This window comes from Eptesicus fuscus, chromosome 16 (genome assembly GCF_027574615.1).
Source record: "Eptesicus fuscus isolate TK198812 chromosome 16, DD_ASM_mEF_20220401, whole genome shotgun sequence".
Lineage (NCBI taxonomy): Eukaryota > Metazoa > Chordata > Mammalia > Chiroptera > Vespertilionidae > Eptesicus > Eptesicus fuscus.
The window spans coordinates 2,899,869-3,040,071 of NC_072488.1; the positions used below are offsets into that span (position 1 = coordinate 2,899,869).

The 140,203-nt window shown below is 57.2% G+C and overlaps 2 protein-coding genes and 1 non-coding gene across 4 annotated transcripts; all 3 read left to right on the forward strand.

The window, feature by feature from the left end:
* Positions 1-451: 451 nt before the first annotated feature.
* Positions 452-5,454, forward strand: LOC114230316 (WAP four-disulfide core domain protein 15A-like). Its single transcript, XM_054727919.1, has 2 exons — positions 452-487; positions 5,017-5,454. The coding sequence occupies exon 2, from the start codon at positions 5,045-5,047 to the stop codon at positions 5,297-5,299; it is 255 nt and encodes an 84-aa protein (XP_054583894.1). The 5' UTR covers positions 452-487; positions 5,017-5,044; the 3' UTR covers positions 5,300-5,454.
* Positions 5,455-8,898: 3,444 nt separating this feature from the next.
* On the forward strand, positions 8,899-62,759 carry LPIN1 (lipin 1). 2 transcript variants are annotated; one of them, XM_028140378.2, is made up of 21 exons: positions 8,899-9,102; positions 24,354-24,554; positions 25,288-25,383; positions 28,287-28,594; positions 28,780-28,905; positions 31,562-31,669; positions 36,158-36,287; positions 37,513-37,822; positions 38,386-38,479; positions 39,094-39,281; positions 43,232-43,325; positions 44,539-44,608; positions 47,847-47,939; positions 51,319-51,398; positions 53,036-53,162; positions 54,437-54,585; positions 55,079-55,165; positions 57,769-57,921; positions 59,087-59,201; positions 60,831-60,934; positions 62,530-62,759. In XM_028140378.2, exons 2-21 carry the CDS (start codon positions 24,363-24,365, stop codon positions 62,687-62,689), a joined length of 2,784 nt encoding a protein of 927 aa, XP_027996179.2. In that variant the 5' UTR covers positions 8,899-9,102; positions 24,354-24,362; the 3' UTR covers positions 62,690-62,759. The 2 variants fall into 2 exon arrangements, with proteins under 2 accessions (XP_027996179.2, XP_054583890.1); XM_054727915.1 differs by lacking the exon at positions 8,899-9,102 and adding an exon at positions 9,461-9,589.
* Positions 62,760-69,188: 6,429 nt separating this feature from the next.
* Positions 69,189-69,293, forward strand: LOC114230372 (U6 spliceosomal RNA). Its single transcript, XR_003616268.1, has one exon. It is a non-coding gene; the product is annotated as a U6 spliceosomal RNA (small nuclear RNA).
* Positions 69,294-140,203: the final 70,910 nt, after the last annotated feature.

Genomic DNA, 140,203 nt, shown 5'->3' on the forward strand with positions numbered 1-140,203 from the left:
GAGAGGTGTGAGGTCATACGTTTGGGGTGGAGAGTTTCCAGAAAGGACTTGGGGGATGGTCCGGGGACGCGGTGATAACGCCTGGACACTCGCTCGTCCCTCTGTGGCCCGTCCTACGCCGTGGGGGTGTAGAACAGAAGCAACAACACTTACTCTTTGTTCCTGAAGAGCTCACAGTCTGAGGGGGACCTGGAACCGGGTGAGGAGCGAGGTTTTTTGGGGGGCACTCGGGAGACCTCGTGCAGTGCCGGCCAGAGCGGGGTTCTGTCCACGATGGAACCAGAGGCCCCTGGTGAATGGATGAAACAGGCTGCGGAGGAAGGCCTGGCTGGGGACTCTGTGAGGAGCAGAAATTCCATATCCGGGGGATTGGCAGGGACGGGGCCCAATCAGAGGCCAGGAATGCTGGCCAGCGGGCAGTTAGTGGCTGTTGAGCCTGGAGTGGGGGAGCCATCTCCACGGAGGAGACAAGGGCCACCAAGTCCCGGTAATTTGGAAGCGGGAAGCCGTAAGTGTCTCCTCCAGGTAGGAGAGCAGGACAGCTGGGTGGGGGTCTGAGGCTGCTTCCCGTGGCCAAGCCCCCCTTCTCCAGACGAGGCGGTTTTGGGGTGGGGGATGCTGGAGCCCAGGGCCACCAGGTTCCCAGCCCCAGCCTTGGCCCGCGGCCATGGTATCCAGCGAGGCAGGCAGGGAAGGCCCTCGGTGGAGCCTCCACGCGGGCCCTGCACCAGGCCCCTCACGGAGCTCATCTGGTGACCAGACAGGAGGCCCCGGGGCGGCGGGGAGGCGGGCGGTTTCTGCTCGGGGGGCGACAGGACAAATCGTCACCATCTACGCAGGAGGACGGGGTAGGAGTCCAGGCTCTGCTCACGCTCTGCCACTTCGAGTGAGTGTGTCATGGCACATCGGCTGGCTTCTCTGAGCTCCGTCTAGTGCCCTGTGTACGTGAGCCCCGTTTAGCGCCTGCTGTGTACGTGAGCCCCGTTTAGCGCTTGCTGTGTACGTGAGCCCCGTTTAGCTCCCCCTGTGTACGTGAGCTCCGTTTAGCGCCTGCTGTGTACGTGAGCCCCGTTAAGCGCCTGCTGTGTACATGAGCTCCATTTAGCACCCCTGTGTACGTGAGCCCCGTTTAGCACCCCCTGTGTACGTGAGCCCCGTTAAGCGCCTGCTGTGTACATGAGCTCCATTTAGCACCCCTGTGTACGTGAGCCCTGTTTAGCACCTGCTGTGTACGTGAGCCCTGTTTAGCACCTGCTGTGTACGTGAGCTCTGCCTAGCGCCTCCTCTGTACGTGAGCCCCGTTTAGTGCCCCTGTGTACATGAGCTCCATTTAGCACCCCTGTGTACGTGAGCCCTGTTTAGCGCCTGCTGTGTACGTGAGCCCTGTTTAGCACCTGCTGTGTACGTGAGCTCTGCCTAGCGCCTCCTGTGTACGTGAGCCCCGTTTAGTGCCCGTGTACGTGAGCCCTGTTTAGCGCCTGCTGTGTACGTGAGCTCCGTTTAGCGCCTGCTGTGTACGTGAGCCCTGTTTAGTGCCCCTGTGTACGTGAGCTCCGTTTAGCACCCCTGTGTACGTGAGCCCTGTTTAGCGCCTGCTGTGTACGTGAGCCCTGTTTAGCGCCTGCTGTGTACGTGAGCTCTGTCTAGTGCCTCCTGTGTATATGAGCCCCGTTTAGTGCCCGTGTACATGAGCTCCATTTAGCGCCTGCTGTGTACGTGAGCCCCGTTTAGCGCCTGCTGTGTACATGAGCCCCGTTTAGCGCCTGCTGTGTACGTGAGCCCCGTTTAGCGCCTGCTGTGTACGTGAGCCCCGTTTAGCGCCTGCTGTGTACGTGAGCCCCGTTTAGCGCCTGCTGTGTACGTGAGCCCCGTTTAGCGCCTGCTGTGTACGTGAGCCCCGTTTAGCGCCTGCTGTGTACGTGAGCCCCGTTTAGCGCCTGCTGTGTACGTGAGCCCCGTTTAGCGCCTGCTGTGTACATGAGCCCCGTTTAGCGCCTGCTGTGTACATGAGCCCCGTTTAGCGCCTGCTGTGTACATGAGCCCCGTTTAGCGCCTGCTGTGTACGTGAGCCCCGTTTAGCGCCTCCTGTACCTGGGGAGCCCATCCAGCCGGCAGCGTGAAGGGCTTGCCGCCCGCCACTGGGCTTTGTGGGGTTTGTAACTCAGCTCGGTGGGGCGGGAGGGTTAGAAGCAACTTCAGAAACGTGCCCCCAGGAGAAGGGCAGAGTCATGCAGTCTTGAAAAGGCCTAAGGTAGGCCGGTGTGGAGGGCGGGGCACGTGGGAGACGGACATGGAGGAGAGGAGGGGGAGGAGGGAGAGGAGAGGGAGGGAGAGGAGGGGGAGGAGGGAGAGGGAGAGGGAGAGGAGGGGGGAGGAGAAAGGAGGAGGAGGAGGGGGAGGAGGAGGGAGAGTGAGAAAAAGAGGAGGAAGAGGAAGAGGAGAAGGAGGAGGAGGAAGGGAAGGAGAAGAGGCAGGAGCTGGTGACCAGGGGCCTTGTCCTCCTTCCTAAGGACCTAAGGGGAGGAGGTAGTAGAGGGGGCGGGAGGGCGTTAAGCAGGCGATGCCCCCTGAGATCACACCTGTGAGGGCACAGCTATGGGCGGCAGGAGGGGGGGGGGTGGAGACAGGAGCTCACCGTGGGCCCGGTTGAGCTGGAAGTGCCGTGGACCATCCGCGTGGAGGCGTCCAGGAGGCCGCTGGGTGTGTGGTCTGGAGCCGAGGGCCGAGGGCCGAGGTCTGGCCTGGAGGCTCTGAACTGGGTGCGGGTCGGCAGGGAGCCATGCCACTGAAGGGGCGGCGTCACATGGGGAGAGGGTATGGCTCAGAGGGGGGCCTCGAATCAGAACCTCTCCTATCAAAGCACCTGGTTGTTTTATTTATTTTTAAATAGGTTTTTATTGACTTTTAGAGAGAGAGGAAGGGAGAGAGAAACATTGATGAGAGAGGAAGGTCATCCATCGCCTGCCTCCTACATGGCCCCCACTGGGGATCCAGCCCACAACCCGGGCATGTGCCCTGACCGGGAATCGACCTGGTGACCACTTGGTCCTGGGTGGACGCTCAACTGCTGAGCTACACCGGCCTGGGCCGCAGTATGCTCTTGTCCGTACAAGGTAGGTTCCTAAATCCCCAAAGTGCTCGGCGATGAGAAAACCACACACGAGGGGAAGTAAAGCAGGACCCAAGCGAGACTCAGCATCTCCCTCTGCCTCCGTCTCGCTGTCCGTCTCTCTCCTCGTTACGTGGCGGGTGCGCTGGGCACCGGGGCTCGGCGGGGAGTGTGCCACGGCTGGTCTTTCCCCTCAGGGGCTCGCCCCCCAGGGGAGGAGGCAGAGCGTGAACCGTGACACGGGGGGTGGGGGACGCATGTGGGCTCGTTGGTCCAGAGGAGCGGGGGCTGATTCTTCGGGGACCCGAGGGATGCCTGGGGGCAGGCTGCTCTGAGGGCCTGGCTCTGGGATGGGAGAATCTGGCCGTGGAGTGCAGAGACCCAAAATACACGCTCACCCGCTCACCTGCCCCGCACCCCGCGCACCTGCCTGGATTGTTCAAGGCAAAGGGCTGGACTTCCGGAGGGACGGTCGAGCAGTCAGATGTTCACCAAATGCCTCAGCCAATCTTGCTTGCCAGGCCGTTGGTACAGGTTGTTCCACTGAGCCAGGCCTTCCTTCCTTCCTGCTGTGCCCGGAGCGGCGTGTGCCTGGACACGCCCCCTCTTGGCCCCCGGTGCGGGGATGGCGGCCTCGCTAACAAGAGCCACGGTTCCCAGAATTCCCGCCGATCCTGGCCCCTCAGTGGGAACCACACTTTGGTACAGAGGAGCCGGGACATGAGGTTGGCCAAGGCCCGGTGTCGCACGCGGCCCGCTGGGAGGGCGCCCGCTCGGTCGGGGAAGTGAACATGCGTCTCACTGTCCTGGACCCTTTGCTCAGCGTGACGCCTGGGTGTGGTTTGTAGAAATCAAGGAGGGAAGCGGGGCTCCCAGTTGCAGCCGGTTTCCTCGTCCTACCCCCGTCTGTGTGCGCACGGAACCTCCGAGAGGGGAGGACCTCGCTGATTCTCGCAGACCGTCCTGTGCAAACGCGCCCCCTTCTCGCCCTCGGCCGCGTGGGCATCGCATCGCCTCACCCCGTGTTCGTTTGCTCGGTATCAGACTCTGCCTTTCTCGGCGGGGAGTTTTCCGGGGGGCGGGGTGGCTGTTTTCCCTAGAAGTTGTGTTGGCCTTTCCTCTTCCTGGTTAGGAGACACAGTCCCGCACTCCTAGCCTCTGTCTTCCTCCCCCCCCCCGCCCCCCCCCCGATCTCTCTCTCTCTCTCTCTCTCTCTCTCTCTCACTCACACACACACACACACACACACACACACACACACACGGAAAGGGCTGCAGTCGTTGCAGGCCCAGGTTCCAGCTTGCTCGGTCCATTTCCTCAGTCAGTCCTTCCTTTGTGTTCACCTTCCACATGGCATCAAATTCCTTTTCCAGGGAAGATGCCCCTTCCGTTTCGAGTCTATGCTCTGAAGCTTCCTTGTAATGAATGACCCGCTGTCTGGAAGTTAAGGGAAGATAAATGCACGTTAGTCTGCTCTGGTCTGCCTGCCTCTGCCCCCTGCCCCTGCCCCTGCCTCTGCCCCCTGCCCCTGCCCCTGCCCCCTGCCCCCTCCACCTGCCCCCTGCCCCCTGCCCCCTCCCCCTCCCTCCTGCCCCTTGTCCCCTGCCCCCTGCCCCCTCCCCCTCCCCCTGCCCCTGCCCCCAGAGGTCCTTTCTGTCCGGGTTGGGTACTGGAGCTGCTGTGTGTGTCGGAGGACATTCGCTGTGTTCCTGGCAAGACGTGCATCCTTGCCAGGCGCTTGTCCCTAAAACACGGGCCCCCCGGCCCCGCTCTGCGCCGCGTGGGGTGGCGGCAGGCGCGGTCACACACTGTAGCGCAGTTCATGAGAGCGGGAGGGCGCCGGCCGGTTCCTGCCCGGGAACCCTAGGTCTCGCAGAGACACCCCAAGGCCCTTTCTCCTCCGACAGAAACACGGCGGGGACCCACTTCCGCGGCATGAAGCCGAGCAGCCTGTGCGAGCTCACCGGGGCCCTCCTCCTCCTCCTCCTCCTCCTCCTCGGCCCCCGCGGGGCTCGGCCCGGCCCCACGCGGGCGGCGGACAAGCCCGGCTACTGCCCGGAGTTCTCCCTGCACTGCCCGTTCACCATGCTGCCCACGTGCTGGCGCGACCGAGGCTGCAGGAAGGCCAAGAAGTGCTGCTTCTACAACTGCAGGCGCCAGTGCATGGAGCCCTGGTGGAGTCTGGACTGAGGCGCAGCCCCCTCCCGGCGGCCCGGCGGTCGGCGCCGGATCGGATCCCGGGTCTCCACTTCTTCCCGTTCTCCTCCCCCGCAAGGCTCCCTCTCGTCAGCCTTCAGGGCTTACTAGTTCGAAAACAACACAGAAATAAAGCGTTATATATTTAAGACGAGAAAGAGGAGCGTTGAAGGACTGTCTCACCCCCACTCCCCAGCCCCTCCTCCCACGGCCGTGGGCACCTGGTTGGGAATGGCCTGTCCTTGTTTTCTCTCGCTGGGGACACCGTCTGCCCGACCTTGACCTCTTTGGGGACAGAGACGTCTCTCACCCAGACACCTCCCACTGTGCCTTGCACTCAGACATGGCTGGTGGCATAAATGAGCTCATTCTTTGGGACATCCTTCTTGCTTCAGTCATGATAAGGGCATCGATATATATATTTTTAAATTTTTTTTATTGATTTTTTTTTTTTTTTTTAGAGAGAGGAAGGTCAGAGTTGATGCTCCTCTATTCTCCACTCCCCCACTTTCCACGGTGGAGCCCGAGGTCTTGGGGTGACAGGTCTCAGGAGTGACAGAGCACAGCCCCGAACCCAGTCTCCGGCCCCCCAGACCACGCCCCGTCTAGGACACCCCAGCTCCCAGGAAGACCTGCGCACCGTCTCCCTGGGCCCGTGTCCTCTGTTCTGGGAGGACAGGTCACATTCAGTGTGGAGATCGGGCCCGCTGCGCCCCCTCCCCTGGGGACTTGAGTTACCTGACGGGTAGGACCCGAGTCTGGTGCAGGGGCAGAGCGGAAACTCAGAAGTATCTTTTGGAACCCGCGTCTTCCCAGAACTCCCCTGTCCCTCTGTCCTCTCGGGGCAGAAGCCCCGGGTGCCGTCCGCGTCCAACATGGAGCTCGCCCAGGACCCGGTCAGCATGGACGGTGGGGGTGGCAGCTGAGCCCGTCCAGGGCCGGCCGAAGCAGGCGGCAGCCTTATGAACCCAACCTGACCCTCCCCCCCACAGACCCCCGCCCCCCTTGGGTGGTTCAGGCGGGGGCGGGTGGTGCAGTGGTTTTGCAATAGATTCAGCACGTCGCTCTGGAAGACACAAAGAAGGCGAGGTCGGACTCAGTGAGGAGCATTAGGCCAGTGAACTTATTGGCTGCCCCATGTTCAGAGCCCTCCGCAGCCTTTCCCAACCAGGGGTCCGGCCGGGAGCCCCCAGGCGCAGACACGGCCCCGAGGGTCCCCACCCCGGCCTCCCCTGTCTCCTTAGAGCCGTGGTGGGCAAACTGCGGCACACGAGCCACATGCGGCTCTCTGGCCCCTTGAGTGTGGCTCTTCCACAAAATACCACGGCCTGGGCGAGTCTATTTTGAAGAAGTGGCGTTAGAAGAAGTTTAAGTTTAAAAAATGTGGCTCTCAAAAGAAATGTCAGTCGTTGTGCTGTTGATATTTGGCTCTGGTGACTAAGGAGTTTGCTGACCACTGGCTTAGGGCCTTTGCAGAGTGAGCACAGACCCACCTCCTTCCTGCTCAGATCCCCGGGCGCCCACAGGCCTATAACCCCGCCCTCACGTGCCATCCCTCCACCTCCCCCTCGCCACGCTGGGTCTCCTCTGGCAGGGTGAACAGCTGGGCGATTAGGCTCAGAGCCAGCCTTTCCGCTGGGCCATCCCCTTCCACACACGTGTGCCGCCGTGAGGGTGTGGTGGTGAGTGGGCAGCGGCCGCCAGGCACCGATGCGTTGGTGCGTGTGGTCTGACGGGCGGAGACCGGGGAAAGGCCTCCCTCTCTCAGGCCGGCAGAGCTTCAGCAGAGCGGCCAGGCCACAGGGCCGGGGGGTGCAGAGGGCTGGCGTCCTAGTCCACGAGGCTGGCTGGGGGCACGCGGGCCGGGGCTCGCCGTCCATGGAGCACGCCGGCTCCGTCACACCCTCCCGGGCTCAGGAGAAGACTGCGCTTCTGAAGGTGAGGACCACGACTTGAGAAGCAAAGTGAATAGCTTAGGTTCCCCCGCCCGCCACCAGTTTTGGTGAGGAGGGGTGCCATGACCCGGAGAGACCCTAGTGTTGACCCTGGTGCTGAGAGGAATGACCTGCTGATGCTGCAGGTACTGCGGCTCCCGCTGCACCCGCTCAGGCAGGCGCGGGACGTGCTAGATTTGCACCCGGTGCCTGAGAGGTGCCGTGCTGCGTGATGCAAGTCAACGAGGCCGTGTCCCAACGCCAGGCAGTTCCTAGACCCGCCCAGCCTGGCACCCTGAGGCTCGGTAGTCGCCCATCTACCCAAAGTACCGTGAGCTGGGGAAGAAAGAAACATCGTCTTCCTCACAAGAGCTTCTTTCTTATGAGACTCTTTTCGTCAAGAGTCAAAAGACGTGGGTGAGGGACGCAGGTGGTGTCCGTCGGGGAGACCAGGAGAGCTGGCTCCCGCCCTGCCTTTTCCCAAGGAGCGAGCGCGCCCACGGTTCGTCAGCGGTGTCACCAGCGCTTACCTTCCCCAGTGCTGGGCGGCGGGTGGCGGCAGGCGTTCTGGTCTCGCCAAGGAAATGGCCCGTGAGAAGAGCGCCCCCTCGAACCGCAGCATCCGGGGAAGGACGGCTCCGACGGGCACAGGATGCTCCCCGATATCCAGCCAAGAGTTTGGGCTCCCAGGCTCCCACCCGAGCAAAGACTTCTGATGGTTGTCCAGCAGTGTTGTCATATTTTAAAAAATATATGTTTTATTGATTTCAAAGAGCGGACGGGAGGAGAGAAAGATAGAAACGTTGACGTGAGACAGAAACATGGACGGGCTGCCTCTTGCACGCAACACCCCCCCCCCCTCCCCGCCCCCCGCGGACGGAGCCCACAGCCCGGGCATGTGCCCTGATCCGGAATCAAACCGTGACCTCCTGGTGCATGGGACGAGGCTCAACCGCCGGAGCCAACTGGCCGGGCAGTATTGCCCTATTGTATAGGACTCCATCGGACGCTCTGACTTTTCGCCGTTATCACTGTCTAATGTTCGCTGGTCAAACAATAGTTCAGCAGTTGTGTCCTGTATTAGTGATCCTTTCCCCTGCGACGTGGGCATCGCAAGGGCTCCTGCACAGCTTCCCTTTCTTCAGTCTCTGCTTTCTCTGTAACGTCTGCGGGACCAGGGAAACCTCTTCACAGCAGGCGTCGTCGATGCCGCCAAACCCTCCTGCTCTGTGAGGAACAGACAGGGCGGCTTCCTCCCGCAGCAGGTCTGCCCGTGGCGGGAGCGCCGCGCTCTGCATCGGACGTTCCTTCCAGTCCGCCTGCTGCGCACCGAGGAAGCGGGAAGGCAAAACCCGCTGTCGTGGAAGCCTCGGGCCCGGCGCTGACCGCGCTCTTCTGAATCCCGGGCGGGCCTCCAGCCAGCTCCACGGCAGCCTGGCTCAGTGCTCCCTCGCTCCTCCTCTCTCCGTCCTCCCCTGCACACCGCCCAGAGCTGACATCACAATCTCCATGGAACCATCAGAACCCTGCCAGCCAACAATGAGCGCCTCCCGGCCCCTCAGCAGAGGGCGCGGGGGGAAAGGAAGCTGGAGGGGAGAACATGGCAGGGGAGGAGGGGGGTTGAGGGGCAAGATCCGGAGGCAGGACGGGGGTGATGGGAGCCAGCCATGCCCGTCCCAGCAACAGCCGATAAGCGGGGGACGAGGCTGCTGAGAACCAGAAAACCAGGAGGACGAGGAGCGTCCACCAGGAGGCCCACGGCCCCATGAGCTGGGGCCTCCGTATGCCGTCAACGGAAGCTCAGTGGGTCCCGCCAGTATGCCCTCCGAATGGGGGTGAACAAGACTTCTCCCAGCAGCAAAGGTGAAGGATGGGGAGGGGGGAGCGTGGCTCCGTTCCCGTGGCTCCTCCACGGGCAGGCTTGTCAGCTCACCGAAGGATGGCACCCGGGCCTGGGACTTGGGGACGCGACCGCCCTATGACACAGCTCTTGGGGTCTCCGTTCCACCTCCCGCTCACTGGTCTGCTCTCTCCGTCGATTAAGAGTAACCCATGGTCTTCTCGTGGAGCCCTTTTAGGTACAAGGCTCCGTGGTCTGTATTTGTAAAACTCTAATTTATACACACATCCCCCCCCAGTATTGGGTCTTATTAACATGCGAAATGCAGAGGCAGCGTGGCGTGGGCGTGGGCACAGCGTGTGACACCGGCTGTGTTTTCAGGCCGCGCTCCAAGCTGGCGCCGCGTCGGCATCTCCAGAGTCTGATTCGCGTTAGGAGGACGACAGGGAGGGACAGGCGCTTCGATTCCCCAGCCAGGACCCCGGGAGCCCCCAGCGCCTTGTGAAGTAGGTGAGGCTCGCCTTCGCCCCCCCCCCCCCCCACCGGGGCCCCCCTCTTTCCCTCTGTACGTTCCACGCAGCGGAGGCTTCTGTCGTGCGTCCTCATGGAACAGCAATCAGCCAACGAGGGTCTCCAGGAAGTGCCATTTCCTGGAGATTTAAGAGAGCGCCGTTTTCTTCTTGGTTTTGCTTCTCAGCCGGGAACAGGCAGTTGTCTGACTCCTCAGAAGAGGCAGCTCGTGTAGACAGACAGACAGACACCCCCACGGGGCCCCCGGCCGGGACCAGGCCCGCGGGCGCTGCCTGCGTCTCCCCGGCGCCTGTGTGGGGAGGGGAGGGGCGGGGTTACGGCCGGTGCTGTCCGTGTTCACCGACTCCAAACCGGGCTCCTTTGTGAATGGGCTGCCCTCCCTCCGTTCTCCTCGGCAGTGGACTCCTGGTCATCGCTTGACCCTGTAACTGGGTGTCAGACCATCGCAGGAGCCTGGCCGCCGTCCTGCGTGGGCTGCCCCCTGGCAGGTTGCAGACACAGAAAGATGCTCCCCTGCCCGCCCCCCCCAACCCCGCCCCCAGGCAGCAGGGCTGATATAGCCCACTCCACCCTGCTTTCTTTTTTTAAAATGTATTTTTATTGATTTCAGAGAGGAAGGGAGAAGGAGCGAGGGATGGAAACATCAATGATGAGAATCATTGATCGGCTGCCTCCTTCATGCCCCCTGCTGGGGATTGAGCCCGCAACCCCGGCATGTGCCCTCGGCCGGAATTGAACCTGGGACCCTTCAGTCCGCAGGCCGATGCTCTATCCAATGAGCCACACCCGCTAGGGCTGGGTTCAGGACATTGAATGGAGCGCTCCTCAGTAGAAAGGACCCCCTGCTTTCCTCCAGGAAATGGACGTTGACGCCCCTGAGTGGTAATTCCCTCCTGGGCTAACTTAACTGAGCCAATCGGGTCACCAGCCAATTCAGTGACGTCTGAGACCTCCCTGTGGCCCAGCCCACGTGCGGGCGGCGAAAGAAGCAGAGTATGGACTCACTTTTGCGTTCCACCCGGGAGTCAGCCCCACACGGGAACCCCACGGCACCCACGGCTCAGCCCGCCCCACCTGCCTTTATTGTGGCTTCCCGCGTGCTGGGCCCTCCGCGTGGAACACCTCCTCCCAGGCACCCTCCATCCGCCCCGGCTTCCCCACCCCGAGAGCGCAGGCCCGATCCTGTGTGCGCCACCGGGCTCCTCGGTGTTCACCGCGGATGGAAATAGCAGCAGTTCCCGTTGTTGTTCTTACGGGACTTCCCGGAGTGGACCGCGCATACTGTGCCACGGTCACTGCGCGGTTTGGTTTAATAATGTATTCCTTCAGGCAGCCCCGGGAAACAGATGTTTCACCTCGGTTTAGAAGGAAAGGAGACTGCGGGTCCGAGAGGTCCCACGTCCCTCCCCTTTGGTCCCATAACCAGCAAGAAGCGAAGCCGGTCGAAGGGGTCCTCCTTGGAGCCGCCGCCCTGGGCCTCCCAGCAGGTGGGGCTGCCTTCTGCTCTCACGGCACCCGCTGCTCTCCCTCTTCACAGCACGTCTGCGGGGGTGGGCAGACTTAGGGGGCCTGGAAGGGAGCTGCCGGGTCTGGCCCCTGGCTGCACCTCCCGCCGTTGAGCACTGTGGCCGGGGTTCACCAGGGGGAGCAGCAGGGGCTGTGAGCCGAACCGGCGGCACTGGACCAGGGATGGAAAGTGACCCGGCTGGAGCCATTCCTACGGTGTGTCGGCGAGCTGGGACGCACGGCGCAGGCTGAGAAGATGGCCCGGGCTGGTCAGTCTGGCTGCTCTCGGAATTTTGGAGTTAAGGGACTGAAGTGGAAGGTTGTGAAGGTCACGTGAAGGGGAGAGGTGCATGGTGAGCCAGGTGTGGCCAGAGTGACGGTGGAGGAGAGCCTGGGAGGAAGCGGCTGGGAGAGAAGGGGCAGAGCTTCCCAAGTGGAGAGAGAGTGAGTGAGAGAGAGCCTCCATAGTCCCAGGCTCCTTCCAATATATCAGGCTCCATTCACACACTCACACACATGCACACTCACACACATGCACACTCACACACATGCACACTCACCCACACACACACTCACACACTCATATGCACACTCACATACACACACACACTCACACACATACTCACATACACACACATGCACACTCACATACACACAAAAACACACACATGCACATACTCTATTTGTGCTGGCTCCTATGGGTTCCATTACCTGGACATTTAGAAATATAAATGATCTGTGGCCCTGGGCATGGGGGCTGGGAGAGGAGAGGGCGGGCTTTGGGGGAGAGAATGGCAGCCGCCCGGATCCAGAATGCAGGACCCTTCAACCTGCCTGCACCCTGGGTCCCACCCTCGCACTGCGGGTGATTGATGCAGACATAGTCTGGGCCTTGAGAGAGTTTCCCAGATGGATTTCCCAGATAATTCTAATACGTGACAAGCTTTCGTGGGAAACGGCTTTAGAAAGTGAGGGGTAGGTGGAATGTCCAACTCTGGAATGATTTAATTTATTCCAAGAACGAAAGATGACGAGGTCTTGACTCGAAGTCTCCGAGTGTAGAGTTACCGTCTGAAAGGTTTGCGACGAAGGAAACAAGACACAGAGTCCAGGCGATGGAAAAGGGGGGGAGGTTTTAATCTTGCACTCCCGGGCGAAACTCACCGGACCGAGAGTGGGCCAGGAGAGTTCGCGCCAAAACGGGGGCTTAGGTAATTCCTTTATACAGCCGTTTGGTGAGGGGAGGGTGGAGAGCATGAGAGGTGTGGAATTCCTGCCTCAGGCAGGGGTCTGGGCAGGCGCCAGTTATCTTCGTCACCAACTACCTTGCGGGTGCTTGCATGGCTGTGGTCTTTCCCCCATGCCTCGACCTAACACCGTCCTCCACCAACCCCAGGTTCTAGGTCAGCGAGGAAAGAGGTGGTATTTGGGCTCCAGGCAGCACGCAGATGTCAGTGCGGATGGCCACTGGCCAGCAACATTTATTTTTCTTTAAAAAAATATTTTTATTGATTTCAGGGAGGAAGGGAGAGGGAGAGAGAGAGAGAAACATCAGTGACGAGAGAGAATCACTGATCGGCTGCCTCCTGCACACCCCACACTGGGGACTGAATCTGTAACCCGGGCACGGGCCCCGACTGGGAACTGAACCATGCGTGACCTCCCGGTTCATAGGTCGACTCTCAACCACTGAGCCACGCCTGTCAGGCTGGGCAGCAACATGTAAATTCTGTGGTGAACAGTGGCTCCCCTTTGGGGAGCATACCGGCGCCCTCCCTTCCCCCTTCCCCTCCCCCTCCTCTTCCCTTCGTGCCGCCTCACCTTGACCTTCCTCTCACCCTAAGCCTCGCCCGCCCTCGATGAGACTGTTAGAAAGTTTCCTTCCTGCCCCGCCGCTCTCCGCTGCCCTTTCTCTGTAACTTGTTTCCTGAGCCCCTTTCTTCGGCCGCTCACTTCTGCCTCTGTGACTTTCTGCAGAAACTGTCTCCTAGTTTGGAAAAAAGCTCTGCAGTTTACATAGGATGTATTGGCAAATCCAGCCCCTCTCTGCTCTCCTGTTTGCTCTGAGCTGACAAAGGGTTATATAAGGTAGCATCTCAGGTTTTATCTTAACTGGGGATAAAGGTCTATGAGCTGAAAAGTCTGGTAGCTGAGCAATTCCCCAGGGGCTGCCTGAGCGCACAGGCTGTGATGGACGGGGGCGTGCTGATGTCTCCGTGGGAACCTGGTTTTCTTCGGCCGCCAGCTTCTGGCACCGAGGCAGAGACCGCCGCTCTGCTTAGCTCTGCGGTCCAGGTTCCGGGGGTGGGGGGGGGGGCGGGGGGGGGGCTCCCTCTACCCTCACGTCCTCATCTGCTTTGAATCACCTCCCCATCTCCACACGCCATCCCATCGGGACTCAGGGCTTCCACATGGCATGGCGGCGGGGTTCATGGCCATCCAGTCCATAGCAGATGAATTCCTCAGTTAAATACAAATATTTTTTCTTCTGGGGCACATCCATCCAGTGCAATGGTCGGCAAACTGCGGCTCGCGAGCCACAGGCGGCTCTTTGGCCCCTTGAGTGTGGCTCTTCCACAAAACACCACGGCCTGGGCGAGTCTATGTTGAAGAAGTGGCGTTAGAAGAAGTTGAAGTTTAAAAATGTGGCTCTCAGAAGAAATGTCGATCGTTGTCCTGTTGATACCTGGCTCTGTGGACCAATGAGTTTGCCGGCCACTGATCTAGTATAAGCTCCTATGGCCTTGCGAACGGTGAAAGGATTAGAAAGTTCCATTCCCGCCCCTTCATCTCTCCTCTCTCCCTCCCCCTCCCACCCTGCGCTGTGGCGCCCGGCATCTGTTCCCATCGGGCCATGCTCATGCCTCACCCGAGAGGGTGCCTGCCAACCCTGGGACTGGCACAGCCGAGACAAGCGTTGGCTCTAAGGCGGGGCGCTCGGGGGACTGCGGGGGAGGATGATGAGGGCCGCGGAGCTGCCCTCGGACACACTGACCTCCAGTGCACACCAAGGGCCAGAGCCCCCCCGCACGTGGGCTGGCTTACAGGGACCGGGCTGCTCGGGCCTGGAAGCGGGCCAGGAGGAGGGGACAGGTAATGAGGTAGCAGACACACCTGTCTTGTCCTCGCCTGGCCCCTTAGGCATCTTCCCCGTGTGGCCCGAGGCGGGAGGGTGTCCCAGCCCCGCTTGATGACAGGGAGCACGGCTGGGAGCCACTGGCCCGGGGGGCGGGGCTTGCTGTGCACCCCATCGCCCCATCGGAGGCCAGCCAGGGCCTTGCTGCAGACGGCACACGCCAGCCGCTCTGCACGTGCTGTTCCCTGCTCAGGCCCCCCGTTCAGGGGGGCTCCTGCAGCGGCCGTTCCCCCCCTGGGTTCACAGCGGGGCGGAGCAGGATGGCGGATTTTCTGGGATTGGCCGTGATTAACCCCTGATTTACTGTCCTGACCGTACGCTCCCCGAGGGCAGACGCCGCGTCTGGTCTGCTCCCCCGAGGGCTCCGCACAGGCCTGGCACAGGGCGGACACCCAGCAAACGGGGATGAATGCAGGAGGGCGAGCGACTGAGCGAGGGATGGCGGGGGGCCGCTCTCTGAGCGAGCGAGACAGTGCGACTCTGACTGCTCAGCGCCTGGCCGAGGGCTGGTACGCGATGCCATCTAGTTAATGTCTGTTGGGGTGAACTGGGGTGGGGTGGCGTCCAGGAGCCAGGGCGGCCAGCTGCCAGCCTCTCCCCTTTATCTCCCTGCGACTGCTTCCCCTCTCGGATGCTTCAGCCCTAATCTAGGCTCCTCACCCTAATGTGGGGGTGGGCCTCTGGGCTTGGGCTCCAGACATTTGCTCTCCCTGGTTTACCCGCCCCCCCTCTTCTCCCCGTGGAACCCGGGCCACGTCTTCTCCCAGGAGGCTTGCTTTGGTCAGCCAAGCCGGCCCCCAGGCCTCCAGGGGACCCCCCCCCCCCCCCCCGCCTCTGGTGGGTTTCCAGGCTGCTCTGTCCCCTGGTTTCCATCGGATTCTTGGGGCCCCAGCAAGGGAGTGTCCCTGCTGAAGCCACCTCATCAGGGGCCCCAGCCAAGCAAGGACGGGCCTTGGATCCGAGCAGATCCCCTCCCTTCCCGGGAGCCCAGGCCACCCTGGGCCTCTGGGGGAATGATTTACTCTTTTTTTCTCTTTATTGATTAAGGTATTACATATGTGTCCTTATCGCCCCATTGCCCCCCGCCCCCCCCCCCAAACTCATGCCCTCACCCCCTGCTCCTTACTCTTCTTTCTGGGGCACCCTTTCCGCCCGCGGCATTTTCAGAGCTGACCACTGGTGCCCCGCAGAGCTGCCAGGAGACCCGTTCACCGCACAGCTACCTACACTGTTTCATGGCGTGTCCCCCCCACCTCCCCCCGGTTCAGAGCCCTGTCTACTGTGTAGGCAGTTCATCTGGAAAACGTCAGAACGCCCAGGTGGTGAGGTTACTGTCACTGGCTAAAAGGGGGGCGGTTCCCCGTTAGCACGGGACGGCTGCCGTCACTCCGGTGGCCCTTCAAGCAGAGGGGTTGTCATTGCCTAGCCCTCCGCATCCTCAGCCATGGGTGCTCTCCCGGCTGGAGCGGGCTGAGCGGGGCCAACACTCCACAAATCTTTCTGGGAGTCCCAATGTGTGGGGTTCTAGAATTTGAAAATCTTTCGGGAGGCCAGCAATCGGCCGCGTAACCTACACAATGGCCTTTTCAGTCCTCAAGGTGGACCTGTGCGTTGAACGTCTGCCCCCCACTTTCCAGATTGTGAAACTGAGCCTGCAGAACCCAGGGTGCTCGCGGTGCTTTGCCCAGGCCCCTCCTCCTCCAGCCGGCAGGGGCAGGCTCCCCTCCTCCCTGCTTCTCCTCCTCTGCCCGGTTAGGCTGAAAGCAGCAGGTCCTGGAAGCGGCCATAGGCCACAGGGATGATGCCTCCGCTGCCCTGGCTGAGTCACAGCTCAGACCACCTCTGGCCACCTGGTGGCTGACAGCACCGCAGGGCCCGGCCAGGGGGGGTCCAGACAGGGCGGGGTCAGAGGACAGAGAGAAGCAACGATCTGTTGTTCCACTTATCCATGCACTCATTCATTATTTATGTCCTGGCCCGGGGTTGAACCTGCAACCTTGGTGTACTGGGACAATGCTCCCATCCACTGAACCGCCCGGGCCAGGGCACTGCCCAGGCCTCTTAAAACGGCCCACGAGACCCTAAAGGTTTGGTCCCTGTCACCCCTCCAGCTGCCCCCCAGGAAAGCGAAGGTAGGCGGTGAGGGAGGGCTGGCGGACCCGGCCTTCCTCCTAGCGGGGGCTCTACCGCCTCGGGGCGGGGCGGGCGGGCTCTGAAAGCGACACCCGGCCGGCCCGTGCGTCCGTCGCGAGGCCCCTGGCGTCCACCCGCGCGCAGGCCCCGCCCCCGCCGCCCCGGCCCCGCCCCCCGCCCCGGCCCCGCCCCTCCGCCCCGGCAGCCTAGCTGTCAGCGAGCGCGCCGGGCGGTGTTTGCATACAAAGGCGGCCACGCGCGCGGCGCCCCGCGGTGAGTAGCAGCCCTCGCGCCGCCGTGGGGCCCGGGCGAGCCCCGCGGAGCCCCGCGGGCGGTGGTGGAGGGAGGGGCCGCCGGCTTGGCGGGGCCGCGGGGCGGAGCGGGGGGGGGGGGGCGCGCGGCGCCGGGCCCACCTGACCGACGCCCGCGGCCCGCGCTCCGCTCCGTCCCCGCGGCCCCGTCGCCGCGGGAAATGGTTCCGGGAGGGAGGGAGGCGGAGACAGCGGCCCGGGTTAGATTGACAGGCTCCCCGGCATCCTGGCTGCCCCCTCTCGGCGCCTGCGGGGCTGACCTTGAGCGGCTGGTTGGACCGGCGGGGTGGGGTGGGGGCGGGGCGCGCCGGGACCCGGGGAGCCTGGCCGGGGAGGGACCCTCGATCGCGGGAGGAGAGGCGGTTCTTTCTGTGCAGCGGGCAGCCCCTGCCCTTTGCCGGGGACTGCCGTGAGAAGGTGCCCCGGAGGGGTCAGGTGCCTGCTGTGCAGCTGAGGAAACTGAGGCCGCCGCGCCCAAGGTCACGCAGCTGCTGGGCAGCCGCCAGCCGGGCTGGAATCTGGGTCCTCGGGTGGCCGTGGTCCCCGGATTGCCAGGCCTCTGTGCACCCTTCCCGCAGCCTCGGGGCCCTGGGCCTAGTGAGCCCCGTCAGGTGCCCCCGCACATGGTTTTATTTGGGGGAAAGCCGGACAATGGAAGGATGAAAAGCAGTGTTTTGCAAATCGAAGTGCCATAGCGCTGGCGTGTAGGTGGCTGGCGAAAGCAGACGTCAGCCCTGTTGTGGACCGCGACACAGGAAGCGTGGACGTGGGCAGCGTTCAATGGGAGAGTTTTTAGCACCAGTAGGCTCCCCAGGACGTTTTGGCAAAGATGAGCTTGGAAAGGGCTTTTATTTTATTTTATTGGGGGTATGTATGGCAGCGAAATTTACTGTCCACCTGTGCTCCGTAATTCGGGTCCTAGGCATTAAAGTAAGCCGTTGAGGAAAGTGGATAGTAATCAAGGAACAAACACACTCTTCCCCCCCCCCCCCCCCCCAGACATGTTGGGAGATCTAGGGGTTTATGTGCTGGTTCCTTATTTTGCTAACGCTTCGTGTTTGCCAACATTTGTTTGGTTAGCAGGCGTTTTTGTGTGTGGCTGTTTGTCTTGGAGCTTTTATTCCTGTTTACATAGGGCCCCGTGGCGCAGGCCTGGACCGAGCCCCGGACGGGGCCTGAGCGAGCGGGTCTGAGGCCTGGGCTCCGGTCTGAGTTTGGCCTTAGCTGGCTGTGGGACCCTGGTCTCAGTTACCCAAAAACCCCCTCATCTATTCTAGAAAAGACCGGACTGCAGGCAGGGGCCAACCTGCCGGAGCTCAGCGCACACGGGGAGAACTTAGGGGTTCAGGTGAGGGGCCGACGGATCTGTTGGTTCTTCAGACGGGACAGGCCGGGAAGTTGGGTGGGGGCGAACGGACGGGGCGCAGGCTGGCGAGGCGCAGGCAGCTGTTCCGCAGCGGGCGGTCACCGCCACGCCGCTCAGCCCGCTGACGGGGTGTTCTGATTCCTGCAGCAGCTTAGAATGCGTGTGCCGGTGCAGCACGCTGGGCCTTTCCAGAAACAAGCTCCAGGCTGTCAGCCGGGACGCAGGGCGCCGTGTACCCCTGCCCCCGCGCGCCAGCGGACCGCAGGCCTGTGATCCGCTCACACCTGTTTGCCAGCTGCTTCGGGGACAGGACAGTCGATACACGCCGTGTACCTCGTTTCCAGGAAGCCTCTCGCTTTTTGACGAAAACTTCCTCTGTATGCACGGGCCCCCCTAGGCAAGCAGCATGGGTTTACACAGGAGACAAGCCACAGAGGTCATGGGGTCATGGGGCCCCATCGCCCAACAAGGTGCGCTCCCGGGCAAGGGAATTTCCTGCCGCTGAGCTCGGCTTTTTGGACAAACGGAAATGGGTCACCTGTGGGAATAAAAGCGTACCCCCTAATATTCATGTATTCATTGGGGACAGTAGTCTTCTTTGCCCTGTCTTTTTGGGGAAGGTGCACGTAAAATAGTTGGAGGGGGTTGATGGGGGAGGAAAAAGGGACATATGTAATACTTTCCACAATAAAGACGAAGAGAAAAAGTGGATGTGTGCCAAGTTCCGTCAGGCAGGAACCGAATTCAAAGCCCAGCCTTGGCCCGGAGCCAGTTGTGACCACAGGATTAGCACCTGGCTGTCCTGTGTGCAGGCCGAGGTCAAGTTCTTTATTTACTTACACAGGCCCGGGAGGCTGGGCCCCGGGAATGCCACCCCATTCTACAGATTGGAAACTGAGGCGCCGAGAGGTTAGTGACTTGCTTGTGGTCACGGGTTAGTCTGCGGGGGGGGGGGGGGGGGGGCAGCTGGGATCTGAACCCCAGCTGTCTGCGTTCTTACCCCCGAGCTGTGTAGGCCGGACTCTGGACCGGCCGGCTGGCACTCAGCCCTCCAAGCATGCCCGGGGTGGAGTGGGCGAGCGGGTGTCATACCAAAGTCACAAGAGCAGGCCATTCTTTTTGACCGAGACACAGACTTGGACAGAGGGCTCTTGCCTGTGCGTGAAGAGAGGAAGCCGAGCCCTGAGCTCAATTAGAGTCAAATAATGAGCAGCCAGAGGGTCGGGACCTCGGTCCGGCCACCCTGCAGTTTAGGCGCCTCCGTCCCCCACCGGCCAGGCCTTTTGCGCTCCTTGGCAGGGACCTGCGGACACGCGTCACGTGGGGCTGTCAGATCGGAGCATTGCAGAACGCTGGAGGAGCTGAGCGGTCGCCCATCGGACCTTCCCGACCCTCTTCGCCCTCTGGGGTCTTGGTGGGTTCAGTGACGGGGAGACCTTGCCACGGAGCGGGTCGGCGGGTTCTGTTCTCTGAGGTCCTTACCACTTCACGTTAAAGTAACACAGGCCCACGTAGAAAGTGACAGCAGCCAGCTCGGCGGACATGCAGGCGCTGAGCGAGGCTCCCCCTTCCCCAGGCCTGGTCCCCGGTGGGCCTGTGAACGAACCTTGTTTGGCGTCAGTCCAGGAGTTTTGTGTGCACGTCAGGATATGAGCACATGTAATTCTTAACAAGGGGGTTCATGCTGTAAGTACTTGCGTCCTTCCCGCCCCCCCCCCCCCCAACTCAACGAGAACCTTTACATGTTAGTTCCTGAGCTGCCTCTCCATTTTTAAAGAACAGCCTCCTAGTATCCCCTCCTCCGGTGTGGCTGGTCCGAGACTCCCTTCACCGAGTCCTGGAGGTGTTGGCCTTGTCCCCGTTTCCCTGCCGTGGTCGGTGCCCTGATGCTGTCTGTCTGTCTGTGGCTCTTGCGGAATGCCTGGGGTGCGCTAGTAGGTGCCGAGTGACAGCTGTTGCCCTGCCGCATCCCCCCCCCTCGCACCCCCAACCCTGGGGGTTTCTGAAATGTGTTGAATTGGGGCCACCCGGAAGGCCCCCTTCGCTTTGCACGTGTTCAGTTGTGAGAAGGGTTGAGTATCTTCCCATGTACCATCGACCAGGTGGGCTCCTCCCCTCTTTCCTTCCTTCCTCTCGGAACTCCTCCTGTATTTTGCCCATTTTTCTGTAGGGTGGGGCTGAGGCCACCCTAAACTGACCCTGCTGTTGCCGGGGGGCTGGTGTGGGCCGAAGCCGCCGGTTATGAAAGCTGTGGCCGGAGCTTGAATGTTGGCACGCGTCCAGGAAGCCAGGGCTCCTTGGCACGCTGTGAGCCCTGGAGGAGGGTTCTGCCCATTTGGGGCCGAAAGGCTGATATTTTTCTGATGTAGCAACTAGGTGAGAAGTGGCGAGACCTCCGTCACCCAACACCCAACCCTGACCCAATCCTGACCGCGTCAGCCGCCCCGCCCTCCTGGGACCTCGGGGATTGGGGGGGCTCCTGCGTTGGCGCATCGGAGAGGTGCCGGCAGTTGTACTGATTGGCTCCAGCGTGGGGCGCTCCCGCCCTGGCGGGGACCCCGGCCCGCCCTGTCTGCTCCCTGCAAGTCGATGGTTCTGGCGCCCACTTCTGCGGGGTGACAGGGCCCTCCGTCCTGACACACCCACTCAGCACACCTGCCGCTCCCTCCTTCCTGCCGGATCGCCCGCCCGTGGGGAGCAGCCGTCCCCTCCTGGTCCCCAAGCGGAGCTGGGATGAGACGGAGCGCCGGCTTTGTCTGACCTGCTTCATTCGGACAGGACTTAGGTGGGGGGACTCCAGGGCCCGGACAGGACTTAGGTGGGGGGACTCCAGGGCCCGGACAGGACTTAGGTGGGGGGACTCCATCCAGGCCCCGGACAGGACTTAGGTGGGGGGACTCCAGGCCCCGGACAGGACTTAGGTGGGGGGACTCCAGGCCCCGGACAGGACTTAGGTGGGGGGACTCCAGGCCCCGGACAGGACTTAGGTGGGGGGACTCCATCCAGGCCCCGGACAGGACTTAGGTGGGGGGACTCCATCCAGGCCCCGGACAGGACTTAGGTGGGGGGACTCCATCCAGGCCCTGGACAGGACTTAGGTGGGGGGACTCCATCCAGGCCCTGGACAGGACTTAGGTGGGGGGACTCCATCCAGGCCCCGGACAGGACTTAGGTGGGGGGACTCCATCCAGGGCCCGGACAGGACTTAGGTGGGGGGACTCCATCCAGGCCCCGGACAGGACTTAGGTGGGGGGACTCCATCCAGGCCCCGGACAGGACTCAGGTGGGGGGACTCCATCCAGGCCCCGGACAGGACTTAGGTGGGGGGACTCCATCCAGGGCCCGGACAGGACTTAGGTGGGGGGACTCCATCCAGGCCCCGGACAGGACTTAGGTGGGGGGACTCCATCCAGGCCCCGGACAGGACTTAGGTGGGGGGACTCCAGGCCCCGGACAGGACTTAGGTGGGGGGACTCCATCCAGGCCCCGGACAGGACTTAGGTGGGGGGACTCCATCCAGGCCCCGGACAGGACTTAGGTGGGGGGACTCCATCCAGGCCCCGGACAGGACTTAGGTGGGGGGACTCCAGGGCCCGGACAGGACTTAGGTGGGGGGACTCCAGGCCCGGACAGGACTTAGGTGGGGGGACTCCAGGCCCCGGACAGGACTTAGGTGGGGGGACTCCATCCAGGCCCCGGACAGGACTTAGGTGGGGGGACTCCAGGCCCCGGACAGGACTTAGGTGGGGGGACTCCAGGGCCCGGACAGGACTTAGGTGGGGGGACTCCAGCGCCCGCCGGTTTTGCTGCTGCGTCACTTTTGTCAGGAGGTCTTAGTCTGACCTGCGGGCTTCTCCAAAGCACCTCAAGCTTTTGTGGCGAATTTTCTTATTTTGGACGAGTGTTGCCGGAAGAGCCCTGGCGAGCCAAGAAAGGGCCCGCGTCCCGAAAGGTATGGCCGGCTTCACTTTCTTGTTTAAGATGCCCTCTGTGCGGGACGGCGAACTCAGTGGGCAGAGTGGCGGGTGGACGGGAGGGAGTGGCTGCGCTGCCCGGCGTGGGTTGAGAGCAGGAACCTAGACTCTCAGCCTGGTGTTGGTCCCCTGCATCGCTGCCTCTCAGTCCTTCTTGCCTGGGTTGGGATGTACACGTCACCTGTCGTCCTCACCGGCTGATAGACATCCAGGGGGCCGGAACACGGACTTCCTCGTGGCCATTGACATAAGCCGCGAGAGGAAGACACGCTGTGTGTCCGCCACTTTCATTTTCGTGCAGGTCTTATTAGATCACTTGTGGCATTTCTCAGAACATGTTTTTAATGCTTTGGGTGAAAACCAGCGCGGACGTCAGAGCCGCACAGGTGAAGGAGATCGGGGCCAGCCCGGTAGCAGTGCGGGGTGCGCTTTTACTCATGGTTGGTCAGACTCACATTTGGACCCCAGACCTAGAGGCAGACTGGAAGGTGCTCGGAGAGCAGCCAGGGGTGGTGGCGTAGCCCGCACCCATCCTCATGGGGCTGGGCTGGGGGCTGGCCTCGCCCCCGTAGGGTGTTAGGGCCCGGGGACAGCCACATCCTCCGAGGCTCAGGACAAGCCGGAGGGCCGACTGGGGGAGCCCAGGGGAGCAGACTCATGCCCTTGAGGAGGAACCGTCCACTGAAAGCCAAAGGGTGTAAGTACCCCTGACGACGAGCTGCTCACTCCCAGAACTAATGACTCAGTTTTCTAGGGAGGTTACAGAGGGACCTCGATACTCAGTTCAGTAGCTGAGCCGGTTTAGGGGTAAGACTTTCAGCTTCCGGAGGGCAGGCAGCAGCCTTACCTGGGGCCCAGCCCAGAGCCTGTAACCTCTGCTGCGTGAGGGGAGGGGTGCACGCGTGAGGGGAGGGGTGCACGCGTGAGGGGAGGGGTGCACGCGTGAGGGGAGGGGTGCACGCGTGAGGGGAGGGGTGGGGATTGGCCAGCTGCTCACCGGTCTCCAGAGGCGATTTCAGACACAGAGGTAGATGGGGATGAAACGAGAGGGCGGAGATTCCAGCCGTGAGTGTTCAGACGTTCCTAGCAACACCCTTCTGCCCTTTTCTCCGTTAACACAAAGGTAACCAGCCCCCCTCGGCGCCGCACGGGGCCCGGCTTCGCCCTGGCTCCGAGAGCCGGTGGCCGGAGGCTCGGCCTTGGCAGGTGCCCCACCCGCACGCCTGCCTCGCCTGCCTGTGCGGGGCGGAGGGCGGGCTGTCTGCTGCCCGGCCCCGCTGGCGGGCTCCGGTCCCTCTGAGCACGCAGACCCGTTTCCGAACCAGACACCCGAGGGAAAGGACGTGCGGCCGTGACAATGTGCGCAGTGGGTCGCTGTGGCCTTGTCATGGGAAGTCAGTATGTTCTCCCGCACTGTATGACTGAGTGTGTGTGTGCGTGTGCAGCCACATGTGTGGTGCGGACGGTGCAGTCACACGGGCGGTTTGCCGGGTCCCCGCAGGACGGGGCAGGCTCCCCCGCATTGGGACGCGCTGGCACCTCTCACCTGCTCTGGGGCCCTGCGCGGGTTCCATAACCCACAGCGCGGGTCCCCGCTCTGCCCACGGGGGCGCTGCCCGTGTGTCCCTGCGCCACTGGGACACGCAGTGGACACTTGGACCCCGTTGTCCTCGTCACCCGGACGGCGTGTGATCCTCACGGCTGTGACAGGGGACCGTGGGTTTCTCGGTGTCTCGCTGGTTCCCAGATGTAGTTTTAACAGTTGACTCTTTTTGGTAAGATTCCTTTAAAAAAAAAAAAATACAGTGGGCTGTCTCTGAGTTGAGCACACTACTTCCTATTACAGCGGTAGGGAGACTCCCATGTGGAAATACGCTTTGGGTTTTCATTCCTGCTCGTTCCTCCACGTCCTCACCAGTGCTTGCTTTCCCTGCTTTTCAGGTAGTAGCCATCCCAGTAGGGGGGATAGTGGTATCTCCCTTTAAAACGTTCTCAGTGCTCAGCTAAGGCCGCCCAGGGGTAGAGGCTGAGGGTGGGGGTGGGAGTGGGTGGGGGGGTAATTGCCGGTGGGGCCATGAACGTGCCGTTGGTTAAGAATTATGGAACAGGTTCTCTGCTTCTCCAGGGGGTATTCCAGAGGCCTCCTGGGGTCTCCGGGGTGGAGGCGGGCGGGCGACGGGGCAGGCGTGGAGCCCATTCCAGGGAACAGAAAACAAGATGATGCCGGCAGGGCGCCGGGTCGGACGCGGAGTCCGTGGTGTGCGGGCTGTAGGCAGCTGGCCCCCCTGAATTAACTGTGTGTGTGTCTGTTTTCTAGGCTCAGACCATGAATTACGTGGGGCAGCTGGCGGGCCAGGTGTTTGTCACCGTGAAGGAGCTGTACAAGGGCCTGAACCCCGCCACCCTGTCCGGATGCATCGACATCATCGTCGTCCGCCAGCCCAACGGGAGCCTGCAGTGCTCCCCGTTCCACGTCCGCTTCGGCAAGATGGGGGTGCTGCGCTCCCGAGAGAAAGTGGTGAGAGCCGGGGCCCCGGGACCCGTTGTGTGGCTTCCCATATCCGGAGCTTGTCGTGGGCCCAGATTTCGATCTCCCCGTTGGGTAGGGCTGTTCACTGAGCAGGCGGTGAACTCGGACTGTTCGGTGCCTGTGGCTGCGTGAACGGCTCCGGAACTCAGTGGCGTAAACCCGCTGTGACTCAGCGCCTGGGCTCTGTGTCGGGAGCTCGGACAGCAGGGCTGCCTGCGTCTGCCGTCGCCATCCGGCCTCAGCTGGGAGGCTCCAGGCCGGGGCTGGGACCCTCCGGAGACGTGTCACTCACATGACGGGTGGCTCTTGGCTGCCTCTCAGGGCCTGTTGGCCCCTCCATGTGGTCTGGGCGTCCTCACCACAAGGTGGCTGGGGAGCATGGGGAGAGAGAGAGAGAGAGAGAGAGAGAGAGAGAGAGAGCGCCAGCCCAGTGGACGCTGCCTTTTTCCCTGGCCCAGCCTCTGAAGTCACGCAGCGCCACTTCTGTCGTGTGCTGCTCGCGGAGGCACTCGCAGGCCCGTCCGGGCCCCGGGGAGGGTGGGGCGGGGCGGGTGCAGAGTGCGGTTCCCGATGGGGAAGGGCAGGCGGGGCCAGGCTGACCGACGGGGAGCTGGCGTTGTGAGCTCCCTGTGGCGCGTGTGCGGTTCAAGGGCATGCGTGTGGAGGCGTGGCCAGGGGAGGCTTGTTTCCTGACGTGGAGACGCGTGCGCTTTCCTTCCAGGTTGACATAGAAATCAACGGGGAATCCGTGGACTTACACATGAAACTGGGAGATAACGGAGAAGCCTTTTTTGTTCAAGAGACGGATAACGATCAGGTGAGGAAGGCCGGGGGTCAGGGTCACTCCCCAGCTCCGAGCAGGAGGCCGCGGAGTGCGGGCGGAGCACGCTGCCGGCTCCCGACGGCGCGGACGCTGGCGGCAGGCGCTCGTCTGTCCTGGGCGTTTGAGCCGGACGGGCTGGTGTGTGCTGACTCAGCAGTGCGGCTCACCGTTTCCGGGGGACAGAGGAACCAAATCGCCTGCCCTGAACCCCGGTCCAAAGCCTACAGATTGTACTGCTGTCCAACGCAGATGGCCGAGCGGTCGAATTTTTGTCTAGTGAGTGACCAGATTGCTTTTATTTTCATTATTTTATTTTATTATTATTTTTTAAAAAATTCTCACCTGAGGCTATTCTTCCATTGATTTTTAGAGAGAGTGGAAGAGAGAGGGAAAGAGACAGAAATATCGATGTGAGAGAAACACATCGACGGGTTGCCTCCTGCACGCGCCCTGACCAGGGCCCAGTCCGTGGAAGAGCCTGCAACCGAGTTACGTGCCCTTGACCGGAATTGAACCCGGGACCCTTCGGTTCGAAGGCCGACGTCCTATCCGCTGAGCCGAACCGGCTAGGGCTATTTTTATTATTTATAATGTCCAACAGCGTTGTTGAGATAATTCTCGTACCATACAGTTTAGCCATTTCGAGCGCACAATTCAGTGATTTTTAGTATTTTCACAGATGTGTGCAGCTGTTGCCACAGTCAATTCTAGATCACGGCCGTCACCTCCAAAGAAGCTCTGTGCCCCTCCGTTATCACCTCCCCCTCCACCACCCGCTCCCCACCCCCGAGCCCTCCGCCACCACCCATCCGCTTTCTGTCTCCCTCGATTTCTCTTCTCTGAGCCTTCATGTGAAAGGGACCCTGTAGTATGTGCTCCTCCATGCCTGTCTTCTTTCACTTACCATAACGTGTCCCAGGTCATCCGCGTTCTAGCAGGTGTCGGTACCTCGTTCCCTTGCGCGTCGAATGGCGTCCCTTTGTATCCACGCACCACCTTTTGTTTATCCTTTCGTGCCAACGTTGATGGACACTTGGGCTGTTTTCCCCCTTGGGCTGCTGTACACTCGTGTACAGGTTTTCACGTGGACATAGGTTTTCATTTCTCGGGTGCAGACCTGGGAGCGGAATTGCTGGGCCCCTGGTAACTGTTTGACCTTCGAGGACCTGCCAGACTGCTGTCCCAGGCCGCTGCCCGCTTACGTTCCCGTCAGCAGCACGTGCGCGCCCCGCGTGTCCGCATCGCCCCCTGTCCGTGCGGTCTGCCTGTGTGGCCGCAGCCGGCCTCGTGGCCGCGAAGTGCTGTCTCCTGCGGGGTCTGACGTGCTGCGGACCACGGAGGGCCTTGCTGGCTGGCCTCCCGGTGCTCTGGGTGGCACGGGGCCTGGAGGCCGGAGGGTGTTCTGTTCCCGGCGGTGCTCCTGTCTGTCCCCAGAGGCGGCTACAAGCCGGGAGCCGTGGCCTTCCTCCCCAGATCGCCGTGGGCGCCGCCTCCCCTCCGCACAGGTGCCCCCTTCCTGTCAGCCCGGGGAGCCTCCTGTGCCGCTCTCGGCCAGCGTCTGTGTTTCTTCTTGGCTCGGTCCCGGGAGCCGCTGGGTGAGTGGCCCGCCCATCCCTTCCAGCCTCGGGCTGCGGCTCTCCGAGCGCGTTTCAAACACTGAGAACCAGTACCAGCCAGCCACCAGGTCCACAGGCTGTGAGCGCCTTCCTTCTGGGTGGAGAGGGCCATGTCTCCCTCCCTGCACCCACCGCCGGGGGTGCTCGGGCCTCGGCGGGCACCGGCCAGCGGTTCCTAACAATTATCATTGACAACTTAACTCAGTGCATATTGAAAACTACACACACACACACACACACACGCTCTCTTACACACACACACACACACACACACACACACACGCTCTCTTACACACACACACACACTCTTACACACACGCGCACACGCTCTTATACACGCTCTCTTACACACACATGCTCTTACACACACACGCTCTCATACACACAGCCTCTCTTACACACACACTCTTTTACACACACACACACGCTCTCTTACACACATATGCTCTCTTACACACACATGCTCTCTTACACACACACGCTATCTTATACACACACGCTCTCTCACACACGCTCTTACACACACACGCCCTCTTACACACATGCTCTCTTACACACATGCTCTCACACACACACGCTCTCTTATACACACACTCACACACACATGCTCTTACACACACACACTCTTACACAAAGCTCTTACACACGCTCTCTTACACACACACACGCTCTTACACACACACGCTCTCTTACACACACACGCTCTCTTAGACACACACATACTCTCTTACACACATGCTCTTACACACACACGCTCTCTTACACACACGCTCTCTTACACACGCTCTCTTACACACACGCGCGCTCTTACACACACACACTCTTACACACACGCTCTCTCACACACACGCTCTCTTACACACGCTCTCACACACACACGCTCTCTTACACATACGCTCTTACACACACATGCTCTCTTACACACACACACACACACACACACACACACCCTGACCCACACTGAAATGCAGAATTGAGTCTAGTTCCCAGGGCAATGTGGTGACTCGAAGCCTATTTGTCCGTCTTTCCTCTGGAGAGTTCCACAGAGCTGAGTCCTGGCGGCCTGCAGTCGCCGAGCAGACCACACTTGGTTACAGTGATGAAGAGGCGGATGCAGTGCCAAACGGCACTTAACGAGTTCCATGCTGACTTCGTGCCCTCCTGTGACACCGGCAGCCACCCCCCCAGGTCACGGGCGTTTTAACACCGGAGCTCGATCCTGCCCGTAAGTCCAAGTGAACGAGCCTCAGCCTCGTTGTAAACAGGCCTTTCCGTCCTCAGGAAGTGATCCCCACGCACCTGGCCACCTCCCCCATCCTGTCGGACGGAGCCGCCCGCATGGAGTGCCAGCTGAAGAGGAACCCCCCGGACCGGGCGCGGAGCCTGGACCCCGGCGCGGCGGCCCCGGGCCTGCCTCCCGGCGAGACCCCCTCGAGCGGCTCCCTGGTGAAGAAGAGGAGGAAGAGGAGGAGGAAGTCCCAGCTGGACAGCCTGAAGAGGGACGACACCTCCAACACGTCGGAGGACGAAGACATGTTCCCCATAGAGATGAGCTCCGACGAGGAGCGGGACCCGATGGACGGCAGCAGGTGAATGTGGGTCCGAGGAGAACGGCCCTGCAGGCCCGGGTGACGTGATTGTTAAATGTGGTTCTTACAACCCCCCTCCCCGCCCCGCCCCGTGGATGCATTTAAAAATGGGCACTTGCCTTTGTTATGGTTCTGTCGCTTTTAACATTTGACTTGAATCTCTCTCTCTCTCTCTCTTTAACCAGAACTCTTAATAACGACATACCTCCATTCCAAGAAGATGTTCCCAAGGAGAACCTGCCCCCAGTCACGCCTTATTCTCAGTCGTCATCGTACCCTAGTTCTGATAGAGAGTGGTCACCCAACGCCAGGTGAGCTGCGTGTGCGTGTGTGCGTGTGTGCCCATGTGCGCTCACTTGTCCTGGTCCAGAGGATTTGAAGCCAGTTAGGAGGCGTGTTCTGTAGAATAGAAACATAAATGAAAGTGGACTTAGTTAGGACGGAAGAAGAGGCAGGTTGGAGTAGGAGGTTCAGAGGGGGATGAGTCACATCATGTGCAGGCCCTGGATCAGGGCGGAGATGCAGATGTAGCACTTCGCTCCCCGGGGGTGGCGTGGGAAGGGGGAGCACTCGTTAAGGGACACAACGCTGATGGTCACGGGCGGACACACGGACAGCCTTCCTGTCTCCCAAGTGAGATTCACGCCGCGAGGCTGCTTCAGCGGCCACTGAGGCCGTCTGGACGACCGCTTCTCCCTTCTCCCCGAGCTCAGTCACTCGGCTGAGTTCAGGGTGTTTATTTCCTGGAAGTGAGCGCTCACGTCGGCTAGTCTGCCAGCCTGGGCAGTTTTCAGAGAACGGGAGGGGCAGATCTACATCATGCCACCACAGCAGGGGCCATAGCGGCCATCGGGACAAAAATTGTTTCTTGGAGAGCCACAGCACACACACAGCTACCCAGGGTTCCTCCCGGCCCCCCTCCCCGGCATTAAAATATCACGGCCCAGGGAGCGCTGTTGGGGGAAAATGTCCCAGATGCTCCGGGGGTGGCGATAGTGAGGAAGAGGCGGGGAAATAGCCATCTAAGTGATAGTGAATGGCAACTTGGGTTATTATTATTATTTATTTATTTTTTTTAGAGAGAGAGGGAGAGAAACATCGATGTGAGAGCAAAACATCAATCAGCTGCCTCCTGCACCCCCTGACCGGAATCGAACTGGCTACCTTTTAGGTTCACAGGATGACACCCAACCATCCCCCCGACCCCTGCCTGCCCCCTGGGCCGGGCTGTTCTTGCTCTTCCTGTGAGATTTACCTCCTGTTTACAGCGGTTGTGTGGGCCTAGGAGCTGCAAAGCTTCCTGCCTACACCTGTTTCCTGCACTCACCAGCCCTGGTTTCACTTTCACCCGTGTGATGCGTGTGTGACGCAGCACGGTGAGCGGGGTGCTGAGCCTGAGCTTCAGGTCAGGGGAAACAGGCCGCATCCTGGTGTCCAGCCGGGATGGGGACGATGAATGTCAGTCAACCGGCAGCCAGGGTGGGGCTGGGGGCCCGGGAAGGCCCCTCCCTGAGGTCGGTCTGTCTGTCCCGTCCGACAGCAACATCGTGCTAGCCACAGACGTAAATTAAAACGTTGTAGCAGCCACCCTGGAAAAGTAAAAGGACACTGAGCAGGTGAACTTCCATGATGTATTTCATCCGACCCAGTGTACCCAGAACAGCATTTCAGGTAGTCAGTTCTAAAAACATTATTAACGGGCTGGCCCACATGGCTCAGTGGTTCAGCTTCGACCTGTGAACCAGGAGGTCATGGTTTGATTCCCGGTCAGGGCACACACCCGGGTTGTGGGCTCGATCTCCCCAGTGTGGGGCGTGCAGGAGGTCGCTGTCATCATTGATGTTTCTCTCTCTCTCTCCCTCTCCCTTCCTCTCTGAAATCAGTAAAATATACACTGAGTGGCCAGATTATTATGATCTCTGAACGCATAATAATCTGGCCACTCAGTGTATATCCTATATAATAAAAGGCTAATATGCAAATTGTCACCTCGACCAGGAGGTCGACCAGCAGGCAGGCTGGCCAACCGCCCATGTCCCCTCCCCCTGGCCAGGCTGGCCGGATCCCACCCATGCACGAATTCATGCACCGGTATACACACACACACACACACACACACACACACACACACACACATTGAGTGGCCAGATTATTATGCGTTCAGAGATCATAATAATCTGGCCACTCAGTGTATTTAAGAACAGTCTTCATGAGATCTGTCACATCCTGTGTGTGTGGTAGGTCTTTGAAGTCGTGTGTCTCTCTCACGGACAGCACCTTTCACGTGCCCAGCTGTCACAGCAGCCAGTGGCTCTCCTGTCGGACAGTGATGCGGGTCCCGTCCTGGCACCTCAGACATTCTCTCCTGGGGTCCCTGGAGATAACCCTCTAGAGTTAGGACTTCAGGAAGAAAATATGGGGGGGTGTTTGGACACCAGTGGGCGGAAATATGTTCACTCTTTGTTCACATTGAGAATTTAGGTGTTTCAGACACAACCCCGGAGAGGTCTCCTCTCTCCCGTTTTCCTCTGCGAGTCCGGGGTGATGACTGTGCCAGCTCAGGAGGGCCCGCCCACTGTCCGATGCAATGGCCAACGCGGCCGAGGGGACACACTTCCATTCATGGCACCGTGTGTGTTCCTTAAGGAGGCAGCCGCAGCACACAGTCAGACCGCGCGCCCCAGAGCCGGGAGGAAGCGTGCGCTGAGCCCGGAGAGCAGTCCCTCCCGGGCACGTGGATGAGGCAGAAAGGGCGCCGGGCCTGGGCGGCTTCCTGCTTTGCGGTTCAGAGAGCTCCTGTTGGTTTCTCAGCGACGTCAACAGAGCTGCTCGGCTGCGGTCCGGGGCCTGGGAGGGTCATCTCTGACAGTGTCACCCCTGACGGTGGTCCTGGGACGGGTAGGAGATGTGGTTTCACTTCACTGACCTGTGACCTCTTCTCTCTCCATGTGTACCCCCGGCATCCAGCGGCCTGCTAGATTGCAAAAGGACGCCCCCTCACGTGGCGGTGGCGGCCGAGGGCCTGCTCTCGAGCTCTTGCCCTCCGCAGTCGTCCGTCCTGCACGCTCCGGAAAGGTAGCGGCCCTGCCCCACGCGGTGCCTCCCACAACCAGCTCTCCGCTAACTCCTCCCCGCCTTTAACCGCTAACCGCAATCTCTCACGCAGAAAAGCGTGTCGATCCTCTGCAGGGAACATGTTGCTCTAACTCTCACAGATCTGTTCTACCGACTAACCAGATGCCTGATGGTGAACACACTCCGTTTCTTATTCTCCTTTCCCTGTCGGCGGATTAGACTCCTTCTAACTTAGTACTAACTCTGGAACTCTCTGGGAATGTGGTTCCATCATAGGATTCCTCCTAATGCCGTGGCGTGCCTTCAGAGTGGAAGAATGAAGCCCGGTTTGGGAGGATGACCTGTTGTGTTGTGTGGGGGGTTGCTCAGCCGGTAGGCTAACACGCTGCTTGCGAAGGACGTTATTTGAAAGGAACGGAGCTTTTTGCCCACGTTTAAAGAAGCTGGTTAGGCTCTCTGAGTCGCGGCATCGGCTGTGTGCACGGCGTTCCTGGAACATTCTGGAGACGAGGACGGGACGGAGCCTACGGTCTGGGTATGGGCTCGTCTTCTCGTGGGAAGCCATGGTCTCAGGTTTCTGCCCTTTGCCCTCGGGGCTGCCCACAGCCCGGCCGGCTGGCAGCCTTGCTTTGTGGAACTGAGGGGTTCGCTTTAAAACTTCAGCGAGGGAAGCTGCGATTACTTTTTCGATGGGAAACGGCTTTTCCTTTTGAGTAAAGACCCAGAACTCAGAATGTGCGTCTTTCAGAGGTCGCACGTACAGGAGAAAGGCCGTTTGTAAATGAGGCCAACTGAGCTGTGAGCAGCGGTAGCTGAAACGCTTAGTTGGAACCAGCAGAAATACTGGGAACGGTTGTCTGGCTCCTAAATACATGCGTTACTTAGGAAGGTCATCAGCGACCCCACAAGCTTACCTTTTGGAGCAGCCCTTGGCCTCAAAAGGCTAATCTCTGACAGCGGGAACTTCCCCCCGTCCCTCTCAGTGGGTCTGAGTCCCCCGTGCCGTCGAGCGTGTGGTTGAGCACAGACGCCTTTGGGGAGGGCTGGTGAGGGGCCAGCACCCTCTGTTGTTACCGACTGAGCAGCGGACCTGCAGCTGGTTTCCGCCGCTCACACGGGCGAGGTTCTCTGCGGGTCTGCGTGGGCGCACCGGACGCCTCGGGGAGCCCGAGGCCTTTGTGCAGGGACCAGGGTGTCCGGGTGCTGGAGTGGGGGGCTCTGGAACTGTGGGTGCTTGCATGCTTCTGGAGCAGAGGCCGGCAGGCGGCACCCCGCCGGCCACATCGGGGGCGGGGGGCCCCATTTCTCTCAGGCTGCCTTCGTGCTCCGATGGCAGGACTGAATAGCCGCGGCGGATGGCGTAGCCCACAGGCCTGGAATGGCCGCTCTCCGGCCTGGCCCAGAAGTGTGGGAGCCCCTGCTGGGCAGGCGCCGCCGAAAGGGCTGCACTGAACTCGGTGGCTGAGACAGTTCAGTCCCCAGACGTGTAACAAGTTACGGTAACACAATAGAACACAAGCTGCGTGTGGTGTGAGAGACACAATGGCAGGGCCTCAGAACAAGGGGTGCAGGTGTGGGTGAGCTCTGGCGAGGGTGGGGCGTCCTCTCCCGGGACGCCCCGACGCGGCGTGGACGCGGGCTGCAGGGCAGTTGCAGAGGCCCCGCCGGAGGCCACGACCTGTTCGCTGAGGCTGACGTAACGGTGGACACGCCGTGTCGGAGGGCACTGGCCCGAGGAGGAAAGTGTGAAGACAGGGTTGGAGCAAGCAGCGAGGTGGCAGGTGATGACTCTTGACCTCTCCGACGTGGGGCGGCCCAGCATTCCCGCTCCCGGCTCCTCCCTGACGGCGTGTGCTGTGTCCCATTTCATGTGCTCCCACCAGGTGCCACCTCGGGCCCTCACCCCACAGTGACGCGCGTGCAGCGGACCGAGGGCGGGGGCCCGGGAGAAGGCAGCCGGCTCTGTAGGCAGAGTGGAGCGGGCAGGAGGCTCCCTCGTCTGAAGGGCTTGCCTGAAGCCATGCAGGATCGATCCGTGCGGCCAGGGAGGGCCGCGATTGGACACAGCCACGTGTCATCCGTGAGCTCTCCGTGTCCCGGCAGGGAAGCGCGTTCAGACGGGAGGACTGTGCCTCAGCCAGGGACCGAGCCCGGCAGTGAGAGGCGCCAGGAGACCAGGGTGGGAGGGACGATGGGAAAGGAATCCCGCGGCAGGTTCCTGTCCCGCTTCATTGGGAAACTGCCGTCTCCCTCGAGAGGGGGTGCAGGTCATAGACAGGAAACTGCCGTCTCCCTCGAGAGGGGGTGCAGGTCATAGACAGGAAACTGCCGAGAGAGGGTGCAGGTCATAGACAGGAAACTGCTGAGAGGGGGTATAGGTAATAGACAGGAAACTGCCGAGAGAGGGTGCAGGTCATAGACAGGAAACTGCCGAGAGAGGGTGCAGGTCATAGACAGGAAACTGCCGTCTCCCTCGAGAGGGGGTGCAGGTCATAGACAGGAAACTGCTGAGAGGGTGCAGGTCATAGACAGGAAACTGCCGTCTCCCTCGAGAGGGGGTGCAGGTCATAGACAGGAAACTGCTGAGAGGGGGGTGCAGGTCATAGACAGGAAACTGCTGAGAGAGGGTGCAGGTCATAGACAGGAAACTGCGGAGAGAGGGTGCAGGTAATAGACAGGAAACTGCTGAGAGGGGGTGCAGGTCATAGACAGGAAACTGCCGTCTCCCTCGAGAGGGGGTGCAGGTCATAGACAGGAAACTGCCGTCTCCCTCGAGAGCGGGTGCAGGTCATAGACAGGAAACTGCGGAGAGAGGGTGCAGGTCATAGACAGGAAACTGCCGAGAGAGGGTGCAGGTCATAGACAGGAAACTGCTGAGAGAGGGTGCAGGTCATAGACAGGAAACTGCTGAGAGGGGGGTGCAGGTAATAGACAGGAAACTGCTGAGAGGGGGTGCAGGTCATAGGAAACTGCTGAGAGAGGGTGCAGGTAATAGACAGGAAACTGCGGAGAGGGGGTGCAGGTCATAGACAGGAAACTGCTGAGAGAGGGTGCAGGTAATAGACAGGAAACTGCGGAGAGGGGGTGCAGGTCATAGGAAACTGCTGAGAGAGGGTGCAGGTAATAGACAGGAAACTGCTGAGAAGAGGTGCAGGTAATAGACAGGAAACTGCCGTCTCCCTCGAGAGCGGGTGCAGGTCATAGACAGGAAACTGCTGAGAGAGGGTGCAGGTCATAGACAGGAAACTGCCGTCTCCCTCGAGAGGGGGTGCAGGTCATAGACAGGAAACTGCCGTCTCCCTCGAGAGCGGGTGCAGGTCATAGACAGGAAACTGCGGAGAGAGGGTGCAGGTAATAGACAGGAAACTGCTGAGAGAGGGTGCAGGTCATAGACAGGAAACTGCCGAGAGGGGGTGCAGGTAATAGACAGGAAACTGCTGAGAGAGGGTGCAGGTAATAGACAGGAAACTGCTGAGAGAGGGTGCAGGTAATAGACAGGAAACTGCGGAGAGGGGGTGCAGGTCATAGACAGGAAACTGCCGAGAGGGGGTGCAGGTCATAGACAGGAAATGCTCGAGGGGCACTGCACCGCCTGAGCGCAATGCCGTGCGGATTCGGGGGAGCAGCCGCTCCCTCCGGCCGGGGACTTGGGCTGGACAGAGGACTTGGTTCAGGTCTCAAGATGAAATAGAGAAAACAGACGAGAACAGGCCACAGCCACTGAGACGCTGGCCCGAGGACGAGGTCGCGGGGGGCCAGCGCGGAGGAACCCTCCGGTGTCCCTGGCCGGCGTCCTGTCTCCTAAACCGTCACGGGCGGCTCCTGCCGTGGAGCGGTCTGTGGCACGGCGTGTGCAGTCGGTTGGCACGTCATGCGGTTCCTCGGCCCTGTGCCGACTCCGCCCTGTTCTGAGTGGAGCCTAGAGCGGGCGCACGTCGGAGGGCCAGGGCTGGGCGGCCGTGGAGCCTGGGCTGCGAGGGGAGCGCGGGAGAGTGCGCCAGTGCACGGGAGGGCGGCCGGCGGTGGAAGTCAGGCTCCCTCTTTCCTGTCTCTCTTCGTCTCCTCTTTCAATCTTCCCCGTTTAACGCTACTTCTCACCTCCTCTGCCCGGCACTGGGCGCACCCCCCGCCTGGACCCCTGGTGGCCACCGACGGGACACGCCCCGAAGCCATGCTCCCAGGGCAGCGATGTCCCCCCCGGGTGCAATGTCCCTGAAATTGTCAACTAAAAAATGACAACAGCCAGCGCAGCAATAGCCCTCTGGTATAAAGGAAGCAAAGTTCTATTTTTGGGGTCAGATCAGCAAAAAAGAGAATATATTTTTGGCTGCGCTGCAGAATCTTAGCAGTTTACGTGCCATGAGATGAACGAGGTTGAAATCGCTGTCCTGAGGGCCTGGCGGCGTGGGTGCCTTCTCGGGGCTGATGGAACCACAGGTGCTAAGAAAGGCTCTTCCTGCTTTGATCGTGGGCTTGTGTTTTGTTAAGTCCTTCAGGTTCCCGACCCTCGACACCTAAAAGCGACTCCGAGTTGGTCAGCAAGTCGGCGGACAGGACGGCGCAGAAGAGCAACCTGGAGATGCTGTGGCTCTGGGGGGAGCTGCCCCAGGCCGCCAAAGTGAGTGCCCCCCCCCGCTCCCGCCCCTAAAACTGCAAAACGGACGGTTTTCCTCCCAAGAAACGTTTGTTCACAGGCCAGTGTGTGTTAAGAATCTGGAAGCATTACGTTTCAGGCTGTGCGTGTTTTGCACAAAGTATGTTAAGGCCCTGGGACGATGCCACGGCCTCTCGTATCCCCCGTGCATGTCTGTGACCCGAACGGATGGGTGGCGCGGAGCGCAGGCGGGGCTTCCTGCTGAGACTCAGGATGGCAGCTGTGTGGCCAGCAGGCCGCTGGGCTGACGCTCGTCCATGCCCTCGGTGGGTTATATTTAGCTCTCGTCACGGGAAGTGCTGATTTCGCTGCCTGCAAACTGCTGACCCATGCACCCCCCCTCCCCGCCCGCCGCCTGCCCCCCGACTGCCGGCCCCATGCAAGCCCGCGTCACTGGTTGCTGGGGAGACGGCGTGGAAGTGCAGACCCATCGCTTCTGGAAAGCGGGTCCAAGCACAGGCCCCGCAGCACGTCCCTCTGTGCCGGGACCCGAGCTCAGACACTGGGCCGAACGCCTGGTCCTCCCCCTTCTAGTGCACGAATCGCCTTGGGGGGTTTGATTGGATGAATCTTTCTGTGACTGGAAACTCCTTGCAGCCAGCCGCCAAACTGTCACTCATGCACTCACGTTTGGGGGTGAAATATACACACACACACGGAAATGCCCGGATGGTAAGTGCTGGGGTCCATGCCTCTCCCACGGTGAGCGAGGCCATGTGACTTGCACCCAGACCAGGAGCGGGACCCCCGGGAAACTCCCCACTTGGCAGTGGCTGCTCAGGCTGACCCCCCGCAGGGACAGAGCAGATCCTGCCTCCAGCAGCAGAGGTTGGCCTCGCACGCTCCTCACTCAGGTCGTCCGTAACCAGCTCAGTCCCGCAGCATCCCCCGTGGCCACTCTGCCCGTTCTCCTGGGCGTCTGGGCTGCTGCCACCTGCTGGCCGTCACTAGCCTCCCTCTCTCCTGCCGGGCAGTTGGTGTTTAAATAACAGTCCCTCTGCGTTGGAACGACTGTTCCTGATGTCTGGGCCCTCTGGCAGGCTCGGAAACCGCCAGGTGACCCCGAGCTGGAGCCCGCTGGGCGTGGACGGGGGGACCCTCACCTGGCTGCCTGTGGTTCTTGGTTGACTTGCTTTTTCTGCTTGTGCCCTGACCCCTCCCGCTCCCTCTCGCCTGCCCTTCCATCCAGTCGCCCACACACAAGATGAAAGACTCCAGCCCGCGGAGCAGCAGGAAGTTCTCGGAGAAGATGCACTTCCAGGCCATCCACAGCGAGCCTCCCGAAGCGTTCAGCGAGCCCGCGCCGACGCCGGCCCAGGCGCCTCCTGAACAGCCGCCTCCGGAGCAGCCGCCTCCGGCCGAGATGCAGCTCGTGAATGAGGAGGACGTGGAGGCCTTGGGAGCCGCAGCCCCGCCCCTGCCTGCCCCCGAGGAGCCCCAAGCCCTCTCCGCCATGGCAGCGGCGGCCAGCAAGACGGACTCGCCGTCTAGGAAGAAAGGTGCGGGCGAGGCCGGCTTCCCGCCCCTTCTGTGCACGTGCGCGCTGCCAGCTCCGCGCCTGCCTTCGAGCTCAGGACTCGGACCCTGACGTCCGTCCTGTCCGCTCCCTGCCCTTTTGCCGAATATGTTAGGCCCGTGGTCGGCAAACCGCGGCTCGCGAGCCACATGCGGCTCTTTGGCCCCTTGAGTGTGACTCTTCCACAAAATACCACGGCCTGGGCGAGTCTATTTTTAAGAAGTGGCATTAGAAGAAGTTTAAGTTTAAAAAATGTGGCTCTCAGAAGAAATTTCAATCGTCGTCCTGTTGGTATTTGGCTCTGCTGACTAATGAGTTTGCCGACCACTGTGTTAGGAGAATTTAGTCATGGGCAGTGAGGCGCGAAGGGGGTCTTGGGGGGCCGTGTGGTGAACCCTCATTTCACCGTCCGGGCCCTTCTGAGCTCCTCTACACACCGGGCTTCAGTGCGTTCCCCAGAGGCGCTTGGAGGTCAGAGGTTGGAGGTCAGAGGTCGGGGGTCCCCGGGCGCGGCTCTGACCTGCTCCTCTGCTCCTTGGTTTGCAGACAAACGAAGCCGGCACCTCGGGGCCGACGGTGTCTACCTGGACGACCTCACAGACATGGATCCCGAAGTGGCCGCCCTGTACTTCCCCAAAAAGTAAGCCTCCTTTTTATTCCTCGTGCCGCGTCCCGCCATCAGAATAGGAATCGGCGCGGGTTCACGTCTTCCTCCTGTTGGATCAGAGGGAGAAGAGGTGTCAGCACCGCGGGCTTTCTCCGTAGACGTGGCGGGCGGGTACCTCCAGGCCGGCGGAGCGGGAAGGAGGCAGGAGGCTGTCGCCCCCGGTGACGCGGAGGGTGCGTGGTGGTCAGTGACCCACGGCCCGATTCAGGGGCAAAGGCAGCAGCTGCGTGGCCGTCTCTCCCCGGGAGGGTCCGTGGCCCGTCCTTAGTTCTCCTGGGATTTGCAGGGAGGGCCAGGTGCACGGAGGGCGAAGCCCAGAGCTGGGCCTTTGAGGAGTGAGCTCGATCCCCCGTCTCTCCAGTGGGTGTGGGGGGGCCGCGGGAGGTGTGGGAGGCAGAAGCGGATGGTGCTCTCTGCTCGGAACGCCTTCAGCTGGTCTTCGTGGGGCGTGGTGCTTTAACGGGAAGTCCGTCCCGGGATGGAGCCATGTGCGCCGTGGGGGTCACAGATTGCGAGTCCTTGCACGTGAGTGTGAGACCCCAGACCGGGAAAATCCTCAGAACACCTTCCCCTCTTCCTCCTCCCAGCGGGGACCCTGCTGGGCTCCCCAAACATGCCGACAGCGGAGCCCGGTCAGCCAACCAGTCCCCGCAGTCCGTGGGCAGCTCTGGCGCCGACAGTGGTGTGGAGAGCACCTCCGACGGCCTGAGGGACCTGCCGTCCATCGCCATCTCCCTCTGCGGCGGCCTCAGCGACAACAGGGAGATCACCAAAGGTACGGCGGGCGCCTCGCAGCTGGTCTCCAGGCCAACAGCACCCCCTGGTGGCAGCTGCTCAGAGCGCCCGGAGCCTGGCTCCCACCCTTCCTTCCAGTCCCGCTGCCTCCTCTGCATTTGGTGAAGGACAGCACACGTGACCCATGGTTGCTCATGACCCACGTGCTGCTGGCTTGCCCTTGGCGACCTTGGTTTGCCCTTGGCGACCTTGGGTTGCACTTGGCGACCTTGGGTTCTGGTGTTCACACGTGGCTTCAGGCAGCAGCCAGGCCACCGGGGTCGCTCGTTGTCAGGCGCGCCTGCTGAGCCTGCCGTGTGTGTCCTTGCCCCAGGCCAGTCCTGGGAGGCTGAGGGCTGCAGCCCCGTGGGGGTGGCAGTGTTAGGGGACACCGTGCACTGGAGGGGTGGGGGCAGAAACGCTGTGGGTGAGGAGGGGCCCAGCTGGAGCTGAAGGGTGCTCTCAGGGTGGCGTAGGGGGTGAGTGGATTCATAGCGTCCGTCAGATTCATAAAGCCATGTCCCAGTCCCCGCAGTGACGTGGTGAGGTGGCCCAGGATCCCAGCCAGTGCAGCCGCCATCACCCCTGACATTCCCCGAGGAGACCTGGGAACTTACTTCCACCCCTGCCCCACCTCCCCTGTCTTCCCCACCCTCTCCCCACCTGCACTGTCTCCCCCATCCCCGCCACCTCCCCTGTCTCCCCCCATCCCCGCCCCACCTCCCCTGTCTCCCCGCCCCCCCACCGTGGTCTGAATTTCTCGCAGGGAACCGGGTGGGTCCTGCACTTCCCCCCCTGCCACTCACAAGCCGCCTTCCTGCCTGGAGACGCCATCCCAGACCCTGTCCCCCTCCTGAGGTCCCTTCACGCTGTGTGGATCGCTTCTCCCCAGAGACTGGGGCCCCTTATTCTGGCGCCTGACCCCGCTGATCCATCACCCCAGTGATGAACTGAGGGTCGCCTCCTGACCCGGGGCTCCCCGCCAGCTCTGAGCGTGTGGGGCTGGGCCAGCTGCCGGGCCTCACGCGGTCCCCTGCCCTTCCTGGGGTGACCTGGTCAGCACCCGCCCGCTGGCATGGAGCGAGCCCTCCTGTGAGGCAGGACCCGGGCCTGCCGCTCGCGCCCTCACCCTCCTCACGGCCCCCACGGCCACGAGGGAACGGAGGCTCGGGGAGGTTCCGCGCTTGCCCAGGGTCACAGCAGCGCTTGTGACTGTGCCTTAGACCTGCTCCCTCCGGTGCAGGCTCCATTCCCACCCCACCCCCCTGCCCCCTGCCCCCTGCCCTGTGAGCGCAGGAGCCCCCAGAGGGCACGTTTCCCCACATCCCCATGCTGCCCCCAGACAGGTGAAGGTCCTGCCCTTTGCAGGCGCACGCGAGGCCTTCCCACAGGGGCACCAGGGGCGCACACACGGGCACACGCGAGGCCTTCCCACACAGGGCGCACACACGGGCACACGCGAGGCCTTCCCACAGGGGCACCAGGGGCGCACACGGGCACACGCGAGGCCTTCCCACAGGGGCACACGGGGGCACACACACGGGCACACGCGAGGCCTTCCCACAGGGGCACACAGGGGCGCACACACGGGCACACGCGAGGCCTTCCCACAGGGGCACACAGCGGCGCGCACACGGGCACACGCGAGGCCTTCCCACAGGGGCACACGGGCACACACACGGGCACACGCGAGGCCTTCCCACAGGGGCACACGGGGGCGCACACATGGGCACACGCGAGGCCTTCCCACACAGGGGCACACAGCGGCGCACACACGGGCACACGCGAGGCCTTCCCACAGGGGCACACAGGGGCGCACACACGGGCACACGCGAGGCCTTCCCACAGGGGCACACAGCGGCGCGCACACGGGCACACGCGAGGCCTTCCCACAGGGGCACACAGCGGCGCACACACGGGCACACGCGAGGCCTTCCCACAGGGGCACACGGGCGCACACACGGGCACACGCGAGGCCTTCCCACAGGGGCACACGGGCGCACACACGGGCACACGCGAGGCCTTCCCACAGGGGCACACAGGGGCGCACACACGGGCACACGCGAGGCCTTCCCACAGGGGCACACGGGCGCACACACGGGCACACGCGAGGCCTTCCCACAGGGGCACACAGGGGCGCACACACGGGCACACAGGGGCGCACACACGGGCACACGCGAGGCCTTCCCACAGGGGCACACACGGGCGCACGCGAGGCCTTCCCACAGGGGCACACGGGCGCACACACGGGCACACGCGAGGCCTTCCCACAGGGGCACACGGGGGCGCACACACGGGCACACGTGAGGCCTTCCCACAGGGGCACACAGCGGCGCGCACACACGGGCACACGCGAGGCCTTCCCGTGCAGGGGCACACAGGGGCGCACACAGGGGCGCACGCGAGGCCTTCCCACAGGGGCACACGGGCGCACACACGGGCACACGCGAGGCCTTCCCACATGGGCACACGGGCGCACAAACGGGCACACGCGAGGCCTTCCCACAGGGGCACACACGGGCACACGCGAGGCCTTCCCACAGGGGCACACGGGCGCACACACGGGCACACGCGAGGCCTTCCCACAGGGGCACACGGGCGCACACACGGGCACACGCGAGGCCTTCCCACAGGGGCACACAGCGGCGCGCACGCGGGCACACGCGAGGCCTTCCCACAGGGGCACACAGCGGCGCACACACGGGCACGCGAGGCCTTCCCACAGGGGCACCAGGGGCGCACACACGGGCACACGCGAGGCCTTCCCACACAGGGCGCACACACGGGCACACGCGAGGCCTTCCCACACAGGGGCACACAGGGGCGCACACAGGGGCGCACACAGGGGCACACAGGGGCGCACACACGGGCACACGCGAGGCCTTCCCACACAGGGGCGCACACACGGGCACACGCGAGGCCTTCCCACAGGGGCACACACAGGGGCGCACACACGGGCACACGCGAGGCCTTCCCACACAGGGGCACACAGGGGCGCACACAGGGGCGCACACAGGCGCACACACGGGCACACGCGAGGCCTTCCCACAGGGGCACCAGGGGCGCACACACGGGCACACGCGAGGCCTTCCCACACAGGGGCACACAGGGGCGCACACACGGGCACACGCGAGGCCTTCCCACAGGGGCACACAGGGGCGCACACACGGGCACACGCGAGGCCTTCCCACACAGGGGCACACAGCGGCGCACACACGGGCACACGCGAGGCCTTCCCACACAGGGGCACACAGGGGCGCACACACGGGCACACGCGAGGCCTTCCCACAGGGGCACACAGCGGCGCACACAGGGGCGCACGCGAGGCCTTCCCACAGGGGCATACAGCGGCGCACACACGGGCACACGCGAGGCCTTCCCACACAGGGGCACACAGCGGCGCACACACGGGCACACGCGAGGCCTTCCCACAGGGGCACACAGCGGCGCACACACGGGCGCACGCGAGGCCTTCCCACAGGGGCACACAGGGGCGCACACACGGGCACACGCGAGGCCTTCCCATACGGGCACACAGGGGCGCACACACGGGCACACGCGAGGCCTTCCCACACAGGGGCACACAGGGGCGCACACACGGGCACACGCGAGGCCTTCCCACAGGGGCACACAGCGGCGCACACACGGGCACACGCGAGGCCTTCCCACAGGGGCACACAGCGGCGCGCACACGGGCACACGCGAGGCCTTCCCACAGGGGCACACAGGGGCGCACACACGGGCACACGCAAGGCCTTCCCACAGGGGCACACAGCGGCGCACACACGGGCGCACGCGAGGCCTTCCCACAGGGGCACACAGGGGTGCACACACGGGCACACGCGAGGCCTTCCCACAGGGGCACACGGGCACACACACGGGCACACGCAGGGCGCGGGAAACTCTCAGGTTTTCCTTCTCTTCCCCCCTCTCCCCACGGTCGCTTCCCAGACGCGTTTTTGGAACAAGCCGTGTCGTATCAACAGTTTGTGGACAACCCCGCCCTCATCGACGACCCCAACCTCGTGGTGAAGATCGGGAACAAGTACGTGTCTCCCGCGTCATCTCGGAAGCCGGTTCGGCGTCGGCCTTCCAGAAGGAGACCTGGTCCGGGAGCCGTAGACGTTGTTCTCTGCGTCCCTTGTCCTCCATGAGCCTCGGCTCAGCTGTGTGATTGCCAGCCCGCGGTGGACAGTGACTGGCGCTCTGGGCTGGCGGGCTGCTGGAGTCGGGGGGCCGGTGGAGCCTGATGGTCACCTGCCCTGGATGTTATGTGGAACGTGTACAGTCCCGGGCCTGGGGGACTTGGGCCGAGTGGCCCACGGGGGTGACGGAACGGGCAGCGTGTCGCCCCTCGAGAGCCGGGTCTGAGTGGGGCGGGCACGTGTTTTGTAGATGCTGGCGGACTCCCCAGAGCAGTGGTTCTCAACCTTCCTGATGCCGCGACCCTTTAATACAGTTCCTCATGCTGTGGTGACCCCCAACCATAACATTATTTTCGTTGCTACTTCATAACTGTAATTTTGCTGCTGTTATGAATCGTAATGTAGATATCTGTGTTTTCCGATGGTCTTAGGCTCTACAGCAGCGGTTCTCAGCCTGTGGGTCACGAATCACAGGTTGAGAACCACTAGCCGGGTCGCCTAAGACCGTCGGAAAACACAGGGGCGCACAGGGGCCCACACGTGAGGAGCTGTATTAAAGGGCCGCGGCATTGGGAAGGCTGAGAACCGCTGCTCTAGAGGAAGGCGTGGACTCCCAGGGTGTTGGCGTGTTAAGCTAGGGGCCCTGGTTGCCTTTTCCTGGAAGCCGGGCAGGCGATGCCACCGGCCCTGCTGCCTGGAGAGCTGCTCGCCCCGCGGTGCGGCCACTGCCAGGGGGACATGCGGGGAGGCCGGGGTGCGGGCAGCAGCTTGGGCTCTTCACGGACCCAGCTGGAGTTCCAGAACTTTCCCCGGCCACGCCTCGTGACATTGGCTTTTCAGTCTGGCCTTGGGTCTTTTAAAAGTTTTCTTTAAAAAAAATATATATTTATTGATTTCAGAGTGGAAGGGAGAGGGAGAGAGAGAGAGAAACATGAGTGATGAGAGAGAATCAGTGACCGGCTGCCTCGGGCAGGTCCCTGACCGGGAATGTATCTGTGAGCTCCTGGGTCAGAGGTGGGTGCTCCGCCCCTGAGGGTGTGTGTGTGTGTGTGTGTGTGTGTGTGTGTGAGATTGTGTTTTGGTCCTTGGACGCGATTTCGTTGTTTCCTGCAGGTATTATAACTGGACCACGGCAGCCCCTCTGCTCCTGGCGATGCAGGCTTTCCAGAAACCGCTGCCAAAGGTGAGCTTGAGCCGGAGGAAGATGGACACCAGAACCGACGGGCGGCTGGAATTCAGATTTTATTTTAAAAGCCACAAAGTTAATTCCGTTGGGCTCTTTCGAAGTTCGCGAGCGTCAGGGCCAGGGGTTCGGATCTGCTTCTCTTGCCCCTCAGAGGCCACGGCTTCCCTTGCACCCCCTGTGCCCTTAGCAGGTGTCTGTCTGCTTCGGGGTCAGAGAATCCTGCTGCCTGGGCTCCCCCCGGTCTCCTCTGACCTTGGAGAGAGCGTGCTCGCTCCTTCCTGTGTGTGTGTGTGTGTGTGAGTGTGTGTGTGTGTGTGCATGTGAGTGTGTGTATGAGAGTGTGTGTGAGTGTATGTGTGTGTGCAAGAGTGTGTGTGAGAGGGTGAGTGTGAGAGTGTGTGAGAGTGTGTGAGTGCATGTGAGTGTGCAAGAGTGTGTGTGAGAGTGTGTGAGAGTGTGACAGTGTGTGTGAGTGTGCACGCAAGTGTGTGTGAGTGTGAGAGTGTGAGTGTGTATGTATGTGTTTTTTGAGTCTACGCTCGCTCCTTGTGTGTGTATGTGTGTGTGAGTGTGTGAGAGTGTGCATGTGTGTGTTTCTGATAAGTCTATGCTCACTCCTTCCTTGTGTGTGTGAGTGTGTGTGTGTGTGTGTGAGTGTGTGAGAGTGTGCATGTGTGTGTTTCTGATAAGTCTATGCTCACTCCTTCCTTGTGTGTGTGAGTGTGTGTGTGTGTGAGTGTGTGTGTGTGAGAGAGAGAGAGATTGTGTTGGGATTAGGGATTTGGGGATTGTGACCTCACCTTTGGGGACTGTATCTGTGAGCATTCTCCGTGCCCTGGCGGAGGCTTGCTTTCTCGGTGGTTTCGTTTGTCTTACCTGGTTCCTCTCAGTGACCGTGGCCCTGGCCATGTGTTTGTGTGACGTATGTACTCCAGCCCTTACAATTCAATAAGGGAAAGGTGAATGCCGTGGAAATGCTGTTACAGGACTTCGTTTACAGACGAGGAAAAGCACATGGTTGCTGACGGCTAACCTCAGAGAAATGCGCCTTGTGATGCGAATCCTGTCTCCTTACGAGCGTGCCAGCAGCGTTGAGCGTCTTTGTGGCGTCTGTCTAGCGTAGACTTGTTTCTGCGTGCAGGGCCTGTCAGTCTCTGCAGCTCTCGGGTTCGGTGTCCTGTTCGGAATGGCCCTGCTTGCCCGTCTCTTCTAGTACTTTCTTCAGCCTTCGCTCCATGAGATTTTATTGGGAGAGGGATGGGTGAGGCAGCGGGGCCACGCCACTTCCCCAGCTGGTTACTGAGCTGGGATGCGTTGGCTGCAGGGAGCAGGCACGACGAGTGGCTTAAGTAACGGGTTTGCATCGCACATCGTGAGACTCTCAGGGGCTGGTGGCCCCGGGCCGGACGGATCCGGGTGAGCTTCTCGGGGGTTCTCTTGGCTTCCCTTCAGGACCACAAGGTGACGGTTCTGCGCGTCACCTTAGGCAGCCGCATCCAAAGCAGGAGGGATGGAGGCAGACTTCTCCCTTTTCATTGGCCGTAACTTGGTCACATGATCACGTTCCAGGCGGCCGCTGGCAAGACAGCGATGGCTGTGAATGGGGCAGACCCATCGGGGTTCATTGTCCGGATCGGAGGCTGCCTTCCCGGAGCGGATCGCGGCCTGATGCTCGAACAGAGTTTAGGGTGTGTCGGCCGGAAAGTAAGAAAGGGGGTGACGCCCCCACGGAGGCAACTGGCAGGGTTGGCACAGCTGCCCGGTGACCCCACGACCTTTCATTCGATGCCTCTTGCCCCCCTGACAGGCAGTTACAACTTTACCGCCCATTGAACTTCTCTGTGAGTTTATATTTATTTCTGAACGTTATCTTTTGTCCTTTAATATGTTTATTCATGTACCAACTGCATTTAAAAAAGTCACTGTAGTTTTATTTTATTTATTTATTTTATTTTTTTAATATATATTTTATTGATTTTTTACAGAGAGGAAGGGAGAGGAACAGAGTTAGAAACATCGATGAGAGAGAAACATCTGATCAGCTGCCTCTTGCACACCCCCTACTGGGGATGCGCCCGCAACCAAGGTACATGCCCTTGACCGGAATCGAACTTGGGACCTTTCAGTCCGAAGGCCGACGCTCTATCCACTGAGCCAAACTGGCCAGGGCGTCACTGTAGTTTTAAATACACTTTACTATTGAGTAAGGCTTGGGTCTTCTTACTACTCTTCCGAGAACGGTCTTGGCTATTTCTGTGTGTTTTCCCAGTGGACTTGGGAATCGGCTTGCCTGGGTCTGACAGTAGTCCTGTTCGGTGTTTCTCACTGGGGGCTGACCTGGACGGGTGAATTCGGAGGGGTGAGTCCTCCACCTCTTCACGGGCGGGCCTGTTGGTGAGGAGAGTACGTGCCGTTTGCAGGTCGTGGGTTTTCGTGTGTTCAGGGTTGCCTTTGTGTCAGCTGGGGGCGTTTTAAATGATGAAAAGAAGCACACTTCCGGCTAACCAATCTTCCCACTTCCCTGCAACCTGTTTGGTTGAAAGACCAAATCTTCCTTTCATTACTCGCTGATGTCAGCTACCGGGAGCCGTTCTGTAGACCAAGGAAGGGAAATCGGGTAGCATTGACCTTGGGGCTGGAGTTAGCCTCAGGGAGACATTTTGTCCTTTGGAAAGGCTTAGGAAACTACTAGTTATTATTGAATCTCCTCCCCCATCAGACTTCCATGCCTTTAGGGTAAGCGTATGTTTTTTTTTTAGTTAACACTTGAGATTTTAAGTGCTAATGTTCAGTTTGTCAGAATTTACACTTCCTAAAGCCATCCTGTGCATTTTACCCCGTGTGATTAATATGCCCCCCGTAACCATTTCACTTTTTTGTTTTATGACGATCACATTGAGAGTAACTGCCCCTTTAGTTTGAAGCCTTGCGGTCTGACTAATCACTAATGACTCCAATGCTTTCTTTTCTTCTTGTTGTTGTGTCGCATCTTTCTGTTGTTTGCTCTTTCCTTTGGCCCCTTCTTAAGTCTTCGTGCTTAAGTTACCTTCATGCGCTTTTGGACGCCATTAAGTTTTGCTTCTCGAAAATGTTTAGTTCCCACGTGGTACGTTGCGTTTCCTCTCGTCTCTCCGTCTGACCCTTCCTTTGCTTGGCGTGCGTCCTTTGGTTTGACGGTGCTGAGTTGACCTTTTTTTTTGGTTCCGTTATTTATGTTGCCATCCATTTGAAACAGGCCACGGTGGAGGCCATCATGAGGGATAAGATGCCCAGGAAGGGAGGAAGATGGTGGTTCTCGTGGAGGGGAAGGAACACCACGATCAAGGAGGTAAGCACGGAGCGCCGGGGAGCGTCTGGGCGGAGCTCAGTACGTTCCGGAGTTTCTCCAGGTCTTCCTCCACAGGCCCAGTTTTCAGGAGCCCGCTCCGCCCGCCCCGGGGTGGGAGCGCATCACGGAGCTGGGGAAGCTGGAGGAGCAGGGCCTGGGGGCGGGGAGGGGCGAGCAGAGAGCTGGGCTCACCTCCTCGCTCCGTCACCTCTTAGCTCGGAGACCCTGGTCCAGTCACACTTTAAAAAAAAAATGTTTTACTGATTTCAGAGAAGGAGGGAGAGGGAGAGAGAGATAGAAACATCAGTGATGAGACAGAATCATGGATGGGCTGTCTCCTGCACGCCCCCCACCCCCGGGGGATCGAGCCCACAACTGGGGCATGTGCCCTGACCGGGATTTGAACCGCGACCTCCTGGTTCCTAGGTCGACGCTCAACCACTGAGCCACGCCAGCGGGGCTGATCCAGTCCCTCTTCATCTGTAAAAAGAAGGGCTTCAACCTGATATGAACCTTTTTCAGGTTAAACGTTTCCCTCTGCGTGTGAGGGTCACGTCAGTGCGCGTTGACGGCTGTGGACTAATGATCCTCAGCCTGTACCTCAGGGGCGTGTCTGGGTACACGTGGCCTGGCTTTCCAGCGCTGTAAATGCCTGTCGTTGTTTTCAGACCTTTGTCTGCCTCCCACCCTGTTCTCCCATCATTCTCTCTGCTCCCATGCCACGTGTCCCCCTGGCTTTCCCCTCAGGCTCAGCCACCCCCCCCCCCCATGAGGGTTCTCGAGGGTTGTCTTGGGGTCCCCCCTCCCGCTTTGATTGCCTGCTTTTCCCTGGGCAGCCTCACCCACACCCCCGTGAGGACCCCGTTTCATTTCCAGACCAGACATTCTTTTATATCCGATGCCCATTTATCAAGGAGCCAACTAGGTAGACATCTCCGTGCGACTGCTCCCAGACACTCGAGCCTGTCGTTTTTAATACCGAACTCACCGTCTTCCTGCCGGTTCCTTCGTGGGGCCGCATGCAGAAAGTGGCCGCTGCCCACCCCCAGGCTCGACACTTCCTTTTCCTCACGCTCACATTCGGTCCCTCGCCAGGTCCACCCACTCGCCAACCTAAGTGCCTCTCAGACGTTCCAGTTCTCTCCACCTTCACTCCCACACCGCTAGGCTGCGTGGCCTCTCCCAGGATCGCTTCCAGATGAGCTACTTGCATCCGTTCTTGTCCTCTCTTCCTTCTTCGTACTGTCATCACATTGCTCTATTGAGGAGGCTGGTCCAGCTGATGCTACTCCCTCCTTAGAGCCTTGTGGTGGGTTCCCAGGGTTCTTCCAACTAAGACCCCCGCCCTTAACACGGTCACAGGACTTGGGTACCCCAGTCCCTGCTCCCTCTTTAGCCTCATCTTTTGCATTCTCTCCCCCGTCCTCTGTGCTTCAGCGTCGCTGGCTGGAAGCACAATCTACCCCAGGACCTTTGCACGTGGTGTTTCCTCTGCCTAGTGCTCTTAGGACCCTTCTCATTCCCCTTCACCGAATTAACTGGCAGATGAGTCTGCGCTGCCGTTCCCTGCTCCCAGAGCCCGGCCTGTGAGCTTTTCCTTCATTCATGACTTTTGTCAGAGTTTGTCATTATACACGTATTAGTGTGAGTACTGGATGAAAACCTTTTCCCCCTCTAGACCCCTAGCCCCAGGGAGGCCGAGACCATGTGCCTTTGATTCCTTCCTGGGTGCCCCCGGTGTCCACATCGGACCCGGAGCAGGGGCGGGGCAGGCACTCGTTGAGGGAGCGCTGATTGCTGTTGGGGTGCAGTATGAAGAAACCCCAAGGACAGCGGTCAGGCTGGAGGCGAGAACCTCAGTGAGCTCCCGTTCTGTGTCCATTAGTTCAAAGGGAAAACGTGGTGGAAGGAGCTCATGAAGATCACGCTGCTCTTCGACACTTTCTGTCAGCGCACCCGAGTGTACTGACGGTCCCGCTGTGTCCAGGGACCTGAGCAGATAAGAACAAACCCGGACTTTACTTCAGGAGGCAGAGCCTGAGGGCCTTGCTGGTCCCTGACGGGAGGGCAGCCTGTTGGAGGATTGAGGCAGAAGCGTGTCCAGTTCCTCACCAGTTTGGGTTGAGGGGAATGCCAGCGCGAAATAAGGAATAGTTACGACATTAAATATTTCTAAAATAAACGTACCTATTTCAGATCGATAGCTACTTATGAACCAGTCTAACAAAGGATTGTTAAACCTAAGTTACCTGCCTCAGCCAATAGGTTAAAAATTACCGGGCATGTTATCACACTAATTATCTGTGTGCTTAGCAAAAGCTAAAGAATGTTTCAAAATACTTAGAACTCATCCTATGTTGAGATGCTCACCCTGCTGTTATATTTTTTATACCAGTTATTTTTTAAATATTAAAAGTTAACCTCCCCCCTGAGCAAATGGCCACAGATGAGACCGAATTGAACATCCTGTGTCCTCTGACACTCCTGCCCGCCCTCTGACCTCCCGCGGTCCGTGGGGCGCGGCGTCCCCCTCCTCCCTCGCGGCTGTGGGCCAGCGCTGTGTTCACCGCAGCATCGCAGCCCTCGTAGCAGCAGCGTTAGGGGGGGCGGTCTCCTCCCGGTTCACAGGCGGGAGGCCAGGCTCTGGGGCTCCCTGACTTCCCCCGGATCCTACGCAGGAGAAGGGGACTGGCCCAGATCCCTCAGAATTCCGGAGCGCTCCGGCCCATCAGGGGAGCATTTTCTTTTCTTTTTTAAAAAAATATATTTTAATGATTTTAGAGAGGAAGGGAGAGGGAGAGAGAGAGAGAAACATCAATGACGAGAGAGAATCATTGATTGGCTGCCTCCTGCACGCCCCCTACTGGGGATCGAGCCCGCAACCCAGGTATGTGCCCTTGACCCGAATCGAACCTGGGACCCCTCAATCCGCAGGCTGACGCTCTATCCACTGAGCCACACCAGCTAGGGCCAGAGGAGCATTTGCTGTAAAAGTAGGCAGTATTGAGAAAGAGCAGCTGTGTCCGCTTTTTCCCAAGAAAATCCGGTGTGAGAATATTTCCGGCGCTCTGTCAGCAGTTAGGACATTCGGAGAGCCCTCGGTCTGCAGGCAGCCCCCGAGGCCGCCTCTGCACAGAGCTCAGCGAGTATGGAGTGTGGCCTGGTGCGCACACTTGTGGAAGACACTCACCTCTGTTCTCACTTCACTGCGCTCCTCCACGCAGAGGGCTCCCGGGGCCCCGCCTGCCTGCCCGGGGCAGCGTGGGGGGGAGGAGGGAAGGCTTTGGGCCCTGGCCTGGGCTTAGGAGGTGCCACCTGGGGCCCCCAGCTCTGTCTGGTGCTTCTCTTTGGTTGCACCCTGATCTCCTCTCTTCTCCAGGAAAGTAAGCCGGAGCAGGGCCTGGCTGGCGAGAGCCACAGCACCGGGGAGCAGCCGCCGCCGCTCAGCATGGCCACCAGGTACCGTGCCCGGCGGCTTGGGGTGGCAGCGCCTTTCCGGTCCAGGGTCAGGGCACAGGCCTGGCGGGTGCTGCCGGCACAGCGCTCACGGCGCACCACGGCGTTGGGCCCGGTGGACCGGGTGGCGGGCCTGGGGCCCAGCGGCCCTGTCCTTGGTGGCGGGACGCGGAGCAATGTGTCAGGTTTCCCAGCGATCAGATGGCGACGGCCGCTCCCTTAGGTCTGATCTCCAGACTCCGCGTCAGGCTGACGTGGCGGGATGGGACCAGCCCTTCGGGGTCCGGCCGGGAGAGAGCAGCGGTGACACTGCTGGCGGCGGCGACGGGCGACCGAGGGGAAGCCGTTTCCTCCCGGGGAGGCGTGCCTCCCTCTGTGGTCTCCACGCCGGGACGTAGGTTGCTGCTTTCCGCTTGGCGATGTGGGCTCCTGTGAGCCTGGCATCGGAGGCGGCAGATTGAGGTGACGCTGCGCAGCGTTAGCCGAGTTCCGTCTTCGAGGTCACCTGTCTGCGGGGTCGGGGGAGCTCTGCTCCGCGGGCAGAGCCGTGGCCGCTCACGCTGCGGCTGCTGCGTGTGGACACGGAGAGCGAGCACCGCACCTCCTGCCGCCGCCCGGCCTGGCCGTGTTCCCGCGGAGGCAGCGGGAGGGCGCGTCTTACTAGGCCGGCAGGAAACAGGCAGGAAGCGCTAGCAGTTAATTGAAGGCAAAAGATGCGCATCCTAATCACTTCGTGCCTGGGAGGCCCAGGCCCGGGGACACATGCAGGCGGTTCAGAGCTGTGGCCGAGCGGTCGCCGAGCCGGTGTGATGCCCCAGGAGGCTGTTGGTTCGTGGGAGAGGTGGGCTTAGCGTTCAGGTCCTCAGACTCCTCCCGGCCAACGCCGTCCTTTCACCTGTTGCGTTTCTAAGTTCCCGGCTGGAAATAGGAACCCGGGTCGGCGGCAAGCAGGCCTGATGTCGCCGCTGCTCTCTGTGGGCCCCGATGACGCGTTTGAAGGCGACACGCTTTCCGTGAGCCCTTTAAAGAGGAGGCACCTGCGCCCACCCGCACCTCCCAGCCCCGCACGGGGCGTCTGGAGGAGCAGGAGCCTTGTTTGGGTGGGTTCTGTGCAGGCCCCAGCCCGGCGCCTGGCTCCCGGGACGGCCGCTCGGGGACTCCGGGAGGGGGCGAGTCCTCCGTCTGCACTGGCGCCACGGGGGTCCCAGAGCCCCTAATTCCTTGAAATTGCGGGTGTGGAGAGGTAGACCCAGGGAGCTCGTCAGTTGACGCGTAGAAGTTCGGTCTCCAGGCGCCTGTCCCGCCCACGGCCTCGGGGGCGGGGGTGGGGTGGAGTGGGGGGCAGCGGAGAACGTGAGCGACCTTCCAGGCGAGGGGTCCGACCCTGCTTCTCGGGGAGAGGGCCTCTTGGCTGCTCGTAGAGCGATGGTAGCTGTGACAGGACGTGGCTGGGGGAGCAGCCCGGTGAGTGTGAGAGCGTGCGGAGGGGTCAGGGGCTCGTGGGTGCACGCAGAGCCTCTGGTAAGTGGCCACGCAAGGCGGCGCTCAGGGGAGCCCCGGGCCGCCATGGGTTCCGGCCGAAAGCGGTTTTCACGGCCACCCAGATGCATGTCCTCATTGGTGACATCGCTGTGTTCCAGAATGAAGCAGGAGTCGTCCTCCAGCGACGAGGAGCACGCAGCCGCCAGGCCGTCCAGCGCCCCCCTGATCCCCCTCCTGTCCAACGTCGGCTACAAGAAGACCCTGCGGCTCACGTCGGAGCAGCTGGTGAGCGGCTCGGGCCTCCCTGGCCTGTGCGTGGGCGTGGCCTGTGCGTGGGCCTGGCCTGTGTATGGCCCTGGCCTGTGCGTGAGCCTGGCCTGTGTATGGCCCTGGCCTCCTTGGCCTGTGCGTGGGCCTGGCCTGTGCGTGAGCCTGGCCTGTGTATGGCCCTGGCCTGTGCGTGAGCCTGGCCTGTGTATGGCCCTGGCCTGTGCGTGAGCCTGGCCTGTGCATGGCCCTGGCCTGTGCGTGGGCCTGGCCTGTGTATGGCCCTGGCCTGTGCGTGAGCCTGGCCTGTGCGTGGGCCTGGCCTGTGCGTGGGCCTGGCCTGTGCGTGGGCCTGGCCTGGTGGCGGGCCCAGCCGAGGCACGGCCTCCCAGACTCGTGCGCGATGGTCTGGGCGTCCCGGCACCTTGGCACCCCAGAGCGCCTGCTGCCTTTTGGGGTCCTGTGTCTCTACCCCGACGCGCACGGTCCAGGCCCGCTCCTCGGTGTCGCCTCCCTCGTCTGCTCTGACGCAGCCCCGGAGGCTCCTGTTTCACGTGTGGGAGGAGGTGCAGCTAATTCACCCTGAGGTGTGAGTGACGGACCGGCCAGACCAGGGGGCGTGTCCACTGTGAGAGACGCGCCTTCATCCCCCAGGCCCTGGAAGGAGCTCCCCCACCCCCCGTCTTAGCGGAATGGGAGCGAGAACTGCTCAGTGCGAGGGCAGAGAGTCCGAAGGTCCTATGTGTACACGTGCCACCGCTTTCTTATCCCCCCGTCTGCTGACTGGTGCGTGCACACCACGGAACACCACGCAGCAGTGAGCAGAAGGCTCGCTTACCCTGAGAGACCGCGTGGAGGGGCCTGGAGAGCATCATGCTGAGCGGAATCAGCCCGTCAGAGAGAGACAAGGATCGCACGACCTCACTCATATGTGGACTCGAATGAACAGAGTAAACTGAGGAACAAAGTAGATCAGAGACATGGACGCCTGGGACAGACTGACCCATCTCAGAGGGAAGGGGGCGGGGAATTAACCAGAGATCTTACTTGCACGTGTGCATAACCCATGGAAGACGATAGCGCGGGGAGGCCTGGGGAGGGGGCCGGAGCGGGGAGGAGGCGGTCAATGGGGGAAAAAAAGGGGGACATCTGTAACACTTTCAGCAACAAAGGCAATAAAAAAATTCACCTCTTTTCCAAAAAACCCCCCAAAACTCCTAACCCTGCTTCTCGTGGAACAAGCCAGCAGCCCTCGCCCGGGCTGCCCTCAGAGGACGCGCGGTGTCTTTCAGAAAAGCCTGAAGCTGAAGAACGGCCCCAACGACGTGGTGTTCAGCGTGACCACGCAGTACCAGGGCACCTGCCGCTGCGAGGGCACCATCTACCTGTGGAACTGGGACGACAAGGTCGTCATCTCCGACATCGACGGGACCATCACCAGGTGGGTCCGGCCGGCCTTCCCCGCGACCCTGGGCCCGGCGCCAGCCCCTCCGTCCTCTTCCTGGGGCGTTGGGGGTTCCGTTCCGCCCGTGTCCGTGCAGGGGCTGCTCGGGGGGGTGCCCGCCGCCTGCCTGGACCCAGCAGCTCCCGTAGGGCTCGCCGGCCGTGCCCGCCGGGGTGGGGGCGCCTCACCGTGTTCCCGTGGACGCGGCCGGAGAGCCCTTCTCGTGGCCTCTTCACGCTGATTACGGTCCAGGACCCGATCCTTGATCCTCGCTCCGACGGGAGGGGCCCTTCGCGTATTAGCACGGCCCCGGCCCGGGGGCGTCCCCTGGGATTGGTGTGGGTCTGTGCCTCCTGGGCCCCCGGCCGGAAAGTGTGGGTCCTGCTGGCATTTTCACGGGGCGTTTCCGGTGCCGTGAGCGGGAACGGGAGTGTCCTCCCTTTTGCGACGCCCTCTCTCTGTTGTTTCTCCCATTTCTCTCCTTGCGCAGGTCAGACACTCTGGGCCACATTTTGCCCACCTTGGGGAAGGACTGGACCCACCAGGGCATCGCGAAGCTGTACCACAAAGTGAGCCAGTAAGTACAGGGCGGGCCCCCCGCCCCCCCACTCCCGCACGTGGAGCCCGGGGTGCTGACTGCGGGCGACTGGCCGAGGGGCGTGCCTCAGCCTGGGCGTCCGCGGGGGTGGCCGAGGGACTCCCGAGGCCGGCCCCAGAGACAAGCAAGGAAGTGATGCGTGAGCCTAGCCCAGTGGTCGGCAAACTGCGGCTCGCGAGCCACATGCGGCTCTTTGGCTCCCTGAGTGTGGCTCTTCCACAAAATACCACGGCCTGGGCGAGTCTATTTGGAAGAAGCGGCGTTAGAAGAAGTTTAAGTTTAAAAAATTTGGCTCTCCAAAGAAATTTCAATCGTTGTACTGTTGCTATTTGGCTCTGTTGACTAATGAGTTTGCCGACCACTGGCCTAGACAGCCCTCGCTCCTTCACCGCCCAGCGGTCACTGCGTGCGTGGCGTGCGGGCCCTGGGACGGGCTGGGGGCGATGAGGGAGGCGCGGCTCTGCCTCCGGGTCCCCGTGCGGCTCGCCCGTGGGTGACCGAGTCCAGGCCATTTCTCTGGAGGTCACATTCGCGATCGCCCAGAGACGCTTAGCGGAAGGGTTCGCAGCCAGAGACCCGGAGGAGCTGCCGCTGAGTTAGGGTTTGACGGTTCCTCCTCCCTGGCTGGCTCTGCCGGCCTTGAACGGGGGCCCCTCTTAACTGTGAGGCGCGGCCGGCTTGTCTGCGGGAACCCGGTCTGGCAGGTCGCCGCTGGCCTGGAGACGCAGAACCCGGGCAGTTCTTGCTGGTTTTTGCTCACTGTAATGACTTGTCTGCCGTCAGCCGTGAGGAGTCGCTGGGGCTGGATACACCGGCTCACGGGGGGTTGTGATGGTAAAAGCTTGCTTGGTTATGGACTGAAAAGAACGGCGGCAGGCACAAAGGGAAGGCAGGTGGAACTCTCTCACACTCAGATATGCCCGATAGAAGGATGGTTCCTAAAATATCCAGGCCGCTGAGCGAGGGGTGCTTTGGGGCCACATGGGACGAGAATTGTCTGAGTTCCCGCCTTCCTCGGTGTAAGTTTTTGTTCCTGTAACCAGAGGTCCGCGCCTCTGAGAGTTCGCCGGGGTCAGTGTCCCTGTGTCCTCAGGGGGACCAGCCCGCCGGGGGCCTCAGCGGGAGCCCCCTGTCGCCGGGACACGGAGAAGGGGAGCTGACCGTTCCCATGTCGTTCAGCTCCCCTCGGGCCTCGTGGTTCCTGCGGTCACCACTCCGCCAGTGAGGCGGGGGCCTGTGAATGGCGGGGGGAGTCAGGGACCCTGGATCCCGGGGTGACAGCTCGCCGTGGACACTCGGACCTCGCCCCCACGCCCAGCTTGCCATCTCATCTCTGACACGGGGACATAGGCTGGACGACCCTGAGGTCCCTGCGAGCCCAGGCTGACCTGCTGCCGGGCGTGCGGCTGCGGCGGTGCATGTGTGGGCAGCTGGGCCCGGCTTTCCCAGCCGCACGTGGGTCAGCACCCGGGCATCCAGCTGAGGTCACAGCCAGCACCAGCCCCGTGCCCCGGAGCTGTCCCAGGTGCTGAGCGCCTCGCCCCTCGCCCCTCGCCCCTCGCCCCTCGCCCCTCAGGGGGCTGTGACCTCGTCAGGACGGGAGCAGGGCCCCGGCCCAGGTCACGGGAGGTGTGGTGAGCAGTGCGGAGTTCACAGACATCCCCGGGCGGAGACGCTAACTCTGTCCGAGGACGAGGGGTCTAAGGAGGTTCCGGTGGTGCCCTGGCTGAGGCTGATGGGGTGAGTGGGTTTGAGAGGACCGCCCATGGCTCATGGCAGGCGGCGGCAGCAGTGAGAGGAGGCGGAGGCGTGAGCAGGCGGCAGTGGGTCAGGGAGGCAGGCTGCAGCGGGGGCAGCGGGGGCAGCGGGGGCGGGTGTCAGGGAGGCAGGCTGCAGCGGGGGCGGGTGTCGGAACCGGGAGAGTCGGCGGGCACCAGGTCGCAGAGGCCTTGACGCAGCTTTCAGTTTCACGGGGAGAGTGCCCCTGCGCCCACAGGGAGGTTTGGAGCGTGATCGGGTTCACTGTCCGGGCCGGTCCCGCTGAGTGAGTGATGGCCCCGGAAGCAGAGCACTGGTGAGGCGGGATAAACCGGGAAATGCATCTGAAAAGCACGTTTTGAACAAAATCGGCATCTCAGACCCCTGCAGGTGGCAGCTTTTAGGACGTTGATGTGAAGCGCTGTATACAGAAAGTGATTTTTTTTTTTTAAAAAGACACTTCATTCATTAGACAGCTAAAATACAAAGACGTTTCATTGTAAAGATGGCTTGATGGGCCAGACAAGCTGATGTTCCTAGATTCCCTCTGCCTCACGGCGTCCCGCGTCCTGTTTTAAAGGACTCAGTTGTCAAACCATCTGAGACCAGCTCCCAGCGTGGGGGTGAGGCAGGGGAAATACACCCACCCACCGACGGACGTTCCCCGCGGCTCACAGGAAGTGGGGGCCGTGGTCGGACTGGACACCGTGGCCGCCCGCCTGCGGAGCCTGCCTGCTCGGTCGCGCATGGAGCGTGCAGACGGGGGTGGAGTGCGGCCCGGTCCCCTGCGATGGCGCTCAGCGCGCACGCCCTGTCTCTTTCAGGAACGGGTACAAGTTCCTGTACTGCTCTGCGCGGGCCATCGGCATGGCGGACATGACGCGGGGCTACCTGCACTGGGTCAACGAGAGGGGCACGGTGCTGCCCCAGGGGCCCCTGCTGCTGAGCCCCAGCAGCCTCTTCTCCGCGCTGCACAGGTAGGCCCGCTCCCCGCCGCCGCGCCTGCCGGCGGGCCTCGCCCCCTCCCTGGAGGGTGGGCAGGAACAGCCTCCTAACGCTCTTCCCAGCCATCTGCCCGCTCCATTGAGGGCACCGGAAAAGTCACCCCAAAATGCAGGCGGGCCTGCCCGCTCCCTTCACGGTCACCGGGGCTCTCCGGACAGCGGACGGGCCGATTCCTGGGCTTGGCGTCGCGTGACGGTCCGTGACCTGCCGCCGCCTCTCCCATGTCTCCACTTGGCAGAGGGATGCTCTCCCCTTTTGTGGGGGGCCGCCCCTCCCGCCCCCTCCCCCCTTTCCCTCCCCACACTGTCCCGCCGAGACTTAGCGAATCAACCTGCGGTCCATCTCATCGGGGACCTAGGCCGGGTTCCATGGCCCTTGTCCCAGACGCCACCGCTCACCTGGCCCCGTCTCCCATTTTCACCCTCTGGGGGAGTTCCGGTCACTTCATCTTAGTGGACCTGCCGCTGACCACTAGCCAGTCTTTGGGTACCTCCCCCCGTCCCTCCCCCCCCCCACCCCGCCCCCGCCCTCGACTGTATTCGAGGCAGCCAAGCCGGGCTCTGGCCTCCCGGGAGGCAACACCTGCTGGGGGTTTGATTGAAGGTACAGCGGACCTGCAGGTAGATCAGTTCAGGGAGACGCCTGCCTCCTTCCGACCCGCCTTCCAGTTCAGTCCTGCGGTGCACTTCCTCGTTCATTCAGGGCCTCCCTTACAGGTCGGCGTGTAAGGTCCTTCGGAACCGGGCGCTGGCTCTCCCCAGTGAGCCTGGCTCCCGCTCTGCTGACGCCTCTCCCCTTTGGGTGTGTTTGGAGGGGGTGCGGGCCTCACCAGGGGCGTCGGGAGGCGTTTCCTCCCTCCCGCTCTGGCGTTAGCTCTTGGCTGCCTGGGTGACGGGTCGAGGTCTCGGGCGAAGTCACGTGTCCCGAGCCTTTTCTCTGGGGGAGTCTTGAAAGGAGGGGTTCCCTCCCTGCCCAGTGCTTTCCTGGGAGAGCTGGGCTGACCCGCACACGTTTAACCTCCGACGACCAGTGTCCTCGGGCCCCGGCGTCTTTGAGGGTTAAAGGGAGCCGACGCCGCCGGAGCGAATCCGCTCACGCTGACCCACCGTGTGCTTGTGTGTTTGTGTGTTTGGACAGAGAGGTGATCGAAAAGAAGCCAGAGAAGTTCAAAGTCCAGTGTTTGACCGACATCAGAAACCTGTTTTTCCCCAACACAGAGCCGTTCTACGCTGCCTTTGGAAATCGGCCGGCGGTGAGTAGTGGGGGGGCGGGGGGGTGGGCTCTGGGAGTCCTGCCCTCTGACAGCAGGCGCGGGGGAGGCTGCCGGACTGTGGGAGGCCACCCCCATCCGCCTCCGCCCGAGGCGGGGACACTCCCCAGATCCCACGGCCTCCGGCTTTCCGCGCAGGCGGGCCGGCGAGAGTCCGTTCGAGGCGTGAGACGTGGGACTAGACACATTAAGTTCGGAACCGCTTGCTGAGTTAGTCAAACAGGAACAGGGGCTAGGAGTACCGCTTCCTCCCACACGGGGACCACGAGGCCAGCCCTCAGCCCGTGGGGCGCGCCGTTTCCCCGCGGCTTCGCTCTCCTCGCCGCGGCTGCAGTTACCGTGATCGGCCGCAGCCCGAAAGCGCTCAGTGGGAAAGTCCAGAAGTAGCTCACGAGTTTTAACTCGCTCACCTCTCTGAGCCGCGAGATGAAATCTCCTGCATCCCGCCCCGCCCCTCCCCACCCCACCCAAGGCATCGGCGCTTTGCCCGGTGTATTCGCGCTGTGGATGCGCCTCGCCCGTGAGGCCAGGCACTCAGCCGTCGGGTGATCAGACCGACTGGCGGTATCGCAGTGCTGGGGCCCAGGTCACCCTGTTTTACCGAGTAACGCCCCCTTCACACCACTTTCACGGTTGCCATGCCCTGCTGTCCTTGCTCCGTTACCCTGGGTGGTGGTTGTTCCTGTGCCGCATTTATAACGGACACGTAATCACAGGAACGCATGCACAGGAGCAGGTGGTCTCTGTAGGCTGGGTACCCTCCGAGGTTTCAGGCACCCACTGGGGGCCTGGGAGCGGGTCCTCTGTGGACCGGGGGCCCCGTGCTGTTCCACACGGGGAAGGAAGCGCTGTGGGGTTGGGTGTCGCTGCCTCCGTTGGCTGGAAAGTTCAGCGTTCTAGAGCAGTGGTTCTCAACCTTTCTCATGCCGCGACCCTTTAATACGGTTCCGCATGCTGTGGTGACCCCCAACCATAACATTACTTTCGTTGCTACTTCATAACTGTCATTTTGCTACTGTTATGAATCGTCATGTAAACATCTGTGTTTTCCGATGGTCTTAGGCGACCCTGCTAGCGGTTCTCAACCTGTGGGTCGTGACCATATTGGTTAGTTTCATCGCAACCCACAGGTTGAGAACCGCTGCTGTAGAGCCTAAGACCATCGGAAAACACAGATATTCACATTACGATTCATAACAGTAGCAAAATGACAGTTATGAAGTAGCAACGAAAATAATGTTATGGTTGGGGGTCACCACAACATGAGGAGCTGTATTCAAGGGTCGCGGCATGAGGAAGGTTGAGAACCACTGCTCTAGAGAATTGAGTCGGGTAGTAACTTCACAGTAAGAAAATTCTCCTACTTGTGAAGAAAACGGGTCAGAATGTTAGGGTGCAGGGGGCTCGCGGGGCGGTCCGCTCTAACTCCCTTCCGGCGTAGACCCGCCCGGCGCCCGGAGGGGAGAGCTGGCGGCATAGTCACGCCCACTCCTCCCGCACGGGCGGGGCGGGTGGTGCTGGTCCATGAGGCCGTCGCAGTCCTGCCTCAGATCGGAGAGGTCCTGTGTCTGTACTCACAGCACACCCTCTTCCCGACCCTTTCCCCCGTAGGACGTGTATTCGTACAAGCAAGTAGGAGTGTCTTTGAACCGCATATTCACCGTCAACCCCAAAGGCGAGCTGGTGCAGGAGCACGCCAAGACCAACATCTCCTCGTGAGTCCCCGCGCCGCCGGGGTCGCCGCGGCCGCCGCCGCTGTGGCCGCCGCCGCTGTGGCCGGGGTGATTTAGGAGCGGCCTCTTAACCGTTCACGGTATCCCTTTGGGTCCTTTGGTTGCCTATATTTTAATCTTTAATCCCTACAAGGAAAATATGTTTTCACTCCTCGTATTTTTGCCCAAAACGAAGTGTTTGGACAATCTGGATTAAATCAGGTCCCCTCGGGGTGGAACATTGGAACCGGCGGTCACATCTGCTCCGGAGTGGAATTGAATGAATTTGAAAACGAGTGGTTTTGATTTGCCAAGTTGGGTCGAAAAGCCTAGAAGGCGAATTAGAAGGGTAACCAAACGGGCCATCACGTGACAGTGTATTGAAGGATGAGGCGCATTCCGGCCTGAGCGCCGCCTCCCAGAATCGCTGCTGTGTGACGTCCGGGTCCCTCCCGGGGTTGTGGTCGCGCCGGTTCCCGAGGCAGAGGGCCGGGCGGGGGCCCGGAACGAGGCGGCCTGGGGGGCTGCAGGCTCCCTCTGGACCTTGACAGCGCCTTCCGCGGCGGGCCCACCCTGCTGGTGCGCGGTGACCTGCGCCCCGGGGGCACGGCCGCCTCCCCCGGCCACAGAACTCACACGCGTCGGTCTCGGGGCCAGGAGGAGTTTTCAGCATCGGCTTCGGTCCCCGGGAAGGACAGCCTCCCGCTGTGAAGGGAGACGCGCTGTGTCATGCGAGCTCCATGCTCCTCAGGAGCCCTGGGAGGGCCTTTCCTGGACACACACGCTCGTCCTCGTTTAAGAAGGCTCCTCCTGCCTCGGAGCAGGCCGCTTCCTCCAGGGGGGTGTTGGGAAAGCCCCTTTCGGTTCTCGGCGCTGGAGAGGGCCCGGGTGGCCGCGAGGGGCTCCGGTGTGCAGAGAGGCCGGGCTGGCCACGGTGTCTGGCGGGAGGCGCCGGAGCCTGAAAGTGCGTCAGCGCAGCGGCTGGCTTCTCGTGGCGCGGGCCACAAGCACGCATGTGCCCCGACCTCTCGGGAATGCACAGAGCGAGGGAGGGGCTGCAGGGAACACGGAGAAGCAGGGCCTCGTTCAAGTCCATGCTCGGAAAGACGGGCCAGAGCCAGGGAGGGCGAGAGCCGGGCCCCAGGCTCCAAGCAGGAAGGCGGGGGTCGGCAGGGGGTGGGGGGGAGATCCGTTTCCCCAAGACCACGCAGCTGGCACATGGCAGAGCTGACGGTCCAATCCGTGTCCTTAGCCCAGGGCCCAGCGCTTCCCATGTACAGTGGCCCGATTCTCTCCCGTGACGCACACGCGTGAGCCCCGCAGGGGAGGGGCGCTGTGCTCCGCTGCTGACTCCTTGTCCTGCCGCTCTGCCTCCGGGGTCCTTCGTGGGGCGCAGGCCCATCGCCTCGCCCGGGGCCTGCTCTCGGTCCCGCTGGGCGCTCCTGCGCCCTCCTGGTGACCAGCGAGGGTTATTCCTGAGCGCCCTCCGCAGCGTTAGCCCCGGGGTCCGGGCCGCAGGCCCAGGGGTCTCTCCTGGTTTCCGAGCGCGGCGCGGGGGGCGTCCCTCGCGGGCGGTGACCTTGTCCGTGTCCTCCCAGGTACGTGAGGCTCTGTGAGGTGGTTGACCACGTCTTCCCGCTGCTGAAGAGGAGCCATTCCTCGGACTTCCCCTGCTCGGACACGTTCAGCAACTTCACCTTCTGGAGAGAGCCGCTGCCCCCGTTCGAGAACCAGGACGTCCACTCTGCCTCGGCCTGAGGCCCGCAGCCGCCCGCGTCCGCCAAGCCCGGCGCCCATTAAAGGCCGGGTTGTGGGAGCCCAGGAGGGAGCTCGGGAGCCGCGTGCGTCATTGCCTGAGCGCAGAGAGTGGGGTGCACCCTCCTCCCCGCTCCCCGGGGCTGGCGTCTCTAAGTCAAGTACCGGGGTGCATGTTCCGCGTGAGGAGTCGGGTACAATCCCTGGGCGGGGGCTCGGGGGGGCTTTCCTCGCTGGGGCTGAAAGCCAGAGAGCACGCTGCCCTGCCCACCTGCGGGCGGCCTCGTCACTGGGCAGCGTGTCCCTGTGAAGCCCAGCAGAGCTGGTGCCCGGTCCCGGCTGGGGACAGTGTCCACAAGTCGCCAGGTGCGTGCCACGTGGAGAGGGGCACACGTCCCCGTGGTGGCCGCCACCCATGTGCACCCGGTGGTGGGCGGGGGGGGCGGGGGGGCACATGCCGGGTCGTGTGACCGGATCTGGGGTCTCTGAAGGGCTTGGCCCTGCGGGTGTTCCTTTGCAGTATTCGCCGACGGTCTGATTCTAGGGGATAAGCTCGTCTTTAATGCTTCGGTTAAAGAGAACCCATGTCACTGGCACCCCCGCCCCCCCCCCCCGTCCCCTTTTTGTGGCTCAGGGCTGGACTGTGTATGCCTTAATGCACCTGGCAGGCGTGTCCTCCGGAACGTGCTGTGTCCAGCTCCCGGTCACTGCGATGCCTTAAGCTCGGACCCGAGGGCGGGTCTCGGGGGCAGCATTTCCCGTGAGGCCGGCCCTCGGCCGCGGCCTCGCCTCCCGCAGGCGGAGCTGGGCGTGCGGCCGGCTGGCCCGGGGGCTGATGCCACGCGGCTGCGGTGCCGGTTTGCACGGGAAGCTCTCCAAGGAAGCTGCTTGGTTTTAAGAAAATAGTTTCAAGAAGTTAAATTATATTCTCTGTAGATATTATTTATTACTTTCCTCGGATTGGGTTATCGTTACAAGCGTCTGGCCATAGACTTTCTGTGATAACGGTCACTGAGCTATTAAGAAGATACACGGCAGACTACCCAGAGCCTTAGTCTTACCTCACCGCACCGACCTCGTCTTCCTTCGCTCTCCCCACTCGCGTTCAGGGCACGGCACGTGGATGAGGAACGACCGGGGGCCGTTCTTGAAGGCCCTGGGAGACGGGCTCTCTTGTTGAGGTAAACAAATTACAGAGAGAACAATGTGCAAAGTTAAAGAGTTATTTTGGTAAAGATTTTGCTTTATTTTTTGAAGTATTATTTTTCTAAAGAGCGTGTGCCCCCAGCGGTTGAAGTGCTTTCCTACGTAGATGCTGTTGTTAGCGTCCCAGGAGGCCACCGGGGAGCAGGCGATGGACTTGGCTCTTTCTGTGAAAGAGACGCAGGGGTCGCCCCGGCAGGCGGCAGGCGGTGGCTCCGGGACGAGGCCCCCGGGGAACGGCTGTGGCCCCACAGCAAGGCCCCCCCCCCCCTTTGCACAGAAGCACACGCGCTCGGGGCGGCACAGGATGTGCTGAAGCACGGTCCGGCCCGACTCCTCTGGGCTTGGGCACTCGCGACCTTTCGAAGCTGCGCTCATTCTTCTTCAGCGGGTGTTTGGGGTGAACCTGAGCTGCTGTGACCTGAGTCTCGTTCCTCCTCCACCGGGGAGCGAGGCTGGGAGAGAGGGAGCACCCCCCCTCAGGCACGGGACCCCGAGCACGCCTTCCAGAAAGTCGCCCTCGGATCTGGGTCCGGTCAGAGTGGGACCCCCGCCCCAGGCGCTGTCACGGTCACACCTGCCGCGGCTTGGGAACACGGGACCTGCACGTGGGGGCCGCGCACGCGCGTGCGTGTGGGCTCGTCTGTGCTCACAGCCGCAGCCCAGCACCCCGCGGGCGGGCACGTGCTGAAGGCCGCCTGAGCCGCGCATCCGGGGCGCCCGCGGAGGGGAGCCCCTCAGGGCCGTCGCCCGGGGCTCCCCCCTGCGGTGCAGAAGGCAGGCCTGGTGCACGGAGAAACGGGGGCCTGCAAAGACTCCCCCCTGCAAGGTGGGGTGTGGCTCACGCGGCCCCCGGTGCTGTTACAGCGCCTCGTCTGTGCGTGTATGTGCTGGGAAATGATACTTCCTTGTGTTGTGCTGGATGCAGAGCTAGAGACTTGTAATAAAAGAGACCGTGAAAGGCTTCTGAACGTCCGTGTGAGTTTCGTTCTATTTGTACTTTGTTATTGATCTCACAGAGGAGCGGGGAGGGAGAGAGAGAGAGAGAGAAACATCAGTGATGAGAGAGAACCATGCATCGGCTGCCTCCTGCTCGCCCCCTACTGGGGATCGAGCCCGCACCCCGGGCCTGTGCCCTGACCGGGAATGGCACTGTGACCTGGGTCATAGGTCGATGGTCAACCCCTGAGCCATGCGGGGCCGGGCGTGCTTTTCATGTTGGACCAATCCAAGCCCCTGCCTCGTTCACCCACATCACTGAAAACCATCCTAATTCCTATGGATGGGTGCCTGGTCCCTGTGCCTGAGACACCCACCCCGTGACCGCCCTGTGTCAGCCCGGGTGCTTTTGGGACAAATGGAAGAGCCGTGGTCGCTGTGTGCGTGAGAGCCGGCCGCCAGGGCACCGGGCTGGGCTGCTCGTGCGGCCGGATCCAGCGTCCCCCTCCAGCGTCTGGAATGAGCGCTGTGCGCACGGAGACACAGCAGACCCGCTCCTTCGGCTGCAACCGCAGACTCCCTCCCACACGGTCCCGAGGGCAAGCTCTGCCTGCTGTAAAAGCCTGAACTGTCTGTCGTCTTGGGCCCCGAGATGCCCCCCCCCGCCCCCCCGGGGCACCGCTGGGCGACGCTGTCTCCTTGCACGTGCAGGCAGCTCTCACACGCAGGGCAACGTCCGCGGGTGGAATTTCTCCAGGTCTCGGCTGCAGACGCCTGAATCTGTAAAAGACTCCTTATCCCGGCTTTCAAAGTCGACACCCACCACCCACAGCCTCGCCATCCTTTTCTTTTTTAATATATTTTATTGATTTTTTACAGAGAGGAAGGGAGAGGGATAGAGAGCTAGAAACATCGATGAGAGAGAAACATCGATCAGCCGTCTCCTGCACACCCCCTACTGGGGACGTGCCCGCAACCAAGGTACATGCCCTTGACCGGAATCGAACCTGGGACCCTTCAGTCCGCAGGCCGACGCTCTATCCACTGAGCCAAACCGGTTAGGGCCTCGCCATCCCTTTCATCCGAAGCCAAGGAACCCTGGCCCGTGACCACCGGCTTCGGTCCCTGCGGAAGGTTGTGCGTGAGCCGTGGCGCCCCCCGGGGGCGGGCGGAGAGGCAGCAGGAAGGTTAGGCGGGCACCTTTTACCAGCGAGGAAACCCTGACTTCGGGAACCTGCATGTGCTCCTCTAACAGGAGTGCTGTCCCAGCGGCTGCTCCAGGACAGCCGCCAGTCCGTCACCTCGCCCTGGCCGCCCTCTGCACAGTCTCCAGACCAGAGGGGCGACGTGAGAGCAGGACTGCCGTTCCCGGGGGCCCGGGCCGGCGGGAGGACGTCCCTCTCAATGCCACCGGGGCCTCCTCCCCGCCTCTGGCCCCTCCTCCCGCTCCTGCTGCAGGCGAAGGAGGCAGTGTCACCCCCTTGCACGAGGGCTCGGTGGCCGGAAGGGAACCAGACAGAAGTTGGCCCTGGCCCCAGCCAGTGTGGCTCAGTGGATAGAGCGTCAGCCTGCGGACCAAAGGGGGTCCCGGGTTCGATTCCGGTCAAGGGAGTGGATCTCGGTTGCAGGCTCCTCCCCGGCCTAGGCCCCGGTCAGGGGTCGTGCAGGAGGCAGTCCATCGATGTGTTTCTCTCTGCCTTTCCCTCTCTCTCCCACTCTCCCTAAAAAATCAATGGAAAAATACCCTCGGGTGAGGATGAACAACAAAAAGCTGGCCCTGAAAGTCAGTGGCTCCACACGGCCACCGGGGGGCGCACAGCATTTGGTTTGGAGGCAGAGCCTTTGAACACATGACCCAGGCTGGATAGAGGTTCCCATCCCAGGTGAGTGGTGGGCTCCTGCCCGGGGAGGGGAGGAGCGCCTTCCCCCAACGGCCTGGGTACCAAAGGGCCTCCGGCTGGCACCGCTCAAGGTCAGCATCACGAACTGGCCAGGAGGGGGGGGTGCTGGCGGCTGTCGGACATTCAGGCCCAAGGTGGCTGGTTCTCAAAGCGTCGTCTCGGGGCCTGCAGGGCCTGCATCCGGCGGCTCGTTAGCAAAGCAAGTTCCCGGGCCCCAGCCTGGACCTTCCGCATCCACCGGGGTGTGGGGCCCTCCGGTGTGAGTACATCCTCCCAGGTCCCCGGGCTCAGGTTCCAGAAGGCACACGGAGGCCCGGGTCCTGGTCCCAGGAGCTGCGCGTCCCGGGGCAGCTGGCGTCGGACTCCGGCCTGGCCAGGGCGACAGAAAGGATCTGCCGAAGGAGGGGAAGGAGGGAGGCCCCTGGAAACCCACGCAGGGGCTCCCCCGAGTCCCCAGTGCCCAGCGGCTGGCCCGAGCCACCTTCCTGGGCATCTCGGCGGCTGCAGGTCCTGCCTGGGAGGGAACCTGCCTGCGACAGGCCGGGCCGGGCCGGGCCGCCGAGTGCTCGGGAGCCGGGAGCACCGGGCTGGGCCCGCGTTCCGATGGCTCTCCCTCCCCCTCGTGGTCCGGGCTGCAGGGGCTGTGCTGTTGCCGGGGATGCCTGCGCTGGGGCAGGAAGTCCATTCGGCCTGCATTGCTGTTAATGAGTTCTGCACGCCAGTGGCCTCTTCCGGTGACTCACTCTGCCTTTTGTGCACCGGAGGCTGCGGCTTTAGGTTTCACTTTGGAGAGTAACCACACCGCGCTGGCCGCTTTCTCCGCTGCTGGAATCCGGGCAAGTTACAGTCATTGCGCAACAAAGAAATGTGCACGCAGGCGGCCAGGCCTGCCTCTGCCCTGATTGTAAAAACATCCTTTTCCGAGGCGGACGACAGAGCCAAGCGCAGGAGGCACGGTCTGCAGTTGGAAGGAGCACGTTCCTTTGGGGACTTCACGTGTTTTCCTCGCAGAGTGGCTGGGCGGTTGCGGTTTTGTCCTTTGTCGTCTTGGTCCATATTTCAGGACGATCCCAAAAATACACAGCGCGCACGCGCTGGGCGAGCGAGGCGGCTCACCTCCGATTCGTTGGGAGAGACTTTAGCTCCGGACGAAAGTGTGTGTTCTCGCTTCAGGTAGCACCTTGCAAAGGTAATGATGGCGGAGGCAGGTTTTATGCAGTGAAATCGTCTTCATCCGGATTTTCCACGCAATCAGAGTGTGGTCCCCGAGAGGGTGAGCTTCTTAGGATCAGACAGACGTGGACAAACACAAGGGGGCGTTTTCCTCCATAGTTTGAATGATGCAGTCATCCTCACACATCTTCCTGTGGGACTGAATTATGCTTACACAATTTCACTTAAATACATTCGAACATAAAACAGTGGCCCTTATACAGTTATAGAACCGAAGCAGCCCTCGCTGGTGTGGCTCAGTGGATAGAGCGTCGGCCTGCGGACGGAAGGGTCCCAGGCTTGATTCCGGTCAAGGGCACACGCCTGGGTTGCGGGCTCGATCCTCAGTAGGGGGCGTGCAGGAGGCAGCTGATCCATGATCCTCTCTCATCATTGATGCTTCTACCGCTCTCTCCCTCTCCCTTCCTCTCTGAAATCAATAAAAGTATATTTTTTAAAAAAGTTGTGTGTGGAAGGTGGGCAGGTGCAGACACAGAAATGCCAGTGTCCCGGGAGAGCACCGGGAAGGAGGGGTGGGTGCATCTGGGGGACGGAGCAGTGGGTGTTATCAGGGTAGAGGGGGGCCTCCTGGGCGGGGGGGCGGGGGGACTGCTGGGCTCAGTCTGGAGCCATGGCTGAGCCTCGTCCAGCCGGAAACAGGGAGAGGCCCAGGGTGTGAGGATGGTGGCCTGATCCCAGGTGGGGGGCTTGGATGGGGAGACTGTAGGGCAGCTCCAATGGGGGAGGCTGAGGCCCAAAGCTAGGCCATACTGTGGGGGTGGGGAGAGCCCAGGAATCCAGGGTAACTCCCACGTGCCTGGCATGGACACCAGTGCCCAGGGGCGCCCCAGCAGAATGACAGCTGTGGCTGATGCTCTGAGAAGTATTAGGAACAGAGAACTGCTATAGCCGGTGTGGCTCAGTGGATAGAGCGTCGGCCTGCGGACCAAAGGGTGCCGGGTTCGATTCCGGTCAAGGGCACCTACCTCGATTGCAGGCTCCTCCCCGGCACAGGCCCTGGTGGGGGCTCATGCAGGAGGCAACCCATCGATGTGTTTCTCTCACATCGATGTTTCTGTCTTTCCCTCTCGCACTCTCTCTAAAAAGCAATGGGAAAATATCCTCGGGTGAGGGTTAACGACGAGAGGATCGGAGAACCTGCCAGGCCTCAGTGACGGGCATCCTCCGCCGTGGCTGGACGGTAGACCTGACGGGAGGGAGGGATGTTTAAAAATCGCGGATGTCCTGCTCGCTTCGGCGGCACAGACACTGAAATTGGAACGATACAGAGAAGATTCGCGTGGCCCCTGCGCAAGGATGCGACGCAAATTCGTGAGGCGTTCCATGTTAAAAAAAAAAATCAAAAAAGATCACGGATGTCTAAGTCCCACCTCAGACCAGCGGGGCCCGCGTCTCCGAGTCTCCAGCTGCCCCTGGGCTCAGCGCGGCTCGGAAGTGCCCACGTCATAACCTCTGGTGGTGGTTGCAGATGTGAAGGACCCGGACTGTGGGTCCGGCCACAGCTGTGGCCGCTGGGTTTCATCTATCCTATATAATAAAACCCTGATATGCAAATCAATCGAACGGTGGAATGACCAGTGGAACGACCAGTCGCTGTGATGCACACTGACCACCAGGGGGCAGACGCTCAATGTAGATGCTTCCCCCTGGTGGTCAGTGCTGGCAAATGCGGCAGCGGTTGCGAAGGGGGGGGTGGCGGGGGGGGGAAGGGGAGTGTGGGGGGGGCCTCTCCCGCCTCCGCCGAAGGTGAGCAGTAAGGAATGATGGGTCTTGGACTGCGAGAGGGATGTCTGACTACCAGCTTAGGCCCAATCCCCCTGGCAGGCGGACATCCCCCGAGGGGTCCCAGACTGCAAGAGGGTACAGGCCAGGCTGAGGGACCCCCCACCCCCCGAGTGCACAGATTTTGTGCACCGGGCCTCTAGTAAAAAAATAAAGACCCTTTGCATGGGGGTGGGGGGGAAGGAGCTGTTGGATGAGGGGTATTCCATCTTCTTAACGCAGAGAAGAAACCAACATGAAGTGTCAGGATACAAAAAGCTAAAACTAACTGCGGTGACAGGAGGGAGAGGGGCCAGATCGGGCCGGGCTCCGCCTTGGGTGCTGGGCCCTCTGGGGGGCGGGACCGAGGAGGTGAGAGACAGAAGGAGCCTCTAATAGGACGCAGAGGCTTCAGCGCTGACAGGTTTGAAGGCCACCTGTCACCAAACCTCCGCGGTGGAGTCCTCCTGATGAGTGTTCACACAGCAGCCCGCCCAGCGACTGGCAGACTCGCGGCTTTCTGGGGAGGCTGAAACCAAGGACACTTAACTTTTTCAAATACTTTCCCTTTATTCTCCCCCCAGAAATCCCGAAGCCTCAGCCGCGGGGTTGGCTGAGCTCGGAACTGCCGTGCGATCGGGCCCAGTCGCCGTGCGTCCCTAAGGCCTGGAGGTTGCTTGGGGTTTCTAACTTCTGGGGGGTTGGGTGGTAGTTTGATGATGCTGTGTTTTTGTTTTTGTTTGTATAACAATGAAAAGGATTTTTAGATCTTCTATAATGAAACGTGTCAACCTTTAGGAGATCAGTATAGCTCAGTGAATCAATGTTTTCTTTTTTAAATAACTTTTTTTTTTTTTGAGAGAGAGAAAGGGAAAGGGAGAGAAACATGGATGTGAGAGGGAACCATGGATCAGCTGCCTCCTGCACGCCCCCTACAGGGGATTGAGCTCACAACCCAGGCATGTGCCCTGCCTGGGAATTGAACCAGGGAACTCTTGGTGCCCATAGCGATACCCCATCCACTGAGCCACACTGGCCAGGGCAATCTGGAAAAATGGGACATGCAAGAGACTTGGCAGTGGGGTTCCGCTCCTTTGCGGGTACTAACAGGGTTGCATCCTCCCACTGGAAGAAATCCCATCCTAAACCCATCCTGAAGCCACCAGAGAGCAGAACCCCTCTCACTAACTGAGCAACATGAGAAACTGGAAAGAAGAATTCCGTTAGATGTCCGTTTCTCTGGCCTTCAATTCCCATGTGGAAATTTAAAGACGGGAAGGAATTGACGGTGTCCATGCGGGGACATTCTTCAATGTGTACTTGGGGTCCCTGTAGAGTCCCTCCAGGACTTCCTTAGACAACATGGCTGGGCTGGTCTGCGATGTGAACTAGAACGGGGTGGGAGGGTGGGGATTCCAGAGTCGGGGAACATGTGACCTTGGAGACCCTTTCGTCAACATTCTATTATTTCCATTTCAGAGCCTTCGGTGACACACGCCGACTAGCCGTAAGACAAGAGTCGAGGCTGCGGGGTCACAGCGCAGGGAGGGGCGTCCCCCTTAGTCCAGCACAGTCCACCCCCGGACTTAGGAGGACAGCTGCACCCCTAGACTCACATGCACAATTGAATCAAGCCCGTGGCTACGTCCCAGGGCCTGGTGACAGCAGCCGCCCTCCTGGTTGTGGGGTGCATTTGATCGGATGGAATAACGTGGGTACCTGTGGGCGCCATGAAACACCCCAGTGCGGTTCCAACAACCACTCACTCGCTGGCCTTCCTGGGGCTGGCAAAGGCGTCCTCCAAAGCTCTCCTATGTCATAAACGATCTTTCGTCGCGTCACATTTCCGGCGGGTGATGGACTGACACCCCCTCCCCCCGTGGCGATATCTACTCTATGGTCGGAGGGTTTTCTCTTTAGTCACCCTCCGGGAGTGAGGGAGGCGCCCCCGGAGCAGAGAGCAGAAGATCCACTGAACGGCGGGCGGCACAGCTCCCTTCCTGGCGTGTACCTGCGCACGCCCGTCAGGCAGGGAGGCTCTCGCTGGGCCTACCACGTACATTTCTGGTTGTTTCACAACATCCCGGAAAGCCTCGTTCTGCACAGTCCACCCTGGACTGTCCTTTTTAAAAAATATATATATATTTGATTGATTTTTTACAGAGAGGAAGGGAGAGGGAATAGAGAGCTAGAAACATCGATGAGAGAGAAACATCGATCAGCTGCCTCCTGCACACCCTCCTACTGGGGATGTGCCCGCAACCAAGGCACATGCCCTTGACCAGAATCGAACATGGGACCTTTCAGTCCGCAGGCCGACGCTCTATCCACTGAGCCAAACCGGTTTCGGCCCCGACTGTCCTTTAATGCCCTTCTATCTGGGAGGGGGTCAGAGAGAGAGAGAGAGAGGAGGGAGGAAGGAGTGACCTGCCACACACACAAGGCAAACGTTACTAACTCAGTCCCTAACAGACAACACTGAGAAATGCAATGTGTAAAGGACCTGCGTCAATGTATGTAGTTTTTACATAGCAACCAAGTTTAGCTTGCCTGTGACAGGGAAACCACTGATAAAGGGCTTCTGATCAGGAGTAATGTGTGTGTGTGATTAATTGGACAGAACCTACAAGCTTGGATTTGGACCCTGATTGGAGCCACCGTTGAAATGAAGGTAACGTCGTGGCTTGTCATCCTGGAGGGTGATCCGGAGGCGGAAATGCCCCGGGCCTCTCCTGAGCGCCACCTGCACACAGGCCGCCAGCCTCACGCCGGCACGGACCGCTTCCTTCTTAGATGGGCCGCGGCGGACAGGTGACAGGGGCGGCGCTCCGGCCTCCTCCCGCCATCCGCTCAGCCAGCATCTGGGCTCCAGGGACTCGTCCGGCCCCCGGAGTTCAGAAAGAGACGATTCCGCCCTAACCGGTGTGGCTCAGTGCATAGAGCGTCGGCCTGTGGACTGAAGGGCCCCGGGTTCGATTTCGGTCAAGGGCATGTACCCTGGTTGCGGGCACATCCCCAGAAGGGGGTGGGCAGGAGGCAGCTGATCGATATTTCTCTCTCATCGATCTTTCTGGCTCTCTATCCCTCTCTCTTCCTCTCTGTAAAAAATCAATAAAATATATTAAAAAAAGAAAAAGAAAAAGAAAGGGACGATGCCACAAGGACCACAAAGACTCCAATTCTTGCCTCGGGGAACTGAATCGCCTCCCTGAACCCCCGCTTCTTCCTTCCGTGACCCCACCGCGGGGTTTCTCACCTGAAAGGAATGCAGCCCTCACAGGGGAGGGGAGGTGCGCGGAGCATCTGGCTGATGAGCTGCAAATGTTTTGTGGTTTTTTTTTTAAATCCTCACCTGAGGATATTTTGCCACTAATTTGTAGAGAGAGTGGACGGGAGAGAGAGACACACACAGAGAGACACATCGATGTGAGAGAGACACATAGATGGGTTGCCTCCCCACACGCCCCGACCAGGGCCAGGGAACGAGCCTGCCACGGAGGTACGTGCCCTTCACTGGAATCGAACCCGGGACCCTTCAGTCCACAGGCCGACGCTCTTTCCACGGAGCCCAGGGCAGGGGCGGGAATGTTTTTGTTCCTCTCTTTGCACACAGACCTTCTCTCAGAAACACTGTTTTCCTTTGGTTAGGAGGTGGGTGCGGTTCCCCGCGCCACCAGCAGATGGAGCCCAAGAGCCCTGTGCCAGGACCCAGCTCCCCGTCCCCCCCCCCCCCCCCCCATACCCCGGGCTTCCTCTCTCTGCCACACACCAGCCCCTCCCGGCCCTCCCCCTTCACAGTCATCCCAGGTCCCAGGCAGAGAGGCGCACAGAACACTGTGTCTGTCAGCAGATTCCTGGAAGGTCACGCCGGAGGGTGCGCGCTCCGGGGAGGACTGGAGGGCTCTGTGTTTTTGTCGCCCGTGAATTGCATCACCGGGCAGCCTCTTGGCGTTATTCCTCAGACGCCTGTGGTTTCCAGCCCTTCCCCAGTTCCTCTGCCTCTGCGTCCTTGCCAGGCCCCTCCTGGCCAAGGCAGGATGTCCAGGGGGGGCTGTGGCCAGGGTGCGGGTCCCGGCCCAGCTCTTTCCATGGCCCCTCCCTTTGCCCATCCTGTTCCCCCTCCCAGAGCTGGAACAGACTGTGGTCCTGGGGACGGGAGACCGGACACTGCTGGGACCCCAGGCGCCTGTCTCTCAGCAAGTGAAATGTTTGGTGAATGTTTGCCGGGCCGGCTTTGCCAATGGGGCACAGAGAGGTCTTTGACCCAAGGGCCTTGCCAGGTCTCTATCCACTCGTCCACAGCTCCTGTGGCATTGCCCTTCTGGGAGCAGGCCCTCCGTTTACTTCTTTTAGGCAGTTAGGGGGTAACGCCGGGGGTCTTGATCCAGCATTTAGAAGGGTTCTGGAATCCTGGAGAAGGGGCTGTGTGTAAATTAAGTAAGAGTCCAGAGACGAAATAGAATTTTTGAAAGGCATATTGGGCGGGGGCGGGGGGTGGGGGGAGGGAGAGGAGCCTGACTGAGGAAACCAAGTTCTCCTCGTCTCAGGACCCCTTGATTTTTATTAACACAAATTGTCCTAAGGCGAGGTGGAGATATACACTTCAAAGGGTATGGTTTCGTACAGAATCCACTGTCAGATTGGGGGATTACCTTGGCTGTTCAGGTGTTTGGCCAGGAGGAGGCAATCACATGTAGATTAAGAAGCCCTGAGCTGTCTCGCAGCAAACAATCATCCTTTTCAGGTTTGGGGAAATGCCTTTCAGCCATCCCAGATGATTCAGCCCTTGCTGACATGCTGGAATTGGCTTCTGGCAAGGGGGAAGGTCGAAGATTCTTCCTGAATCCCCTTTTTTCTTAAAATAAAAAGCAGCTTAAAATAATCAATATACCACAGAGGCATGTTTTGGGGCAGCAAACTCCGCCCCCTTCCCAGGGGAGGGTAGGAGAGTGCGTCGGTGACAAGATGTTCCTGGTGACGGGTGAGATCCTGGCACTGGGCACCCCATCGTGACGATTCTCCCAGGCACACGGGGCTCACTGCCCTTCTCAGGAGGCATGCCGGCGCATAAGCAGCTCTTTGCTAATGTGCCATGAAACGGGCTGGTCACAAGATCAAGTCTCCCACTCACGACTGGCTACGTCGGAACAGAGACATCAAGGCCGCTGCTCCTAACAGATTCCCCAGCGGCTGCCATAGTTTGGCTTCCTGAACATGACCGAGTGACGTGGTGGTTTTCCTCGAACAGAATGGAACCCATCGGCCCGCGGCTCTGTCATGCGTGTTCCGGAGACACGCCCAGGAGCCGCACTCATTCTGGGGAGAGAGTGGGAGCAGGTCTTTCACCCTCACCTGCTCAGCACACCTGGGCGGGCTCTCTCTCCAGCTGAAGAGACGAATCTGCTCCTGGTCTAAATGAGATTGTGGGCTGCAACACGACACCCCCTGCTCGCCCGCACCCCACGCCATGAAATCCCAGCTTCATTGGATCCATTCCTCAGGACATTGTGAAATAACGAAAAGCATGTTGTGTGACCAAGATATGGTACATTTCAGTGCACACCGGTCCAATGGCCGCCTGGGTTTTGCAGCTAAGTGCCAATTACTTCGGCACAATGGAGTTAACTGAGCTGCTAGTCACTCCAAACAACATGGCTATTATTCACTGAATGCCGAGCCCGCAGGAGAGGGCTCTCATATATAAAATACATTATGGGAAGTTAGGCTCAACTTCTCCAAAGCATTTGTTTAAAAATTCAGGAAGCGGGAGCACCAGAAAATCTCGATTTTAATGGACCTTGACGGAGATCCCAGGGTAATTCTTGGTAAATTAAGAGGTGGTGGTGGTATGTGTGTGTGTGGGGTGGGGGGGGGGGAAGAGGCTGATTACTATTTTAAAAAATATATATTTTATTGATTTTCTACAGAGAGGAAGGGAGAGAGATAGTTAGAAACATCGACCAGCTGCCTCCTGCACACCTCCTACTGGGGATGTGCCTGCAACCAAGGTACATGCTCTTGACTGGAATTGAACCTGGGACCCTTGAGTCCACAGGCCGATGCTCTATCCACTGAGCCAAACCGGTTAGGGCTGGTTACTATTATTATTTGGTAAACAAGAGGGAAAAAACGTAAAGGTTAATAAAGTTTGCAAAGTACCTGGGAGTTACTCCCTTATTTGTAATTTGCTACCCCCCATTGTAGACAGGTGGTGGGAGCTATGGACGGAAACTTAGTGAGCTAACGTGGCACGTCTGGAGATGGCAGAGAAGTGCTCTTCTGATGTTTCATAGACGAGGAAGTAGAGACGAGAGAGGGGAAGCGACGTCCAAGTTTCCGGAGCAAATTCGGGATGCGGTCAGAACCCCAACCAGGCCTCCGGCGCCCAGCCCGAGCTGCTCCCAGGACCCCGCACCGCCTCTCCCGCTCACCCGGGGCAGAGGCGAGGCCCCTTCTTGGCTCACGCCTGCAGGGGCACCGGCTTGGAGCCTGGCACGGTCTCTCCTGGCACGAATGCTGCTGGTTTGAGGCCAGAGAGGAGAGGGGAACGGAAGAGCGATTGTTTCAGGTTGAATGGCAGCCGAGGGCTCACTCACCTTCTACCTCCGTCCTCACCCCGATGATCCCCTCAGACTATTTAAAAGGAAACATGGAAGGGCCCGCAGTGACGATCGCCTTCCCCTTGCGTTTAGGGGGACGTTTCTGAGGTGCCTGCCTGGGACTGAGTTCTGCTGCACGAGGCTTTGGACGCCGTCGGAACGGAAAGGCTGGGAGGACGGCAAAGTAGAAACGCAGTGGCTCGTAAGTGACTTCCTTGGCTTATGGCAGGGAGAAAAGTTAGCTGACAGGAGTGAATCTCCAAAGAATTAATTTACGAACGTACACGTCCCACACTGCAGCCTCAGCGGAAAGAGCGGAGAACCGGAGAAAGTGCTGAGCGTGGGGGAAGTTCCTGATGGCCTCTGCCTCGCAGGGACGGCCAGCCGCGTCAGCATCCCCGGAGCGGGACTGTGGCCCTGGGGGCCGGTCACTGTGGCCCTGGGGGACGGTCAGCATCCTCGGAGTGGGACTGTGGCCCTGGGGGACGGTCAGCATCCCCGGAGCGGGACTGTGGCCCTGGGGGACGGTCAGCATCCCCGGGGCGGGACTGTGGCCCTGGGGGACGGTCAGCATCCCCGGAGCGGGACTGTGGCCCTGGGGGACGGTCAGCATCCCCAGAGTGGGACTGTGGCCCTGGGGGACGGTCAGCATCCCCGGAGCGGGACTGTGGCCCTGGGGGCCGGTCAGCATCCCCGGAGCGGGACTGTGGCCCTGGGGGCCGGTCACTGTGGCCCTGGGGGATGGTCACTGTGGCCCTGGGGGCCGGTCACTGTGGCCCTGGGGGACGGTCACTGTGGCCCTGGGGGCCGGTCAGCATCCTCGGAGTGGGACTGTGGCCCTGGGGGATGGTTACTGTGGCGCCGGGGTATGGTCACTCTGGCCCTGGGGGACGAGTCTTTGAAAGGAGCCACACTCTGCGAGAGAGCAGCTTGCCTGTCCCGGGTTCGGTGGGCAGGGCTCTAAGATGGCACGGCCAGTGCCCCGGAGCCGCCTCCCAGAGCCACAGCGGGCCGCGGAGCCAGGCTGGTGCTGCACCGCCCCGTCCTGGTGCCGCTCACGGAGTGCAGCGAGCGTCGACGTCAGCCCATGGTGGCGGCTGCAGGCAGGAGAGCACGTTTTTAAAAACACTTTTCGGAGCCCCGACACCCGCTCCTCTCCTTCCGAACGCGGTGCACGCTATGCGCAGGCGCACCTCGGCCGGGCAGCGCGCAGGAAGGATTAGGGGCGACGCTGCAGAGAGCACCAGCTTCGGAATCAGACGTAGCTGGGTTTGGGCTCGAGCTCCCCCGCTCGCTTGCTCGCTGACCTTTTATGAATAATCTGGTTCTCCGGACAGGAGGCGCAGATCCGATACCGTAAGACACCTCCCCATCATTCCTGCTCTGTTCTTACTTTGCTAGTTTTTTTGGATCATGTTTTGAAGCTGTCCTACTTTCATTCCCTAATTAACCCATTCTGAAAGGTAAGGAAATTAAAACTCTGAATGTTTCCTTATAAGTTGAAATTTTAGTAGAAGTTGCGAGACTCAGTTTTCTCATCTGTGACGTGGTGACGAAGATACTTACCTTGATAGCCATTATATTTAATACAGTATTTCTCATTACAGTTTATGCTAGTACCCAGCATGCAATAGATGCTGGTACTGCTAATGCTGTTGCTGGTGATGGTGGTGGTTGTCATGGTGATAGTCATCCTGGTGGGATGGTCATGGTCGTCATGGTGGTGAACTTTATCAGAAAGATTTTAAAAAATATATTTTTCTTGATGTCAGAGAGGAAGGGAGAGGGAGGGATAGATAGAAACATCAATGATGAAAGAATCATTGATCAGCTGCCTCCTGCACACCCCCCCCACTGGGGATTGAGTCCATAACCTGGGCATGTGCCCTTGATTGGAATCAAATTTGGGACCGTTTAGTCCATAGGCCGATGCTCTATCCATGGAGCCAAACCATCTAGGGCTATGAGAAAGATTTAATGAAATCTGACAAACATCTTGACATGTCCCTGGTGGAACCGTTGAATTCCATGGATAACAAAAGAACCTTAGAGAATGTCAGACAGAAGAAATCCAAAACAGCCCAACAAGCGCCGTGGAAAGAATTCAAGGAGACTTCTGATTTCCCGTGCAACATTGGATAAAGGCAGCCAATGGAACACCGTTTATAAAATCTGAGAGAAAGACTTGTGATTCAAACATTCTATACCCAGCCAAATTGTCATCTCTAATTTTAACAGCGTACGTTTTCCTATTAGAAAAACGTATTCATTGTAGAAAACAAAAATGTTCTATTAAAAATGCAAACATCCTAAAAACTCAAAACCCCATGGAATCTAGATTTTTTAAAATCTGATTTCTCCACCTTTTCCTTTGTTCTGCGGATACACAGCGAGACGTCAGGCCTGTGTAAATATGACTTATTTATGCTCATTCTGCTCCCCCAGCCCTCACCACGATGACTGGAGTTTGGCTCTATATCGGTACCACCCGCCAGGCAGAAACATTTGGGTTTGGTTTTGGTTAAAGCGGAATTGAGGAAGCAGTTCGGAATGAGCACAAACAGACTTGTGTGCCTGCAGGTTTGAGATTCAGGTGTATCCCTGAGCTTCGAATGAAAAACAGGCAAAGCCAAAGGCTTCACAAGTGGAACAAATTCTCAGTCCTTCGGAGTTCGGTAAACCAGCATTGCCAAGGGGTTCGTTTGAAAGAAGGGCTATTCCGTGGGCAGCATTGTGTGTTTGCTGCTTCACCTGATCTGTGGGACCTGGGCTTCTCAGACCGATGTGTACCAATCGCCTAGCACAGCCAGGCACCGGATGCTGACCAATTAAAGAGTGGTGGCCGATAGGTAAGATAACCACTTAGTAAACACACAGTCACGTTGTCTTCATGTCAATGCGGCGTTAAAAAAAGTGGATGCGTCAAACCAAGAAGCATTCCTTCAACATCTGGGCCAAGTAATTAATTCTCATATTCATAGGCGTTGGTGACACATTATCAAGTAATGCAGGCCTCTGGTGAATTATAACTTTTTAATTAACTCATCTCAAGGGTGCTGATGAGTGCTAAGTTATAGCTTCATTTGCATATATCCGAAAGAGGGAAATGGGGTGTCTCCTGAGGCCCGTACAGAGGTCTTCCCCAGATTTGGCCCTCAAGCAGCTGTCCCTCCTCCCAGCCTGCCCTGTGCCCCAGGCCTAAGAGTGCGCTGGCCAGGCAGACCAGCCATGTGGTCATCCCTCCCTTTTGGGACTTAAGAGAGACCTTTCCCCTGACCCTCCTCTCCTCTGCCAGCTCCCCTTTCTGCCCCTGGCCGCTCTCACGGATCAGAGCCACATGCTGTCCACACGGCTTAGAGAAAGGCCTGCTGGGCTCGGCACCGGCCAGCGTTGGTTTAGGTCTTGGCACTGTGAGCTGTTTACCGGTTATGCCCTGGGGGGCATTCTCCACCTGCTCTGACCCTCTGTGTCCCCTTCGAGAAAGATGGGCGACAGAAGAGCTACTCTACCAGGTCGTGGTAAGAGCTGGGGAGATGGCACATGTTCAACCGAATCGCTCTGTTCCTTCAAAGGGACGGGCGTTGCATTGCTGGGGACAGTGAGACGGTTTCTTTGAACGGGAGAGAGGAGATGAGCTTCTTTCTCTGCCTGTAAAGGGAGAAAAGCGCTGGGGAGAGGAGGAGAGAGGGTGCCGGGCCGGGCGGGCGGTGTCTGCCTGGGCTGTCATCCCCTCCCTGCTCCCGAGGGCCCCTGGCCAGACTGGGAGGGCCGGGACGCGGCTGGTTTCACCCTGAGAAGTGGTGACGGGGCAGGGGACACGCCCCGAGGGGAGTGTCAGGGCATTGCCCGGGTCCTGGCATCGCCGCTGTGGGCTGTGGGAGCCTGGGGAACGCGGACCACCGTTCTGAGCCTCGTGTCCTTAGCTGTAGAACTGAGGGTGGTTAGGAACGACTTTCTTACAAAATAGCTGCAGGGACCGCTGAGAAAGCGCGTGAGGGGGTTTGTCAGTGCGAGGTGCCACGCAGATGGTGCTTTTGTCGTCGATGGCCCGCATGGGTGTCTGAAGGACTGGGTTCAAATCTTCCCACTATAAGGCATGGGGCCGCGGGCTAGTCTCTCCAGCGCAATGAGGTTCGGTTTCCTCACTTATAAAACGGGGATGCTAGCTTCAGCGCCACTTGAGAGCATGAGTTGGGAGGAAGGAGACACAGCCTAGCGCAGTGCTGGCCCGGAGCAGGCTCCAGGGCGTCCTCCTGACCCTCGCCCTCCACCCTCTGTCTAGTGCTCTGCCTTGGCCAGCTGGTCTCTCTGGAGGTGGGTGGGGTCGGACAGGGGGACACTGGTGGCTTATTTTGCAGATGAAGGACCTGGGTCCAGAGAGGTGACCACCCAGCCATCACGGAGACCCGGCCTCCTCCTCGTCTTCCTCTGACTCCGCACCCGGACAGGGCCATGGCCATATCTGGTACGCATTCCATGACGGGGGTGGCGCAGGGGGCCAGATCTCACATCATGATATCCCGTTGTCTCTGCCAAATTGATGCCCAATTGAGGTCTGAGGCCTGAGGCCGCCAGCCTTGCTCAGATCTCCTGGGGCACCTGCCTTTCCCCCCATTACGGTTTCTTTTAGCCTCATGCATGCGCCTAACTCTCACCAGAATCTTCTAGACACAGCTGTGCTAATTTTCTAATTTGTTATCATACGTGAGCCCCTTTTTGGTTCTATTTTATTTTTTTTTATGCCTGAAAACTTGCTCACAGGCTCCTTAGAGGCAGGGACCACGTGGCCTGCTTTTCTCGCGTTTCTTTTCTTAGCATCCAGCGCATTGCTGAGCTCCCACGAGTCCTGGAAATGCGTTGTGTTTGCTTTTCAGTCTACAGGAGCGATAGTAACTCACATCTGGAAATTAGGCAGACGTTTTACCAAATGAAATAATCAAATGCGGTTCAGAGACCCCCAGGACCCGCCCAGGGTGGCACAGCGGGCGGCTTTGAGGCAGGGTCGGGCGGACGGCAGGACGCCGCTGAGCGAGGCGGGAGGTGCACATGCCCGGGGCCTGAGGGTCTCACCTCGCGGCTGGGAGAGCCCGCGGCGTCAGCCGGTCCCGGTCAAGGGACACAGCCAGAGTGATGGTCTGATCGCGTCCTGCAGACGCTGGGCCATCTCTCGTCTCAGCTGAGAGGCCTGTAGGAAATCGCTTCCGTATGTGAACTTTTCTAAACGAAGCTTTTGGGCTAAATACATATTTTCCATTTCTGTTGTTGCCTGAGCACAGTATTTATCTCGCCGAGGATGATGGTAAACTCCCCGAATGTCGCATATTTTTTCACGCTTCATATGGAACGCGCTAAAAATAGCCGCCCGTGCTGCGGCTTGCCCGGAGAAGGGCTCCTCCGCCAGCTTCCACCGACTTCACGTCACCTCCAACCTCCCACCTGGACCTGAGGGGGCCGGCGCGGAGGATCCCCGCGCACACCTGGCTCCTCGTCCCAAGCAGGTGCACGCCCGAGCCTTTGACGAGCGCCGTGTCCCGGGGGGGGCAGGGGGGGAGAGGTGTCGTCTGGATTCTCCAGGACAGGGGCTGCCCTCGCTCTGCTCACCAGAGGGGCTGAGGCGCCCCAGCCCCGGTCTGTAGAGAGGAGACTGAACTGGGGTCTCAGCTGGCCCTCCCGATGTGAGAGGGACCTGCATCTTCTCTCAGAGATCTTTCATGGCCACGGGGGGCCACAGCGAGTAGAGGTGGTGCTGAGGCAAAGGCAGGAAGTGCCGGGTAGGTCCATCTGTCTGTCCATCCATCCGTCAACCCACCCATGCAAGCCCTGGGCGAGGCATATCTCTGTGTACATGTCCTCACTTAATTCTCACAGGAACCCAGGGGGAAGGTCTTAGCTCCATTGCATTGAAGAGGAAACTGAGGCAGGGGGTGAATACTCAAGGCCGCTCCGCTGAGAGGCGCCGGGATGCAAGCCAGAGGCCAAGCTCGTCTCCCGGCCACGGCCTCCGTCGGTCGCAGCTGGTTTGCATTCTCTCTGCCGGGGAAGGCTGGGCGCCCAGACCGCAGGCTGCGTTCTCTTGGGCGGTCCTCCCGGATCGGCTCCCTGCGGGGGAAGCCTCCTGCGGGGACGCGGTGTGACCTCTGACCCTGCCTGGGGGAAGGAGCCTTGCGCGTCGCTCCCGTCCACCTCCGACCCTCGCTCATCGCCGGTCTGTCCACTTCCCACTGCTTCCTAACGAGGTCGCGTCTGGCTTCTCTGCCTCCCGTCGAGGGCAGCCCCGGGACTCAGCACAGGTGAGTAAGGCCTGGCGGGCTCCACGCCGCTGTCCTGACCTCTGACTTCCCCTGGGCCCGTTGCCCACCTGCAGGCCAGTTCCCGCTCCGGTGGTCCAGCCCCGTGTCCGCACCCCTGCCCACCTGCTCCGAGGCTGGCTCTCTCCGCTGCAGCCTCAGGGCTCACCTGGCAATGCCCACGCACGTGATCTTGACCTGCAGCTGCGTGCCCGGGTGCTGCTGGTCTTCTCTGTTCTGTGTTCGGCATGGTTACAGGGGAACGGAAAGGCGTGCCAACTTCACTTAGAGTAGGCCGCCTGTGGCCCGTGTGCCCTGAGCTGCCTGTGGCCCGTGTGCCCTCAGCCGCCTGTGGCCCGTGTGCCCTCAGCCGCCTGTGGCCCGTGTGTCCTCAGCCGCCTGTGGCCCGTGTGCCCTCAGCCGCCTGTGGCCCGTGTGCCCTCAGCCACCTGTGGCCCGTGTGCCCTCAGCCGCCTGTGGTCCGTGTGCCCTGAGCCGCCTGTGGCCCGTGTGCCCTCAGCCGCCTGTGGCCCGTGTGCCCTGAGCCGCCTGTGGCCCGTGTGCCCTCAGCCGCCTGTGGCCCGTGTGCCCTCAGCCGCCTGTGGCCCGTGTGCCCCTGTGGCCCGTGTGCCCTCAGCCGCCTGCGGCCCGTGTGCCCTGAGCCGCCTGTGGCCCGTGTGCCCTCAGCCGCCTGTGGCCCGTGTGCCCTCAGCCGCCTGCGGCCCGTGTGCCCTCAGCCGCCTGCGGCCCGTGTGCCCTCAGCCGCCTGTGGCCCGTGTGCCCTGAGCCTCCTGTGGCCCGTGTGCCCTCAGCCGCCTGCGGCCCGTGTGCCCTGAGCCGCCTGTGGCCCGTGTGCCCTCAGCCGCCTGTGGCCCGTGTGCCCTCAGCCGCCTGTGGCCCGTGTGCCCTCAGCCGCCTGTGGCCCGTGTGCCCTCAGCCTCCTGCGGCCTCCTGCGGCCTGTGTGCCCTCAGCCGCCTGTGGCCCGTGTGCCCTCAGCCGCCTGCGGCCCGTGTGCCCTCAGCCTCCTGCGGCCCGTGTGCCCTCAGCCGCCTGTGGCCCGTGTGCCCTCAGCCTCCTGTGGCCCGTGTGCCCTCAGCCGCCTGTGGCCCGTGTGCCCTCAGCCTCCTGTGGCCCGTGTGCCCTCAGCCCACCCAGCAAACCGCCAGAGCCCCCCCTCACCGCCTCAGCTACCACGTTGAACCCAGAGTCTTTGCTTCGTGGTTCCTTCGCCATAACTCGGCCTGATCCAACTTGATGTTCTTTCTTTCCTCCATCATCCCACTCCGTTCATCCCCACTCCCACCCCCGACTCCGTCGGCACACACGGGGGACAGTCATCGTTTCTCCTGCCGCAGACTGAGTGGCTGATTCAGGGTTTCCATGCGGCTTCTCCATGTCTTTGGTCACTGGAAGGCCAATGTAGTAAACATAGCTGGGGCTGCAGTGAGGTCCTGGCGTAGCTGCTGTTTATGGAGTTTGGAAACAAGTACTGACTTAGAGCGGGGGTTCGGGACCCCTTCGAGATGGAAGAGGAGCCTGGGAGTCACTGCAAAGGTAACCTCTCCATGTAAACGAACTTCAAAAAAATAATAATTCCACAAACGATGCCCAACACCTAGCTTGTGTGGCAAAGGAATAAGCCGTAGAGGGGAATGTTAAGGCACGAGCAGGTACAGGCTCAAATGCAAGCATTAACAGCGTGAGGGCAGCGCATTTCCTCACTGGAGAAGGGTGTGGGTTTTCGGTATTCGTTTGTTAGGGCCGCCATCACAAAAGACCGCAGGCCGGGCGGCTTAAACGAGAGAAGTTTGTTTTCTCATGACCGGAGGTGGGAAGGCCAAGGTCACGGTGCTGGGCGGGGAGGCTCCCTCCAAGGCCTCTCTCCTTGGCGTGTGGACAGCGCCCCCTGGCTGTCTGTTGGCGTGGCTGTCCTCTGCACGCACCCCCTGGTGGTCTCTCAGTATCTCTTCCTGTAAGGACACCAGTCAGATTGGAGGAGGGCCCACCCTAAACACTGAGTTTTAACTTAATCGCCTCCTTAAAGGCCACGCGTTCAAATACAGCCAGTCCCGTTCTGACCTGCTGGCGGCTGGGGCGTCCACACACGGATTGTAAGGGAATGTAATTTCCATAACGACCTCCCACACAGGACGATTACGAGGATTAGCGGTAGGAAAAGGACCACATAGAAGAAATTGCTTAAAGAGAAAAGTGACGGGCATTTTTATGCTCCTTAATAAAAAAATCCCACAAGACCCTATTAAGTTTATGTCAGACGTGAACGCAGCTTTAAGAAGTTCCGTCTAGACGCTCTAGACCGTGAGGGTGAGACATTCCCAGCATGCTCTTTTCCGTAGTCGCGCTCTCCAAGGTTGTCCAGGGATGGAGGGACTCCCTCCGTGGCTCCAGCGCGTATTGATGGGGGGAACGTGGCGTTTGGGTACCCTGACAAAGCTGTCCCTCCGAGACCTGTCAGGCAAGGGCTGTCCCACCACGCAAAGGGGATAGACAGGCTAGAACAGTTTGTCCTCAAACTGCGGCCCGCGGGCCACATGCGGGTGTTTTTGCCGTTTTGTTTTTTTACTTCAAAATAAGATATGTGCAGTGTGCATAGGAATTTGTTCATAGTTTTTTTTTAAACTATAGTCCGGCCCTCCCACGGTCTGAGGGACAGTGAACTGGCCCCCTGTTTAAAAAGTTTGAGGACCCCTGGGCTAGAAAGAGTGTCAATTCCTTGAGGAAGAATTGGTCTTCATGCGGGAAACCAGAAACGCAAATGTGGCCTCAAAATCCCCTAAGGAAGCCCAGGGTCAAAGTCCCCTTTCCCATCCCAAGTAACATCCCCAGGTTCTGGGGACGAGGACCTGGCCATCTTGGGGGGGCACCTACCCACCTACCCCCCACAATCACATTGTCTGTGAACAGGTGCAGTTTTTGTTCTGTTCTTTCTCCATTTTCAATTCTTATACCTCGTGTTTCTTTTTCTTGCCTACGGGGCTACGTGGGGCGTGCGATGCCACGTGGGGCAGTGCCCCCGACATTTCACCCCTACATTCACGTTCGCTGCGAGTGCTCGCCGGGCTGGGAGGGTTCTTTATTATTGGCTCGTGATGAGTTTTAAATCGCACAAACCTGTTGGATTTTATAGTGTTTTCTTGTCCCTGAGTTGCTGCAGGTTTTCTGAGTTAGAAATAAGTGACCTACTGCTGCACAGAAATCCATTACAATCCAATGCCCATCATTGATTGGCTCTAGGCTGCCATTGGGCCTGGGCGTGTTCCTTTGGGCGGGGCCACTGGTGGCATCTGGCTGCTCCGTGGGCATGGCACGGTGCAGGGCACCCTCTCTCCCAGCCCGGCCGTGGCTGGGGCTGTCAGCCAGGCAGTCTCGCTGTTCTCCATGCGGCCTCTGCCGGGGGACAGGCAGGTTCCCAGGTGGCCGCAGTGTTCCGGGACAGCGAGCCCCGAGGAGCCTGTGGGAGCGGCCTGTGCTGTCAGCCTGTGGGCCAGAGCCAGTCGCAGGGCTGATGGCCAGAGGGCTAAGCGGGATCTGCATCCCGGGAGCTGGGGCTCACAGAGGCATTAAGGCAACACCCCGCATCTCAAGGATAATGCCGGCCGTGGCTGGACCGGCGCGGGAAAGCCAGCTGTGTCCATCCCTTGCCCGTCCCAGGTTCAGAGACAGAGAGAATCAGGTTGGCAGCTTGCCGGCAGTCACCGTGGGAGTATTTACCCACAGGGATCAGCACGCGCTCCTACCCAGTGGCAAGCACCGGGCATGGGCATTGCGTGTTAGGATAGGCTCATCGCTTCTGGGTCTGGCGTTGCCCTGATGGCAAACTGGATGAGGAGCCGCAGGAGTGATGGAAAGGGACAAGTGTCAGACTCAGACGACATGGGTTAACTCACGCTTACCCACGCCCCAGCGGGGACAGGTGGAAGGGGATTAACCTCCCGAGCCTCCGTTTCCTTACCTTCCTGTCAACCTTTCACGTCCACGGCCTACGTTGTAATAAACGTTAGGGCTCCACCTTCGCCCCTTTGCTGGTGCTCGGAGCGCGCTGTTCTGTGACCGATGACGGCTGAGCCGGCCGATTCATAGCTAACAGGTCCCTTAAAGGAGTTGGTTTCAAATCCAAGAACGAGCAGAACAAAGGGTGAAGAGGGAGGCTGACCTTAGGGATGAATGAGAAGGGGCCCGCTTTCCCTGGCTTCTTCTCGAACTCCTTTTGCTGGCGGCTGTGCTGGGTCTCCGTTCAGCAAGCGTGTTTTTCGAGTTCTGCAAAGAGAGAATTCAGAGCCAGGAACCCTAGTGCAAGAGCAGGTTTCTTTAGCAAGCAAGGCAGGAGGACACGGGGAGAGAATCCCGCGGGCTCCGCGGAGAGCGGCCTTGGCTGTTTAGAGAGAAAGTCGCCGGCAGAAGAGGCGAGCCCGCTGGCTGTGTGGACCCAGGAAACGGTTCCAGAGGCCAAAGAAGGGCCCTGGGAGAAAGAAAGCCAAGATACCTGAGTTAGGAAAGAAGGGGGGAGGCGTGGGCATGTTCTAGAAAGAGAGAGATGGAGAGCTAGAGAGAGAGAGGGAGAGGGAGAGCTAGAGAGAGCCTACTGGGTCCTTTGCCTTAAGGGCTTTTATCTGTTTCCTCCTGGCAGGGATTTCAGGGAGGTCTTGGAGAAGGATCTCAATGGAACATTCATCAGCTTTCCAGGGTGTCCTTTTAGGGCTGTGGTCTCTGCCGATTGGTTGGTGCTAGGGTAGGGGGTCCTTCGCCATGGCTTCTGATCCTGAGGTCAGCGTGGCGTCCTTTCCTCTGGCTTTGCTGCGTTTCTGAGCAGAACCTCATCGCCCTGAGGGCTGGATGCTTAAGGATGCGGTCCTGCCTGGGAGATGGAGGGAGGCAGGTGAGTCAGGGTGCTGGCGGGGCCAGTTCGAATCAGCCGCCTGACTCATTCCCCCCATCCCACTTTCCAAGGAATTTTCCCAGCTTCCTCCTAGCCTGCCTCACTTTTGGTACCTCTGTGATTCCTAAGCCGCCACAAAGCGGTTTCTGAGGTGCCTGCGGGGAAGAGGTCCGAGGGGGGAAGCTCTCTGCCTCCCCCTATTTTTATTTCATTTGGTTACATAATCACCCTAATAGCTGGCTGCTCTCGGCGTGCCAGGCGGTGCTTTACATGTGTTCACTGACTCACCCTCCGCCGCACAGCTTTCAAGTGTCAGAATGAGGACTCACAGCCAGGCAGCCTGGCTCCAGCCCTCCGCTCTCCAGGGCTCGGTCGCTTCTTTGTGTGCAAATTTGCTTTGTCTTCCACGGGTCCAGGGGAGCTCCAGAGAGCGTGCCCCAAACCCCACTCATCATCGCGCCTCCCGGCCCTGCTCCGACCGCCTTCAGGATGTCAGGCTACGTCCTGCCACCTACCCAGAAACCCAAGCGCTGGCCTTGGCTCTGCATGTCACGTCAGGCCTCACAATGAAACAATCACCAGATATTAGCAATCTGATCTCTCAAACCTCAACCTGTCCCCATTGTAAGGCCTTCCATGCTTTAATTAGCGGCCTCCAGGGGTCTCCCTGTTAAAGACAAATAACTTAATTTTTAAAAAGTCAGATTTTTTTTCCCCCTTTGACCCCCTCGTCCCCATTTTCGTCTTCCCAGGCCCTCACCGCACTATTGTCTGTGTCCACAGGTTATGCATATATGTATGCATGTAAGTTCTTTGGTTAATCTGTATCCCACCTTCTACTCTCACCTTTCCTCTGAGATTCGTCAGTCTGTTCCATGTGTGTCTTCTATATGTGTGTTTCTATGTGTGTGTTTCTATTTTGTCCATCAGTTTATTTGACCTTGATCTGCAGTGGGAAATATATTTTATGTCATGGCCATGACCCAAGACACACTTACACATACACCTACCGCACACAGACACAGACACAGACACACACACACACATTTGCTCTCATATATTTACATAACCACATATAAAAATATAAAACTAAAACAAAAGTCTTGCAAAACAGTAATTGCTCTTCCTATATGTTTCCTATTAAGTTTATATTTAATTATAAAAAACAAGCTAATTGTGACCTGCCAAATTTGTAGATGCCGACCTTCACTTTGAAAACCAGTGAATCAGAAGATTTTCAGTTGCTTTTAAGTCATTGGATCCTTATGTTTCTGCATTTCTTGTAAATGCTGTTGGGTTTATCCCATCCATTAATTATCCCAGAAAACATTTCTCAGCATGTGAGATATAAACACTAACACCCCCTGGTCATAATATCATAGGGTATTGTGTTGTAGAATTTGTTAAAAGTGTATTTTATAGTTTGTTTTGTGTGTGTGTGTTTTGTAACAGGAGACTTTGCTTTTATTTCTCTTATTTACCAGAAATTGTATTAGGGTGATGGTTTCCATATGTATTTTTAAAGTTGCTTGGCAGGGTTAAAAATTTATTCTTTAAGTTACAAGGGCATTGTATTCAAATAATGGAACACTCATAAATGTGTTAATGAGGAGAGCAATAGGCTTTGGTTCCCAGGCAAATGCACATAATTGAATAGAATTGCGTTTTTTGCAAACGAAATGTGAAACTTTGGTGGGAAAACTTGGAAGATAAGCATCCTCTAAACTAAAGCAAATGCAATCTGTATATGTAAATGAGATTAACTCATTTTAACAGGCAAACGAGAAAAATCAGTGGTTTTTCAAAATCTAGTAATTGGGTAACCATTCGATTCATTAGCCTTTCTGCTTTAAACTTAATTATTCACATGTTGAAGCAGATTAAAGTGTAATTTATGGAGGACTCATCCTCAAGTTAATTACAGGCCAGCCTTTCCTCCCACCAATGCAAGGATTGAGGACGAAACTGTACATGATGACAGTCAGTGCGGGTGTGGAATCCTTCGGTCACGGCTCCTTCAGGTTCAGCGTGGGAGACGGTGTGGAGCAAGTGGCGGCTTTGAGTGGCACCGACTATGGGGTCCTCAGCAGAGAAAAACACACGGCTCTCTGTTTATCGAGCGCCTGCTCTGCGCCAGGCCATTGCCAGGCTGCTCCCAGGTAGGACTGCATTCTTACTCCCTATTTATTATCCTGAACAGACAGATTACGTAACTTTCTCCAAGTAACACAGCGTCTAAGGGGCAAAGGGCAGGGGAGGTTTGAACTGGGGGCATCTGGTTCTGAAGCCATGCACGTCATGACTCTGCGACTGCCCCCTCCCCTCTGCTCGGCACCCCCTTCAGCATCATTTCTGGGAGACGGTAAGGAGCCTTTTGCTAACACGGAACGTGCCAGTCTCGTTTTAACACCGGGATAGACACAGCTGCAGTTTCTAAAGGGCTCGGCTTCTCTTTGATTAGCTTCTCAACCACGGGAAGAGCGTTTAGCACAAACAACGTGGAAAGGGAAAGCGGAACTCCCGACACCGCCATCGGAACCCAGGCATCCTGCGCTGCTGCCCTTGCCTTCGGCCCCTGTGGTACGTGCAGCTGGCATCCTACCACTGACGGGATTTCCTGACGAACTTGAAGGGAGGACCCACCAGCAGCTCATGAGTTAGCCCTCAGGTCAACTTCACGTGACCTTGAGTTCGTTGCTGAACTCCTCTGAGAATCAGTTTCCCCGTCCGTACCACGCTCATTCGGGCCAATAGTTAGGAAGCATCCACTCCGTGTTAGCCCTGAGGCGCAGCCGTGAGCAAGGCAGACAAGGCCCCCCCACTTCACAGGGAAGACGGACCCACAAACAACGTGCAGGTCCGATGATGCGGGGAGTGGAAGGAGTCGGGGTCACGAGGATGCCTGGCAGGAGGTGGGTACCACCTGGATCAATGGGCCTTCTGAACGAAGTGATGCTGAAAGTGATGCTGAGGGACCGGGCGGCGGGGCGATGACACATAACCTGGCTCAGAGGGGCTTGGTGAGCAGTGAGGGAGCATACGTGCACATACCTCGTGCTGCCTGTAGCTGGTAAGCGAACCAGAAAGGCCCCGCCTACATCCTCTAGTCCAGGGGTCCTCAAACTTTTTAAACAGGGGGCCAGTTCACTGTCCCTCAGACCGTTGGAGGGCCGGACTATAGTTAAAAAACAACAACTATGAACAAATTCCTATGCACACTGCTAAGTCAGCTGCTAAGCAGGACAGGCAGCGGCGGCAAAAACACCCGGCGGGCCGGATAAATGTCCTCGGCGGGCCGCATGTGGCCCGCGGGCCGTAGTTTGAGGACCCCTGCTCTAGTCCTTGCTAGGTTTCTCATCTGGTGACCGGCACAGGGCTGGGAGCCTCGTCAGCGGGAGAGCTGGTTAGAAATACGCATGCCTGGGTTCCATCCCCCAATTCAGTAGAGGAACTGGACCCACAGTTTAAAAGAATCCCCCAGTAATTCTAATCTGGTCTCGCTGCCTTTCCAAACCCCCCATGAGCGACGGGGAGCTCGGGATCCAGGGCCGGCGAGGGGCTTGGCCGAGGCCATGTGGCTAGCAGGTGGCACAAGGGATTAGGAGAATCAGACCGGTGGCAGGACAGGCCGAGGGGGTGCTGGCGTCCAGGGCTCGGGGGGTCTGGGGTCAGCTCTCCGTTCTTCCCAGCTTCTGCGTTTCCTCTAAGCACCTGAGCTCTGGCAGCGAGGAGCTGCTGGGGAACCGCCCTGCCTCGGCCAGGGGTCCAGGGCGGCGCCTGGGCTGGGATGCGGTGCGCGGGGTCGCTGGACGCCAGAGTGACCGCGGCTGACAGAAGCGGGAAAGCCAGGCTGGGAAATGGCCGTGCCATTTCTTCCTCTAATTCAATTCTGCAGCGATATCCGGGATGTCAAATCACTGTGACGGCGAGATGACAGCGTGGCCACTGTGTCTCCGTCACAGCCTGTTACTGTCAGATGCGTGGGAGACCCGTAATTGTGGTGACACCCATGAGGACTCTGTCCCCGGCAGTGCCGTGAGCCGCTTGAACAGGGTGTTTCAATGCGGTTTCCTCCTCCTGCCCCGCGGGCTGTGCCCACGCTGGGTGCGCCAGCACTGCCCAGACCTCGCCGGCCACGGTCACAGCTATGCCGCGCCAGTCAGCTGGACATGCGGCCCTGCTCCGCCTCGGCTCCCAGCGGCCCGGCCGCTGGTGTGAGGGGAGAAGGGCTGGTCCATTGAAAAGGACGGGGTCTCCTGGACAAGTGCGCGAGTGGCGAGAAGACACAGCAGGCTCCCGGTTTCTGGCATAGTTTGTGCCACCAACACTCAGTTCCACCCCTGGCTGGGAGTTTAAGCAGTCTGTCTGTGTCACCTGCTGAATTCACCGGAGCGCAACAGGGCAGGTTGGGGAGAGTTTCAATGGCCCCTTGTCCCGCAAGGTGGGGCATGAAGAGCTTCAGGATGAACGCGCCCCTGACTCCGGCTGCCTCTGAGGAGCCACTGTGAGCACTTAACTTGGAGTCCAGCTCGATTCCACATGGACCCGGCCTCACCCACTCCTCCCCAGCGGACGGCCCCCAGGCTGGACTGGCACAAGCAGATTTGGAATTTCCTGACATGGGGAGGATAGGCGAGCGCATGGATTTTCTTTTAAAGCTGGGATCTTAAAATTTCATCTTTTCTGTTGCAAACAGCCAGAGTTCTGCTGGTGCTTCACGAACTATAGTTGATTCCTACAGTTGCCACACACGGTGTCAACTGGGTAAGGTTTGGTGGTTATTTAGGCGTTGCTTTCCCGGCAGGAGGGAAACTGACAATGATCATACGAAGCCCCATGATAATAAATGGCATTTGTTGTTCTTCCTTCCTGAGTGTGTGCAATGCGTAGCTCACCTGGCATCATTTTATGCTTCGAAAAGGCACCTTGAAGGCAGGCTGTACAGCCCGTTCACAGCGGAGGAGGATGGAGCTCAGGAAGGTCAACGACATTCCCAAGGTCAGAGACCTGGGAAGGGTCAGAATCGGCCAGGACTCAGACCTGTCTATCTTCACACGCATGCTCTTTAAGGAGAAATGATAACAACGCCATTGTGTGGACATTTCCGGTTTCAGAACATCCTCTATTTCCCCATAGGGGAAGCCACGCTTCTCCTGTGATGGTGAAGGAAATCAGCAATTTTATGATGACATTATTTTTCAGGGAAAAATAAACTTTTCTGCTCCATTGTCTGTAAATAAGAAACATAAGGCAGCCCAACTTCAAAAGTATTAAAATATAGTTGTTAATATTATGCTTGTCATCTTACTATTTACAGCGCGTCTTCAAATGAAAGAAGTGCGGTGAATGGCGCATGTGTCAACGCCGTGGGGCCGAGGGCCTGGGATTTTCGTCTACAGAGTTCCCTAGGGGGACAGGAGGGAGGCAGGTTTCTGGTGTGAGAGGCCTGGCTCCGATTTGTGGTTTAGGGGGTTACCTTGACGGTCCAGGGGAGGATCAGAGTAGGAAGATGGAGGCTGGAGACAGGGAGGCCCATGAGGTGGCGTGCACAGCCCAGGTGGGAGGTGAGCCCTGGCCCCGGCTGCAGTACTGACTTGGAGAGAAGGGGCTGGGTTGGCCGTGGTAAAGCAGGGGAGTGGGCCGCATGGGGTGGTGAGCGGAACATGCTGGTGCAGGGGAGGGAGGTGTGTTAGGGTGACTGCTCTGTCTCCGGCTGGAAGACTGTGGATGGGGTGCCCAGGAGAGGACTGACGTGGCAGGAGAAAGAAGGGAGCAAGGCCAGGCCGAGCGCTTCCCGAGGAGAAGCCAGACTCCCAGCTACGGCGCTTTCCTCCACCCCCAGAGGAGCAGCGAGGCTTCTGGCCTGACCTCGTGAGCTTGGTCAGCGTGAGTCCATCCTGAGGGCGGGGTTGACCCTTGGTGGGCTAAAGAGTCCTGTCGTCATGGTCACAAAACGGATGGCCGGGTGTTTGATTACAGTGAATTTCCAAGGTAAAGATGACCCTCCATGCTCTCTCTCGGACACATGTGTTCTACTGAAGGCTTGGGCTAGGACCAACCCTGTCTCTTTACTCGAGGCATCATTAACCCCATTTTTCAGATGGGGAAACAGAGGCTGAGGGAAACGGATTCCTTAAAAATAACATTGCTGTGTGCAAGCAGGTTTAGACTTCCAACCTCACGCTGTCTCTCCTTCACCAGATACTTGCATCTCCTTGCTTGGGCCCAGCATTTCTCCTCCACAGCGAGGTCTTGCACAGCATGGAAGGAGGAACAGTGGCTTCTCTAGAAGAGTTTTTAGCAGACCAAACTCCCAGTCTTTACAAATAAATGCTACTGTAGAGGAAAGACAATCACCATCTTTGTGACCACACGCAAGACCGTGCCACCAAACATAAGAAGGTCACGTGCAGGTCTCATAGCTAGAGGCATTTCTAGATCAGGATCGAACGTGCGGTGCTTGGGGCAGAGTAGATCCCCGCGTCACTGGTAGTTCTGGTCCCCACCGGGACCGGGACGTGCAGGACGAGAAGAGAAAGTAAGTGAAGAGCTCCTACGGGGCCAGTGGCTGCGTCCAAGATGCTTGGCCAGGTCTTCCTAGCTGTCCTTCTCCGATAGGCTGCCCTTCGTGGACATGTCTTCCTAGCTGTCCATCTCCGATAGGTTGTCCCTTCGTGGACAGGTCTTCCTAACTGTCCATCTCCGATAGGCCGCCCTTCGTGGACAGGTCTTCCTAACTGTCCTTCTCCGATAGGCTGCCCTTCGTGGACAGGCCTTCCTAGCTGTCCATCTCCGATAGGCTGCCCTTCGTGGCCAGGTCTTCCTAGCTGTCCATCTCCGATAGGCCGCCCTTCGTGGACAGGCCTTCCTAACTGTCCATCTCCGATAGGCTGTCCCTTCGTGGACAGGTCTTCCTAACTGTCCATCTCCGATAGGCTGCCCTTCGTGGGGAGGGCCAGCCAGGCAGACAGGAAAGCAGCCGTCTGTGGGAGCCATCGGTGAGTGCCGACAGGACGTTGGCAGGGAGGCAGGCTGGGATCTGCTCCTACTGCTCTGCGAACCCAGCTTTCCAAACTGCGGTGCACGGGAGGCCCGGGGACGTCTGGAAGGCCTCGTGGGCCAGTTTCAGGAGAAATGGAGGAGGACCTTTGGAAGGGCAGGGGATGTGCCAGCTGGAGCCAGTGGAGAGGCCTCTGCAGGCCTCATGGCACGTGCCACCTCTGCAGGAGGCCTTGCTTGACAGGCTCCTCGCCCCGAACTCCATTGATCTATCTCAGTGATCAGCCTGATCAGCCATCGGAATCCCACTGGTCTATGGACGGCCCTCTCCAGCGAGCAGGATGCTTCATGGGGTAGAGACTTCATCGTCTTTGCTCACCGTTCTCCCAGGGCCCAGTAGAGAGCCCGGCACAGGGAAGTGCTTCAGAAGGACATATTTGCTGATCAACTGATTCAATGAATAAATGAATAAATAACTGAATGAATAAATAACGGCAGAGAAGATGGTGAGAAATAGAGAGAAACAACAGTGAGTGGAAGGAACCCAGTGTTTGTAAGCATGCGGACATGATCCCAACCTAACTCAGTTTTGGACCCTGGTCTGGGAAACTGTTGCATAGCATTATTACAAAGATTAAGTGGGAGGACAGCCCAGGTCCCTTACCATCTGCGAAGGGGCGGGCAGAATGGCTGACCCGCGGGAGCACTAATGCATATCAGCGTCACTGTCTTCCTTCAGCTACGGCAGCACAGCCACATGCCGGCCTCGTGATCACTGAGCGCCGCGGCGGCATGCATCTCTGTGCCAGGTGCCAAGCCTGGGGCCTGCAGGTAAACGAGCTTCCTATTCTGCCCTCAGAAAGCACACAGTGCCAGTCACGTAGCAACCAACATCGAGCTTGTTCCGAGACCGGCTTATGGGGCAGCACTGGCCTCACTCCTCCTAATACAGGCACCTACTCATATTGTTGGCTTTTGCTGGTTTGGTTTCAAATCATGAGGCAAGAAGAAAGCTGTCTCAAACTCCTGCCCCTCCGCTCTGCCAGCTCGCCTGTGCCCACCAGGAGGACCTTCTCGAGCTGGACGCCCGGAGCCTGGAAGACCGGCAGCCCACGCCGACCAGACCACATCTCCGTGCTGCCTCCAAGGCCACCTCAGGAAGCGCCGGTTCCGCACAGATCCTGGTCCAACCCCTGCAAACCACAGGAGCCCCGGGCGGGGGGCTGCTGAGCCGGGAGCTGAGAGCCAGCAGTTTAACAGCAAAGGAAAACCTCCACGATGTTTTGTTAGAAACTAACCCAGGGATCGGAATGAGTTCTCCGGCTTCCTGACGCGTTCCTACTTGGTGGGCGCTCGCAGGATGTGGTGTCTGCCTGCCAGCCACAGCGGAGCATCGGAGAGGTCAGTGCGTGGACACGGGCCAGGCAGATACCGGGAGATTGGACCCCCGAATGCCGAGAGAGGGAACTGTCCACAGCAGGGCCTGGGGGCGGCTCTGCGTAGATTTCTCCCGCTAATCCCACAGCGGCGCTCCATGGTTCGTGTTTTGGCCGCATGTACAGGTCTGGGAGTGGAGTTTACGGAAGGAAGACAAACAGCATTTTATGGATCCCAGAAAGTGGGAGGGGGTGATTCCAAGTGTTTAAGAATCCTGCTCTCAGGGTCCAGTGCATCCTACACGTCTCCCTGCCAATGCCCCCTCCTCTGCCGGGGCTCCCACACGGGGCAGAGGTGTGGTGTCCAGAGGAGGGCAGCTCACTGTGGAGGGGCTGCTGGTGGTGCCCAGCACGGGGCCCACCTGGCAGCCTGCGTGTATCCAAGACTACCCTCTCCAGACTCCTTGGGCCCGGCCTGGGTTGGGCTGATGCAGGGTGAGCAGCAGGGACGTTTGTGCGTCTGTAGTTCTGGCCTCCGGGGAGGCAGGCTCTGAGACGGAGCCCGCGGGCCAGAAGTTCAGCTGGGAGTGCCCTTGAGACCCAGGCAGCTGGAAGGCAGGGACGGAGCAGGACTGGCGGAGGGAGAAGCGAGGCTGCCATGTGTGGGTGCCACGGGCTCGGCTGACCTAAATGGAGGCTGGCACGGCTCCTGGGAGTTGTCCTAGGTCGCGGCGAGGGAGCTGGGCTCTACACCCCTGTGCTGTCCTGGGAAGGGGTAAGACTTGACTGCCAACTCTCTTCAGCCCAGAGAAACCCCAAGGGGCTGCCCGCTGCCCAAGATCTGCCAGCTTTTCCCCAGCAGCAGGGGGACTGTGTCCCTTACTCTTGGTGGAGGATCTGGGTGCCATGTTACAACATCCATGATGTGCGCCACATGCAGTTCTGGTCACAAATCCTTGCACATGCAATCCTCACCTCATTTACCTTCTGAGAGGAGAGAATGCCCCCGACCTAGGGAAGGTTGGAGCCACAGGACGGAAGAGGCCTGGGTCCCTGAATGACCGCCTGGAGCAAAGCTCCTCAGACTGAGTTGGGCAACAGATAAGCCCATGCTGTGCTGAGATTTGGGATTTCGGGCTTAGAGTGCTTAGTTTACCTTCACACAGGCATGAGGATGAGGCTGCTGAGGGACCTCTGGAAAGAATCGGGGCCTGCGGAGCTGCCATTGCGGAGATGGGGATGGGAGGATGTGTAAGCACAGCCCTAAAGAGAAGAACGGGGACTGCTCCCCCTGATCCTCCCTGGTGCTCAGATGTCCCTGGTAAGGACCCCACGGGCTCTGCATCATGGGCAGCGGAGGCACCAGCTCTGCACTTGGGGGCCTGGCTTGGACACCCAGACCCACATCTCGCTAACCATGTCATCTTGGGCCAGTGATGAAGGCACCTGTGGCTCTGGCTGAGGTGAGAGGGCTCCAGGCAGGATCCAAGCCGTGGGATCTCAGTGACTGGAGGAGGGGGATGGAGAAACATCTCTGGGTGCTCCCTGCTGAGCTAAGTTGGTTTATCCCTTCTCATTTTTCTCTGAGCCCCAGATTCCAAAGAGAAGCAGGAGGAAGGAACCCAAAGAGGTCACTTTCATCCTGGTCACCCCACGAGCCTGCAGCCCTGGGCACTTAGTGCGGGCTGGTGGGGGTCGAGGCAGGGGCATGCAGACTGAGGATGTTCCTAGAGACCTTGTCCATGTGCAGGTGCATGTGTGTCTGAGGCCATCACGCCAAGGGCATGGAGAGTGAGCCAAGAGACTGTGAAGACAGCGAGAAGTTAGCAGTGAAGGGGATGCTGGTTTCCTTGGGCTACTGTGGCAAATCACCACCACCTGGGCGGGTTCAAACTGTGTCCTCTCATGGTTCTGGGGCTGCAGGTCTGACGTCAGTCTCACTGAGCCACAGCTGACATCAGGTGTATGCAGGCCATGCTCCATCTGGAGGTTCCATTCCTCATGTCTTCCAGCTTCTGGTGGCTCCAGTACTCCTTGGCTTATGGCCCCATCACTTTGATCTCCATCTCCATCATCACCTGGTCTCCTCCTCTTCTGTCCCAAACTCCCTCTGCTTCTCTCTGATAAGGAGACATGGGATTGTATTTAGGACCCACCACGATAATCCACCTCCTCTCAAGATCTTCAGTTTAATCACATCTTCTGCCACGTCAAGGAATATTTACTTTTTTTCCATATAAAGTATCATCCACTGGTCCAGGGATTAGGATGTGGACAGATCATTTTGGGAGTTGCCATTCAGCCCATTAGCTGGTGTGAGGAGGGACCGAGCGCCACACCAGGGTTAGGAAGGTTCCCTCACGGAGTCGGCTGGAGGCCCCGCCCAAGCGCTCATCCTCTTCCCCGCACCCACTCTAGTGCCCTGAAGGCAACGCGGAGTGACTCACGCTCTGTGGAGGGAGGTGTGCACTCCCGGGACGGAGCCCTGGGCTGGGGGTCCCAGCTCTGGCTTTGCTTCTTCAGGGGCCTCTGGGCTGGTCCAGCCCCCTCGCTGTCTCACCTGCTCGGAACCCAGAGACCAGCTGGCGAAGTCCAGCCTCATCTTACGGTGGGGGAACGGGTCTCTGTAAATGGAGCTCCAGGTCTCGCCACCCCATCGGGGCATAGAACCCAACCTCGGCTGTGGCCCAGGGGAAGCTTGAGATCTAGGTTTGCAGACTGTTCTGGGCAGCCCTGCTAGCCACCCCCTGGGCGCAGGTGGAGTGGCATGACCCTATGACACAACGCTCCTCACCTGGCCACTGAGGCACGTACTGTCCCCGGCAAGTCTGCGCCATGGATCTTGTGAGAGCCGGTTAGTATCTCCCAAATACAGACGTTAGAAGGACCACCTATGGCTTTGCTCGGTGGGACTGGAATTCATTATCCAGAAAACATATGAATTCTTCTCTTCTTCCTCTGCCGTCACCTTTCCGTGAGATTTTCTCACACCAGGTGTTCCAATCCCGGAGAGGAAACTTCCGTTCTCGGCGTGACATTTTCAAACGCGTGGCTCCGTCCCCAGCGGAGGCTTCTGCAGAAGGTGGTGCCACTCACAGCTCCAGCCTGAACCAGGCAGCGCCCAGATTGCTGTTTATGCCGCAACGAACGTATTCAAGTTGCGAGCGTGGCGGAGACTTGGTAGGCGCACCTGCAGCTCAGAGTGAAGTCTGGGTTCTGGGCCGATTCTGAATCCCCCCCGCCCCCGCCCCCCCACAAAGTAATGTTGGCAGCTTGGGATCAATATCTCCTTCCCATATGTTGCATATCCTCTGTGAAGTGTAACTGAAGACACCCTTGTCGATGGTACTTCTCGGCGGGAATGCATTCGGAAATTCTGAAAAGGTGATGCGAGCGGGAAGGAAATGAACACTTGGCTCGCGTCGCTATGTACCCGGGCTGTGCTGGGCACCTTTGCACGTGTGAGCTCATGTAATCGGCACCCCAGCTCTGTGAGGAAGGTGTCAGGCGTACTTCTGCAGAACAGGAGACAGGCTCAGAGAGGTTAAATTACCCGCCTAAGATCATCCTGTCATTAAATGGTGCGACCAGGATCTGAAGTCAGTGTTGTCGGACTCCAAAGCTCGCTCTCTCGAGCCTGGTCTTGTATTCTGGACTCTTCCATCCCTAATCTCCACCTCCCACCTCCAGGCCTCTGATCACTGACAACATGGACTAAGTCTGTGGAGAAACTGAACCTCTGAGGCCAGACTTTTTAAAAAAAATCTCCTCACCTGAGGACATGCTTAGGAAGAGGAGGAAGGGGGGTGGGGGGGGGGGAGGTGAGAGAGAGGGGTGGGGGAGAGAGAGAGAGAGAGAGAGAGAGAGAGAGAGAGAGAATATCAGTGTGAGAGAAAAATATCAATAATTTACCTTTTGTATGTGCCTGATGGGAGATCAAACCCACAACCCAGGCATGTGCCCCGACTGGGAATCCGGCCGGCAGCCTTTTGGTGCACAGGACGATGCTCAACCAACTGAGCCACTCTGGCCGGGCTGAGACCACATCTTTTTTTATTTATTATATTAATTTTTTTTCTTTCTTGATTAAGGTATCACATATGTGTCCTTATACCCCCTTTGCCCCCCACTCCCCACTCATGCCCTCACCCCCCCCCCATGTCTGTGTCCATTGGTTAGGCTTATATGCATGCATACAAGTCCTTTGGTTGATCTCTCCCCTTTACCCCCTCCCTCCTCTACCTTCCCTCTGAGGCTTGATGGTCTGATCGATGCTTTTCAGTCTCTGGATCTGTTTTTGTTCATCAGCTTATGTTGTTCATTATATTCCACAAATGAGTGAGATCATGTGATATTTATCTTTCTCTGACTGGCTTATTTCGCTCAGCATAATGCTCTTTAGTTCCATCCATTCTGTTACAAATGGTAAGACTTCATTCTTTTTTTTTTTTTTTTGACTTCATTCTTTTTTATAGCAGCGTAGTATTCCATTGTGTAGATGTACCATAGTTTTCTAATCCAGTCATCTGCTGATGGGCATGTAGGCTGTTTCCAAACCTTAGCTATGGTGAATTGTGCTGCTATGAACATAGGGGTGCATATATCCTTTCTGACTGGTGTTTCTAGTTTCTTGGGATATATTCCTAGAAGTGGGATCACTGGGTCAAATGGGAGTTCCATTTTTAATTTTTTGAGGAAACTCCATACTGTTCTCCACAGTGGCTGCACCAGTCTGCATTCCCACCAGCAGTGCACGAGGGTTCTTTTTTCTCCGCATCCTCACCAGCACTTGTCGTTTGTTGATTTGTTGATGATAGCCGTTCTGACAGGTGTGAGATGGGACCGCATTGTTGTTTTGATTTGCATCTCTTGGATTATTAGTGACGTTGAGCATGTTTTCATATGTGAGACCAGATCTTGAAAGAACTTCCTTGGCCCAAACTTGCACTTGGACCCCATCCATTTCCCCTTTAGTTAGTCTGTGTCAGCCCCCCTTCCCCCCACGTGTAAATGGAAGCAGACTTGGACAGAGGTGTCTGTGACCTTGGACTGGCAGAGATTTAGACTCTATTCTAGGAAACGCATCTCTCTCTCCAGGAGGTGAGAGGGGAGCGGGCTGTGCCAGGGGAGACGGTTCTTTCCCGGCTGCTCTGACGCCACCTCGGCACCCCTCCAGCCACACTCCCCGGCTGCTTGGGGCTCGCTGCAGGGCTCCTGTCGGGGTGAGATTTGGCTGCGTCCCTCCCTCTACCCATTAATCTTCATTTCAGCTTGTTGCTCTGAAGATACATCTTGAAACATTCAAGAAGCGAAGGAGTTCATCCGTGTCACAGACAGCGTGCCTCAAGGATTGCTATTTCGTCAACCTGGCCAACTTGGATGTCAAAGCATCTCCTCAGGGAGGAAATGGCCTTGGAGATTTTCCTTGCCTTTCACGGTGTCTCCCTCCCCACGTCCAAACTTGTCCAGGGCAGCAATCACCCCTCTTATTATTGTGTTCCTGACCAAGCGGACAGGAATGCCTTCTTGGCCCCGAGAGCCGGCAGTCCTTTGACCCCTTCGTGTTCCAATGACCGTGTCCCCAGACAACCCGCCTTGAGCATTCCCACTGGGTGACAGGCTCTTCCTGGGGCCCAGCAAGCTCACTGGCCACCTCCTTGGCGTCCACGCGGCATCATGACCCAGCTCGGGGCCTCTTTAGTCCCAGGACCTACGTTACTTCCGACTCTCGCTCGCTCCTTAAGCTACTGGTCCTTAACTGTCCCCTAATGCTTCCGGTTTCTGTTTTTGGGAAGTGCAGCTAAAGCAGAGTTTCTGACCAGCGGGAAGTTAGTTGAATGAATAAACATGCTCCAGGAAGCGGGGAACTTCTGGCTGGGAGGGACGAGAATCCCGATTTGGTCTGTTCCCTAAAGTCAACTTCCAGGAAAGTGCCTTCGTGGGGCCAGAAGAAGGGAGATTCCCATTCATTGAGCTCCTACAGTGGAGGTCCCATGTTCGTGGCTTTTGCCGTCTATGTTATCTTATATGATCTTGTTTAATTCCTGGCCAGCTGATCCCTTTTTTGCAGAAAAGGACCCTCAGGCGCAAGGAAGGTCGGGGGTGGTGGGAAACTTTCAGAAAGGCTCGCCGGTGGAGAGACTAAGATGTTTCAAGAGGTGCGACGTGTGAGGTGAATGTCCCATGGTTCAAGGTGTGACGTTTAGCTTGGTTACTTGATCAATTCACCAAGGTTGTGCTCCGCCTCGTAGGTCAGACCCACATGGGCCACACTCACAGGCTGCGGTGAGAACCACCCTGCCAGCGTGTTACATCAGAATGGGAGACACGGTCACCCCGGCGGCCACAATGCTGGCACTGGCCCCAATGGCACCTTCTCTTCCTGTGGGCAAGCCGCGTGGGGAAGTGTATTGTAAGCGGAAGTTTCCCCGGTGAGGATGCACTCAGAACGCGGTGGGAAACGATGACACGTACGTGTCCTTGACCTTGGGCTCTCGTGGCCTCTTCCATCCGTTTTCACCATAGAGCTCAATTTCCCGCAGAGACTGGTGAGTCTCAGAGAGAAGGCTGGGTTGGGGGGCAGAGATTAACCAAAGAACTTAGATGCAGGTATGCATAACCCATGGACACAGACCATAGTGCAGTAGGCGTGGGGGTAGGGTGGGGTGGAGGGGGGCAATGGGGGAAAGAGAGGGGCCGGCTGTAATACTTTCAACAGTAAAGGTAAATTTTTCCAAAAAGCTAATGGAACCTGTCTTGCTAGGTTTCAGCCTTGCTTGGCCCCTGTGACAGGTACCTGTCTCCTTGCTGGGTGTTCCTTTGGGAAGGGCCTGTCTTACCATTGCGTGTTGGGAGCAGATCGCTTGCCTGGTTCCACAGACTGAGAACTAGAGGAGGACTTGGCCTCAAATGCACCCAGACGAGTCTTACCCAGAATTGATTTAGATGAGTTTAGGTGAGATTGTGAATTTAGGGTTGATGCTGGAAAGGGGTTAAGACTTTTGGGGGTTAAGATGCTGGGGGAGGGGTGGGTGTGTTTTGCCTGGGAGGAAGACAAGCGTTTTGTGGGAGCAGAAAGTGTGGTGCTATGGGCTCAAATCCACATGTTGAAGTCTTAACCCCCACCCCCAGAAGGTGGCTACGTTAAAGATAGAGCTTTTGTGGAGGGAATGAAGGTAAACTGAGGTTCCATGGTGGGCCTAATCCAATGGGATTAGTGTCCTTATAAGAAGGGGAGATTAGGGTACAGACACAGAAGCTCAGGGGTGACCATGCGAGAAGATAACCATCTGCAAGTCAAGGGGAGTGGCCTCAGAAGAAACTAAACCTGCCAACACCTTGATCTTGGACTCCTAGCTTCTAGAACTGTGAGAAAGTGAAGTTCTGTTGTGTAAGCCCCCTGGTCTGTGTTATTCTGCTTGGGTAGCCTTGTCAAAGTAGTATGGTCACCAGCGTCAATTAGGTAATTTAGTGCGGAGCGGTGGTGGGGAGCCAGCCACCCCATTTTATTGGCATTACGGAGATAAGTCTTGGTTATTTGACCGATTTTTATGATCTCAAAGTCCATATTGTATAGACCCGACTCTAATCATATGTTCCTTCATCTCTGAATTTTTCATATACAATTACTTTCTCTCAAGTCTATTGCCTTAATAGATTGGGGGACATTTGCTTCTGAGGATCATATATCAGGTCTGTTTCCTTTTACTCAGAATCTCTCTCTTTCCCTGTAAACAAAATTACACTGTGATTTTAAGTGCAGAAACTCTTGGAAGGAGAGTCTGCTTTGGATTCCAGCAGTTTCCTCTTATTACATTTCATCGCTGTTACAGACTTCAGGACTCCTGCTTGAAGGCTGGATTTCAGACACTACCTGGAATGCAACTCTGAAAGGAATCTCAGGGCCAAGGCACTGCCGCTTTGGAGAAATTCCTGACCTCTCTGCTTCTCTCCAGGAACATTCTAGAGAGTCCTACCTGACAGAGGGAACTTCTCTCCAATGCTGCGTTTTACATGCCCAGATTCCAACCGTTAATCCCAAATACGTATGAAAAAGGAATGAAGTTCCCTGGCTCACATGGCACTTTCTGCTCAGTGATTAGCTCTGAAGAAGAGAAGTAACAGTGACAGGCGGAAAGAGGATGTGCTGATATTTATTAATAGACCGAAAGATCACCTTTGTGCAGTGATGGTACTGTGGTTCAGGAACAAAATTTCTCATTCATGTGCTTTTCTGGTAAACCAGGAAACCTTTCTAGTTTCACCTTTTCTTATTATAAATCTAAAAAAAATATGGCGGCCAACTCCACAAACGAATGAAGTGCTGTATTGAACACAGTTGACTTTCGTTTTGGTTTTTGGTGATTGAGTATCTTGACTTTAGATCCTATTAGAATAAAAAAAAATTCCAGAAAAGTGTAGGTAATCAGAATAGCCATACGCTACATAGAGGAGTTCCCACGATTGCCTCGACTGTTATTTGTTTATTTTTTTTCCTCTCTTAAGAGTAGAGTGTTCCCCTGTCCTAGCTGGTTTGGCTCAGTGGATAGAGCATTGGCCTGAGGACTGAAGGGTCCTGGGTTCGATTCCAGTCAAGGGCACATCCCCGGGTTGCGGGCTCCATCCCCATTGGGGGGGCGTGCAAAAGGCAGTCGATTGATGATTCTCTCTCTTCATTGATGTTTCCCTCTCTCTCTCTCCTTCTCCTTTCCTCTCTTAAATCAATAAAAATATATTTTAAAAGAGTAGAGTGTTCCCCCAAACTCCTCCTTCCCTCCCTCTCCAACCCAAATAAAGCAAATGAGACCATGCTAGATCCTGGTTAACCAGGTTCCAGGAGAGGTGAACACGCAGGTATTTGTGGTTGATGGTGTATTTGATGGGCAGAGTGCAGGGGACAGAGGAGTCCTGATTCTGTCCCTTACTCATTGTGCATCCTTAGCCACCTCATTTGAATGCTGAGCCGTGATGGGGGATCATAATATCTGCCTCACAAATTTTCATGTGCATCAAATGAGATAATGGATGGGAATGTACTCCTTAAACCATAACTGGGCGATGCAGATGTTAGTCATTACTTTCAAACAGCATCTGTGACCTCGTTCTGATTGTGGTTCACTGTTGGAGAGAAGAGAATCATAAATGCCTCCCAGCGTATTTGGAGCAAACTCACTCCAGTGACTTTAACCACTAGTGATCCTATGAAAGGCAAATGCCCTCCTGCAACATAGACTCACTCCAAGGACGATGCTGAGCTTCTAAATTCTGATTTGCTCATTGATTACCAGTAGCATTTCCATCAGCACACTCAATTGTGAAAATCCATCTCAGTGAAAACCCTAGGTGTCCATAGAGGGCTCCGGGCTCTCCCACTTTGTTCGGCTTAGAGAATAGAAACATTTCTGGAACTTTCCATGGTCAAGTATTTCCACCCTTCGCAAGGACCTCGCCTTTGTCATGCAGACATTGTTTCTCGAGCAGCTTTGGTGATAGTTGTTCAGTCCTGTGCACTTTTTCATTAGGTGGCTTTATATAAGGAACAGTTTTTATTGCCCAGTTGCCATCTGGAAGAGATTACTCACTCTCAAAAACCAAGACATTAACCTCCGGGTTACAATATAGCGAATCAGATGGACTTCTCCAGGGTCACGTTGTTTTTTCCTCCTGAGATGGTCCATTCAGCCATCTTTTCAGGTGATCACTGCGCTGGTTTCTTGGTTCAGGGAGAATTTTGATGGGACTCAGAGAAAGGGACCCTCCACTCTCCCCTACCTCGTGGGCCTTGGCCTTTTGTGTGTGGTTTAGTTCACACACCTTTCATGTGTTGCTACCTCAATGTCTCACTCTCCACCTCTTATGTTTGATATCGGAGCATTCAGGGACCTTTCCTCTCGCACCCTCTCAGGGGGTTATTCTAACATTGACAGCGCCTTGGCTTTCTCTTGGCCGTGTGCTCTAGGGACCCTTTATTAAGCAGTGCTCCCCGCTGTGCCGTGCGGTTCTCAGTTTGCGGGGGAGCTCATCTGTGCAGGCGAAAGGGCGTGAGGTTGGTGTCAGAGACCTGGGTCCCCGTATGGTCTGCCTTTAATTTACATCAGCGCGTTGCCAATGTCTCTAACACTCTCCCAGCCTCCATTTCTTCTTTTTAAAAAAATTATATATTTTTATCGATTTCATAGAGGCAGGGGAGAGGGAGAGAGAGAAACACCAATGATAAGAGAGAATCATTGATCAGCTGCCTCCTGCATGCCCCACACTGGGGATTGAGCCCGCAACCCTGGCATGTGCCCTGATGGAGAATGGAACGGTGACCTCCTGGTTCACAGGTCAACACTCAACCACTGAGCCACGCCGGCTGGGCAAATAAACATGTGGAGTAGCTATAGCCTTCAAGATTTTTTTCCAAATTTAGATTTTCCATAGTTATCAAGTATGTACTCATTGGAAAGAACATGGGCTTCAAACCCCAGCAGACCTGGGCTCTGTATGATTTTGGGAGAAGTTACTAAAATTCTTTAAGTCTCAGTATTCTTTGTCTGTAGAACACGGATGATTGTATTCATCTCAAAATTATAAAGGCTAAGTGGTCTTGTGTATAGAAAATACTGTGATATAGAAAAGAGATAGTAACGACTATTTCCCACCTTCTCCCCCCACGATCTCCTAAAACCCCAGACCCACGCAGACATGGGACCTGAAGCTTTAGGCATATTTCCGGTGCAGAGGGAAACCTACCAGACAACCGGCCCCCTCTCTCCTGGGAACTCCCAGAGAGGATAGCGCTGGAGGGCAGGCCGTGGAGACTTCTAGTTCACTTCCAGCTCTAAGTCCCTGTGACCCCTAACGGACCGTCCACGGGGCACCCTTCAGATCTCCTCTAATGAGCTTTTTCAGAAAAAATTGGGGATGCATTCTCTGACAAAGAACACTGGGAACATTTATGATGCAGACAGCCTGGGGGATGCAGCACATATAGACGATAAGGCACTGTGGTTTCTGGGGCATTTTGGTGCTTTGTCCACCGGAGCGGTTGGAATATTAGAAATGGAGACTGCTCCTGGGTTGAGGAGAGGCCTCCGTCACCCCAAGGCGGCCTTCTTCCCTCTAGCAGAAGTCATATTCACGGTAGCTAGGCTCCAATGTAACATGGGAAGGTCAGAAGTGACGGCTGCTTTTGGAATGACGGTCTCACCAAAATGCCAAGGCTGACTTCCCCCCAAATGTCCTGCTCCCACAGGGCGGAGTCACAGGACCCTGCCTTCTTCAGGGAGGAGAGCCCCGCCCCCAGGGGTCAGTGGAGGTGGCCCCCGGTCAGGCAGGGATAGGATGAAATGTAGCAGCGGCAGAGGCAAAGCTCTATATTGAAGTGACATGAAAAATTAGTGCATTGTACCAGGGCAGCGTGGCAGGCCTGGGGCTCTGCAGAGGGAGCTGTTGCAATAAAAGTCTGTGTGGTTTGGGGTGACCATGAGCTCTCTATAAACCAACCATGTGACATGGCTGCCAGAAAAGTAAACCCAAAAGTAAACCGCATTATTAGAGGAATGTTGGCTTTCTAAGAGCAATGCCGTTTCTCATGTGATTTGTATGATCAAGGCCCTCACTAGAGTGCTGTGTTCAATTACGGGGCTACGGATGAAAAGGCAGTGGGTCATGTTCGCCCAGACAGGCCACTGGGGGCTTGCCCGGGCCAGTCAGTTTGGAATGCGTGTCCCCATCTGTTGCTTGGGGCCCTGCTGCTCCTCCCTGGAGACCCTTCAGGGCATCTACACACCTTGTTTGTTGTGCAACAGCATATTCTGTGCATTAAAGCAGAGGTCCGGCCAGTGTGGCTCAGTGGTTGAGTGTTGAACTATGAACCAGGAGGTCATGGTTCTATTCTCGGTCAGGGCACATGCCTGGGTTGCGGGCTCGATCCCCAGTGTGGGGCGTGCCGGAGGCAGCTGATCAATGATTCTCATCATGATGTTTCTATCTCTCCCTCTCCCTTCCCCTCTGAAATCAATAAAAATATATTTAAAAAACAACACACCCAGGGGCACCGAGTCCTCCTTACTCAACTTTGATCCCTGTAACCTGCACAAAAACACCATCAGTGCTCTCTGCCTATTGGTGGGTAAGTGGATTAATGACAAGGTTTTCAAAAGCATTGAATTTTTCCTGGATTCCTTTACAAATACTCACTGAGCTCTACTCTGTTCAGGACACCCTTCGGACGTGACCGCTCCGGAATGGACCATGGGTGGATGCTGCCTCAAGGCGTCCTGTGTCTAGCCACCGCCTCTCCTAGGAAGAGTGGCTGAAGGAACGGGGGATATGTAGGGTTCAAAGGTCATAGGACGAGCTGGGCAGTGTTCCCAATATTTCAAGAGCTGGACTCGGGAGCATGTTCAGCCTGTGGAACCCCCAGAGGGCAGAGATTGGAGGGCTTTGGAGGGAGGAAGATTTTTAGTCCTAAGAACAGCCTGGGGATGGAGTAGTTGGCCTTAGAAATGACCAACTGTGCTCATGGCTGACCCCCGTGACCGTCACCTGACCAGGGGGATGTCTGCTGAGAAAGAGGAGGAGGGCAGGGCTCTCGGTCTCCTCCGGTCCCAGAGTTGTGGTCCCTGAGAAAGTGGCTTTGCAGGAGGGACAGTTGAGCCGCTTTTGCTGAAAACAAAGCCTGAAGAAGAAGTGGAACACGCGGGCTGCATATGGAGAAGCGTTTCTAGGGGCGGCCCCCTAGACCGAGGGCGAGTTCAGTGCCCAGTCTGGGGTGCAGTCGCGGGGACACCTCCTTTGCTCTTGCTCCTCCGACAGATGGAAATCCAATGAGCATGACGCTTTGTTATGGCCAGAGCAGCCCGCGTGAGACATGCCTCAGCCACCGGACCCTCTGCTGCGGGAGCCGCGCAGGGAGCTCCCCACCTCTCGGGCTGATCCCAGGGTCCTCTGTCTCACACGCCAGGCCTTCAGTTTTACGCCCAAACGTGTCCTCTCCGCACAGGAAAGCCACTGGTGGAGGGAAGTGAGGCCTGGGTTGTGGATTCACTGGGGTCACAGCAATGCCTTGCTCACACAGGGGCGCTGTGCTCCGGGAATTACAAACGAGACAGTTCCGATGGCTGTCACCTGGCACCTGAGGGCCGCGGCGCGTTTCACCGTGGCTGGACGTTGGCAAGGCCGTTGTTTATTCTGTCTCGCTAGCCAGATCTAGGAACTTTTTTCACTCCCTGGACTGGTTTCCTGGCGTTTCCCGACACTTGGAAGCACATAAAATATGTTCTTGGAGAAATTCAGCAGGCATGCTTCAAGAGTTGGGTGGAAACAATGTGGAAGAGATATCTTTGTTTATTTGGAAAAAGAAGTGGAACTTGGAAAAGCACAAGTTACTTTGAATTTTTGGGTTTGAATGACATATTTGTGCTACAAACCAGTGAGTTCTTTTCTATTTTGTAAGTTTTTTGTTTTGTTTTTTTTTGGCAAAAGCTGTAAGTTAGAGTATGTGTACTTGAATGCAAAAGCAGTCTCTTATTTTTGCTCCAGTTCAAATGATCGACTCTGATAGGCCCAGAAAAGATGACATTGATAAAAATAGCGAATGGCGTTTGTTCTTCCATTTCAGAAATACACCACCGGTGACTCTGACCGCCGTTTCCTAGAAGGAGGTGAAGGCCCTGGGGCAGCCTTGCAAATAGTCACTCAAACGCCAGCAGTGACCCCTTCCAGACTTGCAAATGCCCGCGGCTCCATCTCCGTGGCTCTTCCAAGAAACCGGCCTTGACTTAATAGCAATAAGAATGGGCACAACCACCAGCTACTGTTTGTTATGCAGATGGTGCCTATTCGTTGCATCGAATTTGGAAAACATATTTGACATGAGGGCCAGGATAAGCCTGAGTAGCAGAGACTTTGAGAGAAACGTCCATGTCTGACTGCTTTGTGACCGTCTTTTGAGGCTCTGAGAGCAGACTGTACCCTGGTGGGCTGGAAAGAAGCAAACGTTCCCGTTCTCAGTTATCCCCAAATGACATAAAGCTTGGGGCAGGAGATGAGGGCTCAGGAGATGGATCTTACTCAAGTTTTTAAAAATTAATTCTTCTAGAACAGACTGGGGTCAGAGGTCAATCTGGCTCAGACTCTGAGGCACAAAGCAGCATGGTGTGGTTTAGTGGTGGGTGACCTGCATTGTCCTATAGGGTCAGACTGGAAGCCAGGCGCCAGGGATCTGGCCTGGGAAGGGCTGGTAGGTGTGCCACTATTTCCCCTCTCTTGACCCAGAATATTCTATGTCCTCTTGCCTGGGATTGGAGGTAAGGGGAAGGAGGCAGAAGAAGTTCCAGGTGGAAGAGGCCAGCGACACCCAGGAAAGTGGGGCTGTGACAGGTGTGATCAGGGCCGCATGGTGTCAGTAAACTAGAGGCCCGGTGCACAAAAATTCGTGCACTCAGAAGGTCCTTCAGCCCGGCCTGCACCCTCTTGCAGTCCGGGAGCCCTTGGGGGATGTCCAACTGATGGCTTAGGCCTGGAGGAGCGGGCCTAAGCCACAGTCTGGCCTCCCTCTGCAGGAGTTGACTGGAGGGCCAATTGCCGCCGCTGCTGGTGGCCTCCCTCTGCGGGAGGTGACCGGCGGGCATGGGCCAGTGAGAGGCTGGCCCCGCCCCCCTCTATCACCCCACCACCACCAGTCACCACCGCCCCCTGATCGCCATCCACTCCCTCTGCTCATGGGCACCTGACTTTGCTGGCCTGGCGCCGCCTGCTTGCCGGCCCCGCCCCCTGCCGACTGGTTGTTCTGCCGTTTGGTTGATTTGCATATTAGGCTTTTATTATATAGGATGTGTAAAATGGAGTTTAAAAAAATTGCCCCTATTGGCACTGATCCCATTGTAATGAGCTAGTTATTAGTAATAGGAAGGAGCAAAAGGGAGGCCAGACATTATCGGCATGTCATCTGGGCAGCTTCACCAGGAAGCTGTAACATCATGCTCCTCAGGAAGGGAAGGGGGCCAACAAAGGGGAGATGGATGCATGTGCAGTAAAGTTGGGGTGACACAGGGAAGGTGCCTGTCAGTCAAACCTGGAAGCAGAGATCATTGGCTAGAGGGGGCAGGGCCATTGCAAGTCTGCAAAAATTGGGGGATATATAATCCCCTAGACCGGTGGTCGGCAAACTCATTAGTCAACAGAGCCAAATAGCAACAGTACAACGATTGAAATTTCTCTTGAGAGCCAAATTTTTTAAACTTCTTCTAACGCCACTTCTTCAACATAGACTCACCCAGGCTGTGGTATTTTGTGGAAGAGCCACACTCAAGGGGCCAAAGAGCCGCATGTGGCTCGCGAGCCGCAGTTTGCCGACCACGGCCCTAGAGAAAGGTTTTCTCTTTCTTGGCTCGTGGTGCTCGTGTGGCTCTCTTGCATTCGCCCGTGTTCCCTTCATAGTCACGTGGCCTGCAGACCCCACACGAAATGGACTGGTGGGCTGCAGCGGGGACACAAACTCGGCTGGCTTAATGCTGGACAGGATGCTGCTCCAACATGGAAGGAAAACCCTGGGCAATGGCTTTGGTCCCAGCTCTGCTGAAGCTACCGCCATGCTTCTTCTATGGCAGGACGAAGGGAAATGGGGCCGAGGAAACTAGGGGTGTAATCCCACAGAAATAAAGCTTTCTGCAGCACCTCAGCCTTCTGCGGGGGCCTCCAGAAATTCTCATTCCAGCGGCACCCCAAGAATCCCACTCTCCCCACAGCAGGTAGGGACAGGGCGCGCTCCCACCAGTAACATCACTGCTGAAAGGTGGCCACTTTGAACATTTTGCTACAGATACATGTTTGTGCAGACATGTACATAAAATGTGCTTTCTATTGATGTTGCTATGAAAATTTTCAAGCCTATAGAAAAGTTGAGAGAATTGCGTGGTGAACACCCATAGAGTCACCATCCAGATCACTTGTCTGGATTTGCATTAGCACATACCTATCCGTCCCTCTACTGTCCAACAATCCACCCGAATTTCTCATGCATTTCCCAGCAAGATGCAGACAGCAGCACATGTAATCTCTAAACACTTCAGAGCTTCACACACACACACACACACACACACACACACACACACACACACAAACTCACACTCACACTCACACAGGCACGATGCTTTTTCATGTAGCATTATATTGTAAGCCTTTATTCCCCTCACTGAAATTTTTTATTGATGTTGTTTTTTACTGGCTATGAAATATTTTACTGGTGAGCTCTATCACACATTACTTCAACCACCAGAAGAAAACTTGCCAAGCTCCCCCCATTACCCTCCTCTCCCCTAGGACACCTGTGCCTATGTCCTCTCTCCTCTCTCTTGTTAGGAACTACTTGGAACAATGCCTGTACTGAGTGGCTGAACAATAAATACGTATTGAATTAATGAATTTAACCAGGCTCACTTTGGGAACATTCACTGTTTCCAATTTTGCCCATCATCTATGCAAATACCACGAGAAACCTATTTATTTGCAGTTTAAAGTTGTTTCATAAGAATGGACTTTAAGAAGTGCAGTTATTAAATCAAAGGGTTATGAGCATTTTAAAGACCTTCGCTATGCTTTGCCAAACTGCTTTCTGGAATGCCCTGGAGAGGGCTGCTTCCCCTAGTTTAACGGGGTTGGGCTTTACAAGTATTGTAGCACTTGTTAGTTAGTTAGCTGTAATAGACAAGATGATCTCTAAGGGCTTAACTGAAAACAAAAGGTGAAAGTCAATGTAGATGTTTGCTGTACTTTGAAAATTAATTCGAGTGATTTCTCTCATCTCCGTTGCAACCGAGTTTCTTTCTTTTTAAAAAATAAATGTATTGGGGTGACTTTGGTTAATACAATTGTATAGGTTTCAAGTGCACATTTCTATGGCACATGATCTTCCTATTGCATTGTGTCAATCATCTTCCGTCACATATATTTGACGCCCTTTACCCTTAAGTACCTCCCCATCCTCTACCTTCCCTCTGGTAACCACTGCCGGAAGCTAATTCCAGCATGTCAGCAGGGCTGAATCATCTGGAGTGGCTGAGGGCATTTCCCCAAACCTGAAAAGGATGCATAAATGATTGCTTGCTGCCAGACAGTTGAGGGCATTTCAATCTACATGTTATTGCCTCCTACTGGCCAAACACCTGAACAGCCGAAGGCAGTTCCCCTAATCTGACAATGGATTCTGTGTACTAAACCTTGGCCTTTGATGTATATCTACCTTGCCTTAGGACAATTTGTGTTAATAAAAAGCAAGGGGTCCAGAGAGACAGAAGAACTTGGTTTCTTTAGCTAAGTCTCTGGCTCCCCAAAATGCCTTCCAAAAGTATGTTTCGTCTCTGGACTCTTGATTAATTTACATGCAGCGCCTCCTCCAGATTCCTGAACCCTTTTAGATGTTGGATTAAGACCTCCCCCAGCAGGTAACCACCATATTATTGTCCGTCTGTGAGTTTTTCTTTACTTGTTTGTTCATTTGTTGTTTTCAGTTTTACATCCTGCACGTGAGTGAAATGATCTGGTTCTTGACTTTTTCTGTCTGACTTATTTCACTGAGCATGATATTCTCAAGGACACTCAGGTTGCTTCCACATCTTGGCCACTGAGACTAATGCTGCAGTGAACACAAGGGTGCATATATCTTTAAGAATACATGTTTTCAACATTTTCGGATAGATACTCAGAAGAAGGCATTTGTCATATGGTAACTGTATTAATTTTTTGAGGAACTGCTGTACCCTACTTTTTTCCATAGTGGCTGTACCAGTTTACATTCCCACCAGCAGTGAAGGAGGGTTCCTTTTTCTTCACAACCTCTCCAACGCTTGTTATTACTTGTCTTATTGAACATTGCCATTGTAAGAGGTGTGAGGTGGCGTCTCATGCAGCTTTGATTTGTATTTCCCTAAGAGCTAGTGAGGTTGAGCACCTTTCATATATCTGTTGGCCATTTGTAGGGCTTCTTGGGAGAAGTGTCTGTTCAGGTGCTTCGCCCATTTTTAATTGGATTGTGTGCTTATTTGTTGTTGAGTTTTATGAGTTCTTTATATAGTTTGCATATTAACCCCTTATGGGAGGTGTTGTTTGCAAATATCTTTTCCCATTCTGTTGGTTGCCTTTTTGTTTTGTCAGTGGGCAAACCAGTTTCAAAAGTAGACACTACCTCTCCTACCAGTGGGTTCTTGGTCCGGGCTAATGTGGACTTGCCTGAGTGGGAACATGGGGAGTCCGACCTAGAGTTCCCAGCGACCGATCGAATCTCTTCCTCTGCAGCCCCTTCTAGGTAGAGAATGCCGGTTGTTCTCCCTCAGCATGAGCAAACCCTATTGCACATGGAGCTCTCTGCCCGTGAAAGACATCATAGGCCTTGGGCAGTGCAGTTTGCTTGCTGGTCGTGGCCAAGGGAAGTGGGAATTCTATTACGATTTTGAGAAACATTCTCCGTGCCTCAGCATACCAATGAACTTCAGTCTCCCTGAAGACCAGAAAACTTCTTAAATCTAACGATCCATTCTCAATGACCTATTCGTGGGAGGCCAGGATAATAGACAACTGAAGTCCAAATACAGTTTAAAGCACTCATGTCACCGCTTAGATGTGACACCGCTTCCTTTGCCAAACTTTTATTTCCTTTTTCATCTTTCTCCCAAAGCTCTTCAACCACACAATTCAGCTGCGAAGCGAGCCCCCCCCCCCTTGCCTTTCCCCTGCTGTACTGTGGTCGAGGTGCTAATTAGCAGGGAGAGTGCCAGCTGGCAGGCAGCCAGGAGGAACAGCAGAGCAGTCGGAAGACCTGCGCAGACCGCACGTGGGATGACCTGCGCCGTGGCAAAACAGAGCCGTGCCTCTGAGGACTCGTGCACGAAATTGAATTGTTTGCTTATTTGGCGTTGAGCTTTATCAGTTCTTTATATATTTGGGATAGTAACTCCTTATTGGAGGTGTTGTGTCAAATACCTACCCACGTCCTGGCCTCACACAATTGCTGCGTGGCTTTGTGGCTGTGGGCACATTGCTGACCTTCAGGACTTAGAGTCCTGATCTTTAAAATATAGATACTGTTAAACCTCTACCCTTAAGAGCAATGCCAGGTGGGCATGGGCCCCAGTCTCCTCCCCTCTGGATGGGGAGGTAAGGACACCGCATTCCCTGGCTCTCTGGGAGGAGTAGGTACCAGCCAAGGACAGCGGGCCAGGAGGCCATTCTTAGTGGAGCACCCACTTGGTGAGCCTCTTGGCGATGATTTTCATTGAACTCTCACGTTGACTCCCTCTGTCATGACTAACGCCCTCTGTCCCACGGATGGGTCAACAGGACGGGCTGGCATTTGGCGGACACTCGGTTCTGTCTGTTATTGTTGGAGAGGACATAAAAAGCCACTCCCAACTATCCCCTTGTTATGAATGTAAACAACATATATTTAAAGCTGTGGGGAGCCCTTGTCTTCCGGTTTTCAACGTCTGACTTACCTGCCCTATTTCAACCAAGTCCCGTGGACGCTTGTTACATAACGCACACGCGCGTTCAGTGCACACGGCTTAGGTTACGTAAACCCAAGGGCTGCTGAGTGCTGGCGATCTTTAATGAGCGCGAAGACTCACAGCAGCCCGGGGGCAGGACGGCTTTGGCTTCACCATTCGCTGAGTTCAGCTTTTAGGAGGCTCTGTTTGCCGTGTCCCTTCAATAATCCAACCGAAGCCTAGATTCCAAGCAACCGCGGGTGAGATTCCAGCCTCTAAGAATAATAGGAACTTCAATAAAACAGGGCTTAAGCAGAAAGTCCTGGCAAACCCTGAATCCACATTCCATGCGGATGACGTCATAGGAAGTTGGGCTGGGTGGCCTCTCCCCTGGGCTCCCCGGCCTGCAGCTCGGTGGAGAGGGAAATGACAGAGCCATGGCCGGGATGCACGGAGCCACACACCGCAGTGGGCTTTCTGCGGCCGCGTGCATGTACCAGGGGTGGGCTTCTCAGCTACAAAGATGAGCTCAGTAGAACAATGCATAATAGCCCTAATCGGTTTGGCTCAGTGAATAGAGCGTCGGCCTGAGGACTGAGGGGTCCCAGGTTCGATCCCGATCAAGGGCATGTACCTTGGTTGTGGGCACATCCCCAGTGTGTGTGGGGGGGTGGGGGTGCGGGAGGCAGCTGATGGATGCTTCTCTCTCGTCGATGTTTCTAACTCTCTATCCCTCTCCCTTCTTCTCTGTAATAAATCAATAAAATATATTTAAAAAAAGAAAAAAAAAGAAAAATGCAAAATAAAAATTTTTGGCTAGTTGAGGTCAAGCTGTGCTTAAGAAGAGTGAATTAGGGTTTAGCTTTCTTCTTGTCAAAGACGGAAATCTCTCTGTGGATAAAAGCATCCTGACATGTAGTCTTGACTACTTTATCGATTGGATGAAATCGGAGCAGTAAGATGCAAGGGGGAGAAAGGTTTTGGGGAGCCCTTGGTTGATTCCCCTCCTTTAGTCAAAGCACATGCCAGTCGTGGGCACACCGTCTCCAAGCTGGGGATGGAGGTTAGCTTTGCCACATGCTCTTCACTCACATAATAAAATGCAGCCCGGGGCTTCGGTTGAGTTTCTCAACCCCTGTGTGCCTCACATGTTTCACCTGTAGGCTGGGAGAACAGGAGGGGATTGCGACTCTTGCTGTTGTTGTAGTAAGACCAGACAGCTCTCTGGTGAAGGAAGATTCTGAAGGGTGAGAACCGTTTGTTGGCATTTCCCCCCTTGTCATAGGGCCAAGTGCAAATCACCTGTGTGTGTTTGTGACTCCCAGGAGCCAGCATGGGGTAGTTGGACCCCAAGATTGAAAGACCCCCGGGGAAGATGACCCTAGGGGTTCAGGTTCAAGGTTATGCAAGTCCCAGTGAGCCTTTGCTGATTCCATTCAGGTCTGTGTATCTTTCCTCAAACACACATTCATTAGTTCTTTACTGTGTGTGTGTACGTGTGTGCATACACGTGCAAGTGTATGTGCATGTGTGCATATGTGTGGGTGTGTGCGTGTGTTCCTGGTGTTGGGAGAGGGAGCTAGAAAGAGAGACAGCAAAGGGGAGAGTGACTCAGGACCACTGATCACAAAGGTAGAACCATCACTTCGAACCACGAATGATCTCGGCAAAGTCCCTTTTCTCCTGGGCCTCAGGTGCGCTGTCTCTGAAGAGGGGGCCGGGGTCAGTGCCTTGAAATTCCTGCGTGTCTGCGGCTCCTCTCTGCTTCCCTGCTCCCTTTGTAGACACTTTTCTAGGCGTCTCTCCCCCCAGGGTTCTCTCCCCAGCTTGCCTCGAAGACCTTGACCTGGCCGGGCAGAGGGCACGGGGAGCAGAAGTCACTGCCCACCCATGGGGGCATCTTCATCTCCTGCTCCGACCGTCTGACCACGTGTGTGGCTCTGGCGACCCAGGGCCCTGTGGGTGTGGCCGTGGCCTCCTTTCCCCTCAGCATTCTGGGAGACAGCAGCCGGGGAAGATTTGTTTCTGGTCATGAACCAAATATGAAGGTCACATGATTTTGTGATTTTCTTTTTCCCCCTTTCCGAAGAAATATGGGAGGCCGAAGCAGGCCAACCTTCCAATTAATCCCGAGAGCAGCTGCCTTCGGGGCGGGTGAGCCTGCATATCATTCACTTTCCTAGTCATTTCTCAGGGAAAAGCAACTGTCGGCCGGCCTCCCTGGCTCTCATTCATTCATCAGAGGCCACAGGCAGCGTGGCGGGCAGGTCCCGGCCACAGGCCGACCCGCATCATCGCCTGGGCCCACGTTTCCTCTCGAGGGGACAGGACGTTGAATGTTGGACCGTGCACTGACCCGCATGCGCACACACAGTGCGAGGGTCAGTTCCTCCTGCTGCTCACAGGGCCTTGGGGCGCACTGACCCCCAGCCCCCGCCGTGGCCTCGCCCACGTGCCCTTGTATTTCCTCCTGTTTCTCGCTGGTTACAGGTGCATCCCTTGTCCAGTTCTTCGCCCCGTGGAGCAGTGGGCTTGTCCAGTTGTCCATGCAGCTGGACGGGGTGCCTGCCTCACACAGAGAGGAGAGGAGGGGGACAGACTCATAGCGGGAGGAAGCTGCCGAATGAAAAGAAAGTCGGCATTAAAGCCAGATTTACCCCCTGGGCCGGGACCTGGGCCGGGCACAGTGCTGAGCACCTTACCGGTATTGCTCAGGCTGCACAGTCACACGGAGGCCGGCATTCGTCACCCATGTTATCTGTGTGATTCTGGGCCTATGGATGCCGTGGGTGCTGCCTCGTGGGCACTTGGGACAGAGTGGGCGCTCGATAGATGTCTGTTACATGTGCACTACCGTAACCTCCACACTAATCTTAAACATTTTCTCTGTGGTGAATGGTGCCTCCCCATCCTTCACTCTCCCCCCAGCTAAGGGGCAAGGAGACCTTTTTTTGGTCCAAGTTTCCCAACATTCCACTGGGCCCTGCCTGATGGACTTCCCAGGATCGGAATGGACCCCAACAGAGAAGTCCTTTCTTTTCTGACATTTCATTGAGTCATCAGATATTGGAGATTCATTTCTTGTGTATATTTTCCTCCCCATTTTAGTCTGGTTTTCCGCAACGCATGCTGTTTTCTGCATCATTTTTAGGATTTGAATTTCTGTTAAATGTTAATAATACCCCTCTCTCCTTTTATGGCTGGTTACCTGGCCTGGCCGTCACACGAGAGTGAGTAGGACCCAGTGGTAAACTTAAGACCTAGACGTGCAGTAGCCAACCGCCACCCGACCCTGCTCCACCAGCGGCGTGACTGTAACAAAAACGCGGGGCGCTGCTCTCTGGGCCTGCCAGGGCCGGTGTGACCCCCCCCCCCCGCCCCATTCTTCCTGGGAGAAACAACGTGTGGAAACGGATACTCGTCGGCGATTATTCTCAGCATCACATTCAGAAAGACCAGCAGAAGTTGCTGGAGGCTATTTTCAGACAAGTAATAAGGACAGAACCAAAATACAGACGTGGTTGTTAACTCCCTGGGGAATGCTGAGTCCACACTGGATCCCAGCCAGCAGAACACGCACATCCTGGGTAGCTTATCGCAGAGCAAATTTGTGTGATGCAGAAAGTGCGAGATGCGACAATCCGAGAGAGCACGCGGCCCCTCTGCCCCGCATCGGCCGGCGCCTGAAGCTGACATTATCGAGGTGCGCTGGGCACTAAGTCTTTATGTTCCACCAGCAGGTCCGTTGTCCTGCCCTGGGTTCTTATGCCTACAGCCTCCTCTCTTTAAACTCTACTTATTCTGCCCGGCCGGTGTGGCTCAGTGGTTGAGCGTCGATCTATGAACCAGGAAGTCACAGTTCGAGTCCCAGTCAGGCCGCATGCCTGGGTTGCAGGCTCAAATCCCAGTAAGGGGTGTGCAGGAGGCGGCCGATCCATGATTCTCTCTCATCATTCATGTTTCTACTCTCTCTCTCCCTCTTCCTTCCTCTCTGAAATCAATAAAAATACTTTAAAACTCTACTTATTCTTCCTGGCCCCTGTCATTCATTCCTGGCGCTCCAGTGACCATCTGTCCCTAAGGTAACTCCCCAGTCTACAGTTCTAGCTTTGAATTTTTGTCCAATCTTCAGACACTGTTTTAAGTGCCTCACAGACACCTAAGCTCTTTCTCCACCTGTTACCCAGCAGTCGAGCCCCAGTTCTCTCACTCCAAGCTCAGCTTGCCCCTCGGTGAAACAATGCCTTTCTTACCGTGGCTGCTGCTGATTGAGGCTGCCGCCCACGTGGAGTGATGTTTGGAGAGATGGCAGAACGCCTGTCTGTGGCGTTGATTAGAACTGGCGTTCAGCAGACTTGGGCTCAAACCTCAGCTTCGTGCTCTGAGGCCACGTGCTTTCAGCTTCATCTGTAAAGAAGTTGCCTGTAGAGCGCAGGGCCTGGCTGGAGGCTAGATATGCCAGTGCAAACTGGCACTACCCCGATTGGCCTGCGGGGGGCGGGGGGCCTGTGGGTGGTGCCGTGGGAACAGCGGGCCATCGCCTTGCTCATCGGCTTTGTCCTCCCTGGTACGCACCAGCTAGCTAAAGGTAATGAGCTCCAAACGCAAGGGAGATTACACAATAACACTTCCTGCTGAGGAATGTCTGTTCACGGACTTAGTCTGCTCCCTGCACGTTGGGAAAAGGCAAGCCTTCCTTGATTGTAGCCTCAGAGCCCGGGGTCTCTGGAGTAGATTCTGAGCACCAAGGACTTACTCGAACCATCTACTTCCAGGGACAGCAAAGCCCCCGGAGGGCAACGCACTGTCCCCTGAGTGATTGCTTTCTGCGCAGCCGTGGCTGTGAGGAGGGGCAGTGAAGGCAATAGTAACAATAACCCCCGACCTGGCCATTGTGGAAGGCACCGCACGCTTCAAAGCCCCGGCGTCATCGGAGGAGGGCGGCCCCTGCCGGGAGAGGTTCTCACTTAGCTTTTCTCTAATCTATAATTACTCACGTGCTTCATGCACCTGGTGGAGAGCAGAGGGAACCGTGCAGGCAAATGCTTCCTTACTGCCTAAGTGGGCTTCCATTTTTCTAGTCACTTTTTGAAGTTTCCTTAATTTGGGCTTTATGAGCTACTTTTTATACGTTTTTATCAATATTATCTTCTTGGGTATTCAAAGCCTCACTTATAGTTATCCCAGAGGTAGGTCATAAAGGACATATGTGTTTGCAAATCTGATCAGATTCTTGAAAACTCAGTTATTCAAACAAAACAAGACAAAACAAAGGATTCTACAGTCAGAGTAGTAGATGCTTAAGCTGGTATTGTGGAGTCATTGATTAATAGGCAATACACAAGTAATTGGTGCATTTAAAAATCTGGTAAGCAAAAGCTTTAGTTTTTTCTTTTCTTTTCTTCACAATTATAAGCATCCTTCCTGGTGCTCTGACTCATAGGTCCAGGAGTGGCTCTTATATTCATGTTCTCACTCTTTCCATTTAATAACATCCAGAACTCCTGGTCTTTGTTCTGCAGTGGTCAAGACTGCCCTGGGTTTTTGGAGGAAAAGGGAGTGGGCAATAGCAAAAGGGAGAAGGACTTTTCTCTCACCCCGTCAGGGCAGGTTCCCAGCACAGTGGAAGCTTTGGCCAATCTGACTGGTTTCCGCAGGCTGGGGAGGAAGACAGAGCAGCAGGACTCAGGGACCTAACACGTCCAGAGAGGCGCTAACCAGGGTCCTCAGGCCACTGGGTTACATCGGAAATCCTGGAAAAGCCCATTCAAGAAATATCAGTTTATTATCCCTGTTACAGGATGAACTGTGTCCCCCTAAAGATATGTTAAAGCGCTAACCCCGGTACCTGTCAAGATGGTCTTATTTGGAAATTGGTTCTTACGGATGTAATTCAGTGAAGATGAGCTCACACCGTATTAGGGTGGGCCCTTACTCCATATGACTGCTGTCCTCACAGGAAGAGGATAGGACACTCAGCCTCAGACAGGGAAGAAAGGCCACCTGAAGGTGGAGGCAGAGATTGGGTGACATGTCTGCAAGAGAAGGAAAACCCAGGGTTTCTGGTAAACCATCAGAAGCTAGGGGAGAGGCATGGACGAATTCTACCTCAGAAGTCCAGTAGCAACAACTCAGAAGACACCTGCATTTGGGACTTCAGGCTTAAAGAATTGTGAAAAAATAAATGTCCATTGTTTGAAGCCACCTAGTTGGTGGTACTTCATCTGGTAACCATAGAAACTATAAATAATATAACAAATACCTCCTGGCAACTGAGGAGTCCAAAGTCAATGGCACAGCATCGCTGCCCTTCACACTAGTGAGAAACAGGCATGTGTAATGGGGGCAGTGGGTCCTGCAGAAGATGGTGGCCCCTAACCCTAACAATAACCCTAACCCTGGCCAACCCTAACTCTAACTCTAACCCTAACCCTAACTCTAACCCTAACCCTAGCCAACCCTAACCCTAATTCTAACCCTAACCCTAGCCAACCCTAACCCTAATTCTAACCCTAACCCTAGCCAACCCTAACCCTAACTCTAACCCTAACCCTAGCCAACCCTAACCCTAATTCTAACCCTAACCCTAACTCTAACCCTAACCCTAACCCTAACCCTTTAGGATTAGACTTGACTTCCAATCCTGAGTGGGTTTCTTATTCTGGAGCTTCAGTTTCCTCATCTTTACAGTGCGGGATACAAACATCTTTCTCATGGGATTTTTGGTGGAAGACTGAATATATTGATGGATTTGAGTGAGCTTGACCAGTACCTGGCCCACTGAATGTCCTCAGCTAACACTTGTTACTCAAGGACTGGACATGCTTTCTCGCCTCAGTCAGGTCATCTGTTTAGAGTGAGTCTCTGTTCTTTCAATTTCATCTTGGTAGTTTTTGTCCTTGCATTGAGTTTATTTAAAGGAACCGTTCGGTTGAGTGAAACCTCACAGCATTTAGGTTTTGGCTCAATGCATTGGAACAATCAAAAGGGTATTTATAGCTAAAAACGTTTGTGCACCCAAACCACATTATTTTCATCTCCTGACGCTTGAGCGAGCTCTGGTTTGGGCTGGATCTTTCAGCCTTCCTGTGGTGTAGAGGGGAGCGCATTTTCCAACACTCCACTCATCTCTCTAAATATCTTGGCCCCACCCCATCTGGTCGGGGCAAACTGTGGTCTTTCTCAGGTGATGCACATGGCGGCCCCCGGTGATAACGACGTGGGCAGATGCTGTGTGCGGAACCTTGCTGGCCATTCTTGAAGGATACTGGGCAACGGTATTTTCATAGTGGATGGTTTGCGTCTCTCTGGATTCACTTCAAGTGTCTTAATAGACACCTTCTGTGGAAAAAAACAAATCATATTTGGGTCTTGGCAAGGCCTAAACACAGAAAAATGTCTTCTGTTTCTTCCCCACACCTGTGTAGGAATGAGCCAGGATTTATGGAGTTTGTCCAGCCAAGACCATGACCTTGGTGTGCATTCCAGCCATATCTCCAAAGGCAGCTGAAAGCGCACACACAAACATCAGGGCTTCCTAATGGAGCACTGAAGTTAGACCAGACCGTGGAGAAGGAAATACTTGGGGGAAATAGGAGCTGAGTTTTTATTCTTTTGTTGCCAGAAAGCCAAATCCCAAGCTGGAATTTTGTGGTTCTGGCGATTTTTGTGCCTCCCAGTCATTTGACACAGATGGTTCTCGTTTAAGGATAAGACACTTCATCCACCAGCGGGAATGAGGCCCAGGGAATGAGCCCGAGCTGCCCATTCTCATGCCAAAGTATATTTTTCAGCTGGAGAAAATGAGAATGAGAAGATGGTTCGAAAGCCACCAATTAGCATGCAGAAATTGAACGATAAAAATACTCGGCCACTCTGAAACCTGAACCTTCCTTTAGATCATGTCCCCTTGGCAACACTAACCAAGGCCTCTGGACTGCAAGGCCAGTCATGAATCTGCCGGAGACCTACCACCCATCGTGGTAATGGCAATAACATTTCAATAGTTCTTGACAGTTGGCTTCCCCTTTGCCATGTGAGGAAGCGGACTCTGTTGAGTGAGTTGCCATTTGTCAAGGAATTGAGCTAAAGGGGGAAATACCAAAGAGGAAGGTGGTGCCAGCTCTTTCCTTCCCTCCTGAATGGGTGAAACCTTTCCGGCCCATGTCTTTCTTTATCAACACCTCTCACCCCCAGCCCTTCCACCTTACCACCTCCTATCCCCTCTCCTCTACATCTCTCCTCTCCTCTGTACCCACCAAGTGTGAGGTGGTTGGGATTCCCAGGGTACACCGTCTTTCGTCTCCCAACCAAGTCAGCAAGAACGTCCGCGTCTATTAGAACCCCTTCCTCTGAAAGGCCTGGGCGGTCTCTTTCTGGGTGTTTTACACAGCATCATGCTTGCTCTGTGAGCACATCTCTCCTTACCTGTCAGCATCCAGCTCATTGCCCTCCTTTGAGAAGCACTTCCCGTTCCTCCCAGCTCATGAGCCATTCCTCCCCAGCAGCTTTGCACGTTTCATCCCAGTTATTCATGAAGTCTGGACTGTGAGGATTCTCAGTGCCTAGAGGTATCTGGGGCATAGAAGGGGGTCAATAATTTAGGTTCGTACAGCCTTGTAGGTTGGCTGTCTGGTGAGAGGCGTTTCTGTGACACACCCAATTTATCCACATGTCACCTGACCTAGGGTATATACTCCTGTTGGGTTCAAATTCGAGAAAAATGGTATATGTTACATTCATAGAATGAGTAGCAATTTTCATTGTTTGTTCATAAATGTGTTGACTTTTAGCCCTATAGCATATAAGAGAGGCAGGGAGGGCATGCATTCAACCCGTGATGATGAGTGTTAGCCCATTGTACAGATGAGAAAACGGAGACTCGGAGAGGTTTCCTGATTTCCTCCTGGTTATAAAGCTAGTAAATGCCAGAGCTGGGTCTTGTTCCCAGACCTTCTGAACTCAGCTCAAAAGTTTCTAATTGTTGTTATTGTTGGTATTGTTGTGTGAAAAGCGTAACAATAATTTTGTGGGCTTTATAAAACAATAAACACAACCCGCCATGATAACAACCATAACGAAGCTCTTGAACCTGCCAAAAGGCATGCTATCTACGTTTATTGGTGTGTCACGTGGTGAAATGCCACTGGTGTGTGAGCAGTGCCCAAACCCCAAGCACACGGGACGGGCTGCCATGGGCAAACATCGTCACAGCTCATCAAGCTCCAAGATCTGCAAACATAAAACATTGACCAAGACTCGGCTCGACGGGGGAGTGAGCCAAGCTCCTGGGGTGTGGCCGGGTTACTCCCTCCATAAAAAACCCAAACCAGACCTTGGCAGGCCTTCAGGGCTCACATCTGGGAAGAAAGGTATGAATCATCATGGTTTTGTCCTTGTTTGCAAGGAGCCCTGCTGGACTGCGGGCCCTTGCGATGGTACTTCCAGGTTCCCCGCGGGCAAAGCTGGGGGGGAAGCTATAACTATAATGTTTTTAAGTCAAATTTTCCATTCAGGCCTCTGGCCAATGAAGTGGGTGTACATGATTGTCTCAATACTTGGGAGTGAAGTCTGCTGGATCCTGAGGCTGCCCCAGGTATCTGGGGCAAAGGAGATCTTGGGACCTCGTGGGTCCTTTAGGATGAGGCTCAGGGAGGGTCATCCTATGTCCAAGTGAGCCATTAAATCGAGAACAACATGTTAGCACGGGAGGAAACGCATCAGGGGCACGCTGTCCTGGTCCATGCTCATGCCTGGGTACCCGGCTCTCCTCTCTCTCTCCCCCTCCCTGAGCCATGTGGTTCCTCCCAGACAAGCCGTGTGGCTGGCCTACTGAACTTGGCCCTGTTGAGAGGTCTGAGCAGAACCCCAGACTCAGTTTATCCTTGTCATGCCCGGAAGCCATCACCTTGCCTGAGCCCTCTCTGCAGAGAGACAGCAGGGCGAGCAGGGTGAAGCACCACTCGGGGCCTGAGAGCCTGGGGTCTGAGCGCTGGGCCAGCTCAAGACCAAGTGTGGGGTTTGATGAATGCACAGCAGACCTTCAGCTCCGTTCCTGTAAAGTCCCTGAGGCGCCTAAGGAATTGCTTTCTGCCCTGAGCTGTCTGTCTGTAAGCCACATTCCCGAACTTCCCTGGGCCTCAGTTTCTGTATCAATACAATGAGGATTATAGTACTCAACCCAGGGCCCCCAGGAGGCAGCATTTACAATAGCAGAGGTACAGTGGGGGTTGATTGAGATGGCAGACAGGAACTCTTTCTCTAGTACTTGTCTCATAGCAGGGACTCAGTAGATACAGTTATTTTTATTCCCATTATCAAGGAGGGTCCCTTTGGGAGTGCCAGAGTGGGTGGTTGGCTTAGTCATGACGGAGATACTGGAGCCGCCAGGGTTGCCAGGGAGAAGGCGGGCCCCGACCAGGGGATGCTGCGCAGGTGAAGCGGGGCGAGGCTCACCTGAGCGGTTGCCCGGACCAGAGGCAGCAGGGTTCTCAGCCTTGTGGTGAGCACCAACCCAGGCCCAGGTCTGGGAAGGGGACAGTGTTCCGGGAGCAGAGCCGTGGGGGTGGAGGCTCAAAGCCGAGGTGCAGGCCCGGAGAGCCGGGCTCTGCAAATGTTTAGGGCAGCTCTGGAGGAGCACGCACTGTTCGGGGTGGACCCAGAGAAAAACAAGACTCAGTCTCCACCCGGAGGCTCCAGCTCAGGGTGTTGGCAAAGGTCGTCCTTGTCCTGAATCGAGGACATACAGGCCCCTCGACATGCTTTCGGTTAAACAATCGCTGTATATTTGTCTCATTACAAAGAGTCAGCGCGCAGTAGTTCATGATCCCCCGGAGGAGGGCGCCTGCACAGGGATGCAGCTCTGATACCAGGAAAGGCGTCTGGATGGAAAGGGCCAGGCCTTCACGGTGTTCCCGACCGTGTATGCACGCGTCTCGGCTTCCTCCTCTACTTAACAGGGAGGCCACTGCTTCGGCCGGTCCCGAGGGCGCTATCCGAGGTGGAGAAAGTGACGCCGCATGCTGTGCCACCCAGTGTCAGCTGTCCTGCATTTTAAAATTACTTGCCCTCCGGAGAAATAAATAATGCATGTTTTTAACCTCTACCCGCTGCTTTTTCCTTTAAAGTTCTGGGTAGGTCCTGCCATCTGCTTCTCTCTCATTTCACTGATTATAAGATATCGTGAGAAGCTAAAAGGCCTGTAATTTCCTGAAATCAGAATTCTCTAGGCTGCCCCTGGCCCTGTGAGCTGGGCACCTGAGGCTGTCCTCCAGAAATGGCTTTGGTTTTCTGCAGTTGCCACTTCCGTGTGAGCCCAGGTCGGGCCCTACCTGTCCTTCCTGCTCAGAGGCTCAGGGGAAGAGAGCTCACGCAGGGGTGGGTACCGGGCCACCTGGCATCTCGCAGGCATTGGCCGAGCTGACCAGAAGCTGGCAGGGAGAGGGCGGGACACAGGGCGCAGGAACAAGGGCCCCCAGGATGGGAAGGCTCAGACCGAGCCTCAGCCCTTGGCTTCAGGAGGTCCTCTCCCATCCCTTCGTGAATCTCTTGTTTGGACCCACAATTCCCTCATCGCCACTCCTCCCAGGCCCGTTCTGATGGGGCACTGATGCCACCCAAGTGTTAGCCAGTCTGTCGCGGGTGTACAGTGTGGCCAGGGCAGGGGCGGAGGCTTTGAGTTTGGGGTGACCATTTAAAAAGAAGGTGCATTCGTCTGCTAGGGCTGCCGAACAACACACCCCGGACTGGGTGTCTTAAACAGTAGACAGTCACTTCCTCGGCGTGCTGGAGGCTGGAGGTCACGGTCACAGTGTTAGCAGGGCTGCTTCCTCCTGAGGCCTCTCTCCATGTCTTCACGTGGTCTTGTGTGTGGGTGTGTATGGGCCCTCATCTCCTCTTCTTCTAAGGGCGCCAGTCAGACTGGATTAGTGCCACCCCGATGGCCTGGTTTTAACGAAGTTGCCTCTTTAAAGACCCGATCTCTGAATACGCTCACATTCTGAGGTCCGGGGGGTTAGAGCTTCCACGTGACTTGGGAGGACACAGTGCAGCCCATGAGAAGAAGCAAAGTTATGAATACAACGAGGTTCAAGGAGTAGGAAGGGACCCGTCCCAGTGAGGGGCCCTGCAACTTTAGTTTCGTTGACTTCGTGGTAAATTTGTTTCTGAGTTTGCTCCTACCCTGTCACTACCCATGTACAGCTGGCCCCGCTCTGAGGGAGCAGGGAGGGGCGGAGTAGCACCCAGTGAGTCATAGGGGGAGGGAGGCAAGCATGCGGGTGAGGAAGGAATGAGTAGACCTATTACGGCCTAAAGGGCACGATGGCAGGTGATTGAGAAGACAGGTTGATTTCTGGATCAAATAAACCCATCAAAAACAACACAGCATGACAGGAGCCCCTCAATACCCACCAACTTGACATTGGAGTGTCCACCAGGGGATGAGTTTCTTTCATGATGTTCTCTACCACTTCTTTCTCCGTTCGAACTGCAGTCAGAGCCGGCCAGAGTACACACATTCAGCTTCAACAAGGGAGCACCCACCCTCAGGTCCACGCCCTACTCATCCCCCGGGATGGGTGCTAGCCTTCACCTCCGCCTGGGGAAGCCCGGGGTCGGCAGGTGGAAGGGCCTTGCCCACGCCCCACAGTGAGCGGCAGCTGGAGAACGTGTGTGCCAGCGGCGACCTTTTTACTACACCAAAGCCATTGCTCTTTGTGTGCCAGGGGCAACGTTTTTAAAAAAATAAACGTTCACACTAATGGGATTCTCATGACAAGGCAACAGACACTGAAGCTTCGGGCCTGGGATACAGGCCATAACCTGGACCTAGTCAAGAAGACAGCACAGGTGGTTGCAGGGGAGGAGGGGGGCTGGAATTGATCAGAGATTGGACCAGCCAGCCTGAATCTATGGGAATACTCATTCACTTTCAAAACTTATCGGGCCCAACGTCAGAGAGGTTAGCAGGGCGTGGCCTAGTCAGATAATTCCAGCGTTTTAGCAGATTGGGTGGGTCTGGCCAGGGAAACCAACCAGGAGAAGACGAAGGCATTCAGAGGGAAGCCAAACCGGGGAACTAGGGTATGATTTGCTTCCTGCCAGCTTGATTCACGCTAACTATACTTTGCAGTAATTACTCTAATTAGTGGTTTTGGGCATGATGAAAGAAAATAATTACAAGTATTTATAGCTGGTCAGTGGGTTACAGATTGGACAGCCGAGGAAAGTAGACAATGAAGCTTAGTTTAGCTGAATTTGCTCCGTGTTACAATGGAGATTCACTGCCCTCTTCCTTACATTGGCTTGGCAATCGTCTAGCATTTAATGTGAGCTCAGGAGCCGCATGAGAACGGCTTGAAGGCAGGGCCTCTGGGGTTATTGCTCTTTGTGTCCCAGAATCCAGGACAGGAGCCACACAATAGGAGCTCTGTGAAGGTGGGCTGATGGAGGGGACGAGGAAGTCACATGGAGATCCACCATATTGCATCCGGGATGAATGAGACCTTTGTTCTGTGTGCGCAGCTCACCTCCCAGGCTGCACAGACCAATGAGAACAAAACGAAACGCAGAGGGAAACGGTATTGTGCTTTTGGGGTGAGGGTGGCCTGGTCTTTTCTCCTTTGGGAGTCCTCAGTACAGATGGACTTCCAGGTGATGTACTGAAGTAGACCCACTTCCTGGATATGCCCCGCCCCTTACCCTCCGTTTCCACTCTCAGTCATTTGTGTGACCACACTTCCTTCCTGTAAGATGGGATGTATGTCCAGCCCTGGGCAGGAGCACAGTAGAAGCTCAGTCAATATCTGGTGTCACTCCCCAGCATTCCCGCCCATCCCTGTCCCCTCCTGTCCACGCTCCTAACAGTCCCCCTTCATTCTCCACTCCTTCATTCGTAGCCCACGCCTGCTCTGACCCAGGTTTCAGCTCTTTCTTAGCTTTTTAACGTCTAAAACTGCAGCAACGGCTCTTGCTTGAGGCACCCTCTGTCTCCAATGGCTCCCGTGGGAGGGCAGGGATCACACTGCCTGCTTAGCGTTCACCGAAGTCTTAGAAGAGGATTGAAATTGGTTAGATCCAATTAGTCCTGATTTGGCCTCTAGCTGCATGGCCCTGAATCACCTACTTTGCCTCTTGAGCCGAAGAGCTCCTGTCTGCAGAAAAGGAGGGTAATTATGCCCCCTTGTAGGGTCTCAGTGATTAGAATAGCTTTTTTTTTTTAAGTGCCTGGTACAAGTTTTAGCACATCTGAGAGGCTCCACAAACAGCAGATGATGAGCACTATGATGATAACGATGATGATAATATGATAATAGTAGCAACAATTGATGTCTATTGACTCACATTATGTGCCAGACACATTTAAATAAAATTTTTTATCTAACATGTCTGAATTTGGATGAGTTCAGCTATAAAGAATTTTGGACCTTGCTCAATGATCTTATTAGAAAAAAATAAGAAAAAAACAAGTCATATTTGAGTACTTACTATGGTATTTTACAAATGTATGAAGTCAATCATTAAAGCCATAGAACCAGTGATAAGGAATAAACTACCCAAACCCCATAGCTAGAGAGGAGCACAGAGCCAGACTTAAGTCCGGGTGGTTTTGATCTCCAAGTTCACGCTCTTTCATTTTCTGCCACGAGAGAGCGGAAAAGGACAAGGAGAGGTGATAAGAGGATGTCCCTGAAGTACAGGGTCACCAGATGACTCGCAGTGTCTGAGGGGTGTGGTAGAGCTGGGCTGGATCCAGGCTGCCACCCGCCCTCTGTGCCCCTGGGCTATGAGGCCAGTCCTAGCAGGCAGAATTCCCGCATGTGAAAAGCTTGGGGTGGCAGGGCTTTAGTACCTTGGAGAAGCTCAGTCCTTGTCAGCACCCTGAACTTAACCAGGCTGTGGAGTAAACTGCTCAGAAGAACGGGGTGCACTGGAAAGTGTTTGGGGGAGTGGTGCGGTCTGTGGTTTGAGTGAAGAGACGAGTGCCAAAGCTCCATCTCTCGGCCACTGAGCGCGAGCTGTGTCAGGGCTAAACTACCGGCAGTGTCCTCAGACCCGAAGCTCGTAGGGTGGGAGGGTCACGTAATTCACACAGAAACTCTGTAAGGTGGAACCACTCAGCTCTTGGTCGACAGAAAAGGAAACTGAGGGTAAAAAAATGATGCAATTTTCCCAAGGCTACTCGGCTCCTAAGTGCTAGGTCAAGGGTTTTGAGCCAATGTTCTTGTTTTTTATTTTTCTCTTTCTTTTTTTCTTTTAAATATGTCTTTTAAAAAAAAATGGATTTTAGAGAGGGAGGAACAGAGAGGGAGATAGAAACATCAGCATCAACATTGAAAGGCTGCCTCCTCCATGCCTCCTACTGGGGACCGAGCCCAAAACCTGGGCATGTGCCGACTAGGAATCCAACCTGGATCTCCTGGTGCATGAGTTGATGCTCAACCACTGAGCCACACTGGCTGGGCTCTTGCTTTTTCGTTTGAGTTACCTGCCCAGTTCCAGAGATGGGAGAAGGAATGGCAGGAGCCGGGATGTGAGAAAGCCAAGGATGAATAAGGGAGGGTGGTCAAAATGTCCATTTGACCGAATCCGGTGAATGGATTGTTGGATGGAAAGATGACAAGACAAAAAGAGAGGTAACAGCCAGTGCTGCCATTCCTGGTGCATGTCTCCACGTGCCTTCCCACCAGAGACCTGTCCAGTCCTTCCCGGTCAAGAACGGGATGTCTGGCTCTCATCTCCCCCCAGTGGAAGTCAAGGAGCTCAGGGAGAATTGGTCTCTGAAACCAGATAAACTTGGTTTCAAATTTGAGTTCCACTCTTTAATAACCTCTCTGGCCTCAGTTGTTCTCATTTGAAATGGGGATAGTCAAGTCTCCCTTATCTCTAGCATCCTTGTGTGGATTGGGGTCCATGTAAGGCCCCCCCCCCCCCCCTTCTTGGTGCCCTGGCAATGGAAACGGCCATTCCTCCTGTCATATCCCTCTCAGGGCGCTGTCACCTAGGGAACCCTCATGGAGGTCATGGAGAAGAGATCGGGGAGAGGAAAGACACAGGACAGAAGGAGATGAGCGGGGTTATTGTCTCTTCTCATTTGCATGCACGAGAAGATGAGCACCCAGAGGCTCTCCCTTCCCCCCACCTCCCCCGCCTGGCTGCAGAGGATGTGGGCGGGGGCCCAGGGCAAGGGGATGGAGCCAGTTGCCTCTGCCTCCTGCCACGTGGCCCAGTCCTGGCCGGGGGGGCGGACGCAAGGGCCTGCAGGGGCTGGTTGGAGAATGTTACTCCCTGGCTCCGGACTCCTTCAGCGTTGGCAGGCCCACTTCCTCCAGGGACAGCGCCCCCTGCAGGCCCATCATCCGCCTACTTTGCAGTTGAGTTGAAAGAAAGACGATGAGCATCAGAATCTGTGCTGAGTTCGCGGCCAAATGCCTCCTCCACCTGGTGTTCATTCATCCATGTCCCAGGTGGCTGCTGGGCCACGGAGTCCGACATTTACGAAGCGCCACTGTGTCCCAGGTCCTGAGCGAGTCCTGAAGTGACAGGGGCAGTATGGAGGAAAGTGGGGGTATCGTTGCCATTTTCGGAGTCCCCGGGCGGTGCCAGCCTGTGGCAGGCAACAAAAGCGCACAGCGAGGATCCACGGTGAGAATAATTTCCATCTCGTCTCTAGGTCTGTGTTAGGCTGGGCACCCTCACTTCTGCTCTGGAGTTTGCACCTCAGATAACTAAGAGAGGGGGACCGCCCAGGCAGACAGCGCATACATCTGCCATCTTTCAAGGCCTGTGATTGCTTGTCCCTTTTCCAAGAGAGAAATCATTAGAAATAAATGTTTATTTCAAACGATAAGTATTTGTCAACGGCCGTCAGCCCACCGTTTCTCTCCTGGGACATCCTGTAGCGCGGACCTGTGAGCAGCCGCCGGGGCTCCCCACGCCAGGCGGGCACGGGCCTGCTGGGCGAGGCCCCGGCAGATGGCCTTCCGGTCAGGTGTAACGGAAATGTGTCCTCTCCACAGTCTGGCAGACACCCCCGCCAGCACAAATGCATCTCACGCCTCATACAGAAACCATGCATATTGCATGAGCCTCCAAATGTAGAAACAGATCCTCGCAAAACACAGGCCTCAAAATAAAACCGAAACATTTCAAAACAACAGCAGTCGCAATGCCACCAGTTTACTTATTTCATTCTTACCCCCCCCCCCGCCCCCATCAAGGGCATGAAATTAAAAAGGAAAATTCCCACAGTCTCCAGGCAGAACCGGAAAAGCCCAGCAGCCATGGAGCCGGTTGGAGATGGGTCCCCCTTCAGCCGGGAAAGCAATGGACACAGCCTCGGGGCAGCTGAGCCGAGTGTGAGGTCTCCTCCCGACCAGGAAGTCGGCAAAGATAAAAGCCAGGACAGCAGTGGCTCAGCAGCCAGTGAGCTCATCTCCGCTCTGGTGACTTGAGGTCGGGGTCCCTGGGACTCCCCCTGGTCCGGTCACTTTCACTCTCGCCCCGTGGTGGCCGGGCGGGCGCTGTGCAGGAGCTGTTCCGTCCCCGGTGCCCAGCGCAGTGCCCAAGGCCTCGGGCTCCACGAGTGTTGATTGGGTGCCTTTCCCCGTCGCCATCCACAGGCCGTTTGCTCGGATCCTTCCCCTCCTCTTAGGTTAGAACACAGACCGGTACACCGACGGCAGTGCCGTCATGTGAGGGGTAGCCGTGCGGAGGCCGTGATTCATGAGAGAAGCAACATCTCACAGCGTGGCACCTTCCACCGGAATGGGTGCCGTGGACGGCTGCTGATCCGGGACCTCTGGCACCCCCCTCCCTCTCCTCATGGGCACACCCCCTCTTTTCTTTTGGGAAATGGGCCTTCATGCTTCCTTCTTCCCTCCGGATCGGGACTTCCAGTCGGGATGGCGGTAGGTGGTGGGAATGAACGGCGAAGAGAGATTTGAGATCAGGTCGAAACCTCATCAGGGCTTGGGAGCTGTTGGGAAGTGGGGTGAGGACCGGACAGGGTCCAGGATGACTCCCAGGTTTCTGGCCTGGGTGGCTGTTGGGGGCAGTGCCACTGGTCATGGAGCCAGAGGGGACAGGGTGGGAGGCAGTGGCTGCTGGGACGCGGAGTCTGAGGCCCCGAGGCCCATGCACTTCTCCCCGTGCCTGTGCCCCGGCTGCTCTCTCACTGTCTCTGTGAATCTCCCCCCCCACCCCCAGGGAGCACCCCACTTCTCTGCAGGCTCCCTGCCTCCCTCACAGCCCAGGCAGAGTTTCTGGAACAGCTCATTCATTGGTTTGCTTTCTTCCCCCCTAGACTCTGTGCTCATGGAGGGTGACCTGGAGGGTGAGACGGCCTGTGACTTGTCGCTGAATCCCCAGCCGGGACGGTGCTCTGATACAGTGTGAGGTGCGGGGGGCAGTGCCTGCTAACACAGCGTCTGCATGCTCTTCCTGATGCGACTCCCTTTCCTGGGGTGAGACCCGCCGTGGAGGGGTTTCCTGACGTGGGCGGGGTAGGCATGGAGGCATTCCCACATATAACCTGCGTGAGCCCTTTAAGCCAAGTCTGCAGCCTGTGGTTGCACGCAGACCTGAGCAAAGCCACCTGGCGGCTGTTCTAGAAGGTCCTGGTGCTGTGGCTTTACGGTCACAGGGCTGCGGCCAGTGACGTGGGCACCCACAGGAACACAAGCGGGGCTTGTCCCCACCTTGGCCCCCCTGGCCTGCTGGTGTGAGCCAAGGCCCATTGCGGGCAGCACTGCTCGGGCACAGAGGCCAGGCGTGTCTATGACACGGGCAGAGGGCGCTGAGTGGTCTATGTTTGGAGGGGTTCCCGTGGGCCAGGTCATTCATATTCATTATCCAGAACTGCAATCGTCATGCCAGGCAAGTGCCAGACCCTCAGGTTACCCGTGTGGAGAGTAAGATAAACCCGGGGGAGTCACTTGCTTTCGGTCACAGTCACACAGGAAGCGGCAGGGCCAGCCTGGCTGTTCTCACACCCTCAGGCCATGACCCGCTCTGGCTGCTCCTCCCAGCTCACCTCGGTGGCAGCTGGGCCCCTTTATGGTAACGAAGCTGCTAGAATGTTTGTTACGCCCTCTGCCTGGGACCTAGGTTTTGACTTGGATCGGATCACCTCTCATTCCCTAAAATGCACCCTGGTCTCTTCTAACTTTCATCTCTCTGTATTTCCTGTCTGCTCACCCCCGGGGCTGTTTTGTGAATTCCAGAAGCGTTAGATGGACACCAGTAAACAAATAGCAACTGTGTATGTCAGTGTGGGACTTGGAAAGAGACACTGAGTGCTGGGTACACCTATCCGCCTCCAACTCCCAGCCACACAGAAGCACTTTGTAGCTTCGGATGCCTCCTGCCACCAGAATCCAGACCAAAGACGGTGGGAATAAAAGGCAAGAAAACAACTGGTTTCATATCTTTGGCCACAATTTCTGTTTAACGGTCCGGTCCTGTGATATGCAACCCCCCTAGTGATGGCTCCCTTCAGGCTATTCCCAAGAGCGCGGAGAGTCAGAACTGAACTGCTGGACATGAATTTTGCTGCTGTTGTTGCTGCTGCAATTGGTTGTTGTTGCTGCTGCTGTAGCGTGGTTCCCACGCCCATCACTGCTGACAGCCACCCTGGGGTGTAGCCGGAAGCACAGCTCCCTCTGCGTGCGCTCCCGCCAGCCCCTGCCCCCCCCACCCCTACCCCCACCCCTCTCCCCGCAGATGCGCTGGCGCAGATGTGAACTCCTTGCAAACAAGTGGAAGATGATTTCCAGAGTCAGTCTAATGAGCAGTGAATGTGGGCTGATTGCGGTCTTTGCAGAGAACCTAATTTTTCTTCCCCACATTGTACCAGAGACACAGCCCGGGGTTCCCTCCCCGGCTCCTAACTGTCAGTAATCAATGTGTCTGGGTAAATATTTAACGATGGCCACATTCGTGCTCATGAATCAATGGGCTGTCGTAATTGCTGTTGGGCGATCTGACAGACACAAACATAAACAGGACCCGCAGCATCACAGAGGGCTTCCCCGTGGAACTTAGAGAAGTGTGGCGATGGAGGCACCAATGGCTCCCAAAGCTCTCGTGGGGAGAGTTGTGATGGAAGAATTCATGCTCGGACACATTCAGTTGTATATTTTTCTTAATTTGTAGCATTTTCTTTGGGATTTAGTTGGTTTGTTTGTTTGCTTTCTTTGTTAATCCTTACCTGAGGATATTTTTTCCATTTTTTTTTTTTTTTTTTTTTTTAGAGAGAGTGGAAGGAAGGAGGAAAGACACACGGAGAGAAACATCAATGTAAGAGGAACACATGGATGGGTTGCCTCCTGCATGTGCCCAGACCGGGGCCAGGAATTGAGCCTACAACCGAGGTATGTGCCCTTGGCCAGAATCGAACCCACGGCCCTTCAGTCCAAGGCCAATGCCCTAACCGCTGAGCAGCCAGCTAAGTTGTTTTATTGCGGTAAGAACACTTAGCATGAGATCTACCCTTTGAGCAAATGTGTGCAGTCACATGCTGGGCCTCTGGAACGTACTCCTCTTGCACAGCTGAAACGTTATACCTACTGAACAGCAACTCCCTGTCCGCGCCCCCACCCCGCTTAGTGATTTTGTTCTTGGATCTACTCTAGGTCTTCCTGACCTGCCGATTCTCCGCGAGGCGCTCAGTTATTTGCTCACAACCTCACAGTCATTCGCAGAACAGACACTTCATCGCGGGCTGTGTGACATGGTTCAAAGTGCGGAGTCACAGCAAGGGACCTGGCTTTGGCTCCCGACCGTCCAGGTTGTGAGTTGTTTGACTGTGGGCAAGTGGACGAGTCTCTGAGTTTCAGTTTCTCATCTACAAAAAGGGGAATGGCTGTGACCTGCAGGGCTGTTGGGAGGATTAAATGATACAACATTTGCGGAGAGCGCGACAGTTTCTGGCATAGAGTAGGTGCTCAACAAACAGTCATTTCTTTCCCTTCCCTCCCCCTACCTGGAAGCCTGTTCCGGCTCCGGTGTGAATGAGGCCAGAAGAGTCATTGGTGGGAATGTGGGAGGTGGGAGCGTGACTGTGCTTCTGACATATGCCCAGTGTTTTCTAACACTCGGCTCCATTCTTATTCCTTCATCCTGGAATGCTTTTGCTTCCCGATCCTCTAAATAGTCCATGCTCCCACCACGCCTTCCTTGTATGATTTCCCCATCAGCGTTACACAGGAGGCTGTGCTCCTGTGAACTCCATGCGTGTCTCTCAAAGCATCATGTGTGTCCTTGGGCTGCGGTCTTGACTGAAGGGGCAGTGCAGGGAGAGAAAAGCCCTGTCTGCGTGCTCACTGTCCGCCGGGCGTCTAGGCAGCCGGCTAAGGAGCGTGGGTGGCCAAGCGCGTAGTCGCTGGGAAAGGGTGGGTTTGGTCGGAAGCCCTGGGTTTTGATTCCACCTTTCCTGCTTATTGTGTGGCGTCCGTTAAGTCCCATGGATGTTCTTAGACTGTGTTTCCTCATGTATGAACTGGTTATAATAATCCTATTGGCCCTCATTTGTTATGAGTATCCTCAACTCCCATTCAGAAGGGCTGCAATGTAAATAAAACGATGAGACGGCTCCTACTCTGCCTTGTCACCGGCCTGCTGGACGGCCCTGGGCGGTCAGGGCTGTGGAAGTATCGGAGAAACAATAAAAGCGGTAGACAGGCTAGTTAGGGTCATTAGAAGCTCATTAAGTATTTCCTCAATCAATGCTGAGGGGGATCAGGTGTCTTCCCCCTTCCTGGAGGGAGGTGAGAGCCTGGGAACACTCCTGGGGGCTGGGGAGAAGCGACTCTCATGGGAGGAGACCGTGGAGGGAAGGTGGTCGTGTCTGACACATCTGCCCAGCCGCGGTGGCTCCGTGGTTGAGCGTCGACCTATGAACCAGGAGGTCATAGCTTGATTCCCGGTCAGGGCACATGCTCGGGTTACGGGCTCCATCCCCAATAGGGGGATCTGATCAATGATTCTCTCTCATCATGGATGTTTCTCTCTCTCTCTCTCCCTCTCCCTTCCTCTCTGAAATGAATAAAAATATATTAAAAAAAGAAAAGAAATATGGGCTGGAGTGGCTGGTTGATAAACAGCACAGTGACTGAGAAAGCATCTCATGCCACAGAAGCGTGGTGAGAGCGCAGGAAGCCGAGGAGGCTTGGACGGCCGGCGCTTTCCCCCCTGACACTCCCAGGCCCTTTCCCTGCGTGATTGTTTTCTCGAGTGATCGCCCCACAGGCTCCTCAGCATAAAAGGGAGCGCTCAGCGCTTCCAAAGTCCTTCCGCCAGAGAGGAACCGAGTGGTGAGCTCCACAGACGCGGGTCCTGCAGGGAAGCTCACTCGTGGGCCAGGCCCAATGTCTGCTCACATCGCTTACTCCTCACCAGAGGCCCAGAGAGGCCCGGGGACCGGCGGGCACCTGCCATGCCGGCTGGACTTGGCAGCCAGGCCGCAGGGGGAACACCGGGCCCCAGGCCAGTGTCGCTGACCACAGGGCCAGCTCTCAGGAGGGACCGTGGGGACAGCAGGATCTGGGTTTCCGCTTTCTCACAGGAAGGTTCGATTCATCGCCTCGGGCCCAGGGCCTTGCTGAGCCGGGTGACTCAGCTTCCTCTGCGAGCCACACGCCTCGCTAAGGGACCAGGGCCCCCACCAGGCAGGCTCCCGACCCTGTGTGTTCGAGATCGGCTTCCTGATCTGGGGGACCTCCGGTAGCTGGTCAGGCCTCTGCTAACCCACAGGCTCGCTGAGAAACGAAGGTGCCTTCACATCTTGAGATATTGTATTTACACAGCGGGTCATGCCTTCGCTTAGTCATCTTGCAAAACTAGGGACACAAATATGCAAAGTGGATAAAGTAGGGTCCTGGCTGGTTTAGTCACTATAATCAAGACATGAAGAGTGAACGGCTGTACGTGAACCCCCAGGGCAGCACGGCCAGTTCTGAGGACCAAGAGTCCCATCCGTTCTTTTCTTCTGTTTTTAGATGGATACCATTTCTAGTCTTGGCAACAGACTTTGCATCCAGGATTCCCCGTCTGCGTTTTTCACTCCCCACTGGACCATCTGACTGTCATTGTCCCTTGCTCCCGCCCACCTGCAAGGGGCCACGGAGACACTCCTCAAGGCGAGGAAGTGGCCGCGGGAGAGTCGTTTCAGACTCAGAAACAATACCTTACATCTTGAGAAAATGCATTGGCAGTCACGATGTCCTCCTTAAAACCTGTCCTTTCTGTATTCCACCGGCTGGATGTTTCCTAGGAGCGAACACGCTCCCTTCGAAGCTGAGTCGATGTCTAGGAGAGGTTGAGCCCACTGGTGTCGCTATCTTAGATGTGAGGTCCTTACCGTCAGCAGCTGTGTTATAGCCATTACCATGGACCCAGGGTTAGGTTCACACTAGATTCTCAACGATGGTTCTTGAATGAGAAAGAGTCATGCACTCATTCATTTAACAAAAATAAACAGTGAGCAAAACAGAGGCTTTATCCTGATGGAGAAGACAGTAACTGCGTTAAAGGGCTAAGGCAGGCAGGTTGTTTAAGCGGAAGCACCTGGGAGGTGGGCATGACTCAGCATGGGAGGGAGACGGGGTCAGGAGACAAGGAGGTCAGGTGGAGGGGAGCAGGTGGGGTGCACAGCGGCTCCAGGCAAACTGTTCAGGGGATGGCTGTGAAGGAATCAAGTGAGTCCCACTGGGTGCTGACCACGGGATAGGAGAGATGGACCTGCAGCCGTTCACAGCCAAAGGCGAATGAAGTAGGGGAGTTGCCTCCATGGGGAGGCTGGCAAAGTGGAGGCTGGTGGAGGAGGGCGGTTCTGAGCAATGAAGACCAATCACCCTGGACACATGCAATCCCACATTCACATCTAGGAAAAGGGGGTACGTGCTTAATATCTAGGGAGACCCAGGGGACACTGGGACCCTCCCTGCTACCTGGGACTTGCCCTGCCATGCAGCCCCCATGACCTGGTGTGAGGAAGCAAGCACTTCCGGGAGGAGAGGTTGCCGTTGTGGTTCAGTGACCTTTCCAGGGCCTCCTTCTCTGTTGTTTGATAATGAGAATGTCAACGGTTCAAAGTGATTGCCCTTTATTTTCCTTTCAGAACTGTGTTGTGATGGGACGTTGGAGACTGTGTTTGAAGTCCTTCCCCACGATTTATGTAGCCGTTCACTCTTCATTCATTTGGGACATTGTATTATTTTATTGGGCATCTGTGCTGGTTTTGAGCTGGGCTTGGGGGTTCAAAGGTGGGCACAGTCTACATTCTAAGGATGTCCCAGTTTAGTGGCAGAAAGTGACTCATGAGGGATGACAACACGCTGGGTGAGGACAGAAGGAGAGGTAAGCAAAAATGGCGGAGGAGAAAGAAAGTGATTAATGATGCTATGGGCTGTCACCAGAACATGTCCTGGGTTTTAAGAAACAAATAGGAGTTTTCTGGTTGAGAAGGGGGAAGTAGCGTTTTAGGTAGTGAAACTGGCATGGATAGGTGCACAAGGGCAGCCAATGCATGGATTGGGGAACAATGATTAGCATAGTGTCGCGAGAGCAGTGTTGCCAGATAAAATACAGGCGGCCCAATCAGAGGTGACTTTCAGACAGACGAAGACATTTTTTTTTTTAGCATGAGCATGTCCCAAATATTATCCTGAAAACATTGTTTTTTGTTTATCCAAGATTTAAATTTAACTGCACATCCTGTGTGTTTTTTTGCTAAATCTGGTGACCCTGGACTAGAATGCTGAGCAGACAAGACCATGCTTTGTAGGTCTGTGAAAGTCAGGCTTGGAAGTTTCGGCTGCAGTCTGGTGGGGTGGTCTTGGAAGGCTTTTAAAACTG

Excerpts from the sequence above, each read along its gene's own strand:
- LOC114230316 (XM_054727919.1), top strand. The coding sequence starts at position 5,045 with ATGAAGCCGAGCAGCCTGTGCGAGCTCACCGGGGCCCTCCTCCTCCTC.
- LPIN1 (XM_028140378.2), top strand. The coding sequence starts at position 24,363 with ATGAATTACGTGGGGCAGCTGGCGGGCCAGGTGTTTGTCACCGTGAAG. Across the intron at positions 31,670-36,157 it reads GTCCTGCACGCTCCGGAAAG|TCCTTCAGGTTCCCGACCCT; the intron begins GTAGCGGCCCTG and ends TGTTTTGTTAAG. Across the intron at positions 36,288-37,512 it reads AGCTGCCCCAGGCCGCCAAA|TCGCCCACACACAAGATGAA; the intron begins GTGAGTGCCCCC and ends CCTTCCATCCAG.